The sequence below is a fragment of the Mustela erminea genome, chromosome 3 (genome assembly GCF_009829155.1).
Source record: "Mustela erminea isolate mMusErm1 chromosome 3, mMusErm1.Pri, whole genome shotgun sequence".
Taxonomy (NCBI): domain Eukaryota; kingdom Metazoa; phylum Chordata; class Mammalia; order Carnivora; family Mustelidae; genus Mustela; species Mustela erminea.
The window spans coordinates 94,168,490-94,281,905 of NC_045616.1; the positions used below are offsets into that span (position 1 = coordinate 94,168,490).

The 113,416-nt window shown below is 48.0% G+C and overlaps 2 protein-coding genes and 1 long non-coding RNA gene across 13 annotated transcripts; 2 read left to right on the forward strand and 1 right to left on the reverse strand.

Moving 5' to 3' along the window:
* Positions 1–13,944: 13,944 nt before the first annotated feature.
* PDLIM4 (PDZ and LIM domain 4) lies at positions 13,945–28,821 on the reverse strand. Of its 2 annotated transcripts, XM_032336784.1 has the most exons (7): positions 28,623–28,818; positions 23,533–23,684; positions 19,742–19,823; positions 15,216–15,397; positions 14,846–15,009; positions 14,395–14,512; positions 13,945–14,263 (listed from the first exon to the last, which is right to left on the reverse strand). In XM_032336784.1, the coding sequence occupies exons 1-7, from the start codon at positions 28,713–28,715 to the stop codon at positions 14,059–14,061; spliced, it is 996 nt and encodes a 331-aa protein (XP_032192675.1). In that variant the 5' UTR covers positions 28,716–28,818; the 3' UTR covers positions 13,945–14,058. The 2 variants fall into 2 exon arrangements, with proteins under 2 accessions (XP_032192675.1, XP_032192676.1); XM_032336785.1 differs by lacking the exon at positions 14,395–14,512 and having other exon boundaries at positions 14,193–14,263; positions 28,623–28,821.
* Positions 28,822–48,963: 20,142 nt separating this feature from the next.
* On the forward strand, positions 48,964–49,710 carry LOC116586607. Its single transcript, XR_004284083.1, has 2 exons — positions 48,964–49,254; positions 49,406–49,710. It is a non-coding gene; the product is annotated as an uncharacterized LOC116586607 (long non-coding RNA).
* A 4,561-nt stretch (positions 49,711–54,271) lies between these two features.
* Positions 54,272–89,048, forward strand: P4HA2 (prolyl 4-hydroxylase subunit alpha 2). Of its 10 annotated transcripts, none has more exons than XM_032336796.1 (17): positions 54,274–54,378; positions 62,096–62,098; positions 63,284–63,404; positions 64,027–64,123; positions 64,687–64,838; positions 67,707–67,844; positions 71,620–71,859; positions 73,113–73,306; positions 74,096–74,272; positions 78,002–78,072; positions 78,335–78,434; positions 83,869–83,922; positions 84,355–84,414; positions 84,464–84,529; positions 86,309–86,377; positions 86,729–86,825; positions 88,570–89,048. In XM_032336796.1, exons 3-17 carry the CDS (start codon positions 63,323–63,325, stop codon positions 88,638–88,640), a joined length of 1,668 nt encoding a protein of 555 aa, XP_032192687.1. In that variant the 5' UTR covers positions 54,274–54,378; positions 62,096–62,098; positions 63,284–63,322; the 3' UTR covers positions 88,641–89,048. The 10 variants fall into 10 exon arrangements, with proteins under 10 accessions (XP_032192680.1, XP_032192687.1, XP_032192679.1 ...); XM_032336790.1 differs by lacking the exon at positions 84,355–84,414 and adding an exon at positions 54,931–55,064 and having other exon boundaries at positions 54,289–54,378; XM_032336791.1 differs by lacking the exon at positions 84,355–84,414 and adding an exon at positions 54,928–55,064 and having other exon boundaries at positions 54,292–54,378.
* The last annotated feature ends 24,368 nt before the right edge of the window (positions 89,049–113,416 follow it).

Below are 113,416 nucleotides of genomic sequence, written 5' to 3' on the forward strand. Positions count from 1 at the left end.
GGTCTGATTTGGATCTCTTCATTGTCCCCATGCCCCAGGGTTCTTTACTGGGGCTGACTGCCAGAGTTTTCTTGGACTGGAAGGCCTCTGGGTTGCAAAAGGCACTACCCCCTCTCTGGGAAGGGGGGTGGCGGGGAGGAGAAGGTCCAGTTTGGCTAGATCTGGCAGGGAAACCAGAGCAGGGACCACACATTGCTCGGTGCCCAGGCTTAGGGCCCTCTGCTATTGCGTGAGCTAGCCAGAGACTGTACTCTGTGGGTCCTGGAGTTCATGAGGCAATCAGATGAGATTGGCAGGTGTTTCGAGATTGTGTACAAGGGTGTTTGCTTCTCCAGGCCCCGGTTAGGAGACTGAGGGACGTTTCTGCCTCGGTTTTCATAGCTTGCAGTCTGACCCGTCCACTTAAGCTGGCTTCTCACTCCCTTGGAACCTGTTTTCTTTTCTGTGATAAGACCATATGTCTGGGGTGCCTGGGTGGCTCAGTCCTTAAGCGTCTGGGGTCATGATCCCTGGGTCCTGTGATCCAGACCCCATCAGGCTTCCTGGAGGGTGGGAGGGGAAGGGGATGCCTGCTTCTCCCTCTTCCACTCCCCCGCCTGTGCTCCCTCTCTTGCCCTGTCTCTCTCTCTGTCAAATAAATAAATAAAATCTTTTAAAAAAAGTAAAAAGACCATATGTCGTTCTGTGCCAGGACAGGTCTGATTTATGCCTGTTAGTTGTGTGAAATTATTAATAGCACATCTCTTTACTTTAAAAAGTATTTTTGGGGCACCTGGGTGCCACAGTTGGTTGGGTACACAACCCTTGATTTTAGCTCAGGTAATGATCTCAGGGTGTTGGGATTGTATGAGACACTCCCCCACCCCCCAAGAGCTTCACACTCAGTGGGGAGTTTGTTTTGGGATTCTCTCTCCTCCTGCCCTCCCCACTCCCCTGCAGAAATAAATAAAGAAATCTTTTTAAAAATTTCCTTTAAGGGGCGCCTGGGTGGCTCAGTGGGTTAACGCCTCTGCCTTCGGTTCAGGTCATGGTCCCAGGGTCCTGGGGATGGAGTCCCGCATCTCGGGCTCTCTGCTCTGCAGGGAGCCTGCTTCCTCCTCTCTCTCTGCCTGCCTCTCTGCCTACTTGTGATCTCTGTCAAATAAATAAATTAAAAATCTTTAAAAAAATTTTTCCTTTAAACAATAATCTATGTCATAATTGTCTTACTTACCTTGAATTTCATCCTTCCCTTTTCCCCCAAAAGAAAAGCTAAGTCTGAGATAAAAAGTTATGTGGAGATAGCAAATTTCGAGTAGTGATCCCAGGAAAAGGAAGTGAGGGGCTAGGAAGAGTGAACAAGGAAGAAGATAAGGCCAGCAAAGACTGTGTAACTGAGCAGGTTATTGGAACCTGGGTCAGTAATTATGTTATGCTGAAATATATTAGATCCTAAAGCCAAAGGAAAAAATTAATAATATTGATCCTATCTTTACTTCAAATTTTGATATTGTTGATCATGGATTTTTATATAGACTCATAGATTTTTAGGACCCTGAAATCATGACCTGAGCCAAAGGCAGACCTTTAACTGACTGAGCCACCCAGGTGTCCCTAGAGATACTTTTCTTTTTTTTTTTTTTTACAACAATGAAGGAAAAGTGTTACTTGCATTCAGTAGGCAGAGGCCAGCAATTCATGAAACATCCTAAAATGCACAGGACAGCCCCCCACAACAAACAAAAATGGTCTGGCCCAAAACTTCAAAAGTGCCAAAGTCAAGAAACCCCAATGATGGAACATAGAATGTATGGTGATTATAAGGATCATGGAGTTGAATGGCTTTTGTTAAGTGCTTTAGAGCCTTGAAGAAAGAAAATGATAGGCCCAGGGTGCCTGGGGAGCTCATTTGGCTAAGTGACCCACTCTTGGCTTCAACTCAGTTTGTAATCTCAGGATTCTCTCTCTTTCTCTGCCCCTCCTCCTGCTCTCTTTCTCTCTCAGATATGTGCTCTCTCTCTCCCTCAAATAAATAAATAAAAGCTTAAAACACACACACACATGCACACACACACACACACACACAGAAAATGATAGGCCCAGGTCAGCCATCTATAAACTGAAGGCACACTGTGTTAAGCCTGGAAACCTCCATGGCTGCTCTTAACAAGGCCCTAATTCCCTGCGGCCTCAGGGAAGATTGTACTGGAAATCAAATCCAGGATTTAACTGATTTAACTGTAAGAGTAGGACAGCTACATAAAAAGACTGCATGCCCAGCTTTTTTTTTTTTTTTAAGAGAGAGAGCTTGAGAGCATGATAGCATGAGTTGGGGGGTTGGTGGGAGAGGCTGAGGGAAAGGGAGAGGGAGAATCTTAAGCATGCTCCACACCTGGCAAGGAGCCCAACACGGGGGTTTGCTGGATCTCATGACCCTGAGATCATAATCTGAACAGAAATTGCTCAGTTGGTTGCTGGGGCACCTGGGTGGCTCAGTCATTGGACACCTGCCTTTGCCTCAGGTCATGATCTCAGGGTCCTGGGGATCAAGCCCTGCGTGGGACTCCTTGCTCAGCGGGAAACCTGCTTCTCCCTCTCCCACTCCCCCTGCCTGTGTTCCCTCTTTCGCTGTCTCTCTCTGTGTCAAATAAGTAAATAAAATCTTTAAAAAAGGGGGGGGGGGTGTTGGTTGCTTAACCAACTGAGTCCACCCATACACCTCTGCATGCACAGGCCTGATAGGTGTTCTCTGACGAAGTCATACCCCTAATAGGAAATGCATAGAATCCTGAAACATGGAACAGAAACACTTGGTCAATTAATGTGGGCATTTTGAATTCCTGGATTCTCTTAAACCTTCAAGTTCAGCAGCAGCTGCAGCAGCAGCAGCTCTCTTCTCCTTCCTATATAAGAGTAACCTCTCCTTGATGGGAATCCCTGCTAAGACTCCTCTAGAGGCAAGGGGCTCCAAAGATGATGCTTATCTTCTTTAAGATCCTCCCCTGCCCACCCCCCACCACTGCCTCCAGACCAACAACTATGGTGAAGTCTCAGCACAGCCCAGGTGGGGAAATATAGACCCTGATCCACAGGGAAGTGGCATACTTATTGGGGAAAAAGAAAAGAAAAGAAAAAGAAAGGAAAGGAAAGAAAAGAAAAAAAAAACAAGCCCTATGTTTTGGTAGGAACATGAGACTTTATTAACATAGGAACACTCTGTCATAATGCTGGTTTAACATTGAAGCAAGAATACAGAAAAACATATCCATTTGCTTCCGAGATGGCTCTTTCGACACAATTATAGCCTACTGAAAGAAGCTGGAGATGCCAGAACTTTCTTGACCGATTATGAAAGGAGTAGGAAGGCTCAGGGGAGTGAGAGTGTTAGATTGTATTTATTATGCCAGACCAGAGAATATATCACCATATTGCATTCCCAAGGCACGTCCTGAAGATACTCCCTTCTCTAAGGCAATACAAAATACACAGGTGAGGATTCCTAGTGTCAGTGAGGATAAGATTCTAGAAGAGCAGAGGCTAGATGGTGACACAATCATCAGAGGCAGGTGGAGATTGTTACAAGACCAAAGTAGCAACCAGCATGCTTGGTCCTATAGCCATGTGATGGTGAGGGCTAATCGACCACAGTGTTCCTAGGAGTTAAGTGAATGGGCAGATGACCAAGTGTTACTTGACTTGTATAACAAACTCACCTCCAAAAGCAGAAAACTAAGAAGCAGAAGGCTGATGGATACTACCACAATGGGAAAGAGTACTTTCTCATTAATTTCCCAGATGTAGGCCAGTTCATAGGCTCAGAGCCTATTGATTGAAAAGGAGGCCAAGTTTCCTATACTGCCAAAAGTATATACGACAATTATTTCTCTAATCTCTTCCCACAAGGGATCTGTGGCTATCATAGTCTGCTCAAGCTGCCATAACAACATACCACAGACTGGTAGGCTTAAACAACAGAAATTTATTTCTCGTGTCTGGAGGCTGGAAAGTCCGAGATCAAGGGGCTGGCAGATTCAGTTTCTCATGAGCCTTCTTCCTGGTTTGTAGACGGCTACCTTCTTATAGGCTCCCTCATGTGTCTTCTTCTAAAGGCACTAATCTTATCATAAGGGCCCCACTCTCATGATCTCATCTAAACATAATTAGTACCCCAAAACCTCATCTCCAAATATGATTGAGGGTTAGGGCTTCCACATATGAATTTGGGGGAGACACAGTTCAGTCTATAGTGGTGATCCTTTACCAGAACAACTCTGGCCTGGGAAAAGGGAAAGTCCTAGACCTTTCTGGAGCTGTTGGATTCAGAGTATGAGCCAGCCTTGCTCCCAGGGTTTGGGAAACCCCATCATGGTCCCCCAGTTAGACTGGAGGCTCATGAAAGCCAGGTAGTTAATGGAGTTCTCATTCAAACAGGTCTAATGGATGTAAAGATCCATATTGTAGCAGTCCCTAAGTGTATACCTGGTCCATAATAGCTGGGATAGCTAGGTTCTATCAAGAACTTAGTATTTACTCTCTGCCCTATTAAATAAGAGCCATTATGGTAGGTAGGGACAAATAGAAGCCTCTAACATGCCCACATTTTTTACCATTTTATTAAGTGAGAAGTAATACCATATCCTGGGAGGAATTGTGAGAGTAGCACCAACATCATGGATTTTCTCTTCAAAATCCTTTAGTAAGGAGAATCAAAAGTGATTTGCTTTTCTGTGGGATGGATAACAGTACATATTCACTTTTCCAAATTATTTATTTATTTATTTATTTGAGAGAGAAAGAGAAAGAGAAAGAGTACAAGTAGGGGGAGCAGCAGAGGCAGAGGGAGAAGCCGATACCCCACTGAGCAGGGAGCCTGATGTAGAGCTCAATCTTAGGACCCTGGGATCATGACCTGAGCCAAAGGCAGATAGCTTAACCAACTGAGCCACCCAGGCACTCCCATATTCACTTTCTTGCCCCTGGGCTATGTCAATTCTCCTATTCTCTGTCACAATATAGTACTTAGTGACTGGCTACCTTGATATTCCCTAAAACATCATGATAGCCACTGTATTGATGACATAATGCTAATATGACTTAACAAGCAAGAAGAAACAAGTGCTCTAGATGTCCTAGTAAGACATACACATGCTAATAGCTTTAGCAATTTGTTTCTAAATAATATGGCAAGTTACCAGAGGACCAGTAGTGTGGAGTATGCCACGCGATTCCCCGTAAGAGAAAGTCAAGTCGTTGTACTCTGTCCTCTCCACTAGTAATAAAGTCATAGGGCTTGATGAGAATACTACTCTGACACATTTATTGGGTGCCTTGGAAGGCTCCCAGTTGTGGGTGAAGTCCGGAGCAAGAGAGAGCTTTACACCGTGTTCAACTATAGTACAAGGTTCCCTGCCATTTGGTTCACATGATCCAGCAAAATCAGTCGTGCCTGGTGATAAGAATGCTGGGTGGTCTCTGATAAGCTGTAATAAAAGAATTTCAGTATAGATCTCTAGAGTTCCAGAGCAAGGTCATGTCTTCTGTAGCAGAGAGCTATTTTTCTTTTGAAAAGCAGATATTTGGGGGCAACTGGGTGGCTCAGTTGGCTAAGTGTCTGCCTTCTTTTTTTTTTTTAAGATTTTATTTATTTATTTGAGAGAGAGAGAGAGCATGAGAGGAGAAAGGTCAGTGGGAGAAGCAGACTCCCTGCTGAGCAGGGAGCCTGATGTGGGACTCGATCCTGGGACTCCAGGATCATGACCCTGAGCTGAAAGCAGTTGCTTAATCAACTGAGCCACTCAGGCACCCTAAATGTCTGCCCTCTGCTCAGGTCATGATCTCTGTGGTTGGAGCCCTTTGTCGGGTTCCCTGCTTAGCGAGGAGTCTGCTTCTCCTTTTCCCTCTGTCCCTCTCTCTGCTTGTGTTCTTTCTCTGTCTCTCAAATAAATAAATAAAATCTTTTTAAAAAATATCTCTAGGCATCAGAAAAGTCCACTGGAGGGGGGGAGGGTTATATTACCCCCTGGTTCAAAAACACTGATGCCAGTCAATGATTCACTTTCCACTTATCTCTCATTCTTATCTTCCATGAATGGGAGTTTTGCCACCCAGTAGTACCAGGGATCACTACCAGCCTACTTACTAACGGTAATGGGCTCCTTAACCCTGTTTGAAAGGAGAGTGTTCCAGCTGTAGAATCCCTCCCTTCAAAATCAGTCTTCCATCTGGGAATGGACATACGGAAATAAGAGTAAGGGACTGAAGAGAGTGAAACAGAGAAGAAAAGCTACAGGGTGCAGCATAGGGTTGTCCCAGTTGTGGGAGACTGAAGGACAGTGTCTCAGAAATATCCATCTCAGCCTCAGAAGTAGGCAACATTTATCCATAGGTTTCGATCCCTCCTGGGCTCAGGGGTGCTGCTTTGGGTGTTAACTTCCCCACACTTTCAGATGGCACACGTTTGAGTGTTGAGCAGGTTTCTGAATGTATTCCATGCGTCAGCCTCCGAGACACCCAGGAGCAGCAAGTGGGAAGTGAGCAGCACATTGAGACTAGGCCAGTTTGGACATCTGCGGCTGCCGTTAGGCCCGGACAGACTGAAGCAGCGAGGGGGAGGTGTCATATTCCATCACCCAAGTTGTGTATGAGCCGGGAGGACACAGCCTGTGCTGCCCTTCACTGGGTGCTGCTTGGGAGTGTGAGGGAGGCAGGCCCCCGGCAGCCTCGCTGATAAGATGAACTCCTGCTTCTGCTCCTTCTGGCCAAGAGGGTCTGCAGTGGACAAATGTGGCTTCATGGGTTACCTCTGGGCACCGGAACAATCCGATCCAGCTCAGACCCTTCCCCTGTGAGCACTCACCAGGAGTGGAGGAAGGCAGGGGAATGAGTCTGGAAAGGTTGGCAAAGGCTACACTGTGCTTGACCTTAAACATTCCTGTTACTTGGTGTTAGATTTAATTCTGAGGCCAAGGAGAGTCCAAGGAAAACCTAATGAGATTTGTGTTTTAGAAAGTTCCCTCTGGTGGCCAAATTGAGAATGCAGGGAAGGGAGCTAGGATGTAAGCAGAAAACCCCAGGGAGACTGTTTCAGGGGTTGGAGAGGGTGATGGGGGTGGTGGCCAAGGGAGAGATGGATTCTGGAACTCTGAAGGTGGTGCCAGGACAGGTCTTGACGACCCGCTGGATGTGGGTATAAGGAGGGAGAGGAGGAAGGGAACATGCCTGATCTGGGGTGTTGGCTCTGTCTAAAATGGAAGCATAGGAGTCAAAGTAGGTTTGAGAGAAGATGGTGAGATGGGTTTGGGATGTTTTGAGTTTGAGGTGTCCTTGGGATGTCGGGGTAGACATGTACAGCCAGTCAGAGGTCTGGGCTGGAGATACCTACTTGGGAGTGGTCATGATGGCAGAGGTCCCGTCACAAGGGACTTGTGCCTGGCTGCAAGCAGACTCAGATAATTGATGGGAGAGCTGGGCATCTGGCAGGGATAAGTGGAAATCTGCCATGGAGGTGGCTCTGGGTGCTGGGAAGTAAACAAACCTAAATGGAGTCCGAGCAGGATAGTCGCTTTCAGATCGATCCTAGAGGAAGAACTCCCCCTTGCCTGGGCTAGGCTGTCCTTTGTTCTCTGTCATCCCAGACCAAACGCTGTGCTCGAGGTGGGACTACAAAAGGATGGCAGGGGCAGTTTGGAAGGGGTCTAGCTATTACACAGCCCAAACAACCCAAGCCATTGTAGAGAATGAGCTTCTGGAGAGGACGGGTGGAGTTGGGCCAGAGCCTTGTGGTAGTGGGTGCCTCAGGGACAGTCAGGAGAGGGACAGGAACATAGGATGAGGAAGCATGGCCTGAGGGCCTGGGGGCAAGAGACTGCTCCCCACCCAGGAATCTCTCTGTGAGTGATGAGGGTGGCTCCAGCAGTCACAGCAAGAGCCCTGGGAGCTGGAGGGGGCCATTCCCAGCTCCTCTCTCAGTAGTGCCAAGAACCACTGAGGAGCTGGTGAGTAGCCAACAGCTGTTTAGCATAAATCATGACCTGACCCCAGAAAGAGGCATGGGGTTGGGTTCACGCATGCCACAATTTATGATGAGATGTTGTGGACACCAGCCTCGTCTACACTCAGACCCAAAACTTCAGGGGTCACCTTGGTTCAGCCCAACTTATATCATTTCATGCTCCATGGAGGGTTGGAAGCTTAGCCCTGGGTGAGGAGAAGATCAGTCTGAAGACTGCACTCTGGCCTTCTGGAGACCTACCAAGCAGAGACAGATTAGCACCCTTCAGAAGTAACCTAGTTGGAGTCACGAGATTAGTAGGGCAGGCAATGTTCTCCAGGGCAGTTGAGTACTTGCAGTTGTCCTATGTGCCCTTGTCATCAAGATTAACTAGTCAGTATGTGACACTGGCAAGTTTCTCAACATTTCTCAGCTCATCCATAAAATGTGGAGAATAACTTCCTTTCAGACTGATGTGAATAAGGATTAAGGAAGAGTAATATCAGTTCACCAAGGACTCCGGGATGAAGGCCTGGGAAACATCAGCTCTTGTGAGAGCTATTATCCAGCCCACTTATCTTTCTCTAAGTCTGTGACTGTGCTCTAAATGCCCATGGAAACATGCCCGTAGGCCAACAGTGCCCTGGACAACCGCTGAGTGTCCTCTACTGCTGCCTTTCTTGGTGCAGATGTGTGTGGGCAGAAGTACGTCAACCTCTGAGCTTGGCTACCAGGTCCAATTGCAGAGACAGACCCCTCAACCTGGTCAGTCAGGTTTCGGAGCCTGCATGGCTAGGGCCGACTCCAGACCTTAAGGAATTAGGTGAGGCTTCTGGCAGCCTCTCCACAAGTGGTTGCAAATCATTTGTTAGATAGGAGCAAAGAAGAAATTTGATTTCTGTGGGGACTCAAATAGAATTTCCCAGTCGTGGTAGAGAGGGCACAGGAGGATAGCCCTTGCTTGTTAGAGAGGCCCCTTTATTACCCTCAATCCTATTTAGACTTCCACCTCCACTGAGAGGTGCCGAAGAATAGTGTATGAAAAAATACTGAATATTATGTGGGAAAATGATACATCAGGAAATTATCTAAAGTTGTGGAGACAAGTCAGGGGATAGCTGGGGTCCAATGGCAAGAAGCTGTTACCCTGGGTAAGAGTGCACAGCCCAAGATGGAGCCAGAGTGTAGGTAAGCTAGGCAGGGAGACCCAGAGGCCAAGGAGGGAGCAGGGTGCTCCCCAGGTGGGCAGAGGGACTCTGGGACCCCAGCCTAATCATCTGGGCATCACAGTGCTGGTCACAACATCCCCCAACTTAGTTGTTCATTGGCTATGAGCTCAGAGTCAGACTATTATGCCCCCTGGAGTGGCTCAGTCCTTAGACTGGAAGGGAGGGCTGGCATGAAGTGACATTTCTCTTGCCCTTAGCCCTTTCTTTGGATCTCAAGGATAAAGGTGGGGCAAACAAAGCTTGTTACACAGAGAACTAAAACGAAGGACTCCATTTTCATCTCAAGCTCCTTGGAGAGTCCAGGAAGGCTGTAGGAGGCTGGAGGAGAGCTTGATGAGCTCTAATTAAACTTAGAGGTCAGCATGACTGCAGTCAAGACACGAGGCAGGGATGTCAGCAGGGATAGGCAGGGGCTGCACCTCGTGTGACCTTGTGTGCTGGGATTGGGAGTTTAGACTGTGTCCAAAGACCAATGGGGAGCTATGGAAGCTTTAATAGACAAGAGTGATGTAATCAAAATTGTATTTTAAAAAAAGCTCCCTTTGCTGTTGTGTGGAGAAAGGATTGAGGAACCAGACAAAAGACAGAAAGGTTAAGCAGGAGGCTATTACAGCACCCAGGCAAGAGAATTTGGGGGCCTGGACTGTAGCTGGAGCTATGAAGGCAGAGGGAAATGGGCTAGTTAGGGATTAGTTAGAGATGAACGCAGTCATGCCTACTAACTGGTCTCCCTGCTTCCACCTTTGCCCCTTACAGTCTATTCTTCATAGAGTAGCCAGAGTGATCCTGGTTAAAACATAAAAGTCCAGGTCAGGCCACTCCTCTGGCTTCTCATCTCAGAGTAAGAGCCGAAGTCCTTCCTATGGCTTACAGGGTCAACCACAGTCAGTTTTACTGCCCCCACATCTGTTTGGCCTCATCTACCCCTCCTAGGCATATCACTCACACTAATCCAGCCATTTCTTCACTGTTCTTAGGACATGGCAAGCACACACCTCCTCCCCCTGCCCCCACGCAGCAGTATTTCCTGCTCCCTCTGCCTGCAATGCAATTTCCCTGGATACCCACACAGATGCTCCCTTATCACCTCAGGTCTTTGCTTAAACGTCACCTTAACTGTGCAGTCTTTCTCAATTTTCTATACAAAGGGCTCACTAATTCTCTACTGTAATATCTGATTTATTTTTTTTATGGCAGTGCTTATAATCTGTACTTACTTTATATTTGCTCAAAATGTTTTCCACAGATGAAGCACAATGCCTTAAACATAGTAGATTCTTAGCAAATAATTAGTTGAATGAATGAGTTGAGACTAAGGATGCCAGAGGGAGGCTGAGAATATAAGAGGGATATAGTTGTCCTCTAGACCTTGCCTTCCCAGCGAGTTTTAGGAAGTATGCCAGCAGAAACAAGTACAGCAAAGTCAGGAGGAAGATGATGGGAGGCATGGAGGCCTAGAACGTGTGTGTGTGTGTGTGTGTGTGTATAGGGGAAGGGGTGTGGGGTGCTGCTCTTCGCAGCCTAGGTCCGGGTAGGACAGACGCAGGTCTGATCCAAGCTCTGACAAAGGAGGTAATAGGTTGTGCCCAGAAGCATGGGGTAGGTATGGAAGGGTGTGGATGGGAATTACTTACTCTGCCTGGGGATGTGTGGACCAAGGCTTTGTTCTAAGGGAGTGGATGATAGGGGCAGTGGAGTTGGGCCTTGAAGAGTGAGTAGAAGTTTGCTGGATGGAGGAGAAAGAATAAAGACATTTTGAGTTTGAGGGAAGATCTGAGAGGTATGAAAAGGCAGGATGGTATGATGTAGCAGAGGAAATGAGACCAAGCAGTCAGCAACATGAGTCAGAGAGGCTTGAAAGGCTAGGCCTACAACTGATAGATCAGGGACTCGATCCTGAGGGCTGTGGGGGCCTTGAAGAGGTCCCTGAAACAAGGGAGTGGGAGAATGCTCCAGCTGCCCTGAAATAGATCCCAGAAATGGTTAGGAAGCAGTACCCCAGACACAGTGATGGGTAGGATGTGATGCCTGGGTGAGGGTGCAGATGATACCCAAATCTCGTTTGAAGGTCTCTGAGGTAAGAACCTGAGAGAGGGGCAAGTTTGGATCAGTCATGAGCCCTGGGTCTGGGCCAGGTGGTCCTGAATCTGTGTCTCCTCCTGAGGGACTGCTGCCCTGTCTCAGAACTGGGACCCTGGGTCACAGAAAACTTGTGACGCAGTCACTCCCTGTGTACCCCGGGATTAAGGCTAGCCCAAGTGCCTGGTGGATCCACAGCGGCGGGTGGGAGTGGGGAGCCGAGCCTGCGAGTTTGATCCTCGCTAAGCCGTGGGTGCCTCCCTTCCTCTGGCTCAGGTATTTATTTTTCCGCTTGTTCCTGCGCCTAATGGCTTCCCTGGCTGCCTGTCATCCCTTCTGCTCCTGCCTCGGACGGGATGGGGCCGGGACCTGGTCCGCGGGCGAGGTTGGGTGGGAAGGAAAAGGCAGAAGCCTCCACCACTCCACCCGACTCCCGTAGGGCCTTAGAGGGCGGGAGAGAGAGGGTGCGAGAGCGTGTGTGCGCATGCGCACACGCGCGGCCCCAGCGGCCGGGAGGGATACTCGGTGAGCTTCAGACTCGGCCTCCCTGCTCACCGTCTGACCCCTCGCGAAGCAGAAGGAGACACGGGCGGGGGGGGGGGGGCGCCCGAGGTCATCCGCAGGACCCGGGCCTTGGACTCCAGCCCTTTTTCTTCTCGCCTCACTAGTCAAGGGACACCTGCCCGCTGCTCCGGCCTCTGCGCCCTCCGGGAGGGGAGGAGTCATTGGGAGGAGTCTTCGGAACGCGCCTCTCAGAACGACTTAAAGCAGAAACACGGTGTCTACGAGAAGCAAGCAGAAGTAAAAATTACGAGATTACGTACACAACCCCTGAAAAAATGCGGAGTAAGCACGGATCACAGCTTTCTTCGGGACAGGGCAGTTCTTACCAAGTGAGTGTGTAGAGACAGGGTCACAGTTCAAAAAGGTTGGTTGGTTTGTTCTTCCAGAGCTTGACACACTGAGTCTAAAGCTTGACAACTGGAAATGTTCAAGAGCAGCCTTGACAAGTTTGTAAATGAAGAACAAATAGGAGAGACTGGCATACTAAACTCTACAACAGTAGTAATTAAATCAATGCGATGGTGTCCGTGGAATCGAGTCCAGGAACAGAGATTCTTAAAAAATATGAAAAGGTCCTATCACTAAGAAGTTTTTTTTTTTTTTTTTTTAAAGATTTTATTTATTTATTTGAGAGAGAGACCGTGAGAGAGAGCATGAGCAAGGAGAAGGTCAGAGAGCGGAGAAGGTCAGAGAGCGAAGCAGACTCCCCATGGAGCTGGGAGCCCGATGCGGGACTCGATCCCGGGACTCCGGGATCATGACCTGAGCCGAAGGCAGTCGTCCAACCAACTGAGCCACCCAGGCGTCCCAAGAAGTTAAATAAGCCTCAGAAAATGAGTGAAGGGTTTAGGGCAATTCATGCAAGAACTACTCTTGGAGAGAGAAGACCATCCTATTCCGCACTGTTCAGTCAGCGCTCAACTGCAAGCACAAGAAATATTCGTCGAATGAATGCGCATAATCGTAATCAGAGGAGTGCAAATTAAAGCAAGTACATATCTTCTTTTACTTATCAGATTGCCAAAAAGAAAAAAAAAAGATCATATCCTGTGTTGGCAAGAGCATGAAGGAAAAGGCTACTGTCGTGCGCTTATGGTAAGAGTGTGAACTGATAAGTCTTTTGTGGTTTGCGATAGTACAAAATTGAAAATAGCACAAATGTTCATTAGTTCGGGCTCCCTAAATAAACCCGGACTAAGTAAATGACGCTGCTTCCAGCCTGGAGCTCGCTGTGGAGAGCACAGATCCGTGTGACCTGGAGTCTGGGACAGTCTGTTGTGTGTGAACAGCCGTAATTCACCAACTCTGATAACCATTTATATTTTTAATAAGTTCGAGCCTGTGCCTGCTTGTGCAACCGAGCAGTGAAAGGCTCCAGGTCACCTCATCACCCTGAAACCGCCAGGCCTCAGAGAAGGGGTGTGTTTACCCTTGGCTTTGGCGATAGGAGCTAAGCGAAGGGTGCGGCCCTAGGCCCCTCTTCCTATCTTGCCTCTCCCCCAACCCGCCCGCCTCGCCTCGCCTCGCCTCCTCTCGCCTTGCTTCGGCTTTTCTCGTCTCCCACTGCCCCTTCCCGACACTCAAAGCGCTCCCCCTGCTGGGGAAAAAGGGGAAGGGGAAAGAAATGGGGTCTGGGCAAGCATAAAGTGGGCAGGGGGCGGGAAAGCAGACGGGGAGAAACCCGTGAGAACGCCGCGGGGGCCAAAGCCAGGAGTCAGATTACCGTCCGTGGCAGTCCCGGTGATTTTTCCACGGTGCGCCCTAGGGGCTGCCCTGGCTCTGCTCATGGCCAGATGGGACCTTTCCAGTCTGGACTCGCCCTTGTCATACCTTTGCACACAAAGTTCCTCACTCTGAAGAGCAATTCCCTCATCACTCAGTTCTCAGCTGACACCTTCCCTGTCTCCACCTTCCCTGATTCCACCGACGTCCAACCCCTTGGCGTGGCACCCCAGATCTCACCTCCTTATGACTGCTCCTTGAGATTTATGTCTGCCATCCATCTAGGCTGTGGCCTCCTTGAGACAGCACAGCGCCTGTGTTGCTCACCAATGCCCCCAGTGCCCAGAACATGCTTGGCACTTGAACAGAGGCACTGACATGTTCAAGGCTGAACAGAGGGAATTTATTAAGAGAGGCAGGGGGCAAACACGTATTTACACGGGCCGCGAGGTGGCATTAAAAGCAGAAGCGGGGACGGGAAGTTCTGGGAGCAGCTCAGACGAGCTCCACCTTGGCATTGGGGTACACTGCCACCACGTCATAGCCCTCGGGTGGCTTGACGCGCGCCTTGGCGTGGCTCTCGCAGTAGAGCCGCTCGTCCAGAAAGAAGTAACCGCGCTGCTTAAGGTTCAGGCCGCAGTCGCTGCACATAAAGCACTCGGGGTGGTAGAGCTTGTCCCGCGCCTTGACGATGGTGCCCCTGATGGGAAAACCGGGAGAGGAAGGCTTCTGGCGACTGACGGATTCGGGAGCATGTTCCCATCCAGGGCCTCAGGCGGGGCCAGGGGAGTGCCAGGGGTGGGGATAGGGGAAGCAGGGGAGGGTACTCACACTATACCGTGGCCGCAGCGCGTGCACTCGGGCAGTCCTTGCAGGCCACTCAGCGGAGTGCCCAGCTTGCTGGCCGTGGGCTTGAGGTTGCGGGCACCGCTGGACCCAGGCCGCTCCCCTGAAAGCCGGAGCGCAAGCGGCATGAGCCAGGTGCAGAGGTCAGAAAAGAGAACTTCACTTCTTCGCGGTGTGGGATGGACCCAGCTTCCAGGACCACCAGCACAGCGACTGGGGACGAGGTTTGGAGAGGGGAGGAGCCGCGACGGGGGTGGAGTGGGAATCCGGACAGAGGCGCCGCGAGGAGTGTGGGACGCTTGGAAGAGAAGAGGCTGGGGTAGATGGCTGGGATGCAGGAAGGGGGTGGGGTCGCAAAGGGGCGGGGCCGGGCGGCACTCTTCAGGGCACCTGAGGGAGTGGTTACGCAGGTGGGGCAAGATGGCAGGAGTCTTACCGCCCTCCCCGGCCTCCAGCATGCCCTGCAAGTAGCGGAAGGAGCCTGACTGCTTGGGCTCCGAAGTCAAGGTCTCAGCCGGCTCCCGCAGCATCCTGTACACCTCTGAGCCAAGGTCCACTCCGCAGTCACGGCTCCGTGGGAGACCTCTGGCTGTGTCCGTGCTGGGCAAAAGAGATGCACCAAAGGACACAGTTGTGGCACCAGCCTTCCATCTGCCAGCTCAGGAGTCTGGTGAGGTTTTTCAGAGTGAAACCAGCCAAGACCCAAAGATTAAGTGTCAGGGGTCAAGATGTGACCCAGTGAGAGAAGAGATCTGGGATTAAGGTGGGATCTGGGTGTGGCTTCAAAGGCCACTTCTCTGTACTACCTGTTAAGTGGAGATACATGCAGGGTGCTCATTTGGGTCAGTAAGGTGGCCTCATTGCTGCTGCCATTGTGATGGAATGAGAGGTGAGATGGCTGCCCATAAGGAGGTCCCAGGCCTGGCCTGCCATCTTCTAGCCCAATCCCGGTGGCTGAGGGCCTCCTGCTGGTCACTGGACTGCCATCCTAGGAGAGACAGAAGCCTGAGGCACTGAGAAACCATCTGGGATAGGGCTTCTGGCCCTTCCTTATACATTCCATCCTTGCCCTGCTATGCCAGGCCTTCTGGGATGTTGGCTGGTTACCCCTGCTCTGGCATCTTTGGGCTGTGGTGCCCAGCCAGGGAAGGACTGCAACTTGGGCCCAGTTCAACCCCAAAAGTGATGAGAAATGGCTGTGGAAAGTCAGACACAAAAACCTACGTGCCTGAGACTCAACTTTGGCACATGAACCATGTCGTGATTCTGACTACCAGTGCCTGTGACGGATGGTGTTGGGGCACGACCATTCCAAGTAACCTTTTAAGGCCAGCGTGACTGGAGCAGAGTTTGTGGCTTCCTTGCAGAGATGCTCCTGATGCCAGGCCTTCTCATCTGTCAGAACTGTGTTGGGTATTGTACGGGCCTGTAGCTGGGAACATGAAAAAGCAAGCCCCATCCTGCAACCAGGAAAAGTCATCAATCACTGTGTGCCCAAAGCACACAATGGAGTTGGGGGGCAGACTGAGGTTCAGAGGCATCGTTGTGAGGTTAGCCCCCTTCAGGCCTGTCCCTTTGCCTCCATTTCATGCTCCGCAGGACAGTATGTGTGGCCTTCTACAGGCAAAGCAGATAAGGGCCAGTGGCTGGCCCAGGCTCAAGGCTCGCCACCCTACTACTCTATGGCCAGCCTGGTGCCCTAGGCTGAAACATTTGGGGGAAATGCCTTGACCATGTCTCCTCAGCTCGGGAGAAAAGGGCCATATCTCCATGGGTGTGGATCTGAATGGGGACTGCGGATCTTCGTCTCTGTAGAGTCCAGGGCTATGCTGCCCCTGGCTTGCAGGCACACAGAGGCACGCACACTCTCATGAGAACTTTCACAAACACACATACGAAGACAACACACAAGGTCTAGCCAGTTCACCGACATACACCTAATTACACAGACACAGTTGTAGATACTCAGAGACTGTGCGGGATTCAGGCAGCCTCCAGCACTGGGGCACAGGGGAGCCTGCAGAGCTTTGTCCTGACTGCCCCCGCTTTTTCTGCAGCCTCGGAGCTGGCTGGGAGCTTGGGGAATGGGCAAACCAGCCACTGAGTGGGGTGGTGCCCCATTTCCCTCACCTCCACAGACAAAGGGGAGGGTCTTGCTGCCCAGGTGGGCCCCATCAGTGAGGCAATCACAGAAGGAAAACCCTCTTCCCCACTGGGCTGAACAAAAGCCCCTGAGAAACCCAAGCACTTTTGCACATGTGTCTGTAGGGCAGGCGGGCAGGCAAGGCTGGCCTGGCCTATAATGGGGACCAGATGGGCCGTGGGCTGTGGGGGCAGGGCTGGGCCTGGTAAGGAGGAGGCTGGGACAGGAAGGGGAGTCAGAAGGTCCTGGAGGAAGGAGGCCCTCACTCACCCAGGAGGGTGTGGGAGTCCACTGCAGGGTCATCAGAGCCAGTGCTCCCTCCAGGGCCACCCATGCAGCTGCCTCTCTCGGTCTAAACTCAGTAGTTAGGACACACATGGTGATCTCAGTCTCGGTGTGAGTCCCACACCTCTATCATCTCTCTGAATCTGTTACTTTATCTGTTAAATGGGGGAATGTGATGGTCTCTACATCCCAAGTTCCTTGTGGGGATAAAATGAGACAGTTGCATGCAAAGCACTTAGCATAGTGCCTGGCACACAGCTGATGCTTGGGCTGTCATGGGCATTCCTGAGTTCTTATTCCTATTTCTGGATGTCCCCCACTTTGTGTGTAGTGCACCTGGTGCCACGTGCTCCCCATCTCTGAGTACACGCCAGCTGTTTGATTTGGTTGTTGAAGCCTCAGTGGAAAAATCAGCAGAATGGGGGTAACTGCCTGCTTGTTCATCAGCTCTCATGTGACCGTGGTCAAAATCTGGGACACTCAGGACACCTGGGTGGCTTGGTCGGTTAAGCACCTGCCTTTAGCTCAGGTCATGATCCCAGTGTCCTGGGATCGAGCCTCCATCAGTCTCCCTGCTCAGTGGGGAGTCTGCTTCTCCCTTTCCCTGCTCACTCTCAAATAAATAAATAAAATATTTAAAGAAAAAAAAATCCTGGGACGCACCCTGGGAGGTGGGCATTGACTCCAGAGGATGAGGTGCCAACTCCGGGAGGCCAAAGCCCAGCTCCCTGCCAGTCTGGAGAGGACAGGATGAGTGTGCAAGGGCTGCCTGCTCTACCCGGCTTGCTTTAACACATTACCTGGTTCTCAGCTTAAATGCCATCCTCTCCATGAAACCTTCCCTTATTGTCACCCTTCCTCTGCCCTGGGCTGGACCAAATGCCTCTTGTGTTCCCATATAGGTAAGGCCCGAGGGAAGAAGGGTCCCCTATTACCCTACATGACCTGCAAAACCTATTTGCATCGGGGGTGCATGCCAGGGTATTTTGTGCTGATTTTAGGGCCAACTGTGGTTTTCTCCTCTGAAGTCTCTGGCTGGGCCCACCCACTGCCCACTGCAGGCAGAGGGTGGGAGCACTGTGGGGACAATGGGCCCTGTGTCTGTGTTACTGAGGACACAGCCTTGTGGAGGCTGGGTGGGGGTGTTTCTGTCACCACCCATGGAGCTCATGACTTTTAAGCACAAGAGGGGGATGGCAGCTGAGGGGCAGCCCTGTTGCTTAGAGAAAATCCCTCTGACTCCAGCCTGAGCGAGTCACTGGCAGCCTGGCCTTTGAAGAGGTCAGTAAGGGAAATTGTGGGGGCAGGGGCAGCTGCTCTCCAGCCTACCATCCCCAGGCGCCCTGGCCCTGAGCCCCTCCTGAAGGATGGACTAGAGCTGAGATTCAGATTCCAAAACTCAGGCGCTCTTGCCCTATCCACCCTGCACTCACACGTGACAGCTGGCCTCACAGGTGTGCTGGGGGCCTACACAATGCTGCTGCCTTCTGCCTGACCTGCGTTAAGCCTGGCTGACTTGTCAACCTCTGCTCACCCCTGGCCCCTTGGACCAGGTCACGCTGTGGAGACACAAGCGTGGCTACGAATCTGTGCAAGGACAGCTGAAGTCCTGGACAGAGGAAGCCAAAAGACTGTGGTTCTGCCCCATCACTTCATCCCTTGCCTCTGCCCTAACACCCACCCACAGGAGCTTGTTTTTTTCTTAACCTGTGATGCACAGTCTCACTTCTGTGGCTTTGCATGTGCTTCCTTGCACACTGCCTTTCTCCATGCCTCTTTGCTGGCCGGATTCTTCCTAGTCCTGCAGGTCTTGGCTTGGATACTTCCTCCTCCAGGAAGCCCTCTCTGAACGCTTAGGTGAACCATGTGCCTACTCTGGACTCCTTTGGCCCTTGGCTTCTGCCATTCCAGAACTGCTAAGTACCTCTTCCTTTTCATAATGGGCATTCTCTGGCATGTAGTAAGCATCTGGCCTCCAAGATTCCAGCAAAAGTAAGTTAAGGAACAAACACCAGAACGAGAGGATTGGGATAAAGGGTGAGGGAGATGGCCTTCTCTACAGGGAAGCCTCCATGGCAAGAAAGTAGACACAAGCAGGCCTAGATGGCCATGGCCCCACATTTTGAGTCCCACAGTTCTGGTTCCATCACAGAGCAGTCCAATCTCCACCTTTTCCAAACTCTGTAGCCCAGGGATGTTGAGCTGGCTCTGGATACCTCAGCCCTGCCCCCTTGGCTACCCCTCATGTCCATGGCAAAATGAGGCCCTAGAGCAGCTCCTTCCTGCCCCCCACCCTTCTTTGAAGACAGTATCATAGTTGTGACTCCTGTCAAATGTGGAAAGGTGACTGTGGCCTGAGGTCTGCTGGGTGCAATCACAGGACAGCCAGGAGAAAACTTCAGCCTTAGGGCATCGAAGTGCCTTATATTCTAAGGTCAGTCTTGAGGACTGAGTTTGGCTCTAGCCACGTGGGTGCCCAAGGCTAAGATAAGACAGAAGAATACCCAAACAGCCTGAGGTCATTCCACAGCCTACAGCTTTTCCCGACCCAGCCCCCAAGCCAGTGACTTCCTCTTGGTTTGGCATCACTAAGCACCAGAGTGAAACCCAGCTAGGGCGATGGGGGTGAGGTAGCCCTGAGCCAAGGCCTAGCCCCGTTCCTGCCCATTCTAAGTATCTTTGTCTCAGAATCTAGGACTATTTAGAGTACAGACAGAGCCCCCAGCAGATGTTTATCACCTGGGGAGCACAGGATGGGGCATGGACATGGCCCAGAGAAGTCTGCTGCTTCAGTCTCTGGTTTGGGCATCTGAAAGCTAGACAGCAAGACATCTAGTGCAGGCCTGGCCCCTCTGCCCTGGGCTTGCTCTGAACCAGGCCAGGCCAGGTGGTGTCCATACATACCTGGGCCTCAGGGTCAATATGGATCCTCTGTGCCTGAGCCTTGCTGTCCTCTGGGGCACTGGTCCAGCTCCTGCCTTCAGGTCTGTGACAGGAATTAGGATGGTCAGATAGATCTGTTTACTGTGCCTACCATGACTGGAACCATGGCTAAGAGGGGGTGGGCTCGGGGCCCAGAGCCACCCAGGACCAGGCCTGGCACCCTGAATGGCAGAAGCCACCACCGCAGCACTTGCCCCTGCACCAGATGGTAGCTGTTGTAGCGAGGAGACAGAACTCGAGATCTGCCACCTGCCTAGGGCGGGGCTGTGTGTTCCATCCTCACCAGCTGCTCCAGGCCTCTCTGGTCTCATTCCCAGACAGGATGCAACAGAAGCCCTTCAACTTCCCCACTTTTTCACCCTCTCTGTGGCCTCAGCAAAAAAGAAGGCGGGCTCATAGCAGGGCGTGCCAGGCCTCACACGTGGATCAGCGAGGAGCCCATCTGCTTATCCTCTTCCATCCACAGCCTCTGGCCTGGCCTGGAGGTCAAGCATCCCTGGGCTCTAGGGGAGGTGACATAGAGGCTTTGAGGGGTGCGCCTCCCCTCTTGCTGCCGGCAGAGTCATCACCAATGTCTGCCCAGCCCAGATGGGAAACAGGCCATTAGGAAATTCCTGCTTCACCATAGAAACCAAAAGCCAAACACCACTCAGGAGGGAGAAAAACATCATAAACCTGCCATAAGTGGGGCAGGCGGGGCTGGCGGGGCTGAAAGACTACAGGCCTGGGGCCCAGTCTTGCCATTCAGTAGCCCTGTGAGGAGGCAAGCCAGGAGGTTGCATGGACCCTGGACTGACAGGTGGGTGTGAAGGGAGACCCATTAGACCAAAGGGGAATAATGTCCCCCTTCACCTCAAAAGGCCTCCTGGGGCTTTCCAAGAACTCACCACTGGGCCAGCTGCTCAACACGGCCTCTCTCCCTGCAGTTCACTGAAGGATTTTTAACTATCTGTCTACACATGTAGACCACACTCCCTCTACACTTCCTCACCATGGCCCATTCCTTAAGCCGGTACAGACTAGCCTCTCTCCCCCAGAGCCTTCTGCAGGCCTGTGCCACCAAGGCTCTGCTGCCCGAGGGCAACACCATCCCCACTGGCCCCAGCCTCTCATCCAGGCTCCCGGTGACTGCCCTAACTCACAGCTCCACCTTTGGCCTCCGCCAGCTCAGAACTCTGATGGGATCAGTCTAGGACATCACATGTGGCTACGACGACCTTATACTCCCCTGAAGTTCTGCCCAGAAGAAAAGTACAAGCCTGTGGTCTGGAGATCAGAGTGCACAAAGTACCCAGAGCAAAGAGCGTAGCCCAAGGCAGCAGATCAGAATGAAGGCTTATTCAATCTCCATCCATAGGCCTTCACTTCAGGCTGGACAGGTGGCAGCATCTACCATCTTTAAGCAAAACGACAGCCCAAGGGTGGGCCATGTAATTGCATCTTGTAACATATACAATGGGCAACACAGACCTCCTCAGAAGCCTGGGTTTGGAGCCGATGCCAGAAAGGTTCTGGGCCTAGAGAACATGCCCAGAAAGTATGGGTTAGCTTGGATTGTTGGATAACTGGCTCTGAGTTCTAAACAAAATAAGTATAGCAAGAAAGTTGGGCCCTTCCTTCACTTCTCTTCCTGTGGAGAAGTCTGTGGAGGGTTAGACCCCTCTGTAAATAAGCAGGGAACTGGTCTGGGTCAAACTCTGTGGGCAGGGGCACAGAATAGCTCTCTCCAGTCAGCTCAACAGGTTGATCCTCCACAGAAACCATGCTGAGGGGGGTCTGTGGAGCATAGGTCCTGTCCTAGCAGGAAGGTCAGAGAGCAGGGTCAGAGGCCTTGTGGATGGTGCCCAGAAGAAATGCTAGCCCAGAGGGTCAAGGTGGCCTTCTTAATTTCTCAGAATCTGCATGTGTGAGCACTAGGAGGTGGGGGCTGGAAGACAGGACCCCAGATTTTCACCCTAAGCAAACCCAGTACATCATAAGCATTTAATCTCCCAATCATAAGATGGTCCCATTTTAGAGCTGAGGAAACTGAGGACTTTGAGATTAAATCACTTGCTGGAGGACACCACAGTTCTCCAGTGCAGAGCTGGGAATTGAACCCAGATCTGTGATAGTAGAGAGTATGCTCTCACCTAGTCCATGGCCAGGCAGCATTCGGGGGCAGAGTAGAACAGATCAGGGGACTCTGTGGCTCCATCCATGCTTGGCTTGGAACAAATGACCAGGAAAGGAAGGAAGGAAGGAAAGGGAACCTCCACCCTGCCCCCATCCTGCTACCCTCCCTTGACATCATTCCCTCTGGGAACCTCCTGACTCAGGCCCCCTACAAGCTCCCACTGCCTCCCCCACCCCACTACTACTAGGCTTCCCTTCTTTAGCAATGCAAAATGAAGGCCGGAGGTGAGTCAGGGCCGAGGAAACCAGCCAAGTGGGGCAGCCGCAGAGGCCACTCGTGGGCAGAGCAGTGCTGATGTTTCCCCCAGCCAGACTATACCTCAGTCTGGGAGAGGGTGATGAATATGATCCTGTTTGGTGGAGAAGAAAACTCAGGCTCATAGAGGTCATCTGGTGTACCTAAGATCCCACAGAGTCTGGATTAGAACCAGCTCTGCTGAACTCCCAGGCCAGGGCCCATTGCCCTTGGAGTTGCACTCAGCTTCAAGAGCATAGTCAGGGGTCCTGACCCCAACCTGGACCCACAACCAGGCCAGACGCACATGGAGGCTCTCAGAAGCCTTCCTAACATGTTTAATGGCTCCCAGCCCTGCCAGCTCTAACGCATAGTTAGCCGTGTTGTGGTTTGGAGAAACTTTGCTGACACACGTCCACAGGAGGGTCATGGAAAGTCCCTGTTAGCAGTGAACGTGGCAGAGCTAAGCAGTTCTGTCTGACTTCTCTGGATCCAAGCAAGATAGGGGGAAGGGAGATCCCACTCAGCCAGGACCTGGCCACCTGCCTTTAGAGCTAACCAAGACCTAGTGCCTGACTGGGGCTAGGGACACCTCAGGTGGACCTTCCATCCTAGATCATTTATAAGGCACACACACGGCCTGGGGAACCCCAATCCTCCCCCTTCATGTAGGCAATATGGCATGATACAGTCCCTAGCATCCAGATTGAATCAGAATCTGTTGCAGAGGCATGAGGCATGGTGGCGCCAGCCAAGGCAGGGCAGCCTTGTGGGGGCAAGAGTGGTGGCAGCCACTCCTAGGAGTGAGAGACACCTGAGGACAAGCTTTGCTTTCCCACTCCCTTGCTGAGGAACTTTAGGCACCCACTAACCTTTCTGGGCCTCAGCTATCTCTTCTGTAATATGAGGACCACCCCAGCTTCCATTTTATCAAGCAGGTCTAAAGGTTAAATGAGGTGTGGAACAAGAAACCACTTTGAAATGATCAGCAAAAGGATCACTCACTCAGGGGTGGGAAGACTGAAATCACTGCCCCCATCCCCAGAGGCTGCCCAAGGTCTTATTTCATCGTTGATTTGAGCTGCCTGTCCCCTCCCATAAGTCCCTCAACAGATTTCCAGTCCTGAGCTAACATGGGGCCTCTTTCCTTCTTAAGCACCACCCTCTCCAAACAGTGTCTGTCACGCCCCTGGGAAAGCATTAGTTCCTAGGACTGGGGTGCCATGGAGCTGAGGCAGAGAGGCTGTGTGGAGCCTGGCTCTCTGAGGATGCTGGCTATTCCTGACTTATCCTCCCCTTCATTCCACCCCCCGCGCCCCAGGCCAGCCTACCCTGTGCATACCTGCTCACAGAGAGTGTGAGGTGGTCGTGGCAGCCCTTGATGCGATTCTGCGCCTCCAGGTGCGTCATGAGCTCTGTGCTTTCCCCATTGATGGCCTGGATCAGGTCTCCAGGGCACAGGGCAGCCAGTGCAGCCTTGCTGCCAGCATGGACCTGTAAAGGGACAAGCCAGAGGACTGGGCATCGGCCATTATGTGGCCTTGCTGTGGTCTCGGGCCTGGACCTCCTCCAACCTCAGAACCTGGGCTGTGCAGCCCTTCTGCCCACATGACCTGTGGATGGGCCAGCCCCAAGACTGGTTGAGTTCCCATGTGGTCTTGCCACAGCCTCTGTTGTAAACACCCCCAATTCCAACACCTGAAGGACCTCTGGGGTATGAGGGCATGTAACCGGGCCTTCCTTGGGACTGGGACAAGTGGGATGTCCCAGTCCCAAGCAACTCTTGTCGCTTGCATATGTGCCCACGGACCTGCAAGGGATACTCGGGGACACATAGGCTCCCAGATACATACAAAGCATGGACATGTCACATATACCCTACATAGTCAGGGCCCTACCCAGACACACAGCATGGCAGTCCCTTAACCCGATATTTCCTTGTCTCCCTACTCATTTCCTTTCATCCCTAACCCCCACATTCACCTCCACCTCCCCACACTCTATCCAGACCAACTGAATATCCAGGTGCTACCGACAGCCCCAGATAATTCTCACCTCCATGCTTCTGCAGATACTCGTCTTTCTAGCTGGAACACTCTTTCCTTTGACCTCAAACCCTAATTACCAGCTTTTTCCTTCTCACCTTCACATCTTAGCAGAGAAGGCATTTCCCCTAGGAACCTCTTCTTTGGGCTCTCATAGTCCTCTGTGTACCCCTTTACCACTTTGCTCCCCTAACATTGTTAGCGCCTCATTCTGGGTCTGTGTCATCACCTCCCCAGGCAAGTCCAGGACCATGTACTTCCCATTGCCTGCCTGACTGCACTCCTGAGTCGCTATTTGACCTCCACTTCATCAGCAGGACAGACACTCTATCAGGCCACCCCAGTGCTACTATTGACTCCAGGCAAATGGTGTCCATATCTGGAGCTTCTTACAATGCTGGTGCCCTGACGAGGGCCACATGGGGTTGAGGATAGGCTAACAGAGAGGCCAGAGTAAGGAGCCCAGAGGAATTCAGGCAACAGGGCACTCTTCACCCTTTCCCCAGTCCCAGTACCACCTTTGGAAAGAAACTTTAGGCCCCCTTATTAAAAAAAAAAATTTTTTTTTGCGGTAATTTCTATGCCTGATATGGGGCTCAAACTTACAACTGTAAGATCAAAGTCACATGCTGTATCAACTGAATCAGCCAAAGTGTAAGTGCCCTCATTCCTACCCGGCCTCTCCAGTGGTATCCTCAAGAGCTTCCAGCAACCCCATTCCTATTGCTGGAGTTGGGAGCTCCTGAAAGCCCAGCTAGGCTCAGCCTATCCAGTTTTCAGTAGTGAGTGGACAAAGCCGAGGTGCTGGCAGCTCCTTGGCTGGAATCCTGGTGTGGGCAGCGCTGAAGCTGGCCCGCCCTGAAATAGGCTGCCCCAAGGAATATTTTTCTGGAGCATGGCCCCCTCAGCAACCAGCCCACCACGAATGCTCATCCACAGGGCCTGGGCACCTGCACAAGCCTATCATCCTGGGGGAAGGACCTACTAGGCATTATCCCACCCTCCACTCAAGGCCCTGCTCCAGGTCCCTCTCCTTCGTGGACACATGCTCTGTGACATGGCCTGGGCTCAGTGCTTTACCCATAACTAGTTCATGGCAACTTTTCAACCACCTGATGAGACAAAGGCTGTTCTCATTCCTAGAAATGAAGTAAGGGAGGCTAGGGGGAAGGGGCACCTTGCCCCAGTCCCCATGCTGGAGAGAAGTCTTCTTCTTCAGGGGGGTGGCTAGCTGCACGATGACTCAGCCAGGACAAGGGGTGCATTCAGGCCCCTGTGGGTGGAGGAAGTTCTTGAAAGCAGGGGTGGCTGGGACTCTGCCAGCTCCACTAGCTCGGGGAGTTCTGGTCAGAGAGGGCATGAAGCCAGGAAACCGTGACTCTCCCAACTGCCTTTATAAGCATTCTCAGTCCTCCAGGAAAGCCCATTTCTTAGGTGAGGAAACTGAGGTCCAGAGAAGTGCAGAAGGATGTTCAACTGATAAATGGCAGAGTCAGGATTTCACTGCAAGCCAGCTGGTTCCAAGTCTATCCACTAACCCCTGTGTGATTTGCTGAAGAAAGGGAGTGAGGGGAGAGACTCTCCTAGGGGAGAGAGAGTATCACAGGTAAAAAGGTCAGCATGTATAATGGCTCACTCGGAGAGAGAATAAAAGCAGTCTTCTGGGATTGAAGCATCATTAGTGAGAGGAGAGTGGGAGAAAAGTCAGAGAAGAAGCAGGGACCTGACCTGCGGGTCTTGTAGGCCCAGGTAAGAAGCTGTCATTTCTCCTGGGTGGTTGGGAACTATGGAGGGTTCTAAGCAGGGAAGTCACAGGACACAGTTTAACTCAGGCCTCTCCCTCTGGCTGCTGAATGCAGGATAAATTGACAGAAGGAAGGGAGAGGGGTACAGCGAGGTCAGTTGCACAAAGCAGGCTCCTCACCTGTAGCTTTCCCGGCCCCTGTACATTCCCGGCCCCTGCTCCACTCTGCCCAGCCTAGACACTGTGGTGGACTGGAAGTCACAGAGTCTGGGGACATATTGTCCTGTATAGTCACAGCAAGTGCCGGGCAGGCCTGGATTCCTGTCCCTGCTCTGCTTCTCTGGATGCACCCTGGCCTCTCTGAGCCTCAGTATCCCCATCTATAATGTGAGCCCAGGGGAGCCCTTACTGTTAAGAGCTCTTGTGAGGACTATCTGAGGCAATCAGGGCAAAAAGCCCCCACAGTGGGTTGAGCACATGGTGGTGGGGAGCTGATACCAGCACAAATTAGGGTGGGGCCTGGAATGCTATGGACGCTCAGCCACGGCCGCCAATCACTGTAGTTCATAGGGGAAGAAGCCCAGACCAGGGTTCTTGGGGCCTCCGCCAGGCTTCATGGGCTGAAGGTGTAAGGCCGTAGCTCCGCCAGGCAGCCAGCCTCATCCCTGTCTCTGAGTGTGGCTGTCCTCACAGCAGGGTGGGTAGGGGGTGGGGGGACATGGCTCTAGAAGCATGGAAGAGGTTGGGTCTTGAGCCCCCTTGGTAAAGACACTCTCACACATCATCCGTGTCTGTAGATCTGCCCTTAACATACCTGCTGGGCAAGCTGTGGCCTGTGTCTCCCCAGCCTCAAAGATCTTCCCAGATCCCCCCCAAATCCAGGCTCAGGCATCCTGGTTCCTTAGGCCTGAGCTGCTACCGCATGACTTTGGGGGACAAGGAGGGGGTTCTTCCTGGCAAACCCTCTCCCAGCCTGCCTGCCTGCCGGCCAGGGGCCTGCATCCCAGTTAGCTCCAAACAAGGCCGCCACTGCTGCTGCCACTGTGACGTGTGGAGGCCTTTCTTCCACGGGCCAGCAGCCGCGTGGGCAACAGATGTCTCTGCTCCCCACCGCCTGTGGCCGTCAGCCGCCGCCACTGAGCCTGTCAGCGGCCTCACGCCCAGGGTGCCTGGACTGCTGGCTGGCCTAGCACCCCCACCAGCCCGCCTTGGCGGACACACAGCAAGGCATACATGCAGACAGACACAGAGGCGCACGTGCGCGCGCGCGCGCACACACACACACACACACACACACACACACAGCAGTCCCCCTCAGGGAAGTGGGAGATGAAAGGCTGTGTTGATGTCCTGGGAGATGAAAGATGTGTTGAAGGCCCACCTCACTTAGCCCCAGGAACCTGGTGGCCATGGGGTAAGGGCAGATGTGGGAAGTCTCCCAGGACAGCTGGGCCTGCCTGTCACCCTGGTCCCCAGAAATGGGATTCCGTGATTTTTTACTCCACAGGGTACCCACTCACTTCCAAGTAGCAGAAAGAAACCTCTGAAAGCCCAGCCAGCTTGGTCCAGCCTCCACAGAGAGAGGTGGCAACACAGTGGGTGAAGATGATTCTCAGTTATCCTGACTCAGGCCTCCAAAGGCAGCCTGTGTGTGTATAAAGGATGGTCCTCAAATGGCCCCAGGTCCCTTTGCTCTTCCTTCCAGAGCGAGACCCTTCAAGGGCAGGACCTGGGTTTTGTCCTCTTTTGTCCCCTAGTCTGAGATCCCCAAAGGCAGAGTCTGACTCCCTTTTTTAGCCCTTCAAACTAAGGAACCCTGAAGCCAGACCAGGATCCTGTCTCCCTGAGACTGGGCACCCCTTCTGACAGGGCCTGAATCCCTTCCTCAGCTCCTCTGTCCCCAGATTAGCCACCCCCGCAGGGCTGTGCCCACTCCTCTTTCTCCTCTGTCCTAAGCCTGGGGCAATGCATGGCCCTGGAAATCAGAGAAACTGGGCCGAGGTTATTCTGGCCCCTAGCCTTGTGTGGTCTTGTGCGGAGGGGTCTCAAAACCTCACAGTCAAGTCTCTCCTTCCCCTGGAAGCCCAGAATTTCTCTTGGTCACTTCCCCTTAGGACAATTGAGGTCACAGATGAGAGTCTGACCAAAACTAGAGTGAGGAAGTGAATGGATCTTCTCCTTTTCATATTCAGAGAGGACCCCAGACCTCCCTGGGGTTACCCAGCTCTACTGGCAGGGACCTTTGATAGGAGAAGGGGTTCTCAGTCATTTTGCCCCAAATGCTCAGGCTGGGTTCAGTTTAAGCAGAATTTCCCGGCCTCTGTAGATCTGTCCAGACCCCTGGCCCAGTGAGCTCCTTCCCCGGCCTGCAGCAACTCCCCCAAAATAAGACCAGCACGGAGGCTGGTGTGTGAACTGGGGTGGGGGTTTCCTTCAAGGGATAGGACAGGCAGGCCCGGCGCAGGGAGAGAGGGGGTTGGGGCAGTACTGCCCTGCTTGGAAGCCTCCAGAGGCCATGTGTCGCCCAGGCCACTCTTTGGCTTTCGAACCTCAGGGACGTCGGGGATCTGGGTTTCGGGTGGACCGCGAGGACAGGGTCTCAGATCGAAGACCTCCCCGCCGCCCCGTGGCCGCCGGACTCACCCGCGAGATGGTGAGGGGTGCGCTGAAGTCCCGGCCGCCTACTAGGCGGAAGCCCCAGGGCGAAGGGCCGCGCAGGGTCACGGAATGGGGCATCACGGGCCGGAGCCGCAGCCGGAGCCTGAGCCGGACACTGAGGAGCCGCCGCCACCGCCACCGCCACCGCTGCCGCCGCCGCCGCCGCCTGGACGCCGCGCCCCGCCCCCGGCCCGCCCGCCCCCGAACCCCGCTCCACCCGGCCCCCGCCCCCGTTCCCCTCGCTCCCGGATTGGCCCCGCGGCCAGCCGGACCCGCCCACTTCGGGGGGCTCTGAGGACCCGCCCCTTGGCTCCAGTGCCTACAGCCCCGCACCCCTGGCGCGGTCGCGGAGACCCCGGGACTAGCACAGCCCCGACGACGGGGATCCTGCCCTGGCCTCGCTCTGAGGGCCACGGACCCGACATGGGCCGCGGAAGCTCAGGCACAGGACCTTTGAAGTCGCATCTACCGGGCGGCGCCCCAGCCTGATGAGGGACTAGGGGAGCGAGTGTGTGGGGGGGCGGCCCAGATGGGGGATGGGGCCGTGCCTTGCTCCGAAAACTCCTTAAGGTCCTGGCAGACAAACATGCCTCTCTACCCCACGGTCTGGTGCGAGGAGTTCTCTGAACAGCAAGCCCTGAGGAGGAGCCTCCTGCCTGAGGAAGCCTGGGCCCGGGACACAGCCCCAGGATGACAGCAGGCAGTGCCAAGTATGGGGTGAGAACAGAAAGGTCCCCAGCCTCATTCTGGGATGTCAGGAGGTCTTTCTGGAAGCAGTGGCCCCCAACTTGAGTCTAGAAGAAGGGTGGTGTCTTGTCCTTCCAGGTGTCACTCACTCCTTCCCCTCTGGGGCCATGTCCTCTTCCCGTCCTCCTTTGAAAGGTTTTTTGTTTCCCTAGGCTTCCCAGAAAAGGAGCTGCTTAGGTGGTTTGGGGTAGTAGCTGCATCACTGGAGGGGAGTGATGTGTTTGAGGGGCATGGAATTGTGGGCAGGCTTTCGCTTGAGGCCCTTCCTGGTGGTCTTCACTCTCAGCCATTGTCCTCCAAGGATGTCCTTGAATGGCCCTTGTAGGCTCCATGACTGGGCTCTCCTAAACACTTTGTGTCTGGCTGTCTCAGGTTAGCACTGTTTGCTTTGGGTTTTCCGCCCCCCCCCCCCCCCAGTTCTGAGGAGGCCCCCTAATTTAGCCATTTTTGACAACCCTGTGTGCTCTCTTGGCCAACTTTAGGTAAGGGCTCTGCCCTTGGGATGCTAACAGGCTATGGGGCGAGATATGTCCATGGGGTCTCTAGCAGCCCCAAGAAGGAAAACTGCTTAAGAGGCACAAAGTTGGGTGCCTGGGTGGCTCAGTTGGTTAAGCATCTGCCTTTGGTTCATGTAATGACCCCAGGGTCCTGGGGTTGAGCCCCATATCTGGTGCTTGCTCAGAGAGGAGCCTGTTTCTCCCTCTGCGTCTAACTGTGGGAGCTGCAGTTAGATGCAGAAGGAGAAACAGGCTCCCCTCTGAGCAAGCTGAACAAGCTCTGTGCTCAAGCTCTCTCTGTCAAATAAATAAATAAAATCTTAAAAAAAAAAAAAAAGAGAGAGAGAGAAACTTACAGTAGTCCAAAGAAGGGGGGGGGTGCCTTCACCATAGAACATGATTTCCTCTCTGGGAGGTGAGGTGCTGCTGTCTATTCAGCTGGCAGAGAGAGGTGAGTGGTATGCATGGGTGGGGGGAGTGTGTCAGCCACATATTGGGCTCTCAGCCCTGTGAGGTGGAGGTTTCTGCTCAGCCCCATACAGACCTGGAGAGGAGTGGACTTGGACAAAGTGGAGAGGCCATCAGGAAAGCTGGTCTCTGGATGGTCTCTCAGAGGTCCTTAGGCCAGAAACTCTACGGACCTTGGATCCCACTAAAGGACAGGGACAGTGGGGGCAACCATCACCTATCACAGACTGTCCAAGGGTTAGATGCACAGAAAGGCTGGGTAGCCAGAGACCCTGTATCTGGATTCCAAGAACTATAGTGAATGTAAGTGGCACAAGTCATGCTGGTATTAAAGGGTCCTTAAGAGTCCGTGGAAGCTCCTACCTGAGAAATCCCATAGTCTTGAAACTTGAAACATATTCCTTTTTTTTTTTTTTAAGATTTTATTTATTTATTTGACAGAGAGAGAAATCACAAGTAGGCAGAGAGGCAGGCAGAGAGAGAAGAGCCGGATGCAGGGTTCGATCCCAGGACCCCGGGATCATGACCTGAGCTGAAGGCAGAGGTTTTAACCCACTGAGCCACCCAGGCACCCCTTGAAACATATTCTTGAAACTCCTCCTTAACCCTGCTTCCGTCACCCAACTTACACACCTCCAGAGACTGTCAACTGCCCCCATCCCCCCCAGCCCATCCTGAAATCACTTCACTGCCTTCCTGTTTCCGTCCTTTTTGGGGGAAGCATATCACTCCCTCCCAGAAGTCCTTCTGAATATGACTTTCCTAGCCCTTTATCATCTCATCAGTGTAATCCGTCTGTGGGGGCTTCTATCATAGGGTTGAAGATGGGGCGGGGGGGGGGCTCTTCTCGAGTCTGTACATAAACTTACCCTTTTCAGTGTGTAGCTTCTGGGTCTGTTCCAGGGTCCATGCCAGTTATCCTGCAGTGAGTCATTGAAGACATCCTTGAGAGGACATCAGAGACCCATTTCTGACAGTGCCCTTCCATAGGATACAGCCTGGGCAGGCTGTGCTCCTGAGACTGGGAACAGACCTTAGGAGCCACACTAAGGGCTTGCTTCTGAGGTAGTCTGTGTCCTGAATAACAGGCCAGATGAGTGCTTCCAAACCATCCCTGATACCTCCTCCAGGAAGCCTTCAGGATTTCCTTTCACTCTTAACAGCCTTATTCGTCAGGGTTGCTATGTTGTTGGATCTCTGTCATGCCAGGGCACCACATTACAGGCTAATTACAGGGTCTGGGAGTCCTCTCCAAGGTGGGGGATGGGTGGCAGCTGGGTCATGCCTCACCTCTGTCCTAGTGGACTTCATTTGTTCACTGCACACTGCTAGGCATCTGTGCTGTTGGGTATAGCCAATGCATTTCATGTGTTCTCTATTCACTTAACAAAGATGTACAGGGTGATTTTCCTATGCCATGGCCTGTGGCTGCCCAGGGCTGGGGTCAAGGCATCTATGGGGGCAGGGGCTGCATCTATCTTATTTATTTCTGTTTTCCCAGTACCCAACAGAGAGTCTGGCACACAGAGGGTATTCAAAAACATTGGCTATTAAATAGCATTATCACCATTATGGGAAATATCATCTCTGCTCACTCCTTGACCATCACCCAGACAGAGGCAAGGAGGGCATGAGGGGCCAGGAAGGGGGAAGACTTCTGCTCCTGCTGCCTTGGAGGTCACTCTCAAGGGCCCCAAGTGGTTCAGGGCACTATGCCCAGGCTCCCTGTGAGCAGCCAAGGTCAGGAGAAACCACAGTGCTTTTTCCTCAATGGGTTGGCAAGCTCCAGCAGGAGCAGAAGTGTTTGGAAGATGCCCTTGGGGGCTGAGGGTACAGTGAAGGAGAGGGAAACACTAGGGCAAGAAGAACCTCAGGCCAACCTGAGGCCAACCTGAGTCAGCCAAGGGGCCTGCCCAGCACAAGAAGCCGACCTGGGTTTGGGGGTGGGGGTGGGATGAAGTTAATGGAGCGGACCATGAGGATACCCTCCTGTGAGGTGCTGGAGGTTAGCTGGAGAGCTCAGACCTGGACCTGCCCCATCCTGGCCCAGTGGCCACAGGTCTCTGGGTGGAGCCTGCCCCATTCAGGCTCAACTCCTCAGGCCAGTACCTCCCTTTCTGCAGGCCCAGCTTCCTTCCCCAGTCAATAGCCTGGATTCCAAGGGGATTTAAATCCTTGATGGGGGGGCGCCTGGGTGGCTCAGTGGGTTAAGCCGCTGCCTTTGGCTCAGGTCATGATCCCAGGGTCCTGGGATCGAGCCCCGCATCGGGTTCTCTGCTCAGCCGGGAGCCTGCTTCCCCCTCTCTCTCTGCCTGCCTCTCTGCCTGCTTGTGATCTCTCTCTCTCTGTTAAATAAATAAATAAAATCTTTAAAAAAAAAAAAATCCTTGATGGGGCATCCCTTCTTCATGAGATACCCAGTCCACAGTACTGACTACTGCAGGGCCCCAGAGGACAGCCAAAGAAGAACTTGAGAAGCTCCCATTTTAGGATGGCCTGTTTGGCCTGGCTCCCAGTTCTGTAGCTTCTGGTCACCCTGGGGTCTGCTCTCCACAAGGCTTGTAGGTCAAGGTTAGAAGTCTTGGAGTCTGCAGGATGGAAAGAACAGCAATCTGTGGCAAGCCTGGAGGAGGAGGGGCTGTACGGGCCTTCTGTAGAGCTAGGACTTGGTCCCCCACTTATAGGGAGCCAAGGTGGGTCCTAGGCAGGGTTTGGGGGGATCTGAAAGGAACAGAGGCATCCAGGAGCATGGGCACCAGGCAATATCTAAAAGGAAACCTGGGGTCTTGTGGCCTATGGGGTGCGTGGAGGCTGATGCACCACACATCCTGGGTGGACAGGACTTTGTCAGAGAGGTAACAAAGCTGGCCTTTGAGATGTGTTTGTGCCACAGAACACACAGGGGAGGGCGTGCCTGTGACCAAGGGAGTTTCCCAGCTCCAGTTTTGTGCCATTCGATCCCTCAACAAACACGGAGTACCTGCTGTGTGTGTGTAGCCTAGACCTGATTAACAGGACTTGGAGGTGTGGTGGGGACTTCCCACCCTGCCGCATCTCCCCTGGGGCCCTGAGAGGCTAGGGGCTCCCAGGGTGGGGCAGGTGGGAGGTGGGGCGGGCCGTCTTTGTGGACCCAAAGGGAGACAAAGCTGATTTTGACAATTGAAGCCTAGTTTCTGGCTCTGAGCCAGGTTCCAGGACAGGCGCAAAAGCAAAACCAGTTCCTTTCAGGAGGGTGTGCGACCGACCCAAGCTCATCTATCTTCTAAGCAATTGATGTGGGGCTTTGACCCTCCCATGGTGGCTTTAGGCCATGCCCCTTGCAGCAGGGACGGGACATGTCTTTGTTAGACCTGCAGCCCCCAGCAGCTCCCCTGTCAGATGTGCTTTGTGTCCACTTTCACGGAGAAAACCTGTCTGCTCTGGGTCCCAACAAAGGGGCTGCCAGGCAGCAGGGTGGGGGCGGTTTACCCAGCTGGGCCCAGGGAGGCCTGGGCCCTGAGGCTTGGGAGTGGAGGGTATTGGGAGGAGTGCCCTCTCACACAAGGGGGAGGCAGTAGACAATGGGAGAGCCAGAGGTAGCTCCACTAGCTCAGGCAGGGAAGTGACAGAAGAGGCTGGCAGCAGCGGTGGTGGTGAGATTGAGTAGGACTGAGTGTTGTGCCCCTGGGGCCTCACGAAGACAGCTTCTAAAGGCACCATGGTCTTGCCCAGTCACAAGGATTCTCCTACTTCTTATTCAGGCCAGAAGGTGCAGGCAGATTGCCCTAGATCACCCAGCCTTCTGTGGCACCAGATGTCTCAATTCTACCTGTATCCTCCAAATAGAAGCCCAACCCAGGGGTTTTCAGGTTTCCAGCTTCCCCTGACAGGTGGGGGCTGCTATCAGTCAGCCAGTCTGGGCCTTGTGCGGGAAGGTACCTCCTTGTATAAATCAGCTCCTCTGGGTGGAGCAGCAGAAGAATCGGGGAGCAACTGGACTCTGTGCTCATTCTGCTCCTTGGACACTCTTGCCCTTGGCCTGATCATCACCATGCTTTGGCACAAGCAGGGGTGCAGGACCCTTCTCCTCCTCAGCCTAGGGAGGGAGACATGGCTCTCAGATGGGGGTAAGTTTCCACCAAAAGCAAAGGAACAACCAAGAGGAAACAAGCATGGTCCTCATGGAATCCAGTTACCGGGGGTCCTCATGCACACACTGCTCATCCATCAGCGTGGGACTCACTGCCTGGGCCTGGACTGCAGCCTTGTCCCGGTCTGCCCATCCACAGACACATTCAGCAGGGCTGGGCTAGGGCACTCTGGTCTCTTGGATGAGGACCCTCCTCCCCTTCCTTACCTCTAGAGCTAAGATCCAGGGCCCCTCAGAGAGCTAGAGAGGTGCAGGCCACTTCCATAGTTCTAGGCTCCCAGAAAAATAGAAATGGAAATAATGTAAAAATAGTGTTCTTTTTTTTTTTTTTTTAAGATTTTGTTTATTTGTCAGAGAGAGAGAAAACAAGCAGGGGGAGAGGTAGGACTCCCCATTGAGTCCTGAGCAGGGAGCTCAGTGCGGGACTCAATCCCAGGACCCTGGGATCATGACCTGAGCCGAAGGCAGATGCTTAACTGACTGAGCCACCCAGGCAGCCCATATAAATTGTGTTTTAAGGATTATGTTGTTTATGCTTTGCTCATTTATTCCACAAAGCATTATATTCAGTTTTACTCCATAAAATATTCAAATAGCTTTGAGAGTCTTTTGTGTGTCAGGTACTGTTTTAGTGTCTCAACAATTAAGTGTCTGTAACCCACATATATAATGTAGAACATCATTTGGAGATAATTTCAAAATTTAAATTCTAGGTTTCCTGGCTCTTCCTTTCTCAGGCTGGACCTCCACAGTACCCCCCGCCCGCTCCCCGCCCCGCCCCATGATTTTCCTTTTTTCTTTCTTTACTTAAGGAATCTCTACACCCAACATGGGGCTCAAAGTCATGATCCCAAGTTCAAGAGTCACAGGCTGTACCAACTAAGGCAGGCAGACACTCCCCATGATTTTCTCATTGGTATGGGTTAGGCTCTGTCCCCTAATCCAAGGGGTCCTGTGGCTCACAGGGAGATTCGTGGAGGCAGTGGAGGCTTCACTGGGAGTCCAGCCACCCTAGACCTACCTCTAGCCTGTCTTCCCAGCCGTGTCCTTTCTATACCTTCTGCCTTCTCCTATGCAGCACCAGCTCCTTTAGTCACTGATTGGTCTTGGTGAAGGGTCCTGCCCAGTGGTGCACAGCACTGCCAAATGGTGCCCATGGTTCCCCTCGTGGCTGAGTCACAGGCTGGAATGTTCGGACTGACCTCACCTCCGGGCCTGGCTTTGGGACACCCCAGCTGTGGCCACCTGGTATGAGCCTGGCTGCCTGCTGGGGGAGTGGGGCAGAGCTGTGCCACCAGCATGCAGCAGCTGCTGGCTGGCCCTGGAGTCTGGGAATCCAGGTGCAGGGAGCCACGGGGATTAGAGCAAGAAGAGCCAGATCCGGGCCAGCAAGGGTGAAACTGGGCTGAGGCTGCTTTAGGCCCATGGTGAGAATGGACTGGAGTAGGACCCATGAAGCAGTCTCATGTTCTGGGTGGCTGTTTTCTTGGCTCCCAAGAATCTTCAAAATCCTTTTCCACTTATTTTCCCTTCCAAGTTTAGGTGGATAGCTGTGCAGAGCCAGGCTCAGCAGTGGGGAATGAGTGGTGGAGCCCGCAGGGCTGGGGGCCACACTCACACCCCACATCTCTCATACCAACCCACAAGGGTAGAAGCAAACATCTGACTGGAGCCCCCACTAAGAGGACTCCTGATCAGGTTGTTTGCTGCCTGTGAGATCAGCGAATCCGTGGGAATGCAGACTTGCCTAAGCATCAGGGAGGGGACATGCCTCTCCCACGTGAGAAGCCAGAATAGTTTCAAAAGAATGTGTAATGACAACTTCTATGGGCTGAGAATTAAACAAGAGCTGTCTCATCTCGGGGAAGAGAAAGAAAATGGCAGGTCTGGACTAGGGATGCATTGAGTGTTGGAATGGGTGCTGCCCAGAACCCTGGGACCAGTAGGTCCTGAGAAGTAGCTGTGTCCAGGATTAAGACCAGCTGGCCACAAAGAGCTGTGACATTGGGCATTCAAGCATGAAGCATTGTTGGCCCAGAGATGGAGCACAAACATTCTCCCTCACAGAACTGCAATGTTCTAGAGCCAGGGACAGTTGAAGAGCTTCCATAATCCTTGTGAGATCTATTTATTATTCTAACACCAAGATCGCCCCTGCAAGAAAATGACAGATCCATCAAGTTTGTGAATATAACAAATTCACTTCCATAGTATGTTAAAATAGTTACCAACTTGGAGATTTTCTTGGATTACAAGGTTAATTTAATATTAGAAAATCCACTGACTAATAGGAAATGAAAAAAAGAAACCCTGTGATCATCTCGAAAAGCATTTGATAAAATTTACCAGTCATTCACAGTAAAAAGTTGGAAGACCATGAAGAGAAAGAAATGTTCTTGGCAGTTTATTTTATTATTATTTTTTTAAAGATTTTTTTCTCCTATTTATTTAAGAGTGCATGGGCAGGGAGGAGGGCAGGGGCAGGGCAAAAGGAGAAGCAGACTCCCTGCTGAGCAGCCAGAGAACCTGGCTTGAACTACAGAACACTCATGAAAGATATTGAAGAAAAAACAAAAAGAGGGACGATCATTCCACGCTCTTGGATGGGAAGAATAAACAATGTTAAAATGTCTATACTGCCTAGAGCAATCTATACTTTTAATGCCATTCCGATCAAAATTCTACCAGTATTTTTCAAAGAGCTGGAGCAAATAATCCTAAAATTTGTTTGGAATCAGAAGGGATCCCGAATTGCTAAGGAAATGTTGAAAAACAAAAATAAAACTGGCGGCATCATGTTACCTGATTTCAAGCTTTACTACAAAGCTGTGATCACCAAGACAGCATGGTACTGGCATAAAAACAGACGCATAGACCAGTGGAACAGAGTAGAGAGCCCAGATATGGACCCTCAACTCTATGGTCAAATAATCTTCGACAAAACAGGAAAAAATATACAGTGGAAAAAAGACAGCCTCTTCAATAAATGGTGCTGGGAAAACTGGACAGCTATATGTAGAAGAATGAAACCCAACCATTCTCTTACACCATACACAGAGATAAACTCAAAATGGATAAAAGACCTCAATGTGAGACAGGAATCCATCAGAATCCTAGAGGAGAACATAGGCAGTAACCTCTTTGATATCAGCCACAGCAACTTCTTTCAAGATATGTCTCCAAAGGCAGAGGAAACAAAAGCGAACATGAACTTTTGGGACTTCATCAAGATCAAAAGCTTCTGCACAGCAAAGGAAACAGTCAACAAAACAAAGAGGCAACCCATGGAATGGGAGAAGATATTTGCAAATGACAGTACAGACAAAAGGTTGATACCCAGGATCTATAAAGAACTCCTCAAACTCAACACACACAGAACAGATAATCATATAAAAAAAATTGGCAGAAGATATGAACAGACACTTCTCCATGAAGACATACAAATGGCTATCAGACACATGAAAAAAATGTTCATCATTACTAGCCATCAGGGAGATTCAAATTAAAACCACATTGAGATACCACCTTACACCAGTTAGAATGGCCAAAATTAGCTCGACAGGAAACAACAGTGTGTTGGAGAGGATGTGGAGAAAGGGGAACCCTCTTACACTGTTGGTGGGAATGCAAGATGGTGCAGCCACTTTGGAGAACAGTGTGGAGATTCCTCAAGAAATTAAAAATAGAGCTTCCTTATGACCCTGCAATTGCACTACTGGGTATTTACCCCAAAGATACAGATGTAGTAAAAAGAAGGGCCATCTGTATCCCAATGTTTATAGCAGCAATGGCCGCGGTCGCCAAACTGTGGAAAGAACCAAGATGCCCTTCAACGGACGAATGGATAAGGAAGCTGTGGTCCATATACACTATGGAGTATTATGCCTCTATCAGAAAGGATGAATACCCAACTTTTGTAGCAACACGGACGGGACTGGAAGAGATTATGCTGAGTGAAATAAGTCAAGCAGAGAGAGTCAATTATCATATGGTTTCACTTATTTGTGGAGCATAACAAATAACATGGAGCACATGGGGAGATGGAGAGGAGAAGGGAGTTGAGGGAAATTGGAAGGCGAGGTGAACCATGAGAGACTATGGATTCTGAAAAACAACCTGAGGGTCTTTAAGGGGTTGGGGGTGGGAGGTTGGGGGAACAAGGTGGTTGGTATTAAGGAAGGCACTATTGCCTGGAGCACTGGGTGTGGTGCAAAAACAATGAATACTGTTATGCTGAAAAGAAAAAAAAAAACCCTTGAAATTTCCCGTGATATGGCAGTAAGCATGTCTTTTGTTATGTTAATGAAGGCGACTTTTGGTCTTCACCCAAGGACTGAGGGGAGGACAGGCTGCCTGGGCCACCAGCCAGGTGAATAGAAAATTGGAACCTTACATCCCACCTCCTCTCCTCCAGCTTTGGTAGCAGGGAATGACAGGTTTAAGTTGCCAATGTTCAGTGACTTATTTAATCATGACTATGCAATGAAGCCTCCATAAAAAGCCAAAAGGATGTGTGGTTCTGAGAGCTTCTGGGTTGGTAGGGAACACAGGGAGGTGGGTGACAGTTGAGTGCCTGCAGAGGGCCCGAAGGCTCTGAGCGCTTTCCCATACCTTGCCCTATTTATCTCTGCATCTGGCTGCCAATTCATATCATTTATCATATCCTTTAATAAACTGATACATGTTAAGTAAGTGTTTCCCTGAGTTCTATGAACTCCTCTAGGAAATTAAAAGCACTGAAGGAGGAGGTTGATAGAACTGCCACAATCTATAGCCAGTAGGTCAGAAACACAGGTAACAGTCTGGGCTCACGACTCGGTATCTGAAGTATGGGGTGGAGGGCCTGAAGTAGGACCGAGCCCTTAACCTGTGGAATCTCATGCAATCTCTGAGTAGGTAATGTCAGAATCAAGTTAAATTCTTGGACACCCTGCTGGTGTCTGAGAATCACTTGGTGGTGTGTTGGGGGATCCTTCCACATTGGAATTGGGTTTGGCAACACAAAAGATGAAAAACCAGAAATTGGGTAAAAAGACTGATAAGGTAAGATTTGCCCTTATAGGCATCCAGCGTGTGATAAAGCTAAAGCAAAGTAATTGAAGAATGTGGTGGCTCCATAGCAGGGGGAAAAATACATCAGTGGAGCAAAAGAGAGTTCACAGTAAATGATATAGGAAGCATCTTAATTTAGAGGATAAAGAGTAGTTTATTAAATCAGGTTGAGGCCATTTATTATCTACACACACATAAAACAGTTAAAATCCTATATACTATGTACTGCTCCACACTATAAAATGAATCACAAATTGGTTCACTGTGGGTGCCTAGGTGGCTCAGTTGGTTAAGTGTCTGCCTTTGGCTCAGGTCATGATCCCAGAGTCTTGGATGGAGACCCACATTGGGCTCCCTGCTCAGCAGGGTGTCTGCGTCTCTGCCCCTCCCCTGGCTGGTCCTTTCTCTCTCTCTTTTGCTTGCTCACTCTGGGTCTCTCTCAAATAAACAAATAACATCTTTAAAAATTTTTTGATTCACCATCTTTCCAATGTGTATATTTTCATAAACTATTTATATACTTAAACACAAGGGCTGGTAAAAAATACAGATAAATATTTTTATAATGAACGTCTTTTTCATCAAGGTTAACATTTTTCTTTTTTTGTTTTTAAAAAAGATTTTCTTTATTCATTTGAGATAGAGCAAGTCGGGGTGGGGTGGGGAAAGGAAGAAGCAGACTCCCCACTGAGCAGGGAGCCCACTCCCACAACCTCAGGATCATGACTTGAGCTGAAGGCAGACGCTTAACCAACTGAGCCACCCAGGAGCCCCAAGGTAAACATTTTAAATGTTTTTCTATTACATAGATTTAGAAAGTATTAGAAATACAGTGTACACTACTGATAGTTGTTATTGTTGACAATAGCACTTTGGGACATTTACCATTTTCTAAGTTACATATTAGACTAGTTTTAATTTTACAGAAATTTGTTATAGTTTTAACTAGAAAAACGATAACAACATGAAAAATAAAGGCAAAGAATAAAGGATAGATACTGCTTCTTATATAATGTAAGAATCTTGCCGTAACATACTTGCCTTTACTCCCTCTATGTTAGCATCCTTGTACATTTACTTCTACAAATGTCATCAACTAGTACATAGTACATAGTTACTATTTTCGCTTTCAACAGTCAGTTGTCTTAAATAATTTAAGAAACAAGAAAACATTTTATATTTACTTATTATATTTACTGACAGTCTTTGTTCTTTGTTTAGAGCCAAATTTCTATCAGGTATCGCTTCTTTTCAGGCTTAAAATTTTCCTTTCATGTTTCTGGTAGTGCAGGTCCAGTGGGGATGAATTCTCTTAGCTTTTATTTATTTTTTAAAATTAATCCCAAAATATCTTTATTTCTCATCCCCTTTTATTTTTTTATTTTTTTTTTTTTTAAAGATTTTTATTTATTTATTTGACAGAGAGAGATCACAAGCAGGCAGAGAGGCAGGCAGAGAGAGAGGAGGAGGCAGGCTCCCTGCTGAGCAGAGAGCCCGATGCGGGGCTCGATCCCAGGACTCTGAGATCATGACCTGAGCCGAAGGCAGCGGCTTAACCCACTGAGCCACCCAGGCGCCACCTCTCATCCCCTTTTAAAAGATAATTCCTCTGGATATAGAATTCTATTTTTTTTTTTTCTTCATAGTATATCTAATATATAATTCTATGTTTCCATGTTTTTCGGCTTGCTTAACTTCTGACGAGAGGTAAATAGTAATTCTTATCATTGTTCCTCTTAATGTCATCGATTTGTGTTTTTTCATTGTTTTTAAGGTGTTATCTTTGGTTTTAAGATATTTGACTATGATGCACCTAGGTGTGGTTTCCTCTGCTTTTATCCCACTTTATCCCACTTCTGACAGTGATAAGTTAATAATTTTTACAACCATATTTAGGAATTTAGCCACTTCTTTTTTCTTTTAGTTTTTGCTTCAATCTCTTTCTCCTTTCTTTTTCTGGGACTCCAATTTTATGTACATTAGATGGCTTGATACTGTCATTTCACTGAGGTTCTGTTCTTTTTTGTTTTTGTTTCATTTCTTTTTCTTTCTATTGTACATGTTTCTATGTTTTCATTTAGATCATTTCTATTGGCTTGATGTCAGGTTCACTGGACTGGTTTTCTTCAGTGTCCCCTCTCCTCTTAAGCCTACCTAGTAAAATTTAATTTTGATACTATATTTTCCAATTCTACAATTTCCATTTAGTTCCTTTTTAGTTTCCTTTTTTCTGCTGAGATGACTCATCTGTTTATTATATCCATCTTACCATTTAAAATTCTTGGATATATTACAGTAGCTGTTTTAAAGTCTTTATCTGCTAATTCCAATATCTCTATTACCTCTGGATCTATTTTTATTCATTATTTTTTTCCCCTGGTTATGGAATTATATTGCCCTACTTCTTCATGTGCCTGGTAATATTTGATCCCATGCTGGGAACTGTAGATGGTGCATTGTTGAGAGTCTGGATTATGCTGTTTTCTTTACAGAGTGCTAAGTTTGTTATGGTAGGCAGTAAATTTACCTGAGGCTCGATATGATCCTGTTGAGGCTTGATTTTAGACTTGATTGTTTGGCTGAGTACAAAGCAGTGCATACAAAATAGCTAGAGTAGTTCCTATTCCTAAGGCATGGACTTTCTGTGATTTTTAATTAAATGCTCAGCATGTCCAGCAAGGTCTTTCCACTCTGGTTGGCCAGAACAGTTCTCAACACTGTGTAACCTCTGGAATCCCCATTTAGTTTGCAGACCCAGAAGTTGTGGTTTTGTTTTGATTTGTTTTGTTTAAGTAGTCTCCATACCCAACATCAGGCTGGAACTCAGGACCCCAAGATCAAGAGTAGCATGGTCCACTGACAGCCATGCACCCCACAGAGCCAGAGTTTTTATTTATTTTTTATTTATTTATTTTTAAAGATTTTATTTATTTATTTGACAGAGAGAGATCACAAGTAGGCAGAGAGGCAGGCAGAGAGAGAGAGAGGAGGAAGCAGGCTCCCTGCTGAGCAGAGAGCCAGATGCGGGACTCGATCCCAGGACCCTGAGATCATGACCTGAGCCGAAGGCAGTGGCCTAACCCACTGAGCCACCCAGGCGCCCAGAGCCAGAGTTTTTAAACCACCAGTCCTCATAGGTCCTTTCTGTGCTCACATGCAACTTAGATGAAATCTCAAGACAACCTCTGTGCATAGTTCTAGAGCTCCTTGTACATGTGGTTCCCTCTTCTTTGATGCCCTGCTCCTCAAATTCAGCCAACTCTTCATCTTTTTTTTTTTTAATTTTATTTATTTATTTGACAGGCAGAGATCACAAGTAGGCAGAGAGGCAGTCAGAGAGAGGAGGAAGCAGGCTCCCCACTGAGCAGAGAGCCCGATGCGGGGCTCGATCCGAGGACCCTGGGACCACGACCCGAGCGGAAGGCAGAGGCTTTAACCCACTGAGCCACCCAGGCTCCCCCAACTCTTCATCTTTTATCTCTGATATCTGTATCTTCACCAAATGAGACCATTGCACCATTTGGGTTCCCCTTCCCTCTGCCATGGTTTGGAAAATGCCCCAGGCAAAACTTTGGTGAATGTGGAATTCACCTTTTGTTTCCCTTCTTGAAGATAAAAAGCCAAGCCGTTTGATGTCCAATGCCTGTAATCAGTTGCTATAAATGTTTTATCTAGTTTTATAGTTGTTTACAGTAGGGAAGTAAGTTTATTACCAATTACTCAGTCATGTTTGGAATCCAATAAAAGTTTAAAAGAAGAAAGGAAAGGAAAGGAAAATAGGGAGCCCTAATTCAGGATGTAGATGTGATGTCACACATGTCTAGGAATTGGATTTAGCTGAAAGCAGCTGGGCTAGTGGGGGCTACTCATCTCAGTTCTCTCTAATCTGGCATCAGAAAGGTGCTGAAAAACACCTCATTTCTGGCAATGATGGTAAATTGTATCAGACTAATCCCCCTGCCAAAAAAAACCCTATAAAAATTGAATAAAATATATAAAAGAACAATTTGAGGACATTGGAGCACAACCAATACAGGTAAGAACTGAAGGATTGTGGTCCTTGAGAAAATGAAATAATATGTGCTGAGTTCCATATTTACCCTGGCTTTTTCCCTGGGGGCATTTCCTACATTGTTGCATGAGAGGGAGGAGGGAGAGACCCAGCGGAAAGCATTAGACTTACCAGACAGGGGATGGGGTGGTGGATGGGTTTGGAGTTCAGGAATGCCAAAGAGGCTAGAACTTAGGGACAGAGACTGTGGAAAGGAGGAATTATCAGAGAAGGAGCCCAGTGAACAAATTTCTCTGAATTTATGGGTGAGTGAGGGTGTAGTGGGCTTCTGAGGCCTCAGGCTGAGTGACCTAGTGTGGAAGCCCTTCTATAACAGATGAGTCTGGCTGTTCCTTAGCATGGCCAGGGCATCTCAAAGACAATCCTGAGGCAACACAGGTCACTGAGCCAGGCCCACAAGTGTAGGTTGCAGGCAACCTCCCCCAAATCCATTTCCTCCCTCTGACTGATGTTTCTTTGTTATTCCCCATTGGTTGGACACAATTAGATGTCACAGAGCGGGAGAACTGGGTTGATGTCATCCACACAGGTCAGCATCCGGGGGCACAGAGCAGGGGCAAAGGTGGGAGAGGAGGACAGATCTAAAGAGACCAGCAGAGATTGTCCAAGTCCATCAAGTGTTAGTTACACCTGGTACAGGGAAAGTGCTCCATATGTTAACTGCCCAATCACAGAAACAGCTTAGAGTATTGGAAGAACAAACATAAGGACTGCTTGTTCCTGCTCCTTTGGCCCCTCTCTTCCAGGGGCTCATTTCAACAGGAGCCAGAATATTCTAGATATGTCCAGAATCCTGTCAGTTGCCTCCCGTATCTCCTTCCCTAACTTCAGTGCGCTACTAGCCTTTGTTTTTTTCCTTAGGCCTACTGGCTCCTATGCCCTGAGCCTCCTGTAAGGCTGTAAGTTAGCTTAACTGGCTGTGAAAGACCCTGGTCACCCATGGCTGAGTAAGGGTTTTGGGATCCTTCCCACATCTTCCCTGCCTTCCCCGCCACTAGAGGTCGCAGCATTGATCATTGTCTATGAAAACATCTCTATCGGCCCCAGTTGCTCAAGCTTAGGTAGCTCTCAGCAAGGGTTCTGGCTAAACATTGTCAGGTGGGAAAGGTACGGCATTGGATCAGGCCCCGGGGGGCTTTTTGAAGGAGACAGGGACTGCTTCTTTAACTGGGTGTCCCATGGTGGGCTCCAGGCACCCTCTGCTGGCCGTCCTCATTTTTGCAGATGCAGCTCTCTAGGCAGGACCAGAATTTCCACCAATGGTTCTCAGGCCCCCTGTATCTTTGCCTGGGGACACAGATAACTGCTGGTGTCCCGGGATGGAGCAAGAGAAAATCCAGGTCTTGCTGAGGGCAGGGGAACATCCTGGCCTGGAGTTTTTGGGGTGGGAGAGCATGGTTTGCCTCTAAGACTACTGAAACCCCAGAGTGTCTCATGGCCCAGCCGTTGTGGGAAAGCTGTCTCTCCACCTTCACCGGCTGTATTACTTACTCTTCAGCAGGGAGAATCCTTGTCCTAGGCATTCCTACTCGCCATTGGGCTCTGATTCTTGTAGAAGATGGAGGTGGACATCTTCCTGATCCCAAGTCTTATCTGGCTGGCTCAGGATCAGGGATCAGGTCAGATTCTGGTTAAGTCAACATCAAGTTCTGAGTACGAGTCAATTTTAAGGGCAGAGCCAGAGTACAGAGCAGAGGGCTTCTTCCTCCTCATGGGGGAGGCCAAGTTCCACAAGCATGTGCATGCTTGGACCTTCCTCTGTGCATGTTTGTGTGTGCCTGTATGTCTAGTACTAAAGGACCCTTCCACCAAAAGCTGGGGCCAAGTTGTTGTGTCTTTCAGGCGCCAGAGGCACAGGGATCATCAGGCATCTCATAGGTTCACACAGGTGCTGGGGATAGGAAAAAAATGCACAAAACTATGAAAAGAAAATATAAATACTAAATGCTCGCAAATGTAGCATTATGTCATGGAAACTAGTGCCTCCTGGCTCAGCCATGTTCTTTTTGGACAAGGATAAAATGTACTTCTGTGGGATATTGGTGCATTAGAATATGCTTGATGTGGTGTCAGGTGGTCAGGGCCTCTAGAGGAGTGAGTGCTCTGGCCTTCCTGTGGTGGGTATGTTGGAGTCCCAGGCAGTGTCCCACAGGGGCAGAGGACAGGGCTCACCAGGTTTGGATGACAGTGTCTACACCAGGGAATGGGGGAGAGTCCAAGCCACAACCAGACCAGATACAGGCCGGAAAGTGGAGTGCAGTAGAGAGCCCACAAGAGAGGTTGAAGTCTTTGAGGCAGGTGTAAGCGGGCCTCAGTCACATGGGTGACACAGGCTCCTTGGACGTGGATCTACATAAGCATATGGTGATTTTGTACCAATTAGTAGAGGATACTCACTTTTCAACTCACTTTCTTTTTGATCTGGTGGAAAGCTGTTGTAGTGAATATGTAAATCCATAATATCTGTGATACAAATGGAGCTTCCCCACTTACACAGTACAGAATTTGCACAAATTAGACTGGGCTAGGGGGACTCACAGATGGCCTGACACCCATCTCACTCCAAAAGGGATATAAGGTACCTTACAAACATGTATCACTATAGCAAAATGAAATGTATTCACTGAAAAATAGGAGGGGATATGAGGCACAAGGAGAGGAAGGGTAACATTAGTGAGTTAGTGTTGAAACCATCATTAAATGGGTGGTTACCTCCTGGAGGAAGGAGTATGGTGATTAAGGAGATCAGACATTGTGATTAAGATTCCTTGTCAGTCTGAAACCTCGAAGGCTGCTGGTGTGTTCTCTGTGGGTAGTCAACTGGCTCCTCATTCTTGTGCTGTATGAGGGCTGCCACTGATTCCCTTCAGCAGGACCTGCTCTGGGAGCAGAGCAGGGGGAGCCAAGGGTGAAAAACCCTCATTGTGGATGAGAAGTAGGTTCTCATCCCCGAAAATGGGCTCAGAATAGGGCGAAGGAACATTTAATAAATGTTTGTGGTATTTTTTTGGTAAGATTTTATTTATTCACTTATTTGAGAGAGAGAGAGAATGAGAGGGAGAGGGGGACAGAATCTGAAGTAGACTGCACTAAGTGTAAAGCCTGGAGTGGGGCTCAGTCCCATGAAATCCAGAGTTGGGCGTTCAACTGACTGAGTCATCCAGGCGCCCCTACGTGTTTGTTGAATAAACCAATGAGTGAATGGACACAGCCCTTCCTATTTTAATTCTTTGTGATTTTCAAGTCTACCCACTTTTCCTTCTATGCATTGCCATTTCTCAGTTTGGGTCACCATCACCTGTCATGTAGACTCTGTACCAGTTCCCTCCCTATCACCTCCAGGCTCTGCTTCTCCTCCTCCTCCTCTCTCCTCGGGGTGCTTTTCCTAAACTCCCATGTCATCTGCCCCTGGGACCTCTGCAGCCTTACCTCTCATTTCTCCCCTACCTTCTTCTCTGTTGGCTGCCTGATGTTTTGACAAGGCCTAAAAAAAAAAAAACAACAAAAACAAAACCAAAAAAAAAAAAAACCCAAAAAATAGTAAAGTCACTGCACTTTCAGCCTTTTAGAAAGTAGCTAAGTCAGATGTCCAATAGCTATCCCAACTCTCCCCTCATTCTTGCTCATACATAATCCCCACCTAATCTTAATTTGGGCACAAGGATCTGGGAGAATGAATGAAGGGCTTCTGTGTTAGGATAATAATGACTTTTAAAACTGTGATTTATCTGTATATATCAAAATATCAGGATTTGTAAGCATCATACCCAGCTAACTTCTGGTCCTCTGGGCATTTGCACCAGCTGATGCTTCTTGCCACGGATGGAAGGGAGTCATGAGCAGTGAGGAGGGAAGCTAAAATCTAAGCCTACTATCTTTATCACGAGGGCTTGCCCTGGACCTGCTGGGTAATTACAGCTCCAAAGGCCCTGGGACTCCTCTCTCCACCCTTTAATGACAGCCCAGCTTGTGGTGATTCCGCTGTTTTGGGCTGCAGAGGTCCAGCGGGGAGGCAGCTGGGAAGGGACATTCCATGGGGCCTGTCTTATTTCTTGTATGAACCACATGGGCTCGGGATTTGGGGTGCACTTCCTGGGGACCTACTTGTCTCTGTCCAGGGCTGGCCCCACAGCGACCTGGAAATTCTGCCAGATTCTCTTTCCTTTCTCCAGGGTCACGCACCAAGCTGGTCCTGGACCAGAGTACCTGGGAGGCCCTATTTCTGAAGCAGTAGGGCCACTAGGTGGCCCTACTCCAACTGCACCTCGCTACCCTCTGTTGCCAGCCTGGAGTCTAAGTACTGGTCAACTGGGACACCCAGTCTTTCCTCAATCCCTCAAGTGAAGAAACTGGAGTGGTGGGGTGGTGGTCCCGGAATTTCATGGTGGGACCAGGTGCTCATAAATTCTGACCAGGCCACCACTGCTGCTGTGTGGTTGCCCAGGTTTGCAAGAGTCATTAGCTGTCGGGAGCCAGTACAGGAGGCCTACTCTAAGAGCTGTAAGGGACTGAATATGATTGGCTGTTCATTTAGGTCCACTCTCGCGGGAGGTGCATGAGCACTGCATTTTGATTGGTTAACACTGCCTGTATAAAAACGCATGCGCCGAGGGTAAAGGGGAAGAAGAAGAAGAAAAGCGATTAAAGAAGAAGGTTCGCCGCTACGTGAGTCTCCGAGTCGTTCTTGCGGGCCGAGAGCGACAAGTGGTGCCGAAACCCGGGAACTCGTGCAGAAGAGGCACGCGGAGTTAGGCAACGATCAGGTAAGGAGTGCACCTATTTCTGTCTAGTGAGCGACAGGGAAAGTTCCTAGGATAAGGACGAGAGTAAAGCTTTCCGGGATGGGAAACGAGATGGCTGCATATAAAATGTTGGGGCCGCTAACTGACGAAAGTTCCTCAAGTCGAGGACGAGCGTAGAAAGCTTTCCGGTATGGGAAACGAGATGGCCACATATAAAATGCTGGGGCCGCTTTCTGATATCCTTAAAGCAATTGGTACTCCTTTAAAAAATAAAACAGCTCGTTTGTTTTTGAGAGAAGTGGGACAAACGGCTCCCTGGTTTTTGGAGGAAGGGATATTAAACATCCCTCAGTGGGAGCTTTTAGGAGAAGACTTTAGACGCGATCCGCGTACTACGCCGGAAACCCTGGCCGTTTGGTCTTTAGTGAAAGTTTGTTTGCAATCCCCTCGAGAGCCCATATGCCAGGCGGTGCAACTGGGAGGGGAGATCTTAGAACAAGTGAAAGAGGAATCTTGTAAAGGATCCTCGAAAGATTCCAGTTCTGAAAGTGAAAGCTTAGAAGAAAGCTCGGACGAGGAAAACGCCCGTCCGGGTGATAAGAGAAAAGTGACAGGAGGGGGTCCCTCCGATGATCAGAGAGTGGAAGAAATGAAAAGAGAGCTTGCAAAAAAGGAGGAGGAACTAAAAAAGGCTATGGCGCAGCTCGAAATGCAGGGGGAAGTTATGGCGCAGCTGAAATTAAAAGTGAAAGAAGGAGCCATGGCGCAGTTACAAACAAAGACGGAAGTGGTAGATAACTTAGATCCTATGCCCACGCGCCCAGCCCCAACAGCGCCACCTTACGAGGGGCCTCCTCCGTATAAACCTTGCTGCACCAAGGCCTGCTATTGTGCGAGCTGCACCGCACGAGTGGCTGCCATAGTAGCCTCTCAGGAGTTTGGGTGGGAACAGGATTCTCATTCAGTCTTAAAATCCCCACTTACTCTAACTCCACCTTTTTTGGCTATAGTTATACCTACCAAGACCCGGCGCAAGGCGCGTCAGCTCACCTTCTAGATAGGTGGCTGCTCTGCAACGCTGCACAGGCATGTACAGGCTTGGAAAGCCTTCACTTTATTAATGGGTCTACATGGCATAACTGTACGTACAACTATCACGTAGGCTCTCGATTTGAAACAAATGTTACTTGCAATTGTACCTCAGCTAAGCACATAAGTTACTCACCAACGCCCGTCTGTGTTAGAGCTCCCTTTCTCTTCATAGTTTTTAATGCTTCTACTATTAACAAGTCATCTAGTCTCTCTTGTGAGTCCCAGAATTGTCTGCTATCAGAATGTTGGAACGCCATGGTGGGAGACTCGGCAGTAATAGCCAAGATACCAACGTATATCCCGATGCCAGTACAGGTGAACCCCAACAACCTGCCGGTGCTGCTTCGACATAAACGAGACTTTGGAATAACAGCAGCCATTATTGCAGCTATCGCAGCATCCGCCGCCGCTGCTAATGCTGCCGCGGTAACGTTGACAACCTCAGTACAGACAGCAGCTACGCTCAACAACGTCACAGGAATGGTTGCTGAAGCATTGGCTACGCAAGAACAAATTAACGGACATTTGCATGCTGGGATCCTTATTGTAAATCAAAGGGTTGATTTTGTACAGGAACAACTTGATATCCTAGAGTCAATTGTGTCGATAGGATGCATACATAATATGGCCAGACTTTGTATCACCCCTATAGCTCATAACAACTTATCCTTAGCAGCTAACCTCTCTAGACAGTTAGGAAATATGCTTAATGGTACCTGGAACCGTCAATTTCAAAATTTAACTAGGCAATTATGAGTTCAAATTATATCCATAAATTCTACCAAAGTAACTATTGCACCTGTTAGTGAGTGGAAAAAAATGTTACAGCAATCTGTTTTGTTCCTCAAACAGTGGGCCGGACTTGGTGCCATGGCTGTTCTCTTAATCACAGCTAACGTATTAATGTTACGTTGGGTGTGTGGCCGTGTCCGTCGCAATCAACGACAATAACACCTCATGGTTCAAGCCATGATGGCTCTTGAAGCTGGTACCTCCCCCCAGATATGGCTAAGTATGCTAGATCGGTAGTCAAAGACGGGTAAGACTGATCCCACACCATAGCAACCTAAGACAGGGGCTCTTCGACCATGGAGAGTACCCGATGACGGGTAAGCATGTGTGCTGAGGATTGGCAACCTAAGACAGGCACGATCTCAGCCATTATAAATAAATAAAAAAGGGGGAGATGTCGGGAGCCAGTACAGGAGGCCTACTCTAAGAGCCGTAAGGGACTGAATATGATTGGCTGTTCATTTAGGTCCACTCTCGCGGGAGGTGCATGAGCACTGCATTTTGATTGGTTAACACTGCCTGTATAAAAACGCATGCGCCGAGGGTAAAGGGGAAGAAGAAGAAGAAAAGCGATTAAAGAAGAAGGTTCGCCGCTATGTGAGTCTCCGAGTCGTTCTTGCGGGCCGAGAGCGACAATTAGCAGCCAGGGAGGCCTCAGGGCCAAGCAGTGCAGCCTGCCCCTCTCCCCTTCCCCAGAGATCACAGGTAAGCTGGGGGAATCAGGGGCAGCCTGAGGAGGCCTCTGTTTGGAGGGAAGTACTGCACCCACACATCTCATCCCGTTACCTATTTACCAAGTAGGAGGTATCCAAGTATTTTTGCCATCTTTTCTAGAGAGACACCAGGTCCTTCCCTTGGGATAGGGGTGGTGGGCAGACAAGTCTAGTCCACTAGGTAACATCTATAATGGGCGAATGCAGTGGGGGAAGAAAACAGAAATGAATGTTCATTTAATTTCTTGAGACACAGAAAATGCTGGTGCAGAAATAGTTCCGGGGTGTGGATAGGGTTTGGGGAAATTATTAATTCACCGACCAAGCAGCTGCAAATAAAAGGCTATGTGGGGGGGCGCCTGGGTGGCTCAGTGGGTTAAGCCGCTGCCTTCGGCTCAGGTCATGATCTCAGGGTCCTGGAATCGAGTCCCGCATCGGGCTCTCTGCTCAGCAGGGAGCCTGCTTCCTTCTCTCTCTCTCTCTGCCTGCCTCTCAGTGTACTTGTAATTTCTCTCTGTCAAATAAATAAATGAAATCTTTAAAAAAAAAAAAAAAAGGCTATGTGGGTCTGGAATGGGCCTGGGCTAGAGCTTTGGACCTGAGTGTCATGGATTTACCCAGGCCCAGTAGTCCCTGGAGGGCATGACAGAATGTCAGGGGTAGTAGGGTGAATGGTAGCCTCTAAATAGATACTACCATGTCCTAATACCTGGGCCCTGTTTGCGTGAACTTATTTGGAAAAAGACTTTACAGATGTAATTAATTTTCGGATTATCTGATGAGATCATCTTGATTATGGAGGTGGCCCTCAATTCAATGGCAAGTATCCTTATGAGACAGAAGATTCAGGCACTAAAGAATGACTGCGGTACAGGACTCTGAGGGCCTGTGGAAGACTTAGCCAGGCCTTTGAATACTGGTGTGTGGTGGAGTAAGGGATTAAAGAGAAACCCATCCCTTCATGTAGTCAGCAAGTATTTATTAGCCCAGTTCTGTGATCAGAGCAGCAGATATGATCATGGACAAAAATATACAGTTAACGTACTCTTGGAGGTCCCAGGCAGGTGGAGGAGGCAGACATTAATCAAATAATCATTCAACTATATCAACTGTGGCAAGTGTTACAAAGCACATAGGCTCTGAGAGGCTGTTAAAGAAGGTTTTGACCCGGCCGGGGACATAAGAAAAATCCCTCTAAGGGGACATGAAGGATTTAATTGGGGAGGAGGGAAGATTTTCTAGGCAAAAAGAAAAGGATGTGCGGGGCGCCTGGGTGACTCAGTTGGTTGAGCGACTGCCTTCAGCTCAGGTCATGATCCCGGATTTCCAGGATCGAGTCCCGCATCGGGCTCCCGGCTCTTTGGGGAGTCTGCTTCTCCCTCTGACCTTCTCCTCTCTCATGCTCTCTCTCACTCATTCTCTCATGAATAAATAAATAAATAAAGCTTAAAAAAAAAAAAAAGAAAAGGATGTGCAAGGGGAGGGAGAATCGTCCGTTAGAGGGATGGGAAGAAGGTCAAGCATGACCAAAGAAGTGAGCAGGGCCCAAATCATGTGGGGCCTTACAGATCACCTTTAGGATTTTTCCCAAGAACAGTGCTGTTTACTAAGCTTGGAGTGTTGGGTTCAGACTTGAACTTTGAGAAGAGGACTGAACTTTACTGCATAAGGAGGAGAAGGGGAGGGGAGGATGTACTGGGAGGGAAGAAGCTGGGGCAAGTGGTGAGAGGGCGATGGAAACCAAGGAAAATGAGAGTTCTAGGATGAAAAATGCTGTTTGGGGCCTTCAGCAGAGGAGAACTGAAGAGAAGCTATTGGGTTTTTGAGGCTCCGAAGTTATAGAGAGTTAACAGAGCTTGTTTCGTGTTGTGAGTACACCAGAAAGCTCCCTTAGGAGCCTGAGGGGTGGGAGAAGTGAGGACAAGGATTGACAGACTGTTCTGTCTTGGGCTTTTGCTGGGGTGGAAAAGAGAGATTGCAGTAGTGTTGGTGGAGTTAATGAGGGTTTTGTTTCCACACTAGAGGCTTAAATATATTTCTAGATCAAGGGAAGGATCCACTTGAGGACGGCAGGTTGAAACTTCAGGAGAGAGAAGGTTTGATCCACAGGGCAAGCTCCTGAGATGGGGGAGAGGACAGGGAAATCTGGGCAGGCAGAGGGAGGCTCCTGTGTCCCAACAGGATATAGCAGATGCAGGAAGGTTTCTGTTTGGTTTTAGTGGAGCTCTGGCTGGTGGCTGACGCAGGCCAGAACAGTGGCTTGTTCCTTATTTTATGTGTGCAGTTGTAGTTCTATGTGTGTGCTCCTGCCTTCTCAACGGCTGGGCCGCCAGCCTGGACAGAGTGCCACAGGGAATATCCCCACAGAGCCCAGCAGAGGCAGGGCACCTCCCACTCTGGGCTAGCTCCCTGATGAGATTCTCAGACCGTGTTTCCCCTCATTCATGACCAGGAAGGTTCACAGAGCAGGCGTGGGAAACTGCTTGGCAGCCAGGGCCTCCTCCAAATCGGGCTGAGATTTTTGCTACCTCCCAGCCTTCACTCCCTCACATACCGGCCTAGGCAAATGAGATGTCCACTGTTTTTGGCTCCTGTTGAATGAAAAGGTTTGGGCAAACCAAGAGTTGGCCCCAATATGCCACCTTCCTGCTCAGTCTTTGATTGGTCCCCTTCTCATCAACCCATCACCCACACATTCGTCACCAGGACGAGTGCCTGACACAGGAGCTGGGGACAGACAGAATTCCTTCTGGAGCTTGGTCCTGTGGCTGGACCCCGGGTCGCTCGTTGCCTTCAGGGTCTTCTCCACTGGTCTACCCACTTCACTGATACCTGGGCCCCTGGCCCGGATGCCCCCCACCCCACCCCCGCGCCCCTGTAATCCAGAGGTGGTGATGATGCTGAGGGTCAGTAGGAGCGCGTGTGCCCAGCAGGACCCCTGAAGAGATGGGCAGGAGCGGAAGCCAGGGGAGTCCGCACGCGGACAGGGGCGCTCCCCACCGCACCCGCGCCAGGATCGGGTGGCGGGCCCTTTAGCAGCAGCCGGGGGTGCTGAGAAGGAGGGAGGGCCGAATCCCGCAGGTGGAGCAGGGCGAGGGGAGGCGGGCGCGGCGTACGTGCGGCGAGCAGCCGGCGGCATGAAGGGCGTGGATAGCGGCCCCCGCCCCCTCCCGGCGCCCGGCGCCGGGCTCCGGCGCGCATTGCAGCCGGGACGTTCCCTGGGGTCGCAGGCGGGGACGACCCCCGGCCGAGGCTGTCAGGGCGCGGAGCCAAGGCCAGGGCCGGCCGGCAGGGGGGCAGGAGGTGGGGACGTGGCGACGGCTCAAGCGGGCGGGGCCCGGCCGCGGCGGGAGGCGGAGCCGCCCGGGGAGGAGGCGCAGAGCGGGCAGGGCGCCGCCGCGGGAGGTTCTGGAAAGCCGGGAGCCGCGCGTGTTCAGGTGAGCGCCCCGCCCGCTCGGCGGTTGCGGTCGCCGCTGGGCTCGTGCATGGGCCTGGGGCTGCGGGCCGTGCCTGCTGCTCGCGCGGACCCGGGAGTTGGGGAGAGGGGGTCGCGCAGTCCCGGCCGCAGCGCCAAGCCCTCCGCCCTGTTTCTCCTCGCGTCTGGGTTCCTGCCCCGCCGCTTGCGTGCCCTCCCCGAGCTCGGGCTGGTGAGGTCAGCGGCGCCCTTCCTGCCGGTCCCTAGGCGTCCGCTCCCGGCCGAGCGGGGCGGGGAACTTGGCCGCCCAGCCTCGTCAGGCTCCGCGGGAACGGGAACGGGCGGCCTGGCCCTGAGGACGGCCAGAGGTTAGAGGCGGAGGCGGGGCGGTCGGCCGGGTCCCGGGGGGCCACTTAATGTTAGCGAGGTCCGCCTTCCTTCCTCCAAAAGGCTGGGAGTCTCTGGCCTTGGCCCGGCGGGGTCCTGCTTGGTGCTTGTGAAACGGGCTGTTGGTTCAGAAAGTTTTTACCCCCTCTAGACATCTCTTTCCAACGTGCTTGTTTTTCCTCAGCAGCTGCGCAGACCTGTGGTAAATAGTTAACTAATTCACCAGACGGACCCTTCTCTGTGTCAGAAACTGCAAGGAGTTGCTAGCCCAGTGAGGCAGACGGATTGAAGATTGGGAAAGTCCAGGTCCAGAACAGTGTGGTGAGTGCTGTGCTCGGAGGGAGTACCAGGCTGTGGCTCCTTGGTAGGAGACACAGGAGACACTTGGTAGGACAGGATGCTTCAGGCCAGAGGGCTTCCTGGAGGAGGTGATCTGTGAACTGGAATGGTCAGAGGAAAGCTGAGTAAGACAGAGGAACAGTGCGTGTGAGTGGGAGCAGACCTGGGTGCTCCAGTTGAGGCAAGGTGATGAGAAAGGAACATTTAATGGGATAGCTGCCCATGGACCCAAACCACAAGTTTCAAGTGAGAGGGCAGTGCCTCGTACTGTGTCCAGCATGTGGATGCTGCTTAGCCTGAGCATGGATCAGGGCACTTACTATATCAGGACACTTGGGCCCTTGGCCTTTTATTCTAATGTGACATCTTTAGGATGGTGTAGAATTTTCGTGTGCCTCCCAAGTCTGAGGCTGGTATCTTCTGCTGTGGAGGAACACCTAAGGCTTGTGCTTCTTTATGTGAACTGTCTGAGGCCTGATAGCCTCAGCCCCCTTGCAACAGATCCTGGTTCTGAGAACAAGGGTTGGGGGACATGATTTTGTAGCGGAGGGCATTCTCACACATCCCAGATTTTGCCAAGATCTGCTGTCCACCTAAAAATTTGTAGAATGTTTTTGCAAGCTGCTGCTTCTCACCCTATATCACATCTGGAACAACAGGTTCTGTGATTTAGTTCTCTGTTAAATGAACTGAGATTTCCTTTGGCTTGTGCTTAAATTGCCCCTGAAGTGTCTAGGGTACAGTCTCTCACTGTGGTTCAGGGGCTCAGAGCCCAGGTTCTTCTGTTCACTTCAGCACACTCACGGGAGTGTCCTTTGAATCCTTTTTTTCTAGGGCTTTCTTATTCTCAGATGGCCAAGTATGTCCATGTGTGGCCCAGCCAAGGAGGCCACGTAGCAAGGATGGAGTGAGTTGGCTGGGGGCCTCATCCCAGGGAGGCTGTCATGTTGGGCCACCCTCATTCTCTGAGAGCTCAGCAGTCAGACATGATGACAACTAGGCATTGCCTGGGACTTGTGATAGGCACTTTTATTTAGAAGGAGGGAGGAGGAAGGAGGCTCTGAAACAGGGTGCCTGGGAGAGTGCTTACTTAGCCACTGCTATAGCTTATGCATAGCTGATCTCTGATCATTCCCTGAGTACCTCCCTGGTGCCTGCCTTCTGCTTGGAGTGTGCCTCAGGGTGGAATTAGGAGGGAGAGGAAGAGGGGAAGGAGGGGGTGGTGACACCCTCCTTGCCCATAGGTAGCTCATAATCTCCCCGAGATTGCTGCTTCAGCCTGGCAGCTGGCCGTATGGCAGAGGAGAAGCTCAGAGTGTGACTGCTCCTCAGAAAGAGATGGTGTGGGTGCAGCCCTGAGGAATGACTTCGGTGAGGGAATCTGGGTAGTACTCATTTCCTGACAGAGCCTCACTTTTTACTCTGCCCTCCCACGTCCATGGGAGGTTCTGAGGCTGGATGCAAGACCTTGGCCGATTTGTGGCCACGCTGGCTGATAGTGTACATTGGGCTGGTGGGTGTGTTCCTGGATCTTGGTATCTGTCAAGAGTTTAATTTTATGCAGATGGTCATTGGCAGGAAATGCTCTGATGCAGGCACGTGCAAGCCTAGACAGAATGCTAGAGCGAGAGTTAAACCGAGATTGCTTGAATCTAGCAGTTTGGATGTGCCCCAAAGTGGAACATCAGCCTGTTTTAGAGTGAAAGGGCTAGTGGCTCCTGTGGTCTCTGGGGTTTTTGCTGGGGATGTGGACTGAAGGATATGGTTTTTATTCTCAGAAGGGGTGGAGGAGAATGAAAAGTATGGACTAGACTTCTTAGACCCCAGAAGAGAGTTTTTGTTCAAGTGGTGTCGTTGCCAGGCAGAGGATTAACTATTTGGGTAGTGAGTTCTCCACTCAGATTGGATCTCTCAGAGCCTGTTCACAGACCAGTATGTGTTCTAGACCTTTCAGGAAGTGCTTGCTAAGAGTATTGCCCGCTCTGTACCTGGTACTCCCAAGGACCCGTTGTGTGGCCACTATCCTGAGACTTGGTACTTGTGGGAGCTCAGAACCAGTAGGTCAGAGGTAAGGAAATACAAGATATCTGAGAGTATTAGTCCAGTCCCATGCCTTTTGTCAGAGAGCTTTCTTTCCTTGATGAGCTTTAGAGCTACTGTTTGAGCTACTGTTTGACCTGTTCGAGGATTATTCCCTGATGGTCAGTGTGCGGCATTACTTCTGATTCTGCTCTCTCAAGTATGTTTCATTTCTTTTGGCCCTTGTGAGATGTGGAGATTGCCTGGTATCTGCTTTGTTTTCATCTTGTCTGTCCCTTAGACTGAACTCTTCTTTGCCAGGCGTTAGCTAGGCAGCTGGCCTCTTAAGGTCTACTGATGTTCTTCCAATACCGTGGGTGCTGATGTCTGGTATACGCTGTGCTGGATAGTAGGCTGCCCACTGATAATCGCCATCTCCTTCAGTCTTCGCAACAACCCTGTGAGATACAGGTCCTCATCACCATGATATAGATGGGAAACAGGTTCAGAGAGATCTGGAACTCGTGTGAAGTCACAAAGCCAGGTAGTGATGGTGGAGTTGAGATTGAAGTTGGGGTTTTCTGACTCCTGACTAGACGGTGCTGCCTTGCCTGGAGCTGGGTGGTCATTGCTGAGTGCCATGATGTCTGAGGCGGGAGTGACTGCTCACCTGAACTTGAGGCCCCATGGTGCTGTCCACCTTTTGGTGGAATCCAGCCTGTAATGTCATGCCGCTGATTGGTGAACCTTGATAAAGTCCTTCACCTGGGCAGGCCTGCTGTGCTAGGTCAGAGTGCCTCCTCCGGGCTGTAAGGCAGTAGATGTTACTGAGTGGGACTGAATGGTTGCAGTATCTGATGGAAAGTGCGCTCTGGGTTTGAGTCTCAGCTCTGCCCCTGATGTGTGGTAGCAGGGTTGGTATGTGGGAAACTCTTGCTCAGCCTCACTTTTCTAGCTTCTGTATCTGAAATGGAGATGATTGTTTAGTTTACATGTTTTGGTGAGGATTAGATGGTAGAAATGAGAGATTTTTGGAGATACAAATCATGGTTCCCAAAAAAGCAGAGCCTGAGGCAGTGCTTCATGCCTTATTGGAAGGTGCAGAGCAGCAAAGGTAAGGGGAAAGAAACCTGAGAGAGAGAAGGCTGGAAGGCACAGGGTAGTGCTTTAGTCAGCTGGCCAGTAGCTGCCATGCAGGATATCTCTGGGGGAGCTCTGCAGAAACTCCATGCCTGCAGAACAGTTTGTCAGCGGAGGCCTTGTGAGGGAATTTATCTGCTGACCTCCTCCTGTCTTCTGTCTTCATTGGTCAGAGTTGCCTCATGGGAGTTAGCTCCCTCTTGCTCCTTGGTTGCATTACCCGAGTTCCCCAGCAGCCACAGAGGAGGCCAGTACAGTATTTCTCTGGAGTTTGGAAGTACGGGAAGAGCCAGAGATCAGGGACCTGCACATACTTCCCCACTGACTCTGAGGCCTGGCAAGAGACCCAGGGCCCGGGAGACTGGTGAGGCCAAGAGGCTGTGAAATGGGACATCGGAGGCATCCTATATATTGCTTTGTGGATTGTGTTCTCATTTGTAGTCTCTTCTTAAGAGTTGGTCACACTTAGATTGCCAAGCTTCTGCCAAGCCCCTGACTGAAAGTCCAGTTTGGACTTTGCATGTTGATTTTTACAGCCTTCTCTGCTCCTTCATTGCCTAGCTACTGAAGCAGGAGACGCTGTGGTTTTGATGGTGCCCAAGTGGGAGGTACAAATCAACATGTTCGTATACCTGATAGAGAAGTATAAGGATGGATGCAGGTGAACATCGAGGTTTCAGTGAAGAAAGCCTTCAGTGAAGAATATTTTTCCCTGTGAGGTAGCATCCGAAGCTGGAAACCTAGAGTCATGAGATGGGGCTGGGGAGGGCCATCGGGCCATGTTGTCATGCAGAGTCAAAAAGGCCCCCGGAGCTAAGGAGTTTGGACTTGATCCCGAGGACAGTGGAGAGAGAGACCAAATGAGGAGCTGCGGTAAGCCATGCTGGCTGCTTTGTAGAGTAGAGGTGGGGGGGACGCCAGATGAGAGGAGAGACCGGTGGGGGAAGGGGCCAGCATGGCTGTTGGAGGGAATTGGGGGTGGCTCAGACCAGGTTGATGATTGAGGCCTAATGTCAGGTAAGGAGAGTAGGGTGCCTTCCGTCCTTCCCGGGGCCCAGCTTCTGGGCCTGAATGGACCTCCATGTGCCTAAGTTCTGGGACCTTCTCTCCACAACTCACAGGTCCTCATGGCTTTGGTGTTCCAGAGTTGACCACACTGGGAATCAGGGCCACTGGGGGGCGCCCTTTTCAGACAGGTTTTTGCTCCTTCACAGAAGGCAGGCCGCTTCTTGATTAGTGCCAGGCAAGACCTGCTTGTACTCTGCAAGTCCATGTTCAGTCTCTAGGCTGTTAAATACATTGTTAAAATTCAAGCTGTTGCATTTGGGTTGCAGCTGGGAGCTTGGCAGAGGTTCGTGCCTGATGAGGTAAGGGGAGAAGCTAAGGACGCTGCTGGTTTGCAGCTGGAAACCTCTTTTCATGGCCATTTGGCCAGATTGTAAATGTCCTTTCCAAAGAACAGGCTTGTTGGGGCCTCTGATTGTATGTCTTGGAATTTGCCTGTGCTTAGAAACAGTGCTGGTCACCTGGTGAGTGAATCATTGTCACTGGGGTGTTCCTGGTCTTTGGAGAACCTCCCTGTGGGTGTCCAAACTTGGGACTTACTATGCATACAGTGTCCATTCTTAACAATGCATAACAGTCCATTATGTGGAAAAAATGTAACATTTTCTGTTGTTGTTTCTAACTTGAACAAGTCTGTGGTGAAGCCTTATTTGTTGGATGCCTGATACGGGTCAGACATTGTTCTAAACTTGAGATGCAGAGCAGATGAAATTCAATATTGGTTTTCTTCTTGGGCTTGATGCCACTTTGTGTTTTGTTTTTCATAAAAAGAGGTTTGATGTTGCCTATTTCCAGGTCTATTCAGCATGGATTTATGAGGGTTCCTGGAAGGGCTTTTGGCAGCACTGGACACTTGGGGTAGGGGAGGGGTACCGGGCGTGCATACACATTCCCACCTACTCTGTCCTAAGCAAGGTATGAGATAGGATTGGGGCCAAGGCAAGTAGGGGCTTGGCCTTTCCCACACTGTGAGACAGTTGCTCTTGGATGCTATCTCTTCCCAACCGGGCCCTAATTAGAAAACTTTTCATACAAAGCCTGTAGCATTCAGGGTCAGGATCCAGAGAAATGCTGGGACCCTAGGGCATCCCTGCCTGAGGCGACAAGTCTTAGGGCTGCTTGGGGGTACTTCGCTCTCTGACCATTGGAGTAATCTTCCCCTCCTCCATCAGAGCAGGACTTCACAGGCTCTTGGCAAGCCATTTCCCAGAACCCCATCTGTGATTCTTTGGGGCTCTGCCTCTGGGCTGGTATTCATGGATGGGCTTAGTCTAAGCCAGAGAGTACATTCCAGAGAAATGACAGCTGGTATTCATGTAATGAAGGAACCTGGCTGCTTTTCCCTGATTGCTGTACGGCATGAACCCAGGACATTATCACCAGGAGGATTTGAGAGGAACACAAAGATGTCTCCCTCCTTTGAACTTGCCACCCTATCTCTGAAGAGGTATGCCACTGCATCTGGAGACACAGCAGGGGAGAAATGCTGGGCCCCTTCCTTCCAGCCATGTCTGTCTGGTCTCTTTCTGGGGCCCTGCTCTCCTACCATCCCAGACAGGCAGTTGGCTGGTCCCTCACTGTCCACAGATCCAACCTCTTGGCTCCGGACTTTACTGTTCCTTCTTTTAAAAAAAATTTTTTTTTAGGGACTCCTGGGTGGCTCAGTTGGTTGGGCAGCTGCCTTCGGCTCGGGTCATGATACCAGCGTCCTGGGATCGAGTCCCACATCGGGCTCCTTGCTCCGCAGGGAGCCTGCTTCTCCCTCTGACTCTGCCTTCCACTCTGTCTGCCTGTGCTCGCTCTCTCTCTCTCTCACAAATAAATAAATAAAAATCTTTAAAAAAAAATTTTTTTTAATTTGTATTTTTAAAAAGATTTTATTTATTTATTTGATAGAGAGATAGAGCAAGAAAGGGAACACAAGAGGGGGAGTGGGAGAGGGAGAAGCAGGCTTCCTGCTGAGAAGGGAGCCTGATGTGCAACTCAATCCAAGGACCCTGGCATCTGCTTAACAACTGAGCCACCCAGGCACCCTTTACAATTCCTTCTTTTTACCTATAGAAGGTGCTTTCCTGAGTTAGTTAAGCCTCTTGAGGTAAAAGTGACATATTGTACTCTAGTATATAACGTATAGTACCCCAGTAAAGGGGCTTCTGTAAGCACAACACGAGGCTTTCAGGAATCCTGGGCTGGAGATACAGAGGATGTGAAACCTGGGAGCAGAACTGTGGCTGGAACACGGAGGACCTGCCCTCCACCTCGGGGCTGATGGCCTGCTCACCTTCTCTCAGTGACTTGCTTTTTTCTGCTGCCCTAACTATATAATCCATTGCTTAGCCTGATACTCTGTGCCCTGCAGCAGGTTCTGGCCCAAAAGACCTGGCTCTGTGCATCTTGGCCCCCAACACCTAGGCCACTGACGGGCCATGCTGATGGCTCTGCAGACATCTGGCAGGGACATGAACAAATGCAGCCATTCGTTCATCCTCTCCTCTTTCATTTTTTTTTTTTTTTTTTTTTTTTAAAGATTTTATTTATTTATTTGACAGAGAGAAATCACAAGTAGATGGAGAGGCAGGCAGAGAGAGAGAGAGAGGGAAGCAGGCTCCCTGCTGAGCAGAGAGCCCGATGCGGGACTCGATCCCAGGACCCTGAGATCATGACCTGAGCCGAAGGCAGCGGCTTAACCCACTGAGCCACCCAGGCGCCCAATCCTCTCCTCTTTCTGATAGAGGAACCCGTTTGGGGTTGGGCCTTGTGCTTGGGCTGAGCCTAACCTGGAACCACAGTGGGTTGGAATTTGTTCTGAGGCGAGAAGTGGTAGGCGTGACTGTGTGTCTCTTAACCAGAGCAGGCAAAAAACGAACTGGCATTACTCAGACTTGGAATTCTGTCAGGTAAGGCTTCCATTTTGGGGAAAAGCATTTGTATTTTCTTCATTTTTCCCTGTTTTCTCTTAGTATTACTATTTCCATGGGGCTTGGCTGATGTTGAGCAGGAAGAGAAGGGACTGGTAGAGGTGGGGCTCAGGTGTGTGCTGGGTTGCTTGGCTGAGCTGGGAGACCATGTTCAAAGCTTCTATTATGTACTCAGGTCCCCTGCCAGTGGAGCTTGCCCCAGGTTGTGCCTGCTGCCCTCACAGCTGAGTCTGGCTATTTCTAGGCTAATGAGAAACCAGAAGCTTTTCTTGCATCCATGTCAGCAGTCCAGCCCATCCCAGGGTTTTGGCCTTGCATGGCTGATTGCTTTTTATATCCCAGGTGCCTAACTCAGTATTTAGCCCATGTGGATCTTCAGCAAATATTTGTGAGTGGTGACTTGCTAGCGAGGACAGTGTTTGGTGAGGTGGCAGAAAGGAAGAGTAGTGTCTGCCCAGAGTGCCTGCCCCCCACGCTGCCTTTTCTGTGGCCGAGTGCAGACTGGCAGGGGACGGTTTTATTCCCCTCTGGCCAGCCATCTGATGTACACCTCATTTTGGGTGTGGGTTCGCTGGAGCCTGTTGTGGCATATTCTCTTTCTGTCATTGTTTCTCCTGTCCTTTCAGTCTCCTCACATGCAGAAGCTACATGGTACCGGTGGGTCCCCAGCACCTGGCACTGTCCTGACACATGTGTTGGAAAGAAAGACCGAAATAAGACAAGCAATCTGTGAAATGAGAAGGGGTGGACTAGAATCTTGGACTAACTATTGGAAGCAGAGGGGACTGTCTCCCACACCATTCAGCCTTTCCATGTTGCTGGCAGTTACCGGGAATCGGGTGCACAGGGGCTCTCCCAAGGGGACATGGCCTCCCAGAGCAGGGGCCAGAATTGAGCACACATCACTGGTTGCACACCCGGGCCTCTTTCCACTGCTGGTGCAGAATATCCTTAGTTTCTGTGTCCTAGGTCAGGATTTTAGCACGTTTGGTGTATCTATGTGCACATGCATATGTATGTATTTACCTATGTTGCTTTTTTCACCTGTTGATCCAATAGCTGTCACTGAATGCCTTTCAGACACTGCTCTCTGTGACCATGAAACGCTGGGTGCCCACATTGCTGGTGGCCTGGTTTGGTGTCCTGGGCTGTGTGCAGGCTGAATTCTTCACTTCTATTGGTATGTGCCAACAAGACTGTCTTCTTGAGCCATCCTTGGCTCAAGTGCCAGGGAATGTCACCACCTGAAGCCTGTTCTCACTCAAGGTGGGATGGCTCACCCACTGGTTTTGACAAGTTCTGGGGAAAGTAGGGTTTGGGGAGCTGCCGTTTCCCCTTCTGAGGCCCTGATGACCTGAATATCCTTGCTGGGAGCCAGCTATCTCAACTCATCTCCTTCCTGAGAAGCACAGGCTGCTCCTGGGCTCCCTGGCCTTCTGACTGTCTTTGTCCAGGCCAGAGAGTGGTTCTGAGCAAAGAAGCCCTTAGGATGTCCATGCCCTGGTGACATGACCAAGCCAGGTGCCAGTAGGAGAATGAGATTTAGGGCTTCTTCCTTAAGGCTCTCCCAGTGTGCTCATCTAACCCTCCCCTGGGAGCCTCCACCCCTGTCTTACTGAAGCTGGGGGCCAAGACCATGTCAGTGCCTCACCCCGCTTTAACTCCCAAGTCCCTTTGATCCCAAGAGAGTTGCTATGCCAGTGATCCAGAGGACTTGCCTCTGTGCTGGTGTTCTGTGCCTCAGGAAGGGGGATGGATGTCCCTGATCTGTTTCTTACTGGCCCTTTTCTCTTCCCTTGCAGGGCATATGACCGACTTAATTTATGCAGAGAAGGACCTGGTACAGTCTCTGAAGCAGTATATCCTTGTGGAGGAAGCCAAGCTCTCCAAGATTAAGAGGTATCTGATGTCCTAAGCACCCCCCGCCCCAGAACCCATCCAGGGTGCTCATAAGAGGAAGCGCTTGAGAGAGCCATGAGGGGCTGGTCTGGAGTTTACTTCATGCCAGTTCTCCAGAATGGCTCAGTGTACCGGCTAAGGACTCCCTGCTTTTCCCTATTTAAGAGCCTTTTTGGGGCGCCTGGGTGGCTCAGTGGGTTAAGCCGCTGCCTTCGGCTCAGGTCATGATCTCAGAGTCCTGGGATCGAGTCCCGCATCGGGCTCTCTGCTCAGCGGAGAGCCTGCTTCCCTCTCTCTCTCTCTGCCTGCCTTTCCATCTACTTGTGATTTCTATCTGTCAAATAAATAAATAAAATCTTAAAAAAATAAAAAAGAGCCTTTTTGCATACATGAAGATTCCCACCTCTTCTCTAGATTAAGGGGCTACAAATGTCAGTGGGGAGTTGCTATATTCATTTTATATTGCCTCTCAATAGAAAAAGGGGTTTCACCAGGGAAATTACCATAGGTCAAGACCTGTGTGAGTGGGCATATTAAGTCTTCCTTTTCCTCTCTTTCCACAGCTGGGCCAACAAAATGGAAGCCTTGACCAGCAAGTCAGCTGCTGACCCTGAAGGTTACCTGGCCCACCCCGTGAATGCCTATAAACTGGTGAAGCGCCTGAACACAGACTGGCCTGCACTGGAGGACCTTGTCCTGCAGGACTCGGCTGCAGGTGAGGAATGGTGAGCAGGTGCTTGGGGGGCCAGTGGTCTGTGTGCCCGTGTATGGGGAGTGTTGGTCTGAGCCTGTCCTGGCTCTGCTGTTGTTGGTGGGCATGTGCGGTGTGTCGATATGTACCCTGCCCTGCCTGTGGCCATCTCCCTTTTCTGTGGGCACCTAGCAGTTGGCTGTCCTTGTTTTTAATATGTAGCAATAATCAGTTCTTGCCTTGTCCTAGTATGTTCATTCCCTTTTTTTTTTTTTACACTTTTTTAATATGTGCTTTACTAGTGTGTTTTTGTAGAAAAGTTAGGAAATAAAATGATGTAAGTGAATTAGAGTTCTTAACCCAGTTGTCTAGTGATAAGTACTATTAAAATTCCTGTCTTCCTACACTTGGCATTTACATTAAAAGAAGAAATGGACCCATTCATATAGTCCAGGGAATGCAAACTCACTTGCTTTGCGGGACGAAACGAATTAACAAAAGTGAGTCAGTTGGGCTGGGTGATGGGGCAGGCATAAGCTGGGGATTATGGGCTTCATCTAAATTCATTCCCATTCATACCTTTTAGAAATAAAACATATCTATAGGCAGATTTGTACCATAAGCATACAGTGATTTCCTGAATTTTCCAGCTTCTTTAAATGTCTATTAAATGTTATAGGGCATGGTTTTAATGGCTACATAGTAATAACTCAAACCAATATAGTGTGAAATTTGTCAAGTTAGTGGATGTGGGATTGTATCCAAATTATCAGCAATTGTGCATATACATCTTTGTGCCTACCTCTGATTATTTTCTTCTATTAAATTCTTTTTAAAATTTATTGTTTTTTTTTTTTTAAGATTTTATTTATTTGAGAGAGAGAGGGAGAGAGGGACTGAATGCACAATGAGGGGTGGGGAGGGCAGAGGGAGAGTGCAGAAGCAGGCTGCCGACTGGATCCCAGGACCCCGGGATCATGATCTGAGTGGAAGGCCAATGCTTAATTGACTGAGCCACTCAGGCACCCTCTCTGATTATTTTCTTAGTTTAAATTCCTAGAAGTGGTATTTAGGTCAAAGTATGAACTTTTTAAACTTTAAAGCTTTGACCGTGCTTGGTGTCTTTTACTGTGCTGGTATTTTTTATGCTCTAACATTTTCCTCTCAGCAGGAGGTGGTGGGGCAGGCATGGAGGTGGGCGCTCCTGACTCCAGCCACCACTGGGCTCAGCCTCCTGGACTGAGTGCCTCTGCTCCCCCAGTCGGGAGTGCTGATTAACTTCAGACTGGTTGTCTCTGGCTGAGCAGTTCAGCCCATGAGACCAGACTGGGCTGGGCTTGGCTGGGGGCAGGGTGGCCTCTGGGGAGGGGTTGGTGAGTTGAGCCTGGCTGGAGCTGTGCCCAGTGAGCTCACTGCCTCCAGAAGCGGTGGCTGCCTTTCCCAGCCCGTCTTCCATCCTGGGGCTGTAGCTCAGAATTGGCTGTTCTGCCGGCACTCCACAGCCCCACGAGTAGAATAAGCCTGCCTGGATGACCTTCCACTCCCTAGTCTTGCTTTCCACACCCCGGCCCCACCGTCAACATCTGGTTCTTGTAGAAAACCTTATAATTACCAGAAGGCAGACAGGAGAGGCCCTGAGAGCAATAGGTTGTTTTCACCTCTGACTTGAGAGTTCTTGCCTCTGAAATGAGGAGGACCTGCTGACGGTGTGGCTTTTTCTGGGGGCATGTTTTCTTTTCTCTGAATTCCAGACTCTTAGAATCCCTGACTGGGCAGCCACCAAGAAAGGCAGGATTACAACTTCTTGATCCCTGGGTCCCCAGGCATGGTTAGAAGTGGGTGTTTGAACCTGAGGTCCTGAGAGTACGTGACCGTGGGTACTGCTGCCCTGAGGAAGAGGCCAGGGAAGAAAGGACCTTGGGGTTCCCCTCCCAATTCTTAGCTCATAGGTAGCATTGGAACTCCTGAATTAGCTTGGGAAGGCCTGGCCTCCACCTGGAGTCCTGAGATACAAAGGTTCATATCCTGCTTAAGAGCTAAGGCTTGAAGTCCCAGAACAGCGTCCTGGGGCACGTCTCTGGCAGGGGCTGGCCTAGGTTCCAAACTGTGGCCTTGTGCGCTATATCCGGGGAGCTCATGCCTTTGAGCTCATGGCAGGTCTGAGTTGTGGGAGTCCTCGAGAGAGCAATAGGAAGAGCCAGTGTGGTCTCTCAGTGTACTACACTGGGCTTGGGCAGGCCTACCTCAATGCTTATTCGGGCCAGATGGTCCCCCAGTCCCTAATCTGGAGGATGGAGACAGCACTAAATCCCTCCAAGACTGTCATCATCACCTTTCTGGATGATAAGGGCCAGTGGTCAGTAATCAGTGGCCGGCTAGGTTCCCTGAGTTGATTGCCTCTGTCCCTTAGACTCCTTGACCTGGAATGTGGGCTGGAGGTCTGTTTATCTTGTCCCCCCAGTGATTCTGGATCGAGGTTTTCCATGTGATTCATTTTCCATTAAGTGATCAATAGGTCCTCCGTGAGTCTTCTCCTGTGTCCTCCTCAATTACTGTTTCTGTCCTCTGTCCCTTCTGTCTCCACCAGATTTGACTGAGTGCTTTGGAGCCAAGACTCTCAGACTCCCACATGTTAACCAGTTTGTGGGCCATCTTTGTTCAATTCCAAATGAGCAGTACAGGCAGTCCATACAGTGAGGAGGAAGAAAAGAGAGATCTTCATGGACTGGAGCCATCAGGGAGGGCTTCCTGGAGGAAGGGGAAACCGCCTTTGAGGGAGGGGACAGGGAGGTTGCACTAGCCAGAAACCCTCCACTGGGTACCTTTCTGGTCCCAGGTGGAATTGCGGCCCTGGATCAAGGGTAACCTCTCGTTCTCACTCTCATTTCGAAGGTTTTATTGCCAACCTCTCTGTGCAGCGGCAGTTCTTCCCCACTGATGAGGATGAAATGGGGGCTGCCAAGGCCCTGATGAGACTTCAGGACACATACAAGCTGGACCCAGACACGATTTCCAAAGGACAACTTCCAGGTACCTTACCACTCTAGGCTCTGCCCATGCACTGGAGGTGTGTCTACTGGGGCCTCTGGACAGAGTTGGAGCCACCACCATCTTGTGGTCTTTACCCTCAAGCACACCATCAACTGCTGGTGGTGATGCTCTCTTGGGTTTCCAGTTGGTGCCAGTCCCCACCCATTCCTATGGCAGCCACCTCCCCTCAGCTCTTTCCCTTCCCGCCCTCTCCTCTCTCTTCTCTCCACTCAGAGAGAGCCAAGGCTGCTGTTCAGAACCCCTCGGCCTCTAACCCCTGAACACTGCTCAAATCTTCTTCCAGACCTGCTTCTGTCTCCACACCCTCTGATTTCTTTTTGACAAAGACTGATCTCTGGACTCACTGCCCAGTGTCCTGTGTGTCCTCAGTTATAGTCTCTGCCTTGTTCCTTCTTGGCCCACCCCACTTGGCTCTTCCCCTTGAGCTCACACACTGTGGGTTCTTACTAATGTTACAAACCCCTCCCTCAGGATCCAAGGCCTTTTGAGTCTCTGGTGTTGATGGATCTGTTGGCTAGCCTAACCTGGCTAGGCTGCTGGACAGTCATCCACATGCTCTGTATTTCTTTGCTTCCCAGGTCCTCCTGAACACTCAGTCTGGCCTCTTTGCTCAGCATCCATTGATCCTGTCCCTGCCAGGTCTCCAGTGGCCACTCAGCTGCTAAAGCCAGTGGCTGAGTTTCAGGCAGAACGTCCTTTAATTTTTCAGCAGTGTTTGGCACGTTGATTGTCTCAGTCTTCTTGATACTCTCTGAAGTCTAGGATACTGATCTCTACTTCTTCTCCTTTTGGCTTTCTGCTCTCTCTCTTTCTCTCTTTTTTTTTTTTTTTTTTTTAAACATGCCCCTTTCTCCTGATTGTCTCAGTATGATTAGAAGAAGGTATATTTGGTTTGGGGGACTGTTAGAAGCCAATTAACCATGGGGTTCTGTTAGACCCCATTATACTTTGGTTGTCACTCACCCTTGAGGACCTGGGAGGAGGCACAAGCCCAGGGAATCACAGTATGTAGGACAAAGAGGCACTCTGTTGGTGGCTGGTTAAGGTCCAGAGTTGTAGCACTGAGGAGTCTGGTGAGCCAGTGTGACAGAGTGTAGACTTCTTATTCCTGCCTCTGTCAAATCTTAGATCAAGCCAGGCCACGAAGCCAGTGAGAGAAGGCCCCTCAGGGCACCTGCAAGATGTGTTCCCAGTGTAGCTATGAGAATGGTTGGTAGGAGGAGAGAGCCACACCCAAGCATTGACCTTGTACATTCATTTAACAGATACTTGCTTATTCTAGAGGGGCAAGGAAGGTGGATTCCTTTAGGTAGAGTTTTCTCTGAGCACCTTCTGCAGGTGAGCCCAGCCATTTCCATCAAATGTACATAGATGACATCCACATCTGTGTTTCCTATCAAGGCTTATCACCAAAGATTACAACTATTGAAGACAAATGCCTTTGGGGCATCTCCACTTGGGTGTTCTCTAGGCTCCTCCAAAGTCAGGTGTTCCAAAGCGAAATCCTCATTGCCTTGTGAAACGTTTACCTTCCTCTCTTGCTCTTTGCCTGAGCAAACAGCATCTCTGGCCACTGGCAGCCCAAGTCAGAATCCTAAGGCCCATGGATTCTGCCTCTCTTGTGTCGTCTTTACTTGGAGGCCCTGACTCCAGCCTCATCACTTATTTCTCTACTGGATTATTGAAATAACTTTCTGACTTTTCTTCTATCTCCAGCTCACTCCTTAAAATCATTCTCCTTGTGGTCTTAAGTGCATCTCTGTTTTTATCAGTTCCTGATCACAAAGCTTAACTTTAAGTGCTAAACCCAAATTCCTCTTGTGTGTGGTTTTTGAGGTCTTGTATGGTCCTCTTTCCTGGGCCTACTTGCCTATCTATATTAAGTTTGTACTAAACTACCCACCACCTATCTTCCTTGCCTGTCCCACCCGATCAGCTGGATCTCATGTCTGATTGCCCTTTGGCATTCAATTCTCTGAATGAAGAGCACTCTCTAGGGAGTGCTCTCCAAAGGCATAGACTTTTGATGGGCCTCTGGGGAGGATGCTGAATATCTGGGAGCTCTTCTTTTTTTTTTTGCTGGGAGCTGTTCTTTACCTTCTTGGCCTCTGTAGGATATGTGGATCATAGCTACTGATGATTAGCATCCTGGAGATCATAAAAGACATCTTTTTATTTATTTATTTATTTATTTATTTATTTATTTATTTTTTAAAAGATTTTATTTATTTATTTGACAGACAGAGATCACAAGCAGGGAGAGAGGCAGGCAGAGAGAGAGACGGAGAAGCAGGCTCCCTGCCGAGCAGAGAGCCTGATGTGGGGCTCGATCCCAGGACCCTGGGATCATGACCTGAGCCAAAGGCAGAGGCTTTAACCCACTGAGCCACCCAGGCGCCCCCATAAAAGACATCTTTATGTGTCATCTCATTGACTTCTTGCCACCAGTTCTCTAAAATTGATGGTATTAACTCTAGACCTAAGGGGACTGAGAGTTAGAGAGGCTCAGTAATTTATCCATTGTGACACAGCTGGTGGGAGCCCTAGCGAGGCCCACACGGAGCCAGCTTTGTGCAGCTGGCTCAGCTGCTGTGTTATGTTGCCTCATTGTGTGTTCCGGAAAACTGCATAGCTAAAGGAGATCTCTAGAGGCCCAAGGATAATGACCAGGGGCTCAGGGAACCCCTTGATCACTAGCCCGTCTACTAACTCCATCTCGTGTTTACTCTTTTCATCTTCCTATCCCACATTGCCTAATGCTGAGCCATCACGGTGAGCAGACCTCCGTCTTTGAAATAGCCAACCCATTGCAGTAGGGGTTTCATTGTGGACAGAGCCCAACCTTGGACATTAGGCATAAAGAAGCCCCTCTAAGGCAGCTCTTCCATGTCACCCATGTCTAGGTGTCTTAATGGGGTTAACGGAGACTCCCCTGCCTTCCAGGGAGGGTCACAGCCCTTCTTTCCTCTGCATGGGGCCTGCTTTTTTGTTGTTCCCTGAGGAATACACTCATGTCCCTCCCACTTACCCCTACCCTACATCCTATATTTTCCCATAGTTAGCATACTATATCTCATCCTTCTCGACCCGAGACTATTTTCACAGTCACTTTCCAGTATGGAGCCCATAGCAAATAACCTGTGGTCTCAGGACCTGCAGTGTTGATGCTCACCAAGTTCCTCGCCACCTAACGGTCAAAGCTGGCACTGCAGTCCTGGCTCTGACTTCCCTTGGCGTCTGTCCCATTGCTCCTGCTCTGTTCCTGCTACCTCTCCGGTCCTGCTCAGTGTCATTCATTGTCCTTTCTCTATAGGGTTCTGGCCTTAGCCACTTTCTCTACTCTCTTCTTACAGTCTTGCTGGAAGTGATTTTCCCCACCCATGGCTTTAGCTGCCATCGAAGTTCTGTTTTTTATATTAACTAATTTTTCTACCTTCCAGACTCATAAGGCCAGCTGCCCAGTAGATATCTCCTCTGTTGCTCACAGGATCATCATACTCTCCTGAATACTGCTTCTTGGGCTTCTTCACAAGAGAGGCCCCTTCCCACATGGCAGAACGGGAGTCTATGGCCAGGAGATTGGCTGTGAATCCTGGTCCCAGGCAGGCCCAGCCTGCTTGTGCTTACTTAGAAGTCTGGGTGGGACTCTGCTGGGATGATGCCCCCCTTCCACTGGCCCAGGCTTCCTTGTGGGACTCTCTCTCCCCAGCCCAGCGGCTCTTTAGAGCCTGACTGTTTGCATTTCCTGCTGCAGGAACCAAGTACCAGGCCATGCTGAGTGTGGATGACTGCTTTGGGATGGGCCGCTCGGCCTACAATGAAGGCGACTATTACCACACAGTCCTGTGGATGGAACAGGTGCTGAAGCAGCTCGATGCTGGCGAGGAGGCCACCACAGCCAAGGCCGAGGTGCTGGACTACCTGAGCTATGCTGTCTTCCAGCTGGGTGACCTGCACCGTGCCCTGGAGCTCACCCGCCGCCTGCTTTCTCTTGGTGAGGAAGTTCTAGGGGAAGGTCAGAGCCGAGAGGGTGCTGGCAGGAGAACTGGTTACTCCACCAGCCACTACCTGACCCCTCTCTTGGGACTGAGCCACTTTGACATGTTGCCTGGCCAGTGACTCGAGCCGTACTGCTTTCAGGCCCATTCTGGCTGCTGGTTAGCTCTTTACCCACCTCATTTCTGGCCTTAGCCCTTGCCTGGTTGCTTATGGATATAGTCAGACCCGTGGCTCTATACAGTTCCTTTGAAAATAGGAATCCCATGGTGTAGTGCAACGGCTGCTCTACAGGGTGAGCCTTCATGAGGTCAGGAGTGGCTGGGGAGGCAAGCCATGCTTCACAATTGCTGCAGTGATTGTGGCCTGACCCGTTCATTCAGGTCCGAGGTCTTACTGGTGGGACTTGCTATGGTATTGGTGTTGTAAGTGTCTTGAGGTGTTGGACTGAAGGAAGTTAAAAGCACTGTGTTTTTAAATCCTGTAGGTTCCACCTCTTACTGATAGATGGGATAATCATAGTCTGGAATTCCACAGATCAGCAAAGACTTCTTTTGCTGCTGCTTTTCATGGGCCTTGAGTCTGATGCCAGCTACCATAGGAGTGTTCTGCAAGACTGATGTGGGAAGAGAGCTTTGTAGATGCTATCATATTAGTAAGAGCCTTGGCCTGGGAGTCAGGATACCTGGTTTCCTGTTCAGGCTAACCTTTGCCTAAATCTATTAGTATCTTTGGGCCTTGGTTTCCTCATCTATTGAGTGACACAGTAATCCTGCCAAGCTTGCTCCTTTGTGTTGTGAGGCCCACAAGATGAGGCTATGGCATTGTCACGTGGCTGTTCTTTTTGCCAGGATTTCAGCCTGCCTTCTCTCTGTGGCCAGCATGTGATCTGGTCACCAGTAATGGATGTACTTTAGGAGATGGATGTAAGTGACTCACAGCCAAGTTGGGAGGAGGTGGCAGGAGTCTGGAGTGCTTCTCTAGACCTGTGCTGTTGGGCCCTCCAGGGTGGCCTGAGAGGAGAGCCCCCCCTGTGGCTAGCTAAGTGGCCTCCTTAGTGTCTCCTTTCCCATCTCTGGCCAAGCTGGAGAGCCCATGTTGGCTTTTCTGCCCTGGTAAGATGCTGTGGAAAGCAGAATGCTGCGTACAGATGAGCTGCTGGGAGAGAAAACTGCTTACAGAATAATTTCTCTAAATGACCTAACAGATGTTTGTGGTTTCCTTTTCCTTCTTGTTCTTTGCTCTTTCTAGACCCGAGCCATGAACGAGCTGGAGGAAATCTGCGGTACTTTGAACGGTTGTTGGAGGAAGAAAGAGAAAAAATGTTATTGAATCAGACAGAAGCTGGGCTAGCCACGCAGGAAAGCATCTATGAGAGGCCTGTGGACTACCTGCCTGAGAGGGACGTCTATGAGAGCCTCTGTCGTGGGGAGGGTGTCAAATTGGTGAGATGCCTGGCTAGGTCCCACATGTGGACCTAGACTTTGGCTCTGGATGGGGAGATTTGGGAATGATGTTCCTCTGTGTGTAGGCTGTTTCCTCAGTATCTTGCCCCATTCTTTGTAGCATCTGCTGAGGCTGATGGGTGGGTGTCCTCTGAGGTATAGGACAGGAGACTATCTCCCACAATGTCCCTGGCAGATTTTGAATCTTCTCAGTTATTGCTCAGCTCCCTTCCTTACTCCAGCATGCCCAGCTTCTGCTTGACTCACGCTGTGAGGAAAACCATGGGTGTGGATGTGCCCCATAGAAGCTGTGGTCTCTGTAGCGAAGCCATGGCCATAGCTAACAGCTCAGCCTCCAGTGTCACTGATTTTTGAGAGCCCTGGGATCCCAGTGCTTCCTCAGTAGGCTCAGGTATGAGGTGGTCTCTGGGCCTTGTCCATGTCTATATCTTCGTGCCTCCCACTGGTTTTTTTCACCTAGAATGGCCTCTCCCCTGCCTCAGTCCTTCTGACTTACTCATATCTCTGTGAGAAGGCTCAGGGATTAACCTTGTGCCGCAGGACCTGTAGACATGAGGAATTTTTGCAAGAGAGGAAACATTGCATGATTTGTGGGGGTATCATTTCTCTCAGTCAAGCTGTGGGACTTTTGTTTCTTCTGTTGTTGGGGAGGAGGGAGCAGCTGCTGGACACGGTATGAGACCCACGTCTGCAGCCAGCCAGTCTGGGGCCAGGGCCGAGGATTAGAACTCATTATGCCCAGAGCCTTTTGCTTTGTATGCTCCCTAGACTCCCCGGAGGCAGAAGAGGCTTTTCTGTAGGTACCACCATGGCAACCGGACACCACAGCTCCTCATTGCCCCCTTCAAAGAGGAGGATGAGTGGGACAGTCCACATATCGTCAGGTACTACGATGTCATGTCTGACGAGGAAATCGAGAGGATCAAGGAGATCGCGAAACCCAAAGTACGTGTGTCTGCAGTTCCTTCCTGGGCACCTTATCCCTGTTATCGTGGGGTGGTTTGTTTGCTTATTCCACTGGCCTTTGCCAGTGTTTAGCGTAAGTCTGCTGTCCGGGTCCTGAGGTACTAAAGACTCAGTTTGATCTTGTGGGTTCACAGTCCAATGGCAAAGAAAACTGAAGGAAGCAATGTGGACAGCCAAGTGCTATGACAGAAGGACTCCCGGGGAGCAGGGCAGGTCCACAGTGGGAAGTGTTAGCTCACCTGCTGGGGGCTGGTGTGTGGGTGAGTTTTGGGGAACTGCCATAGGGTGCTGCCATTCTGCGTCGTGTGGAGCTCCCAGTTAGTGCTGTGAAGAATTAACATGGACAGTGAACATCTTGACAGGGTTCAGTCTTCTCATCCACACTCTGGTTTGTTTATTCATATCTTATAAAATTTATTCATATATGCTCAGTACATTTCTTGTTAGGTTTATTCCTAGGTAGATTTTTTTGTTTTTGTTTTTGTTTTTATCATATTTTTACTGCTTACATCATTTTATTAGTTTACTATTTTATATGCTGAAGTATGATTATAAAAATACATTTCATAGTAACAGCAAATGTTTACTGACTTCTTTTCTTTTTTGGAGATTTATTTATTTGAGAGAGAGGGAGCAGTGTGAGAGAGAACACGGGGGGAGGAGAGGGGCTGAGGGAGAGGAAGTAGCAAGCTCCCTGCTAACATGGGGCTTGATCCCAGGACCCTGGGCTCATGCCTGAGCCGAAGGCAGATGCTTAATCAACTAAGCCGTTCAGGTGCCCCTGAGGAGGTTATTTGTTTGTTTGTTTTTAAGATTTATTTGAGTGAGGGTGAGCAGGGGAGGTGGGCAGAGGGAAAGCATCTCAAGCAGACTGCCACTGAGCCTGGTGTCTTCTCAGGGCTCGATCTCACAACCCTAAGATCGTAACCCTAGCTGAAATCAAGAGTTGGGTTCTTAACCAGCTGAGCCACCCAAGTGCCCCTGTTTTCTGTGTTCTTAAGTGTGATATAGGCCCTGTTTTAAGTGCTTAAACATATATTAACTATCGTGTCTGGTAAGCGCACTGTCACTGTCTTCATTTTACCCACAGGGAAACAGACCCGTGCAGAGTGCAGCTAGTTATTCAACTTATTACTCTTGATTTTTAGCTGATTCTCTTGCATTGTTCAGATACTGTCATCAGCTGCAAATAAAGATTGTTTTCTCTTTCCTAATAATTATATTTCCTTTGTTTTTATCATCTCATTGAACTGCCCAGAACTCCTTGAGCATTGTTAACATTTGGCATCCTGGTCTTTCTCCTGAATTTCCTGGAGATCCCTCTGGTATTTCGGTGCTAAGTATGCATCTGGCCATTGGTTTTGTACATGCGTCATTAGGCTGTAAAATTATTCTTGTATTTCTGGTTCATACAAGATTTGTTCCCATTTGACGTCATTCAGAGAACCACTTCCTACCATGTCCCCACCCTTTTCCTATCACTGGTGATTACAAGGGGGGCATTTAGCTGGAGCCTCTGCTGCTTTGTGCCTGATAGACTTGTAGTGGCCAAGAGGCCCTACACTTGTGGAGAGACGGAAAATAGGTTCCCATCCTGGCCCCCCTGCACCTCATCTTGAAGCGACCTTGGCTTGAGGTACAAGGACATCTAGCGCCCAGAATCGGCCATTGAGGTTGCTGAGGGATGGTCTAGCAAGTGTGTGTGGAGAATGGGGACCAGTACCCACCCTTTCTACTCCCTGGGTCAGCTGCAAAGTCCTCCAAGGAAGAGAACTGTTTCCCTGGTTGCCAGGTGAGAGAGGCTTTGTTATGCTAGGACCTCCTGAGATTCCTCAGTTGTCCCTCAGGCGAAGGCACTAAAACATTTCTGTGTGTGTTTTCATGCTGGGTGTGTATGTGCACGTGTATGGCAGGGGCGGTGTGGGGGGAGTGTTGGGAAAACTTGTCTTTGAATAGAAGCCATGACATGGGCTGTCAAAAGTTGACCTCTCCTTTCTGGAGCCTGTGAGGGACAGATGCTATTCTGACTTTGAAGTAGAGCCCATGAGTTTAACTTGGCCTGTGGAGAATGCCTGGCAGCTGCTTTTTTGGGTCCCTGGCCTGCTTTCAAAATAGCCTTGCCTATCTCTGGGAGGAGAACACAGCTGCTCACAGCCTCCTTGTGGATGTCAGGCCAGTGATGAGGCTTAGATGTTTGGATGGGGCTTAGCTGCAGCTGTACTTGTCATCGGGAGGAACCATAGATAGGAGCTCAGGGAAGCCGTCTGTGCTGGGTGCACTGCCACATTGCCAGAACTGGGTGCAGCAGTACAGTGTCCTGGCAAGGTGGTCTCCTGGCCAGTCTTCTGGTCCATCCACACCTCTCTATCCCTTCTGCCATCGACTCTTGCCTTGCCCTCTGCCTGGAGCTCCTCTCTGGGCACCTTGTTACCACCCCAGCCCTGAGGTGTCTACATTGTGATTGTGTCTGTTACCTGCCTTCCCTGTTCCTTGTTCACCGCAGACTTGCTTCCAGGCCTGGTCTCCAGTTGCCTCTTTGGCCTCTTCTCATCTTAACCTCTAACGTCTAATCCACGGTCATGGTGTCACACCCATTTTTGCGCCTGAACCTCTGCACTGCTGTTCTGTAGTGCTCCCCTACCTGGCTAACTCCTGCTTACCCATTAAGTCTCAGCTAGGTGGTCTTCCCTGACCATTCTTGACTGTATAGACTGAGCTTTCACAGACATGAAGCTTACCTGCTCCCAGCTCCTCCCGTATTGTGCTGCAGGGTTAGGCAGCTAGTTTTCTGCCTTTCCCACAGACTGAGCTGTGTGAGGGCACGGGCCATGTCTCGGTCACCCAGTGTAGCACCAGCCACATAGCAGGTGCTCATTAAGTATTTATTGAAATAAATACTTTTCTCACATGGGTCCCACCCATGTGAGATCATTAGGACCGTGCACAGCTGAAGCAGGGTGAGCTGCCTTTGGGCAGCATGTACTTCCTGGGAGCACCACTGTAGCTATCTGTGGAGAGCGAGAGAATATGAGATATGTCAGGGGTGTTTGTGGATGTGTGTGTGTGTTAGCATACATATGGAGAGGTAGGTGGCTTTCAGGCAGCAGATCATATATTTCAGCTTGTACGGTCCTTTCCAGATGCTGTCATCTGACCTTGTAAGGCTCCTAAGTGAGTAGAAGGTGTGCCTCCTATCTTTGCTCTTCACAGCAGTGGGAGCCCAGTGTGAGCTGCTGCAGCAGAGGGGCATTTGAGTAGGTTTCTTGGCAGAGGAGGCTGCTGTGGTTGAGAAGGACCAGGTCAAGAGGAGCATACAAGGTTGAGGCTCAGGGACAGAGACACAGTCTGAGTGTGGTGGGAGTAGCCATGCACAGGTGGCGCTCAGGCAGGGATGGTATGTGTGCCTGGTGAGAATGGGTGAGTGAGATGGGTGAATGGTCAAAGGGGACTCCAGAGGCACAGTTCTGCAGACAGCACAGACCTGGGTGAGAGTAGGGCAATGGCCCGGGGGTGACCGCCAAGCAGGAATGTGGGGGCCTTAGACTCCTGCCCTCCCGTGGCTTGCAGGATCACAGTGCCTTGTGTAGGGCCAACCGCCTGAAAAACTTCTTTCCCCCACTGGTCTGAATGGCAGATCTGGTCCCAGTCTCTCTAGGAAAACACTCAAGGCAAAGAAGGATAAGTCTGCCCTCTCTTCCTGCCTTCCAGCTTGCACGAGCCACTGTACGTGATCCTAAGACAGGCGTCCTCACTGTTGCCAGCTACAGGGTTTCCAAAAGGTTAGCAGAGGTGGTGGTGGCGGGGGTGGGGGTGGTGATGGCGGGGGTGGCTGCTCCAGCCCTATCTCCAGCCTATCTCCAGGGCTTGCTAGTTTATACTCCAGGGAGCTTGGCGTGGCTTGTCCTTCCTGCCAGCACCTTCCCTACTTAGAACACTCACCCTGTACTGCCTGTTAGTACTGGCCCTGACTGTGGGGAGAGCATGAGACCTCCTGTAAGCTGCCTTCCCCACCTTCCTTTCTCTCCCTCCTTTTTGGCTTAGCTCATGGCTGGAGGAGGACGATGACCCTGTCGTGGCTCGAGTGAATCTCCGGATGCAGCACATCACAGGGCTCACCGTAAAGACTGCAGAACTGCTGCAGGTATGGCTGGCCCCCGGGATGCTGGGGTTGGGAAGCGGCTGTTTTTGGCTAGAAGGTCTTGCAGGGTGCCCAGAGCCAGGCTCCTGGAGGCTTGCCCAGTGAACCGTGTGTCTGCACAGTGCTTTGGGTGTGGAGTGACCTCGCACAGGGAAGCCAGAAGTAAGCATGCCTCCTGTCATTCTGACAGTTCATCATGCAACAGGTAGTGATCATCTTCTATATGCCCAAGTATCATATGAGGAGCTAGGGACTGGTGGTGGACGTGGCAGACCCATTTGTATTTCTTGACTGTGGAAGCTGAAATCCCGCATTGTGTTAGGAACACTTCTAAGAGAAATGTATCTTCAGTGGTCATAGTTCAGATCACGTGGTTCACATGCAACTGGAGGTAAGGTATTTTGTGATGTGTTGGTCAGAAAAGGGAGAGGTCGAGAGATGCTGATGAGAATGGAGACCTTTTTTCAAAGCAGCCCCTGTGAAACCTTGGCTTTCTGCCTTTATTTCGAAGGTGATTGTGAAGACACATGGCAATTGGGTAGGGCTCCTAATAATATATTCTCTGTCGTATATTGAGTTCAAATCTGTTTTGTCCACGCTCCCTTCTGAACATTGGAATTTATGGGTTCTTTTGTGAAGTAATGACCTGAGACACAGCCAGAGAAGTTTTGCTGGCATTTTTAAAAAAGATTTTTTTATTTATTGAGAGAGAGTGAGCACGTGCATACACACTAGCAGGGGGAGGGGCAGGGGCAGAGGGAGAAAGAGAATCTCAAGCTGACTGTACGCTGAGCGCAGAGCCTTACTTGGGGCTTGATCCCATGACCCTGGGATTATGATCTGAACTGAAATTAAGAGTCAGATGCTTAATCGACTGAGCCACCTAGTACCCCTCACTGGCATTTTTTAAGAGTCCCTTGGGTGTGTCTGGCCAGAGTTTCTGTATATTTAAGGATTGTACCTTTGATCTTTAGGCTTGGCAACCATAGATTTCATTAGAATATTGAACTGAAGAGCATTTAAAAGATTTTCTAATCAAGCAAATGACTGAGGGTTTTTGTTTTTTTTTCTGTAGCTCTGTCAGCAATCAGAAAACCAATTTTGAAGATCCTCTTTGTGGATTTGTGTAAAATCTACCAGTTTTTAAATACATGCTAATTACCATTTAGTGTTGTGAAAATTTTATATAATCTTCAGTTCAATCCAACTTAATGTTGAATTTATAAACTTAATCTTTTTTGAAGATTTTATTTATTTGAGGTAGTGCATGTGTACATGAGCTCTGGAGACAGGCAGAGGGAGAGGGAGAAGCAGATTCCACACTGAGCGGGAGCCTGACACAGGGCTTGATCCCAGGACCCTGGGATCATGACTTGAGCCAAAGGCAGCCACTTGATGACTGAGCCACCCAGTAGCCCAATTGAATTTTTTTTAAAGATTTTATTTATTGGGGTACTTGGGTGGCTCAGTTATTAAGCATCTGCCTTTGGCTCAGGTCATGATCCCAGGGTCCTGCAGTCTAGTCCCACCCTTCAGGCTCCCTGGCAGGGGGTCTGCTTCTCCCTCTTCCACTCCCTCTGCTTCTGTTCTCTCTCTCTGCTGTCTCTCTCTCTGTCAAATAAATAAATGAAATCTTAAAAAAAAAAAAAAGATTTTATTTATTTGAGAGTGTGTGTGAGCAGGGGGAGGGGCAAAGGGAGAGGGGGAGAGAGAGAATGTCAAGCAGAGTCCACGCCGAGGCTTGATCTCACCAGCCTGAGATCATGACCTGAGTGGAAATCAAGAGTCAGATGCTTAACCAACTGAGTCACACATGCACCCCAAGCTTAATTTAATTTTAAGGTAGTTCCATAAACAATCACATTGATAGAGGACTTCTGCCACATCTCCCACTTCCACCTTTTCAGGAGCAGTAGGGACTCTCAGTGCACTAGGTGCATCTTTATTGGCATTGTTGGGTTTCCTGTCTCTGTGGAGCCGGTCTGTTGTTACAAAACATCTGTCGCGGTCACAGCCAGTGTTAGGACTCTCGTGGCCTCCATCGAGGACAGCATTCTGTCCCATACCTTGGAACAGTGGGCTGAGGAGACTGGATGGGACCTGTACCACTGTTGGCCTCCTGGCTGACTCGCTGGCTATACGCTCTGTACGCTATCTCACATGCAGCTGAGAAGGCAGCAGCTTCATACTTGGACTGGCTTCTCTCCCACAACCCTGGCTCCATCAAGTTTGGCCTTTTGTAGGTCAGTAATGAGTGGGATCCAAATGCTAGGACTCCGTGTGGAGGGGCTCTTACAGTCAAGGCTCTTCTGGAAGATCCAGACCACAGCTGCCCAGGCACTGAGGCCCTATTTTTGTTTGTCTTCTAGGAACTGTATCGGCATTAACTTTGCCTGCCGGCAGTGTTGAAAGCCTTGACCCTCTGTGGTCTGGGGGACAGGGACCTGGGTTTCAGCACCTCCCTCTAGGTGCTCATTCAGCATGGACTGTTTGTGGTATAACCAGTGCCTAGGTACCAGAAAGAGCCTGTACCCATTAGCCCCTCAAAATGTTACAGGCTTCTGGAAAGGAGCTGGTTCTTCTACTCCCCGTTGACACTCTTTCACCTGTGGCCGATGTGTTTGCAATTGATCATTTGGAAGAAAAAGCAATTGAGGCTTTTTTATGAATTGGATGAAGGCTTGTCTGATAGTGGAGGAGATGCTACACTGACAGAATTCTTTAAGATTGAACGCACTTCTGACTTGATGTCTCAGCTTTACTAAAAAAGTAATTTCTGACCAATTTTTTTTTGTCTTCACTCTGACTTCAGTATAATAAATAGTCATGGTTTTCAAATGATTGGCTCTTCTATTTTTGTAACAACACATCTAATGAGTCAAATGAATGCTATCACAGGAATCAGGATGTTTTTTGGCTGGGGGGGCGGTATTTATTTATTTTTAAATTTAAATTCAATTAATTAACATAGTGTATTATTAGTTTCAGAGGCAGAGTTCAGTGATTCATCAGTTGCATATAACACCTAGGACTCATTATGTCACATGCCCTCCTAATGCCCATTACCCAGTTATCCCATCCACCCCCCAGCAACCCTTGTTTCCTGTGATTAAGAGTCTTTTATGATTTGTCTCCCTTTCCAATTTCATCTTATTTTATTTTTCCCTCCCTTCACATATGTTCCTCTGTTTTGCTTCTTAAATTCCATGTATGATTAAAATCACATGATGAATGTCTTTCTCTGATTGAGTTATCTCGTTTAGCATTATATACTCTAGTTCCATCTGTGTGTTGCAAATGGCAAGATTCCATTTTTGATGGCTGAGTAATATTCCATTGCATGTATATATACACCACATCTTCTTTATCCATTCATCTGTTGATGGACATCTAGATCCTTTCCATAATTTGGCTATTGTGGACATTGCTGCTATAAACATTGGTGTACACGTGCCCCTTTGGGTCACTACATTTGTATCTTTAGGGTAAATACCCGGTAGTGTGATTGCTGGGTCGTAGGGTAGCTCTATTTTCAACTTTCTGAGGAACCTCCATGCTGTTTTCCAGAGTGGCTGCACCAGCTTGGCATTCCTACCAACAGTATAGGAGGGTTCCCCTTTCTCTGCATCCTTGCCAACATATATCATTTCCTGACTTGTTAATTTTAGCCAAGGAACCAGTTTTGATGTATAGTTGCTTGTTATTAAAGTTGTGAGTCTGGGCTTGGAGTTGCCCACATCCACAATTGCACATCCACAAGCTCCCATGACACTTGCAGTCTTTGGGGACAGTGTTAGTGTTAAATAGTATAGACACAATAGCATCGGTGCATGATCCAGTGGGATTCCCAAAACTTAAAAGATGAGCTTGCTGTGGTGATGTGGCTTCTTTCATTCCATGACATCTGCAAGTTTAAGCATCCCATCCCGCAAATGGGAGTATTGGAAAATATAGTCATTTTCTGCAGTTCCCGCAACAGGTGGTGATCAAATTTTGCAGAGTGCATTGGCACCCTAATCCCAGTCACGTTGAAAATTTTCTTCCAAGTTCCCAACAAGTGGACCCAACGAAAGTGTTTGTAGTGTGACTTTATCAATGGCTGTAGCACTTCCCTTCTTAGATGCACCTCCAGGCTTAGGGTTATTTGCTGAATCTGGCCTCCTCGCCCTGTTGACAGGATTTCCAGGTATTTCTGGTGCAGGCATCTTGAAGGCTGAAGTAGCTTGTGATAGCATATTTTCCTTCATATCTAAATTTTTAGTTTTGCAGACACTGAAAATCATGCTGTCCCAATTCGCTACATCACATTTGATAGATCCTGCTTTCTTTTCCAATAAGAGGATTTCCTTTTTTTTTTTTTTTTTTTTGTAAAGTATCCCCCCTCCTACTCTCTCCCTCATGTCTATAGGTCTTTATTATTGCCAGTTTTGCAGACTCTCATATCTGACTTTTGGAATCGCCAAAAAGGATATGCAAAAAATACCAACTTCGTGAATACCGATAGCTGAGCCCCAGAGGTTTTTAGGGTTTCAGTATGATACAGTAGCCAAGTGTTCCCAGGTGGACATCGGTGGTACCACCTGATCCATCATCTTCCTTATCAGACTCTGCACTTTGTCTTGAACTTTGTCTCTCATTCTGTCCTGTGGCTAGAATAACCGTGTTTGACTTAAGACTTACGTTGTGCTGGTAAACTGTTCAGTCAGGCATTTACAGCTTATAGTCCAATTATTGATGTTTGGTAGTTGTGGAAGCTAGGATGGCTCAGGTCCTACTCCAGGCACAGGCTTCTTCTGGGGACACTGAGGGCGCAGCAGTCGTCAGCTGCCTGGGGCTTGCTGTTTCACTTCGATGCACAGCTACTCCCTGCAGGGAAGCACTGTGAGAAGGAGCAGGGTATGTTCTCCCGGCTCCCTTTGACCTGGGACAGCAACCAGGGTGAAGTGACCTGGGGTAGGGGCAGTGTCAGGTCCTCAGGAGCTACTGAACTAGCATAAAAGCAAAGTTCCTGTCTTGAGTTTCTCATTGGATTTCCTTGGATTATCTTTCTATTATCCTGCAAACAAATAGGGCCCCAGCCAGGGCCTGTCTCAAGGGAAGCACTCCCTTCTGCCCTCTGAGAGTCCCTGAAGGGCTGGAGCTTTCTCCACAGGGAGAAACCTGCCTGCAGGTTGCCCATTTTGCTGTGTTTGGGAAACCCCATTTATGCTGCGGCCTGACTCTGCGACAGAGCCATGGATACATTTGATGCATGTGGGCTTCCCGTGCTGGCAGGGCATACTTACCATCTACATTCGAGAGGATGCACTTGGGGGTTCTGGTTATTAAGGATGCAGGTTATTTTGGTTCATGTGGGGACACAGTGTCCCTGCGGAGATGGGCTGCTTCAGGACTATTCATGCTGCTGACAAGGTCCGTTGCTGTTCTTTCCCACCAGGTTGCTAATTATGGAATGGGAGGACAATACGAGCCACATTTTGACTTCTCTAGGGTAAGGTCCAAACCATGGGTGTTGTAGAGGGCCCTGTTCCTTCTGACTTGAGAAAGCTGAAGTTCCTTGGAACATTTCAGCCTTGACATCAATGCTCCCCAACCCCCACCCCATGCCTTACCAGGACCAAGTCTTTGTTCCTGGAAAAGTCCAAATGAGGAACGTGGTGCCTTTGGAGCCCAGTGCAGCCAAGCTGTTTCACTGTGCCATGACTATAAAGCATGGCCCCAGACTAGGTCTTTGTGAAAGCTGTTCCTGCCCCCGTCCCCCCGTGCCCTGGCCAGGGTTTTCTTTGCTGAAAGGAAAAACCATGGTCCAGGCTGATGTATGGAACACATGCTTAGTATTGTCCCTTGACCCTTTTGGCCCCAGTCCTGTAAGTGGGGGGTGGAATCATCTGCAAACGTGGGTGAAAGTTGTTGTTTATTGCAGCGACCTTTTGACAGCGGCCTCAAAACGGAGGGGAATAGGTTAGCCACGTTTCTTAACTATGTAAGTATTGGGGCCAGGTCCACCTGTTCATTCTCACTTAATTTTATAGAAAAATGAGCAAGATGCTTTCAAGCGTTTAGGGACGGGGAATCGTGTGGCCACGTTCTTAAACTACGTGAGTATGATGCATGCAGCAAATGGGCCCTCGGGGAATCTGGGTCCAGAGTGCTATCTCATATCCACTCTTGTCAGGGCTGATAGCACCAGCTGTCGCTCAGTGGCTGGGCCCTTTTGGCCCTCAGCACTCTTCTTGGCTGGAGGAGAGATTTGGCCTGTGTTCCCATCTGTGTGCTCACCCACATCCCTGATGTTCATATCCCTGGCTCTTTTTTTGATGGGCCCAGTGCTAGTCAGGACTTTTGGGGTGAGTGCTCTGGAGAGTTCCATCCTTGGCAGCAGAGTGAGGAGGCTGCCATGAGGCCTTCCAAAATGAAAGCTGCCTTTGTTTCTCCAGAGCTCAGTGGCCTGCCTCCTATCTGTTGCCTTTGCTCCAGCCACAGGCCGTCAGGTTTACCTCTCACACGAGGAGCAGTTTGTTTTCCCCTCTGCTTAGAGAGCCTGCTCTAAAGAGGCATACAGACTGTCAAGTAACTTAGAGACGGAATCCTGTGGACATCTTTTCCTTTGATGTCTCATTTATGTTTTTGTGTGTAGTTATTATGTTCTAGGGCTGCCATGAACACGCTAGTGAGCAGGACAAGTGGAGTCTCTTGTGGGCTTTACGGTCTAACATGAGAGACTTGCTTTAACCATAGGAGAGGTCATTTATTTAGTTACCATGGGGACAAGTACCTTGAAAAAGTGGCTCAGGGTTGAGGGTCAGAGAAGGCCTCCCTGTGGAGTAATGTGTCAATGGAGACTTGCAGTTGAGTGGAAATTAGTTGGTGGAACATGGTTTCTGGCAGAGGGGAGAATGTGTGGAGACCTGGAAAAGGGAAGGAGCTGGGGATGGTGGAAAAAGGGAAGAAGACTGGTGTGACTCAGAGGCAGTGCTTGAGGCGAGAGCGGCTGGAGCGAGAGAATGGCTGCTGAGACGGACAGGGCTTTTGGGTTCTAGAAAAGAGCCTGGATTTGATCCCTAAGCCTGTGGGAAGCCATCAAAAGTTTTCATCTTACTCATTTACCATATGTCTGTTGAGTGCTTTTTAGTCTGTCTGGCATGCATCCTGTGGAAATATTTTTTAAAACTCCATGTTTTATTACATCGTAGACAAAAAAACTTGAAGTGAGACAGCCAGATGAGAGTGAAGTGGTGCCTTGGGCAGGAGTTGAGGCCCGTTTTGTGGTCCTAAGTGTAGCCTCCCTACTGTGGTGCTTGTGTTCCATGTAGTTGGAGGCCTCTTTGGGAGAAAGCAGGGCCTGTGGAACCATACCCTGTGTGCTCACCGCGCTGGCCCTGGGGGAGGGCTGCCGTTCTGGGAAGGTGAGGGTGGTGCTAGAACTGAGAAACAGAACCCGCACGGGGGTGGGTTACAGATGGTGTTGGGGGCAGCAGGGAGCTTTGAGTTAGGGCAGTTCCCAGGGCACAGTGCCCAAGGTGTGGCCCAGGCTGGATGGTGATGTGAGAGCGGGGATCCGTCAGGCATTTTCCATGTACAGACTCGGATTGTTCCCATCCGAGGACAGCCAGGGTTTAGGTCTCCTGCAGGGCTACCGCTCTCAAGTGCCCCTGGCATAGGACTATCCTGATGAACCACACAGATGAAGCTGGGTTTAGGGAGGGGTAGTGCATGGGATGAGCTTCTCTCGGTGGAAGGGCTGGCTGTGGAGCAGAGCCTTCAAGCAGTGCCACTCTGGCTCAGGAAAGGTAATCTGAATACTAGTGTCCTTGGTGGCTCAGTTGTTCCGAGAGCTTTGAGTACAGGGGGCCAAGCTCTATGCTTTGTATTCCCAGATGAGTGATGTAGAAGCTGGTGGTGCCACTGTTTTTCCCGATCTGGGGGCTGCGATTTGGCCAAAGAAGGTAAGTTCTAGTTTTTGTGGGTCACAGGTTGAAGCCCCCAGTTCCCATTCCCTGGCTGCTTGACTCTTACTGTGAGAGGCCTTAGCCCCTCCCTGCCTGAACTCTGACATTGTAGCCTCAGCTTCTATCTGGGGAGATGGGCTGGGAAGGGAAGTCCCTTTGGGGGAACGTGGGTTATTAAGCACCTGCCCCACCATGAAGGGTGAATACTTCTATATTGCTGGAATGCCAGAGCCCTGTCCCTTTGTACACAGGAAGGTGAGGGTTTTTCTGCCTAGGGAGGTGTTTAGGGTCAAGTCCTTGAGACCCGTATCTAAGAGTGTTGTCTGATGGGGTGTCTCTTTTTTCTAGGGCACAGCTGTATTCTGGTACAATCTCCTGCGGAGTGGGGAAGGTGACTACCGTACGAGACATGCTGCCTGTCCTGTGCTTGTGGGCTGCAAGTGGGGTGAGTGGCCTTAGCCTGGGCTCTGTGGTCAGCCTTAGACTCTGAGTTGGGAGGTGCCTGCTGCCCTATTTTTACAGTGCCAAGACTGTTTTCCTTTTTGAGTTTTTCCTTTCCCCCCTGCTAACTCGTCTCATCCAGCCATGTAGCTATCCTCAAAGCCAATTATGGGCCAGGACAGCTGGTTGGGAACATGCTCAGGGAGGCCCACAGAGCTGAGGGAGCTCTAAGGAAGAATAGTTACACAAGCACTGTAGGTCCAGGATGGCTCCCAGAGGAGTGGCCTCAGGCAGGGGTTTTGAGGGAGTAGTGGGAGAGAATTGGAATCAGAATGGGGAAGGGGTGACCCAGGAAAGCAAGGCTCACATGGAACAAGGCCCACACTAAAACTAGCATCATGGGTGTGGGGTCCAGCTGTTTTGTCCCTTGAATAAGGGGAGGCCTATGGCACAGGGACTAGAACATGAGGCTCAAGTCTGGGACCAAATTACAGAGACTGAAGCCAGAGCTTTGAGCTTTGTTCTGGAAGCACTATGGTGAACCAGAGAGAGGCTTGGGTGAGGATGATAGGAAGTGATTGCAAACAGAGGTGTTTATACCTCTTGGAGAGTTTTGGGGGTAAGAGTGGTAGGTTCATAGAAAGTTAAGCAATTAGAAACAAAATGAACAATTTCTGACTTCAGGGAAAAGAAAATATTGTACGAGAAATGTCAGCATACACTGCTGGGTGGCTCAGGTATGAGCAACATTTATGTGACATGATAATGAAAGCACTGTATTTTGATTTAATTAAAATTTGTGATTTAACACTATTGGGAAGATAGGATGTGATAAGTATGTGTTTTATAGATAGAATAAAAGAATTACAAAATTAAAAGTCAAGAGATAGCAGTATAAGCATGTTATTTAGAAATATGTGGTTAAATAGAAGAAACAATGAAAGATAATGAGTTTCCTCCTGAAGTGGGGTTTGGTAGTGGAAGGGTTGGGTAGAAAATCGCTGTTTATTCATTTTAAGCTTTGTAGACAATTTTTTTCAACTAAGTGCATTTCTACTTTAAAAGCTCTATGGCTTTAGTAGTGCATTGGGATAAATTTGTTTTATCATTCTAAGTGTCTTTGTTAAGGAATGAACTGGCGTGTCACATGGATTGGGGGCACAGCTTCAGGTGACAGACAGTGCTAGCACCAGCTCTGCTCCTCTGCTGCCCAAAGTATACACACTGGGTCGGCTGGCCCCCAGGTCTTGACGTTGATGTCCAGGCCCTCCACAGTCCTGACAGGCTTCCTCGCCCTTGGCTTCTATATCTCATTTCCTTCCCAGTAATATCAAGCTGCTTGGGGTCCCTCATACATGCCAGAGTGGTTCATGCCTTGATGTCTTTCTCATCCTGTTCCCACTTCTTGGACCACCTTGATAAAGGAGTCATCTGGTATATCCATCTTCTTCCCTGGATAACTCCTGTTCAGTATCATGTCCCAGCCTGGAGTCTCCTCTTCATGGTTAGATGCTCTTTGGTTCAGTTTCCATGGCAATGTACACGTATGTATCTTTTATCAACTTTGAACAGTTATCTATTTATACAGAGCTCTTCCTTACCAGCTCATGAGCAACTTGAGGTATGAGACCATATCTTACTCATGTTTGAGTTCCAAGGCCCAGTGTGGGGTTCATCATGAAGGAGTCATTCATTCTAGCTGCTAAACTAACCAACAGGATTGTAACATACTTTCCTTTTGTTCACAGTCTCCAATAAGTGGTTCCATGAACGAGGACAGGAGTTCTTGAGGCCATGTGGATCAACAGAAGTTGACTGACTTCGTTTTCTGCGCCTCCCTTTCCTGGCCCTACAGCCCATGTCATCCTCAAGTTCAACATGACAGACACCTTTGTATGTTCCAGGCCCTATCACTTGGGACTTTGTTGGAATAAGTGTTTGTCTTGAGCGAAGGGAGAACCGACTGGGGAGGGTCCTGGGTGACCTGGGTCCTGACCTCTCTGGTCAGCCTGTGCCACCTCTGGCCACAAAAGTTGGGTCAGGGTGGCTGCAGCAGAATCAGGCTATCTAGCACCTAGCAAGGTGCCTTTGTACCTCAGATGTTTTAGGTGTGAGGTGTTTTCAGTGAACCAAAGTTCTGATACCTTGTTTACATGTTTGTTTTTATGGCATTTCAATCAATGTGGCTTTAACCAAAAAATAAAGTGTCCCTGCCAGAAGCCTTAAAGAGCCTTATTCGGAATCTTTTTTAAGATGGGGGAGCTTATACCACATTCATAATTTCTTTCCTATGCATCTCCTCTTTGCTGGGAGAATCTGGGTAGTGAATACTTGATTGGCGAAACCTTGACCTTGGGTTCTAGATCTGGTTTCAACACTTACAGTTCTATACTTCGGTATCCTTTCTGGAAAGTGAGGGAAACAGTCTCTCCTTGCTTTCCAGAGAACATAGTGATCATGTATGTTCATGACTGTTTTGCTGTTAAAATCTGAAAATTTTTTTTGAAGTTTCTTATTTAAAAATTTGGAGATACATTGAACTGTGAAACCTAGATGTACAATTTAAAGAATATGAAGGTGAACACGAGCACTCATGTGACCACCACCCAGGTTAGAGAAGGGATCATTTTCAAATTTGCTCCTCAGGAGTCCCTTGTAACGCTCTTCTGGGTCCTATCTCTTGTCCTGCTTCCAGTACCTTAGTGGTAACCATTGTCTAGTGATTTGTGGTAATTACTTCTTTGTGCTTTGTAATTTTACTACCTACTTCCCTAAATAAGTAGTTACTTTGTTTTCCCTGATTTTGAATGTTTTGTGATGGAATCGTGTATTTTTTTTTAAAGATTTTATTTATTTATTTGACAGAGAGAAATCACAAGTAGACGGAGAGGCAGGCAGAGAGAGAGAGAGGGAAGCAGGCTCCCTGCCAAGCAAAGAGCCCGATGCGGGACTCGATCCCAGGACCCTGAGATCATGACCTGAGCCGAAGGCAGCGGCCTGACCCACTGAGCCACCCAGGCGCCCAGAATCGTGTATTTTTAAGGGTGTTGAGCTTCTTTTATTTAATAGACACATCTTTTTAAGATTCATTCCTGTTGTATAGCTCTGGTGTGTTTTAATTTGTAGGGCTGCTTCAGTTTTGTTAATGTGACAGTACATAACGTAGCCAATGTACTGCTAATAGATAATTTGAACTGGTTTCAATCTTTGTATATTATAAAAACTACTTTTTACATTTTTATACATGATTCCTGGTACACATAAACACATTTCTATAGAATATATACCTAGTAGTGGATAATGTGGAGTTTTAGTAGTTAGTCCTCAACTTTAACATATAATGTATTCCAGAGTGGTTATCCATACTGTCATCAGGAGTGAATGAGAATTCTTGTTATTCCAACCTTCTCTAGTATCTGGTATTGTCGAACTTCTGCATTTTAGCTAGCATTTTTTTTTTTTTTTTTTTTTTTTAATATTTTATTTATTTATTTGACAGAGAGAGATCACAAGTAGGCAGAGAGGCAGGCAGAGAGAGAGGAAGGGAAGCAGGCCCCCTGCTGAGCAGAGAGCCCGATGTGGGACTCGATCCCAGGACCCTGAGATCATGACCTGAGCCGAAGGCAGCGGCTTAACCCACTGAGCCACCCAGGCGCCCTTAGCTAGCATTTTTAAAAAAAGATTTTATTTATTTATTTTGAGAGACAGAGAATGAGCAAGTGAGGGAGAGAAAGTACAGGCTGGAGGAGGGACAGAGGGAGAGGAAGAAACAGGGTCCCCACTGAGCAGAGAGCCCAATAAGGGGCTCAATCCCAGGGCCCTGGGGGTCATGACCTGAGCGAAAGGCAGATGCTTAACTGACTGAGCCACCCAGGCGTCAGGCGCCACAGATAGCTTATTATATGCATATTATTATCTATTTTAACATCATTATTGATGACATTGAATACCTTTTTATTAGTCCCTAGGTTTTGTCTTTAACTGTCTTTTCAAGTCTTTATCTTACTGATTGACTAGAACTTTTAGCATATTATAGACATAAGCTCTTTGATGGCTATGGGTTTTCAAGTATCTTTCCCTTTTTTACAAGTATCCTCCTTTTTCTAGTTTGTCTTTTCAGTCTAAGTTTTGTCTTCTGATGAACAGAAGTTCTTAATTTTTATGTCAGATTTATCAAGCTTTCCCTTTTTGATTTAATACTTTTTATATTTTGTTTAAGAAATTGTTCTATTCTCCAAAATGATAAAGGTATTTCCTATATTCTTTGCCAAAAGCATTATAGTCTTGTCTTTTACGTTAATGTCTTTCACATACCTGGGTTTTATTTTTCTTGGTGCAAGGGCCTACTTAAAATCTTCTTGCGTATTTTGTTAGGATAGAATAGGATTATGCTATAGTAGTAATCAAACCTCTAACTCTCAGTGGCTTTTAATATATAAAATGAGAACTCTTCTAAAAAGAATTGCTGGGATTGGGCACCTGTCACTTATCTAATGCCATGTAATCTTCTAGACCTTCTATTGGCAGATCCTAAAAGGATGTCAGCTGGTGAAGGAGTATGGGAAGCACAATTTACAGAGTTGCAACTCCAGTATAGCAGCAAGAGTACGGAAAGATTTGCTTAGAGCTGAGAAACAATGGAAAAATTATTGGCATGCTAGGTGGGTCATCTTCACTCCCGCCATTTGACAGTCTTCAAGCTTCTCGAAGGTATATAGTAGTCTCTTTAATCAGTTTTGGAAAACTATTAAGCCATTTTCTCTCTCTCTCTTTATTTTAAGGATTTATTTATTTATTTGACAGAGAGATAGAGAGCAAAAGTAGGCAGAGCAGCAGGCAGAGGGAGATGGAGAAGCAGGCTCTCCATCGAGCAGAGAGCCCAATGTGGGGCTCGACCCTGGGATCGTGACCCAAGCCAAAGGCAGCTGCTTAGGTGACTGAGCTACCCAGGCATCCCCATTTTCTCTTTTAATATTTTCTGTGTTCCTTCTGGAACTCTGATTATATGTAAATTAGACTATATCATACTATTCTTAACTCTTAACCTGCTTTCATTTTTTTTTATAACTATACTATATTTTGGTTAATTTTTACAATTGTTTTCTAGTTTATTCTCATCTTTTTTTTAAAAAAGATTTTTTAATTTCTTTATTTGACAGAGAGATCACAAGTAGGCAGAGAGGCAGGCAGAGAGAGAGGAGGAAGCAGGCTCCCTGCTGAGCAGAGAGCCCTGTGCAGGGCTTGATCCTAGGACCCTGAGATCATGACCTGAGTGGAAGGCAGAGGCTAAACCCACCCAGGGGCCCAGTTTATTCTCTTTTCTATTAAATTCTTCTACATGTTTTTCTTTAGCCAGCTTAAAGATGAAATTCCACCATTTCTAGGCTTACACCATTCCTGTTGAAAATTCAGCTCTTTTGTCCTTTTGTTACTCCTTTGAAAATAATTCCCACCCCACATCCCTTCCCTGCTGTCTGCTTTTTAAGACTTTTGTTATGGTTTTTGGTGGTTTTACTATGATGTGCTGATGGTGGGTTTCTTGTTATTTTCTGCTTGAGGTGTACAGGGTTTCTGAATTTGTAGGTTGTCTTTAATCAGTTTTGGAAATTTCTAAGACATTATTCAAATACTGTTACAGTCGCATTTTTTCGTGTCTCCTCTGAGACTCCAATAATCTGGATGTTAGACATTTTCAGTTTCAGGTTTGATACTCTTCTCTTGTTTCTCAACCTTTTTTCCCCACTCGTGTTTTACTAAATATTTTCTATTCATCTGTCTTCCAGTTAATTTTTTTTTTTTTAAAGATTTTATTTATTTATTTGACAGAGAGAGATCACAAGTAGGCAGAGAGGCAGGCAGAGAGAGAGAGAGGAGGAAGCAGGCTCCCTGCTGAGCAGAGAGCCCGATGTGGGACTCGATCCCAGGACCCTGAGATCATGACCTGAGCCGAAGGCAGCGGCTTAACCCACTGAGCCACCCAGGCGCCCCAATGTCTTCCAGTTAATTTATCACTTGTCCTAAACCCATCTACTGAGTTCCTAATTTCAGTTCTTATATTTTTCAGTTCTAGAATATCTACCCATTCAATTTCTAATAGATTCTAATTCTCCAGGGAACTAATCTTTGTGTTTTATCCATGTTTTTCTCCAAGTAATGAATCAGCTATTTAAAAGCTCTTGTCTAGGTGCCTGGGTGGCTTAGTCAGTTAAGCATCTGCTTCTGGCTCAGGTCATGATCCTGGGGTGTTAGGATTGAGTCCTGCACTTGGCTCCCTGCTCAGCAGTGAGTCTGCTTCTCCCTCTGCCTTTCCCTCCCGCTCCTGATCTCTCTTTTGCTCTCTCTCAAATAAGTAAAATCTTTAAAAAAAAAAAAAAATAAGTTCTTGTCTGATAACTCCATGATAAAAATTTTCTGTAGATCTTTTTTTTTCCTCTCTCTTGGCTGCTGATCATTTAGTCCTTTCTATTGGTATGGCTGATAAATTTTGACTGGATGCTCGACATTGTGTGTGACGAATTATAGAGTCTCTGGATGGTGACAATGTCCTACACAATGGGTTCATCCTTTCCCTCTACTAGGCAGAGTGGGGACTGATCCACTTAATCTAATCAGAGTCTCAGCCAACTTAATTAAGACTGGGTTTCAGTTTTCTTGACTCTACTTCTCGTTTATCCTCATTCCCCACTCCCCTGCTTGAGAGTTAGTCCTCTAGGGGTTTTCCAGTTGAGAGCCCAGAGTGCTAACTGGATCTGGCCCTCTGTCAGTTGTACAGCTCTAATCTTTGTATCCTTAGTATCTAGATACTGCCTGAAAAATGCATTTTCTTTTTAGGTTTTCCTCCTTAGCTTTACATTCTGCATAGCTTCAGAATTCAGAAAATGTCTAATGGGTGAACAGGCTGAGTGGTTGACTAAGCTCTCCACCCTTCCCTTCTATTCAATATTCAACAAATTAGTCTAATTTTTGCCTTTTATTACCCCTTGAGACTGCCACTATGTCTGATGGTTTCTCTGCCTCTTAGCAACTGCCCATTTCTTGGATCCTTTATCTGCATTCTCAGTTTTTATGCCATGCCTATAATCAGAACATGATCTAAGGATAAAAGAAACTAAGGACTTTTCGCTCACCAACTTGAGAATCATTCTTTCCTGGGATTTTGATGCTCAAGTCCTATTTTAGCAATCCTCTGGTGCCTTAAAACAGATTTTTAAAAGGTTTTATGCAGCTGTCATGATTCTGTTTGACCACAAGCAACTTGGTTCTGTTGGTCCACCAGAATCTACTCCTTCTTAGCTGGGAGTGGATGTCTCTTGTTCTTTTGAGTTTAAAATTCATTTCATGTGAAATAAAACAGAGATACAGAAAAACTTATCTTTGGTATCTTCCTTTGTTATATGGCCTAACAAGATGTTTCACATTAATTTTGAACATTTCCTGCTTTAAGCATGGAGTCAACCATTAAGGAATCTGTTATTTCTTGGTGCTTACCTACCAATCTCATTGTGGTCCTGGAAACAAAGGACAAAATTAGAGACAGGAAACTATTTTCAGTAATCTTTATTAACTTAGCTTAGCATTAACATGTTCAATATGGCACTAAAGAGTTGAGCATTTCACTATGCATTTGGGAATTTGCTAGGCAAATTCAGTTTAGAGTAACAGGTTTTTAGGCAAACCTTTAGAATAACAAGCTGGAGCTCAGAAAGGTTAGGTAATGTACCTGAAGTCACATGAGATTTCAATGCTGGTCAGTGAAAAGCTTGGGAGTCAAATCCTGATCTGGAAGCTGCCCAAAGCCTTTGCTCAAAATAATTTGTATTTTGGGGGCACCTGGGTGGCTCAGTTGGCTGAGCATCTGACTCTTAGTTTCAGCTCAGGTTGTGATCTCAGGGTGGTGAGAGTGAGCCCCATGTTGGGCTCTGCACTCAGTATGGAATCTGCTTAGGACTCTCAGCCCCTTCCCGTGCACATACTCTCTCTCAAATAAGTAAATCTTTATTTTTACATTTCATCCATGTAACAGTTATAAAATGATATGGAAGCAAAGATAAAATACTGCTTTTACCTTTAAATAATTTGGAGTAATGTAAAAGATTCCTAAATAGATAAGTAAAATAGAAGTCTGACAACAGAGAACCAAGTGCTTGAGTAACAGGAAAGTATCTGATTTAACCAGGAAGTTGGCATTACAGTAGGCAACATTAGATCTGGGGCTTGAAGCTTATGTAAAAATTTGCTTTCTCTGCTATCCCAGTTAAAAATACATGCACATGGTTGGGGCGCCTGCGTGGCTCAGTGGGTTAAGCCACTGCCTTCGGCTCAGGTCATGATCTCAGGGTCCTGGGATCGAGTCCCACATCGGGCTCTCTGCTCAGCGGGGAGCCTGCTTCTCTCTCTCTCTCTCTCTCTCTCTCTCTCTCTGCCAGCCTCTCTACCTACCTGTGATCTCTTTCTGTCAAATAAATAAATAAAATCTTAAAAAAAAAATACATGCACATGGCTTTGAAATTAAAGAACAAGAGCTAACCATGAATAATTTTCCCCACCCTATTGCTCTCCTCTGCTACCTCTTTCCATTGACTGTTTTCATTTTCCCAAATGTAAATCATATGCTTGCAAAGCGCTATCTCGATTTTAAAACTTTGGAAATTTGAGAGATGATCATCTAGCTATTTTCACTATCCTTCATTACATCTTACCCACCCTTTGCAACTTTTTGATAGTTCTACTATTTATAGTCCTCTCTTGGTTGCCTAGTAACATAAATGTCCTTTTTGTTCTCTGCGTAGGCTTAAGGTTGTTTTGTACAACAGTCTAATTTGTGAGATGAAGATCCAGACTACTGTTTGACCAAACAACTGGTCACAACAGTCTAGGCAAGTTGGCATATAAAATTCACCATTACATGCCCATTTACTTCACAACTTGTCAGTTTAGACATTGTTTTCATTTCCAGGATAAGTAGATTAGTACTAAAAGTTGAAAAACCAATTACTGTTTATTTAATTGAACTTGCTATAATATTGATATAGCTATCATAAAAAGGAATTTGTGCTGTATTTGTCTAATAAAATTCAAAACAAATTTATAAATTTTATGTTTGCTAGGGCTGTCATAATAAAATAACACAGACAAAGTGGCTTAAACAACAGACATTTATTTTCTCACAGTTCTGGAAGCCAGAAGTCCAAGATTAAGGTGTGGAAAGTTCGGTTGTTTTTGAGGTCTCTCTCTAGCTTGCAGATGGCCACATGCTTACTAAGTCCTCGCTCTGGACACCCCTTGGTCTGTGTGTTGTGTATGACCTCAACTCCTCTTAAAAGGATACTAGTCATATTATTTAGAGCCCAGCAATAATGACCTCATTTTATCTTAACTACCTCTTTAAGACCCTAGGTCCAAATACAGTCATATTGCATTCCAAGGTACTGGGGGTTAGAACTTCAACATAATCAATTTTAGGAGAAACATACAATGCTATTTGAAAACTGTGTCAGATTGAAACGCTACTGGGAATAAAGGAAGTAACATACTTTTCCTTATTCTTTGTAAACCAGATGTAGCCCACCTTGAACAAATGTGTCAGATGATTATGTGTGCAGGAAGACTGTCTTAAGGGATGAAAGTTTTACTGGTTTTATTGAAAAGATAGAAGGACATGGGCTAGCTAACAAAATTTTTAAATTGGGGGCGCCTGGGTGGCTCCCTATGACCATATACAAAGTATGTTACCTACGTAATAGAAGGCCTATTTATTCCTTTGCTTTTAAGAAATGAGAGCAAGTACTCTGAAAGTATGTTTGTTTAATGTAAAACATTAGCAAGAGATATGAATATATGTCTTGAACTTGAAAAGAGACTGGAAATGAACAGATCACTGATGAGTGTATCAACTATTATAGGAAATATGTTTACCAAATAGAAGTTAAAGAAGATTACAGATGTTCTAGAAATGGAGATGTCTTCAAATATTTTAAATTGGAGAACTTATTTTCTATGGAGAAAGGCTATTTTCTATGAATACATCTGATTAACAAAAAGCAAAGAGTAGCCTGATGGTTTAAATCCTGTGGAAATTCCATCTGAGAAGGTTTTAGGCAGCAAACAATTTTGTAATTATAAAACCAGCATTGTGCTTGGATCCTGTAAAACAGATTCACAAATTTTTCTTAGTGGAATCCTATCCAAATATGTAAGTGGTCTTGGGAAAAAAAATTTTTTTGGTGGTGGGGGGATTTTTTTAAAATACTACCAGTCACAGTGGAGGCATCCTACAAAACAAATTTCAATAAACCAATGTTAATTAAAAATTACTTAGGATTAAAAAATTATTTAAGATTGTATTTGGTCAGGAGAAGTAAGTCTTGAAAAATTTGTGAGCTTCCGTTAAATCCAGGAAAATTAATTGATAGTATTTCTTTTTTGGTCTAAATATTTAAATTTTAAAATAATGTGAATTTCAAGTCACCAGCTTTTCAGTTTTTCACTATTTAAAACTATTTGGGGAACATTAACCACTAAACACACAAACACACACAAAAACATGTATGTAAGAGGCACATGTTTCTTTTGCCTCAGGCTCCAATAAGGCTTGGCACAGCACTGTTCCTGTTTCCAAACTTGGCGTCTGAACCCTAGCGTTATGGTTGCCAGATTTAGCAAATAAAAAATACAGGACACCCAGTTAAACTTCAATTTCAGGCGAAAAACGAGTTGCATAAGCTATACCAAAAAGTCGTTGCCTTTCGAAACTTCCAATTTAAGTGGGTATCCTGCATACTACCTGGCAACCCTAAACATAATTATGTTACATGGTTGAGAAAGCTGCCTCCTCCTTGGTCCAATTTTTCTGTCGCGCCAAAAACTCGTCACTCCTGCTGCTGGTTTTGCAGGGGTGACTCGGGCTCACAAGAGGACAGTGTCCTGCTGAGCGGCCTGTAGGCACCTCGGATCCCTACCAGGTCTGAGAGACTCGGAGTCGGCACCCATCACCCTTCCGGCTGCCTCTGCCCCGGCTACACTAGCTTCCTCAGGGCCCTTGCGCTTGCTGGTCCCTCTTCCCTGGAAAGTTCTTCTTCTAGATAGTCACTTAGTTAGCGCCCTCATTCCCTTTGGGCTGATCAAATACCATGTTACCAGGAAGGCATATCAGGTGACTAAGATAACTACTACGAAGGAACTGCGTCCTCATCCCCCCTCCCTGATTTGTTTTTCTTTATAGCACTTACCACCCCTCGTTAAATAATATATTTACTTGCGTGTTAGCTTATGGTAGGTATCCTTCAATTGGAATAGAAGCTTCTTGAGGGAAGCAGCTTTGTGTTTCCACGCGTTTGTCATGCTACAACGGGCTTCCTGCTCGCTGGACTGTACCTGGATGAGGACTGGCGCTGGGTGGGAGAAGCGCCAGGAAGGGGCGGGGCTTGTGTGGTTGCCTCCGGAAGGAACCGTGCCAAAGGTTTCTGGAAAAGTTTTGGGGCGATGGCGGCCTTCCAAGAGGTGAAGGTGAGAGATGGTATGGGGTAGTGAAACCTGGGTAATACAGTAACCCACGGGTGCTCTGACTTGAGGATTGTGACCGCTTTTCCTTTCAGCGTGTCCAGGTGGAGCAGCAGGTCAGGACCCGCTTGGCGAGGCTGCGGAGGGCCCGTGTGAGCTCTGTTCCTGTGAGGGCCTTGCTCGACAGGGAGCGGTGTGTGAGCCGGGAGGAGGGGTGTATAGGTTCCCAGTGGTATCTTGGAAATAGTTTTTTTTTTTTTTTTTTGATATTTTATTTATTTATTTGTCAGAGAGAGAGAGAGAGAGAGAGAGAGAGAGTGAGCACTGGCAGACGGAAGCGGCTCCCTGCCGAGCAAGGAGCCCGATGTGGGACTCGATCCCAGGACGCTGGGATCATGACCTGAGCCGAAGGCAGCTGCTTAACCAACTGAGCCACCCAGGCGTCCCTTGGAAATCGTTTTTAAGACTGAGGCTACTTCGTGGAGGTTTTTGTTTTTTAAGATTTTATTTATTTATTTGACAGACAGAGAGAGATCACAAGCAGGCAAAGAGGCAGAGAGAGAGGCGGAAGCAGGCTCCGGGCTGAGCAGAGAGCCCAATGTGGGGCTCCATGCCAGGACCCTGGGATCACGACCTGAGCCGAAGGCAGAGGATTTAACTCACCCAGGCGCCCCTCCTTGAGGTTTATTTAGCTTTTGTGCAGATTCATTATTCTTTTGAAGTGAGGGAAAATAAATTATTTTACGTATATATGTTTTTAAGTAAGCTTCCGGCCCAACGTGGGGCTTGAACTCAGGACCTTAAGATCAAGCTCTGAGCTGAGGTCAAGAGTTGTATGTTCAACTGACTGAGCCACCCAGCACCCCAAAGATAACTTTTTTGGTAAATCGTTTGAGAGTAAAGAGAAGTATGCGGTTGGAAAAAGCCATAGGCATTAGACAAAGCCAAAATCTTGTGTTTCGAGGGACTCTCTTAGTGCCTATCTGAAAGTGCTTTTGTAATATGGAGGATCAGTGGCCTCCCCCCACCCCCACCACAGAGGTCTACCTTGTCTGATGTTACTGTCGCCTCTGAAAAATCTTTCCTTACCTCGTGAATTTGCTTTACCTCTACCACCCTAAAGTAATAACCAAACCCTCCCTTGTACATTACGGGCTCTTGGTTGTTATCTTTTCTATCTACTTGATTTAATTGTCAAGCTGCTTAAAACTATATTACTGTGTTTATTGCCCTCTCACTTCCCTGTCTTCATTTTCTGACACAGTAAGTCTAATCCAGCTAATTTCCTGAAATTTTCTGGTCAGGTGGTCAGGGTCCTCCTAGTGGACAAATTCAGTAGGTATTTTTGACTTTTTTTTTTCTTTTGGTTAGTTGAAGCACACTGAGTGATTCTTGGTTCTCCCTTTTTCTCCAGCCTCCCTTCCTGGCTCTTCTTCATCAGCTAACCTTTCAAACACAAGAATGGAATGTTTGGGTCATTGGAATTTACTAGATTATGGCACTTTGTTAAAACAGTAGTATCTTCTGTCTGACCAGCCATGTGTGAGAGTTTCCATTGCACTGTTTCCCTTACCATATCTTTGTGTTTGTCACACTCTTGAATTTTAGACTTTCTACTGGTGTGTGATTTTATCTTGTAGTTTTGTTTTGCATTTCTCTGATTATGAATGATACTGAACACATTTCATATATTTATTGGCCATTTGGATATTATTTTATGAGTTCTTTTTGGTCTAGTGCATTTTTCTATAGTTTTTCTTAATCATCTGTACGGATACTTTACATATTCTGAATGCTAGCTTTATACTGCATTGTATGTTGCAAAGATATGCTCTTGCTTTAATGACTTGTCTTTTCTCTCTTGGTGATAATTCTTGTTTTGTTTTGTTTTGTTTTGAAGAGAAATACCAGGCTTTCTTCCTAAGGTCATTTAGCAAAAGCAGAATAACACTAGGACAATGCCCTGTTTAAGTTGGCTTAGTTCCTCATTTCCAACGTTCACAGTCACTTCAGTATAATCTTTTAAAAAATTCTATAAATCATATAAAATTAATTAAGTTTTCTCTCTTTTTTCACATTTCCAGTTTTGGAAATAGCCAGCAGTAAATCATTCTCAAATGTCTATACTTGGACATATCACTTAAATATTTAGAGCATTGGTTTCTTCCAAACAATAAGGAGATACTTGTTTTATCTGCCTGTAAAGTTCATTGAACGTTGTATCAGAACTAGTTGGTACTAACTTGGACCACGATTATTCACTTTGTAAGCTCTTCCTATCCTAGTTACACAATAAGTACCATTTACTGGGTGACCTAGGGCAAGTTAACTTAATGATGCTCTGCTAATTTCCATAGCAATAGAAATTGGACAGTAGTCAATTCCATAATTTTGTTATTATAACAAATAGCCCATTGTTTAGATAGGACAATTGAAAGAATTTGTAAACAAAAGGACTTAGCAAATGATTGAGTTTTCCTAATTGGTCAGTCAAAGGAGAGAGGTATAAAGACTGTAGAGTTCTGGATGAAATTATGATATCTCAGAGAGAGGGCCCCTTACTCCCTGATTATTTTGGGGGAGTTGGGGGAGTGAGGAAGGTGTCCTGAGCCTGACCTCAAGTTACTAATAGGAAAATGAGTGTCCTGCTCATTTATTTCAGTGTGCTAAGCATAGTTGTCTTTAAGGGAAACTTTCTTGGTACTTCAGGTAATAGAAGTCCTTCAGCTTTGTTCTTTTTCAAAAGTATTTGGTTGTTTTGGATCCCTTGCATTTCCACATGAATTTTAGAATCATCTTGTCAAATTTTGCAAAAATGCCAGATGAGATTTTGATAGGGATTGCATTGAATCTCTAAATCAATTTGGGGGCATATTGCCAGCTTAATATTAAGTCTTCAGCCCACAAATACAAAATGTTTTCCATTTATTTAGAGTTTTAAACTGTTTTCTTATCTTTGTTTTGTGGTTTTCAATATGTAAGTCTTATGCTTTTGTTAAATACGTTTCTGTGTATTGCATTCTTTTTATTTTATATTTTAAATTTTATTTATTATGTTAGAGAAAGAGAGAGTACAAACAGGGAGAGCAGTAAGCAGAGGGAGAAGCAGGCTCCTCACTGAACAAGGAGCCCGATGTGGGCATCAATTCCAGGATCCTGGGATCATGACCTGAGCTGAAGGTGGCCATTTAACTGACTGAGCCACCCAGGTGTCCCTTATGGTTCTTTTAAAAAACATACGTTTGTTTTTTAAATCCCTAATGTACTGTGTTATAGTCATTTTTGGGTGTACAATATAGTGCTTCAGCAATTCTGTACAATATTCTTTGCTCATCACAATAAATGTACTCTTTATTACCCTCACCTGTTTCACTCATACCCCCACCCTCTTCCTTTCTAGTAACCACCAGTTTGTTCTCTGTAGTTAAGAGTCTGTTTTTCAGTTTGTCTCTTTTTTTCTTTATTTGTTTTGTTTCTAGATTCCATATAAAAGTGATATCATATGATACTTGTTTTTCCCTGACTTATTTCACTTAGCATTACACCTTCTCGATCCATCCATGTTGCAGAAAAGTTTTCTTATGCGCTAGTGATATTCTTCCTGTGTGTGTGTGTGTGTGTGTGTGTGTGTATACCACATCTTTATCCATTTCACTGTCAGTGAACACTTGGGTTGTCTCCATATTTTGGCTATGGTAAATAATGCTTCAGTAAACATAGGAGTTCATATATCTTTCCGAATTTGTGTCTTTATGTTCTTTGGTTAATACCAGATAGAGTATTTTTTTAACCTCTAATTTTCTGAGGAACTTCCATACTAGTTTTTATAGTAGTTACACAAGGTTGCATGCCCACCAAGAGGCAAGAATGTTTCCTGTCCTCTTCATTGTCATCAATACTTATTATTTCTTGTGTTTTTGAGGTCAGCCATTCTGTCAGGTGTGAGGTGATAAACTCATGGTGGTTTTTATTTGCATTTCTCTTGATGGTGAGTGATATTGAGCATCTGTTCATGTGTCGTTGGCCACATGTATATCTTATTTGGAGAAATATCTATTTAGGTCTCTTGCCCATTTTTTTACTTGGATTTTTTTTTTAAAGATTTTATTTATTTATTTGACAGAGACAGAGAGAGAGAGCACAAGCAGGGGAGTGGCAGGCAGGGGAAGAAGATCCTTATATTGTTCCTGATGTTAGCAGGGAGTCTCCCCTCCCCCACCCACCCCAGGGCAGCGCTCAATCCCAGGACCCTAAGATTAGGACCTGAGCCAAAGGCAGACTCTTAACTGATTGAGCCTCCCAGGCACCCCTGGATTATTTGCGTTTTTTTGTGTTGTATAAGTTCTTTATATATTTTGGATAATAACGGTTTATTGAATATGTCATTTGCAAATGATGTATCTCTCATTCATTAGGTTTTCTTTTTGTTTTGATTGTTTCCCTCACTCTGCAGAAGCTTTTTATTTTGTTTTAGTCCCAGTAGTTTATTTTTGCTTTGTTTCCCTTTCCTCAGAAGACATATCCTGAAAAATGTTGCTGTGGCTGATATCTGAGAAATTACTGCTTGTGTTTTCTTCTAGGATTTTTATGGTTTCAGGTCTCACATTGAAGTCTCTATTGTATTCTTTTTGAAGCTGTTTTAAAGGGCTTGTTTTCTTAGTTTTATTTTTGTAATGTTCATTATTAGTATATATAAATACAATGGATTTTTGTGTATTGGTATTCTATGACCTTACTAAACTTTTTGATCAGTTCTAATAGTTTTCTTATGAATTTCTTGGATTTTCTGTTTGTAGTCTGTGCATCAGTTTTATGTTTTCCTTTCTACGTTTTAAAAATCATCTATTGCCTTGGCTACAATTTCCAGTACAGTGTTGAACGGAAGTGGCAAGAGTAGACATCCTTATATTGTTCCTGATGTTAGCAGGGAAGCATTCTGTCCTTCACCATTAAATATGATGCTAAATTATGAGATATTCATAATATTGTTAAAGAGAAAGTCATAGGCCCATGATAGAGTTATTTAGGTTAAGGTCCTGTGTCAACAAAACAAGATTTATATCCAACTTAACTAGTTTCAGGCTTCCAGGACTGTAATCCTTAATCACTCAACATGGACTATCCCAGGCACTACTAGGAAATTTACTGGTAGTCATTCCCTTTAGAAGGGTGACTTTGTGTAAACAGTGCATTCCTTTCTCATGAATTCCTTTTTATATGCCCTGTCCTTGTCTCTAGAAACCTTCCTTTTGTTTAACTTCGGTGGAATTCCCCTCTACTTGCTAGATGGAATGCTCCCTGATTCATGAATCATTTAAAAAAGCCAGTTAGATCCTCACATTTCTTGGTTAAATTTTGGTTTTTAATAGTTTCGGTGACAACATCAGGATCCCAAGTGAACTTTGATGGCATTTAGGGACAAGGAGAAACACAGCGGTAGCACCCCTTTTGAGTTCATAGTCTGTCTTGCCTTTTCCAAGTGCTGTTGGTAAGTCCCTCCTGAGTTTCAACCCTGCTCTTTTTTGCATTTGAGCTATTGATCTAATTGGCTTTCCAGCCCAGGGTAACAGGTCATTCTAGCCTGACAGAGGAGGTGCTAATGGTGCACTAATTCTTAGCTCTTGGTTTAGTCCTCAGTTCCACATTGGAGTCCTTTCCCCATTTCCCATTTGCAGTCCTCATTTCCTGGAGTTTGCTGGGTTAGTCCATGCAAGGAATTGCTGGTGGTGCACATGGGGCCTTCTGTTGTCCAATCCACTTTGACATATTTTGGTTAGTCCTGATGTGCTGAAGTGCACATCTATTTGTCTTGTTTTGTGTAAATAAAGGCTATTGCTAGCTGGGATCTTGGACACCAAAAAGCCCTAAAAATTGATGGGCACAGGCCAATAGGTATTAGTTCAGCTCCAAGAGACCCAAAGGCTTAGTTAATGGGATCCTTAAATTCTAGAGTCAAGGGCACTATTTTCCAGCACACATGATTATTTTATGTCTAAAAACTGTGGTACTAGGACCTGTGAGTATCTTTGAAAATGGCAACATTTTACTAAAATGTTGAATTACAGTGGCCTTTATGGGGAACGTTACAGTTAATACAAGATGGTTCATTTGAAAAGTGCACTTGAAAGTAAGGATTCCTAAATTAAATGAACAGAATGGGATACCTCTTTTAATTGGAATGTAGAAGCTTCCAGAAGGCTTTAGGATTCTAAAATATTTTCATGGAGAGATTTATTACAGAAGGTAATGATTGATATGACTGCTACTGCTGTTCTCTATTTTTCATATTTACTTGAGTACTCATATTTAGTAATTCTTTTTCTGAACTTACTTTCTACTTACTTTCTGAGAGACTGTTAAACAGTCTGTTAAACAGTTAAACAGTTAAGTTTTAAAATTAAGTTACCTGAAGGTGTATATAACCCCCGCCCCCCCAGTTATTGTGGAGGCCAAGAAAAACAAGGCTGTACCCACCTCAAGTCTAGCCCTGACGTAAGTACAGCCATCTTGGCAAAGTGGAGGCTGGCACCTTGCACCCCTTCTCCACCCGGTCCCCTCCCCTCCCCTCCCCTCCCCTCGGTAGTATGTGTGACATTCCTCAGCCACCCCTGGCTACCCTAAAAGAAAGACAAATAGTTAATTTGCAGAGATCACAATCCTGCAAGATGGGAGTCTCCCTTGGTTTACCAATGTCCTAGAGATTTACAACAAAGAAGCTATCTTAACAATAGCACAATTTCCAGAGGCAAATAACTCAGTTCCTTAAGCCCTATTGTCGCCCTCCCCACCATAAAACTGAAGGAGGCTGAGGCAGAAGGAAATGTAAATAAAGTTAAATTTCTTCTAAACCAAAATCTCACTAACAAGGACACTTGATGGGACGCCTGGGTGGCTCAGTTGGTTAAGCAGCTGCCTTCGGCTCAGGTCATGATCCCAGCGTCCTGGGATCGAGTCCCACATCGGGCTCCTTGCTCAGTGGGGAGCCTGCTTCTCCCTCTGCCTCTGCCTGCCGTTCTGTCTGCCTGTGCTCGCTCTCCCCCCCCCCCCCTCTCTCTGACAAATAAATAAAATCTTTAAAAAAAAAAAAAAAAAAAAACAAGGACACTTGATAGGAGAAATGTGAAATTTTATCTCTAAACCTCCAAGATAGAGTCAGCGATCATTCATTCCCAAGCATATGACCCACTGATAGACATCTGAAGTGTCTCACAAGAAGATTTTTATTATTGGTAATGAATAACCTTTTCCCCGACAACAGCTAGCCCCTCAGGTCCTGGAGACCTTGCTTCCAAAATTCCTTAGAGACTTACATCATCTATATCCCCCTTTGTCCTCACCCATCACCAAGTCCACCCCTACTCTGCCTTTAAAAATTCTGACTGTAATCTGGCTCAGGGTCCAAGTCCCTACTTCCCTGCGTCAGGTATACTTGGGCCCAAGCTTAAGCTTGTCAAGTAAACCCTCATGTGATTGCATAATCTCCAGAGGAAGCACAAAAGTGTTTTGGAGAATTTAGAGTCTTCACTGGGGCTTGTAGGAGTGCTGACTCAGTCTTTGGTCCTCCATCTTGTTTGTGACCTCTCTTGGGCCTTGTAAGTTAATATACATACCTTCAAAATGCCCACCAAGGCTGGGATATAGGGTGGCTTGTTTTGGCCTCCCATGGATTTGTTGAGGATAACATAGCCTTTCCCCTTTTTAACTGAGAGGTGATGCCACAAGAGCTGATTCAAGGCTATCTGTCAGTTAGGTGTCTGCAAACTCCTTGAGGTGTGTGCAGACATTTTGATTTTATTACAGTGTTCCTCTGAGCATTCCCTTTCTCTGTAAAATCTGTGGACCAAGGTTAAGACACTGCTGCAAATAACTACACACATGGATTGTCATTCACCCAACTCCCCCTGTCAGTAAGTTACCCTGTCTGAAACCCTGTGTAAACTGGAGTGGCCTGCTTTGTTTTCCAGTCTCAAAGGGCCGTCTCACTTTGGGAGATACTTTGTTGTCCCTCCCTAACCTTCTAACAGGGCCTGTGACCCCGAGCTGGCAAATCCTTATTGTGTACATGATGGTCAAACCTGGGGAACCCCAAAAATGGATGCAAGAAGCAAGATAGCCAAACATGGAGGATAGTATTTGAGATCTCCACCAGAAAAGACTCACAGAATAGCAACTGAACTTTTATAAGCCATTCCCAGAGTTTTCCCTGTCCACACTGGTTGGTCCATTATTCAGGAATGCAAACAAAAGAAAAATGAATTGCACACTTTAAGGCCCCTCTGAAAACACTCTTCCTACAGCATTTTCTTCCACAAGGTAAATAAGGCCACCCAACCTGCTCTAGCTACCTTATGAATGGATTATCCCTGACATTAGTAGATTAATAAAAAGACAAAATAGGGTAGGAGCCTACCCTATTTCAGCCTAATTCAACTCATGACCATACTGAACACTTTGAAAGTCTTTGGACTGAGATCATGAGCTAAGGTCCTTATAACTACACCAGCTCCAAGGCCAGAGACCTCAGTTAACACCTAAGCCATCCATGTTTCATCTCCCTGGGAGTCTTTTACCAATAAGCTGGCCAGGAATTGATGTCTCACTTGTAACCAATTAGGACACTGGTGAAAAAAATTGTCTTATAAGATCCTATACAAATTCCTTAATCAAATATCCATATGGTCCCCTCCCAATATTGACAGAGACCTGCTGGTAAACTGCTACCAGTGATATCCTTAAACAGCCAATGAGAAACAAAAATTAAAATTAATGGAAAACATTGACAAATTCTGGTGGATACCAGAGCTGTTGTTTCTGCTTTAAACCCCACTCCTGTACACAACAAATCCCTCAGAATGACACAGAAGTTTCCTTAGTGGGGGTACTAATAGAGTTCAGAGAGAATTTATATCTTAGCCAGTACAGATGACTCTGGGACCTTTCAATGAGAAACATTCATTTTCAGTGAAAACACACTACTAATGTAAGACTAATCATCCATGGGTTAATCATTACCTGTACTAGTCCCTGTAGTATTATTTTCCTGCTGCTTCAGAAAACTAATGGGAGGGGATAGTAATTTGTCCAGGATTTAAGAGTTATAAACCCTGTTTCCCAGTTGTCCCAACCTGAACAGTCTTTTGTTACAAATTCCACCAGGGTCAAAATGGTTTACTCTTATAGACCTTTTCCAGCATTTTTGTAGATCCCAATAGTATTTATTTGTGTTTACTTGCAACAATCAACAGTATACTTGGACATTTATGCCTTGAGGGTTCTCAGAGGCCCCTTCTTATTTCTCCCAAGTGCTCCATCAAAATTTAAATACCCTCCAACTCACTGGGAATTGACCCTTTTGCAATATGTGGATGACTTTTTGCTGTGCTCATTTACCAAGGAGGCATCCATAAAAGATTCCATTTATTGCTATAACAGCTTGAAAAGGGATGTAGGTAACCTAAAAAAAATTACAATTTTCTCTGGACATTGTTCATTACCTAGGTCATAATCTAAGTGCTGAAGGAATCTAGCTGTCTCCAAAAAGAATTAAGCTAAACCAAGAGTTTCCTAGAAGGACAACTTTGTGGATTTCTAGGTCTAGCTGGTTATTACAGGCCAGGGGGTTCTAATTTTTCTTTATTTGCTTCCCTGCTTTGTGAGCTTACTAAAATTTCAGTCCTGGAGCTCTTTTCCTGTGAAGATGAACATGAGTAGACCTTTATAAAACCAAAACAAGCCCTGCAAGAGCCACCTGCCCTAGGGGTACCTAACTATTCAAAACCTTTCACCTTATTTATACATGAAAGAGAATCAAGACCTAGGCTCCCACAAAAACATGATGATAAACATAGGCTTACTGCCTGTTCTAGCATAAAACTTGATTTAATTGCTTGGACTTACCCAAACTACCTCAAGGCAGTTGCAGAATTGGTAGAAGCCTCAGCAGATCTAGCCTTAGGAAATGACATTTCTTTACAAACTCTACTGATGTCAAAGCCTGTTAACTCTGAATTTCTATGTGAGCATTTCTATTGAGCCCACTAACCTTTTTGTTTTTATGTTCAGTTAGCCAACATATAGTACATAATTTTTTTTTATAGATTTTATTTATTTGTCAGAGAGAGAGAGAGAGCGCGCAAGCACAGGCAGAGAGAGTGGCAGGCAGAGTCAGAGGGAGAAGCAGGCTCCCTGCGGAGCAAGGAGCCCGATGTGGGACTCGATCCCAGGACGCTGGGATCATGACCTGAGCCGAAGGCAGCTGCTTAACCAACTGAGCCACCCAGGCGTCCCCTATAGTACATAATTTTTTAAAAAAGATTTTATTTATTTAACAGATCACAAGTAGACAGGCAGGAGGAAGCAGGCTCCCTGCTGAGCAGAGGGCCTGATGTGGGGCTCGATCCCAGGACCTTGGGGTCATGATCTGAACCGAAGGCAGAGGCTCAACCCACTGAGCCACCCAGGCACCCCAGTACATAAGTTTTTTTTTTTTTTAAAGATTTTATTTATTTGACAGACAGAGATCACAAGTAGGCAGAGGCAGCAGAGAGAGGGGGAAGCAGGCTCCCTGATGAGCAGAGAGCCCGACGTGGGGCTCGATCCCAGGACCCTGGGATCATGACCTGAGCCGAAGACAGAGGCTTTAACCCACTGAGCCACCCAGGCGCCCCAGTACATAAGTTTTGATGTAGTGTTCAACTCATTAGTTGTGTATAACACCCAGTGCTCATCACCACACGTGTCCTTAATACCCATCACTTGATTACCTTTTATGAGATCTTTCTGCATTTACCACCTAATCTACATGTCAAACATTTTAACATTCTCAGTTCTGTTACATTACCACCCCTGCCAGACCAAGGTGAGCCCTATGACTGCCAGGTAATAAACATTTCTTGACAACATATCCTGATTTATAAGATACCTCTTTAATTCTGATTTAATTTTGGGGTTTGATGTATCATATCAGAAAAATGAGAAAGGGATTTTCAGGCTGCCATGCTGTTAACACCTGATAATGAAGTATTTGAAAAGAGAAATCTCCCACAAGCTAAATCATCCCAACAAGCAGAGCTCCATACCCTTACCAAATTGTTAATATTTATAGTGATAGCCGATGTGCCTTCAGGGTTTTCCGTGACTTTGGAATGTTATGGAAAGAAAGGGGTTTCCTCACATTCACTGGGACCCTAATAAAAAATATTCCAGTAAGACAGTCTTCTCCGTGCTGTTCTTCTTTCTGAAATTACCATCATCAAAATTATACTGAAAGGACTGAACCAGGATATCAGGGAAATGTCCTATGTAAGTTTCATGGAAAGGCAGTAGCAACAGAATTTGTAAAGGTTATGGCAGATGTAGATGAAATTCATTCTGCTCCTTCAAAGAATGACCTCCTGTTGCCAGACTTTTACCTTACTGATGTTTTCGTGACATGGCCAACAGTCTGTTCCCAAATTTACTGGAGTGGGCTGTAAATTCAGTGATATTCAAGGCTCTGGGAAACCCATGATGGCCACTTGGTTTTTTCCTGCTCCCAGGCAGATCCCATTTATTTATTTATTTATTTTGTTGTTGTTGTTGTTTTGTTTTTTAAAAGATTTTATTTATTTGACAGATATTACAAGTAGGCAGAGAGGCAGGCAGAGAGAGAGAGAGGAGGAAGCAGGCTCCCTGCTGAGCAGAGAGCCCGATGCTGGTCTCTATCCCAGAACCCCGGGATCATGACCTGAACCGAAGGCAGAGGCTTTAACTCACTGAGCCACCTAGGTGCCCCCCATTTTTTGGTTTTTGCATTTGTTTATCCAACATGGTGCGTTTGACATGACTCAAATTATAAACATTGACCAAAGGTATTACCTCTGGCTCTGCTAACTATTCACAGTATCCTCTTTCAGAAACATGAACTCCCTCCATATGAGATAGTCACCAGTAGACTGTTCATTGTATGTTGGTATACAACCTTCTGCTGATCCTCTATTATCCCCTACTAATATAACCAGCTACTGTAAATCTTCAGTGTCTTATATGCTAACACCTATCATCACCACATTAAAACTTTACCTGACCTCACTTCAAAAGATCTTGTTGGTGACTGGGTATTTTGGGAACAACATCAAAGGAAAACAGCCCAGGAGCCCCATTGGAAATTGATGAGATAACAAAAGGCAAGGTGACACCATGTACCTATCCCCCTCCCAAGGTGAGAGTATGCATGTAAGATTTTTTTGTTTTTTTAATTTATTTATTTTCAGCATAACAGTATCATTATTTTTTCACCACACCCAGTGCTCCATGCAATCCGTGCCCTCTATAATACCCACCACCTGGTACCCCGACTTCCCACCCCCCCCTGCACTTCAAACCCCTCATATTGTTTTTCAGAGTCCATAGTCTCTCATGATTCACCTCCCCTTCCAATTTACCCCAACTCCCTTCTCTCTGACTTCCCATGTACTCCATGCTTTTTGTTATGCTCCACAAATAAGTGAATCCATATGATAATTGACTCTTTCTGCTTGACTTACTTCACTCAGCATAATCTCTGCCAGTCCCGTCCATGTTGCTACAAAAGTTGGGTATTCGTCCTTTCTGATGGAGGCATAATACTCCATAGTGTATATGGACCACATCTTCCTTATCCGTTTGTCCGTTGAAGGGCATCTTGGTTCTTTCCACAGTTTGGTGACCGTGGCCATTGCTTTCAGAAAGTGGTTGTTTTTCTGTTTCCAGAATTGCTGTTCTTCTCTTCGATCTGCCGATGGATTTGCAGGTGTTTGCATTCTTTAGATAAGCTATCTAGCTGATCTCCTGCTAGCTGAAGTAGTCTCAGCCTGCTACTTCTCCACCATCTTGACTCCTCCTCCGCCTGTAAGATTTCTTAAGCACTTAACAATTGCCGGAGAACAAAGGAAAGAGCCAATTGTCAGCTGATAAAGATCATAGTCAGGACATGAAATTCCATCAGTTTGTCATTGTCTTAATGATTTACAAGGAAAGCCCAATCCTGAGAATAGTCAGACCTCTGGAAACCTCTAGACTCAATTTTCTGGAGCCCTAAGGCACCTCTCCCTCCCTAGGTTAGAAAACCCTGGGGCGCCTGGGTGTCTCAGGGGATTAAAGCCTCTGCCTTCACCTCAGGTCATGATCCCAGGTCCTGGGATGGTGTTCTACGTCAGGCTCTCTGCTCAGCTGGGAGCCTGCTTCCTCCTCTCTTTCTGCCTTCCTCTCTGCCTACTTGTGATCTCTGTCAAATAAATAAATCTTAAAAAAAAAAAAAGAAAACCCTATGTAATCAGTCATTCCTCACACTTACAAAGCAGTTCTTTCTACCCACAAATCCTGAGTCTGTGCTTTAATAAAAAAAATACCTTTTTTTGCACTTAAAATGTCTCAGGAATTGTTTCTTGACCATTGGGCTCAATGATCCTGCATCATATATTTGGCATTCTGCATCTTCCTTCATCTGGACTTTGAGCTTGGGTGCATACTTAGTGAGTACTTCCTTTTCTCTTCCTATACTTGCTTCCAAGGGCTTTTCAAGGAGTATGGTCTTTTGAAACACTTTCATGTTAATTGTTGAGGCTGTAATCCTCCAGCCTATGGCTGCTGTGTGGGTAGGAAAAAGCCGGCCATTTGGCTAGAAGTTAGTACCCTGGTTGGAATGCTAATAAGACCCAGAAACTTGATGCCTTCTCTTTCTTTTTCTTCCTTCCTTCCTTCCTTTCTTTTCTTCTTTCCCTTCCTTCCTTCCTTTCTCTCTCTCTCTCTCTCTTGCTCTCGCTCTCTCTCCTTCCTTCTTTCTTTCTCTTTCTTTCTTTCTTTCTTTCTTTCTTTCTTTCCTTTCTTTCTTATTTTCTTCTTTTCTTTTCTTTTCTTTCAAGATTTTATTTGACAGACCGAGATCACAGGTAGGCAGAGAGGCAGGCAGAGAGGGGAGGAAGCAGGCTCCCTGCCGAGCAGAGAGCCTGATGCGGGACTCGATCCCAGGGCTCTGGGATCATGACCTGAGCCAAAGGTAGAGGCTTTAACCCACTGAGCCACCCAGGCACCCTGCTCTCTTTGTTTCTATCCATATACAAAGTTGTCTTTTTAGGGGGCATGGGACAGCCACCGAAATCACTGGGACAGCTGCCAATCTTAAGACTTCCCTGTGAGGTTTCCTCCTCATTAGTCTAACGTGATCCCCTCCACATTTCTAGTCTAGCTACTTCTGTCCATGAGACCTCTATCCAGACCTGGCTGAAACTGTTAGGTCCCCCAATAATGGTCTGTGATTAAAGGAGTGAGACTGATACAAAACGAAGGTCAAGCAAAGCTTTATTTCACGCCAAGCATCAAGAATCAAACCCAACATTCAGGGCCACGCCTCTTACAGAGAGGGCGACCTCTCTCTGCTTCGCAGACTAGCTTTTAAGGGCCAAGGCCATGTGGCCACGCACAGGTGGCAATGAAATTGTAACACACAGAGAAAGCTGCACAGTCATGTTAGGTCACATGCAAGTGACCAATTGAATTACAATTTACCCTAGTAGATATTTGAACTAGCCTATCACCTTGGTCAGAATTGGTGCCCAAAAGGCTCCCAAAGGGTGGGGCCCATACTCCTTGGTAACTGGGGAGACAGTATGCCCCCCCCCCCCCCCACTGATTGGCTGTCTCCACCTGGCCTGACCCACCCTTGTATTTGGGCTTTGTTACCTGGGACTGGTTTCTGGGACTTGTTTTTAAGTAAGTCCCCTGGCCGGGGGGGGGGGGGGGGGGGGGGGGGGGGCGGACAGTTTAAGGGTTAAACAGCAAGGTTATTGTTTAACCGGATGGAAGTGCTCTGGCTAAATAGGTCCTTACAGAAACCAGTACCTAATTAAATTAAAATCCAGTTGGGGACTGTTTTTTGGGAAGTTGGCTATAAGGACTACATGTGATGGAATGTCACTTAGGTCATGGTGGATTTCTGTCTTTACAGTTTGCTGTCAGCGTGTCCTACTTTTGTAATTAAATTACAAAATTGGGTAATTTCCCCCTTGTAAAACTTTTTTCGTGTTTTCCATGGATTAAAAACAGTGGGTTCTTCACTGCACAGCATTTCAGTCCATTCAC

What these genes read in the sequence shown, in the direction of transcription:
- P4HA2 (XM_032336796.1), top strand. Translation starts at nt 63,323, where the DNA reads ATGAAACGCTGGGTGCCCACATTGCTGGTGGCCTGGTTTGGTGTCCTG. An exon ending in CCTGCAGGACTCGGCTGCAG is followed by an intron (nt 64,839 to 67,706) that starts GTGAGGAATGGT and finishes CTCATTTCGAAG; the next exon opens with GTTTTATTGCCAACCTCTCT. An exon ending in GTGGGGAGGGTGTCAAATTG is followed by an intron (nt 73,307 to 74,095) that starts GTGAGATGCCTG and finishes TATGCTCCCTAG; the next exon opens with ACTCCCCGGAGGCAGAAGAG.
- PDLIM4 (XM_032336784.1), bottom strand. Translation starts at nt 28,715, where the DNA reads ATGCCCCATTCCGTGACCCTGCGCGGCCCTTCGCCCTGGGGCTTCCGC. An exon ending in CTCACACTCTCTGTGAGCAG is followed by an intron (nt 19,824 to 23,532) that starts GTATGCACAGGG and finishes TTCCTGTCACAG; the next exon opens with ACCTGAAGGCAGGAGCTGGA. An exon ending in ATATTGACCCTGAGGCCCAG is followed by an intron (nt 15,398 to 19,741) that starts GTATGTATGGAC and finishes TGTCTCTCCTAG; the next exon opens with GATGGCAGTCCAGTGACCAG.